Source organism: Dryobates pubescens, chromosome 20 (genome assembly GCF_014839835.1).
Source record: "Dryobates pubescens isolate bDryPub1 chromosome 20, bDryPub1.pri, whole genome shotgun sequence".
In the NCBI taxonomy this organism is placed as follows: Eukaryota; Metazoa; Chordata; class Aves; order Piciformes; family Picidae; genus Dryobates; species Dryobates pubescens.
The window spans coordinates 11920137-12051164 of record NC_071631.1 but is presented as its reverse complement, the minus strand read 5'-3'; the positions used below and the strand labels follow the sequence as shown (position 1 = coordinate 12051164).

The following is a 131028-nucleotide window of genomic DNA, read 5'->3' as shown; positions in this document are numbered from 1 at the left end:
ACCTTTCAGCCTGTATGGTGCCATGGACCTTACACATTCTGCATAGCATGGCAGTGCCCTGGCATAGCCACCGCTCTTGGTCACCTTAGAGGATATCAGAATTTCTTGATACTTTTTTATTTCCTGCTCATATGCAGGGATTTTATCCCAAGCCTGAAATGAAGTGTTTGCTGAGGTGGACTGCTCAGCCTCTGTGAGCATTCCAATGGGGAAGAACTGGTGGAGCCAGTGCAGTGAGGTCCTCTGGAGGTGGGGACACTGGATCTGAAACACAGCTGGACACTGTGGTGTAGTAGAAACATGGAATCATTTTGGTTGGAAGAGACCTTTAAGACTCCAGCCATTAATCAAACACTGCCAGATGGTCCAGTGTGCAAGGTGGATCCCTCTTCTGTATGTAGGAACCCCTTAGGGAAAAAGCCCCTAGGGAGAAGCAAAGACAGGTCTTCCTAAAGCAGAGCTTTACATTCAATATAGGCTTTATGGGAACACTCAAAGAATAGGAAAAAAACTAATTATGCCAAAAATGTGTGCTTGAAAAACATTTACGGCTAGTTTAGTGCCAAGGGTGTTTGTGGACATCCTGGTGAAGTATTAGAATTGTATCCTTTAGAAAAGATTTCTGAGATCCCCAAGTCCAGCCTAACTCCACGATGGACATCAAACCATGTCCCAATGTGCCATGTCCACGCATTTCCTAAACACCTCTGGGGATGGTGACTCTACCACCTCCCTGGGCAGCCTGTTCCAATATGCTTGACCACTCTTTCCATAAAGAAATTATTCTTCAAGCTAACCTCTCTTGGCACAATTTCAGGCCATTTCCTCTTACTCTGTGGCCTGATACTAAGGAGAAGAGACTGAACCCCACCTAACTCCAACCTCCTTTCTGAGAGTTGTAGAGAACAGTGAGGTCTCCCCTGGCCCAGCCTCTCTTCTCCAAGCTGAACAACCCCAGTTCTCTCAGCAGCCCTTTACCATCCCTGTTCTCCAGACCCTTCACCAGTTTCATTGCCCTTCTCTGGGCACGCTTTGTTTGGCAACAAAGGTATAAAATCCAGAGAAAAGTTTTCATGGGGAGGGCTGGAAGCTGCACTGCCTGTTCCAATGCCCTTTTGCCTTGGGCTAAAACCTGTGTATTTAGGTGATTTTTCATCCCATTTCCCAGCTGGCCCTGTGGGCTGAGCTCGTGCAAGGCCAGATTCCTTGGGATTTTCCCGGTTTTAGCTGCAAGGGCCAAGGTCTGAAGGAGTTTGAAACCCTCAATTAGGCATCTGTGTAGCTCTCCAATGCTCAGTCATTGGTTGGGGTGAGAGAAATTCACTGCTCTAGGTGGGCACTGCTGCCAAGCTTGCAGCTAGAGCAGAGCCTTCCAGCCAAGCAATAAATCCCCCAAATGAAAGGTTTATGGTGGAGATGCTGACAGCCTCTGAGCCACCACTGCAGATGGCAGTGGGACAATTCAGTAGCTCCAAGCTAAATTAGCAGTGGCGGCAGCAGCCTTTGAGGACTACCTGCTTCTTTTAAGGCATTTTTTCCTATGGAGGATGGAGTCCTTCTTCCCTGCAGGTTCCTGGAGCACTGACCGTAACTCTTGCTGTGTCCTAGGTGCTCCACGTTGTCTTCATTGTACACACAAGCAGGTACAGCCCAGTAAAAACCTGTGTCATGCTGGCAGCCAGCAGCCAGCACAATGCCAGTTTTAATGGCTTTTGTGATGTTTTCCCTCTGTCTTCTCCCCAAAGGCATGCAAGGATCTGGGATCCCACTGCCTTCCTTGGAATTAGGACACCCCTGCTCAGCGCCCTGGCGATGCGGAGGGAAATTTTCTGCCAGCTTTAACGGGTTTAGGCTGATCTTGGGGCCTGCAGAGTCTTGTCTGTCATGTGCTGCACCACAGTTCGTGTGTGGAACGTTGGAAGCTGTGTGAAGTTCAGCTGCTGGACGAGTCTCAGCAGGACCAGGCAGTGTGTCTGGGGAGATGGGGACATGGCAGGCTGGGGGCTGCCCTGGGGGGTCAGTGCCTTTCCTGGCCCCTGCGGGATCACAGAATCACAGATGGGTTTGGGTGCAAAGGGACCTTTAAAGATCATCTAATCCAACTCTTCCTGCACTCAGAGGGACATCTTCAACTAAAGCAGGTTGCTCAGAGCACCTGCCCAGGAACCAGTGAGGTGCTTTGTGTGAGCCTATGCCTTCTTGTGCAGATAAGTACATTTTCTGGGGCCATTATTTTAACCATAGAATCAGAATGGCTTGAGTCAGAAGGCACCTTAAAGATAATCTAGTTCCAAGCCAGGGAGCTTGGAACTAGATGATCTTTAGTTCCAAGTTCAGGGAGCTTGGACTCAATAAGTCACAGGATGCCAGATTGGAAATGGCTCCAAGGATCATCTGATCCAACCTTTCTGGGTAACGGTATAGTTGAAGTGAGCTGGCCCAGCACCCTGTCAAGCTTCAGCCTTAAAACTGTCCAATGCAAGAGAATCCACTGCTTTCTTTGGGACTATTCTCTTGGGGAAAGATTTCCTTCTAGAGTCCAATGGAAATCTCCCCAGCAGAAACTTGTCCCCATCACCTCTTGTCGTTTCCATGGGACACCTTGTAAAAAGGGAGTCTCCATCCTCCTGGTAGCCATCCTTTATGTACTGGTCCATGGTGATAAGGACTCCCCTAAGCCTTCTCTTCTCAAGGCTGGACAAATCCATCTCTCAGCCTTCCTTCATAAGGCAGGTCATATGATCTCCAGAGGTACCTTCCATACACTACCATTCTGTGATCCTTATTCCTACTGCTGGGAGAATCCATAGAGCTGACCAGAGAGAGCAGATTTCCACATCTGGGTCTGCCCATGACTTTTATTTTTTCCCCTGGTTCTCTCTGTCTGTAGTCATTCAAAAGGTTCCACATGTTGGGGTTTGTTTATTCCTCCTCCCAGCTTGCTTTTGCATTGCTAAGAAACGAACTCGCTGCAGCAAAAATTGGACAAACGCTCTGCGGTTTCAGGGCACGACTGAAGAAAGATCTGCCCCTCTGTGTTTGTAAACAGGAGATTTGCACCAAAATATGGATTTGGTTTAGGCATGTCTCCCTTCCCAGCACTCCCTTTGATGGGGAGCACTGGGAAGGGCCGCCCTGCCATGGGGGGGGGGGAGGGGGTGGCAGTACAATTCAAAGTAAAGGCTTGGGCTTTGGGGATTATCACTGCAGGATAATCAACAGGCAAAAAAAATTAATCCCAGAGCTCTGTCCCCAGACAACAGTGAGCTTGAGGGGTGCAGTTTCTTCAAGTTGTCCTCTTTCACCCTCGCAGGACTATTCCCTGTGTGTATTAGCTTTCATTTTCTTGCATCCCAGTGGAGAGGGATGTGTTCTGGAGTACCTTTGGTTGGAAGAGACCTTCAAGATCATCTAGTCCAAACTTCGACCCAGCACTGCAAGGTCACCACTAAACCATGTTCCTAAGCACCAAGTCCACATATCATTTAAACACCTCTAGGGATGGTGACTCCGCCACTAGCCTGGGCAGACCATGCCTTCACTAAGGATTGTTTGGAAAACCCAGCCATGTGTGGTTTATAGCTGTTACGAGCACAGACAGCATTAAGTAGACACAAAAACAGTGTCCAAAAGCAGCTGTAGTGCCTCCTTTTACATCCTTGAACACTAATACCAGGCTTTGGGGCTTCAAATCATGGTTTTCCCAGCGTGTCAAATGGTATGAAGGCACTGCAGCTATTGCCCTGAAGCTGTTGTGTGTTTTGGATGGCAACCCAGTGGAGGGCCAGGCAGAAGTCACAATGCCTGGGAAGTGGGATCTTCCAAAAACAATATGCTTTGCAAATGAGGAAACAGAGCAGGAGATGGGATGGGCTCCAGCAGGACCTCTGCAGAAAGACCCAGTGTCTATTTTGGTTTCCTTCAGTTCTGGTTCATGGTTTTGTTGGATTCTGCTGTTTCCAGCCATTGCTTCCCTTCATGGGAATGGGATCTGTGGAGAAGGAAGGATATTGTGGGGTGCCTGTAGCAAGGTTTGGCTTGATCTGTCCTGTGAGAGAGTGTAATGATGGCTTTTAGAAACAACAGGTAAGAAAATCATATCTTCTGGTGTGATCCTATCCCCTGGGCAGTATCCTGTGAAATCTGCTATCATTTTTCAGCTGAGGCAGTGGCCAGCCCGCATGGAGAAGCAGGGATTGCACAGAGACATGCAAATGCCAGCCATTTTCCCGATGCTCTCAAGGTTCTGTGGTTTCCCAGTGCCAAGCTGAAAATGAAAAATAGTAGGAATAAGCACACGGAAGACGCTGCCTGCTGTGAGGCAGGCAGAAAAGGCTGGGCACTTTGCTTCAGAAGATGAGGAAACTGTAGAAAGTTCTCCAAGACAAGAAGGACCAGCTGCAAAAAGAGATGCCTCCAAGGGGGTGTCTGGGGAAGGAGCTTGAAGAAAAGCCAAAACAAACAGTGGGTGCAGATGCTGAGCAGGAGAATACAGCTTGAGGAGAGAGGAGGTGAGAAACAATGAGCCGTCCGGAGCATGAGCCACTTATGGGAGCAGAGACCATCTGCTCTTCAGCGGCCTGAATGGTGCCGAGCAATATCCTGCATTCCTTTGTTCCTCAGTTTAAAGGGAATTGCAGCCTGCCAGCATTTTGAAAGCCAGACACAATCCCTGAGAGTTCAGCTCTGTCATACCTTTTGTCTGAGCTTCCTCCAGCTCCTTCTCCTCAAGTGTTTTCTCTTGGAGCCCTTAGTTCCTATCACATTTTTCCACCCTGAATCTCAAGTAGGTGGATAAAAAGCTCAGGAGGAGGTTGCAGTTGGCAGAAGTTAAACAAACTGCCCTGCCTTGGTGCACAGAGGGTGGGGTGGTTGATAGTGTCTCTCTTTGTGACTTTAGTTGGGGAGTTCAGAGAGGAGAAAGTGACCCCAGAAGTGCAGGCAGCTCATAAACGTGAGCTTGAGCTCATGTCTGAGCTTTATTTACTGGCAGAGGCCAATAAATAAAAACTACTTTCAACTTAGTAACCTAAGTAATTATAAGGTCTGAGACCTGTATACCTGGCTACATAATAATAGTAATGGGTTGAACACGCTCTTCAGGAGGGGTAAGGGTGATGCTGGTGTCTGTTACCCTAAAAAAGAGGGAGAGAAATGGAGGTGAAGAGCCATGGCGTGCAAGCACCAGGCAGGATTCATTTGTTAATATGAAGCTGAAGCACAGATAACCTAAAGCAGCCTCATAGCACTGGATATCGAAGAATCATAGAATTGTTTTGGTGGGAAAAGACCTCTAAGACCATGAAGTGCAATGATCTTCAACCTGAGACTACCATGGCCATTAATGTCTTGAACCCTTCCAGGGACAGTGACTCCCTGGGCAAAATCATTTACTGGGGGGCTGAGGGAGAAGTTGTTCTGATCAGCTCATCTTCCATTCCATGTCCCCCCTTCTGAGACTTGCAGTTGATGATTTTGTCTTGTAAAAAAAACCTGAACTATTACCAGGTGCATTTTCTACAGTCACCTTTTTACTGTGTTGCTGTCTTGAGATGTCCAAACCCTGCATGCAGAAAGCTCCCATCAGAGGTCCTGTTCCTCTATCACACAGGTTAGGGCTAACATGTTGTGACTGCTTCTTCCTTGGGTGCTGGTATGAGGTTTAATGCTAAAAATATTGTTTGCTTTTTTTTCCTGCTTAGATTTCCTCCCATCTCTGCCCCATGCATGTATATACGTATATAATAGGTTCTTTGTTTACTTGGGTGAAACTAATGGACCAAAATGCATCCTTCAGGCATTTTGTGAGCACTTAGTTCAGCCTCCACTCCAGCCCTTTTGTGCTTTGCTGGATTTTCAGTGCTGGCCCTGGTCCTTTTCCTCTCCTGTGTACAACCCTAGCCTGACACCACACCACAGGTTCTGTGTTCACGGCTCTGCTGGGGGCAGGTGGGTGACTAAATAGCTTTTAAGGTCATATCCACCATCTTTAGTCTCCATGGTGGTTAAGACCTTCAGGTCACTCACACAGCATCATTTGAATACCCAGCAGTTGGCTTCATACCAAGAACAGGAGGAACAAAGCAAATTGTGACTGATGTACATTCTGCCTATCCACCAATACCTGAGCCCTTTCACAAGGCTAAGGAAAGTACCACATGCGCTGCACTGAGAGCTGGGACAGCATTTCAAATCATGGAATCATTTAGGTTGGAAAAAACACTTTAAGATTATTGAATGATTCCTAGAATCATGGAATGGGTTGGGTTGGAAGGGACCTTAAAGTCAACCCAGTTCCACTGCCCTGCTATAGATAGGGACATCTCCTACAAGCCCAGATTGCTCAAGGCCTCATCCAACCTGGACTTGAACACCTCCAGGGAAGAGGCATCCACACCGTCCCTGAGCAACCTGTTCCAGTGTCTCATCACCCTCACTGTAAAGAATTTCTTTCTAATATGCAGTTCATCTAATAGACTCCTTCAAAGTTCCTCTGAAATCAAGGCATCTTTCAGCTGCATTGAATAAACACCAGTCAGCTACCCTCTGTTTGGGAACTGATTTTTCCTCCAGCCTGGGCAGCTAGAGGTGGGGGCAGGACCATCAGGAGCCAGAGCCACCAGCTCTCCAGCACTGCTGGGTGACACTGGCTATGTTGCTGTGAGCTGGGTGTAGATGGAGGCACAACCTTTGGCCCAGCAGATGGCAATCCATGTGAGACACCTGTCCCACGTCCCTCACTCCCTGGCTTACGCAGGCATTAAGGGGTTGGCTTTTTTCTCACCTAGTGGCACTGCTCTGGACTTAGGACTTTGTTTCTCCCTGTTTTTTCCTGACTCCTCCATTCCACTGTAATATTAATTATTTATTTTTCAGGCTTATCCAGCTAGGGGCTCAGCCACAAATGACTGGTTGCTCTGGATTCTCTTTCAGTGCAGACACTTGCCCACAGATGCTCCTGCACAAGAGCCAAGAGTTCTGGCTCCTGCACCAGGGCTGAGCATCTTGGAGGGATCCAAGTGCCTCCTGCAGGCTGCCTGTAAGCTCTCCTGGGTAGGGATGGTCTTTATCATTCAGTGTGCACCACCACCACCACCACCACGTGAGGGTTTTTGTCAAAGTGGTTTGTTAAACCTTTATTATATTTATGTAGCTCCCCGGGTGACATGATCTGGAGTTAATTAGTGGAGCTGGTTTGCTTTGTGAATACATCTGCAGAGTTTGTCAGAAGCCTGGAGTAGTGTTTTGAGCTCCTGTTTAACATCTTAGCAAGTCTGGGTGGCTTGGTGGAAACATCAGTATCAGTGGCGCTTGGACACTGAGGATGAAAGTGGCTGTGAACTCTTTTGCTTTGCAGGAGGCTTTACCTCTGTTGGCAACAGATGAATTTTTGGGTGTGGATGCAATGCTACATGGTGTCCTGACCAGCTGGGATTTGCTAGGAGAAGACCACCTGAAAACTCCTGGTGTAGAGAAAGCAAAGCAAGGAGAAGCCCGACTATTCAGGGCTACAAGCTGACACCTTACCAGCAGCTGGGGCGGGGAAGGAAAAGGAGGAGGAATCCACTGCAAAAATGTTCTCTAACATGCTTGAATGAAGTTGAGCAGCTCCAGAAGTGAGATTCTGAGAAAAGCAGGGCTAAATAAGGACAGATAGTGGCCTCTGTGTGAAGGGATATTTTTACTGGACGGGCAGCAGGAAGCATACTTTTCTTTAACTGACATGTACATCTAGAGTGTGCTGGAGTACAAAGTCAGCCGGCAGTGCTTTTCTAAAGTGGGAAATCATATTTTATACTCTTTATAGCAAAATTCTCTGGGATGGGCACAGAGCTGGTGGGGGGCAGCTGCTGGATTGGGGGATGCTACCCTGCATGGTGAAAAATGCCCATTTTCAAGCACATCCCCATCAGCAATGAGGCACATTTGCCTCCTTTGAACTGTGCTGATTTAAGAGAGGCATTTTGGTTCTTCTTTTTTTTTTTCCCCTGCAAACATGAGGTATCATTCATGACCAGAATGAATCTATGTCTGTTCCAAAGTGGCTGTAATTACAGTATTCTGTGTGTATTGCATACCATCTATATATTATCTTTGCATCCTCTGGCTCTGATGTTAAGCGTCTCTTGATGCTTCAGTTACAAAACTTGGGGTTGTTTTTTTCAGAGGTTTCTAACTTCCCATAGAAGTCTATTCTGGGCTGAAAGTCACTGTGCCAAGTCTTAGGCCCAAGACTGAAATCTCTTTCATGAAATTGTGCTTTGAGGCAGTTTGAATGTTGTTTTAAAATGTAAATAGGAGCATGGGGCAAAATTTATGCCTTGCATGCTGGGAGCAAATCTGACTCCTAAAGAACCTCCATTTTGCATCACCATTTTTACAGGTGCAAAAAAAAAATGCTGCCATTCTTAGCAGGGTTTAACCCCTTTTCACACAGCTCTGAATTGCTATTGAGATTGGCCTGCACTTGCTAACCCTGTCCTGCTCCTGAATATCAGGGAGGGTTTGGGTGGCAAAGAGCTTATGGCTTTCACAGTGGCAGAGCCCCCATCTCAGCTGGGTGCAGCTGCAGCACTGAATGTTGAAGGAAATAGGGATTTGCATAGTTTGGTTTAGTCTCCTTTTAGCTCCCAGAAAGAGGCAGGTCTCTAAATCAGGTGCTCTGAATTACTGTTGAAGGGCTTCCCTGGCAGGGAATCTGGGTGTTAGGTGGTGCAGTTGCATCATTCTTGTGCTTATAGGTAGCTTTATTGATGCAAACACATAATTTCTGTAAATGTGGAGTATATCTCCTCTCTAAATCCTCTTCTGTTGTCTTATAAACCACTGCCTCTGCTCTGGAGGGTGGGATCATTGCATATGGACAAAGCTATCTGATTTCTGAGAATGACTTTAACTGTCAGTGGCAAGTTGTCTGATAAATTAAATCTAAACAAAAATCCAGGCCATCAGCTTTTTTAAACAGCTTTATTTTGTCTCCATCTGGATGGAACCACAAGAGGTAAAGTGAGCTGGGAAGCAGCAGTATTTTCTGCTTGGTCCAGGCACCCCTGCTGCTCCTAATGATGGGCTGATGATGCCTCACAGCTGAACAGAACTTACCATAATGAAAAAAAAAGGCACAAGCACATCTCTGTGGTTTTGTTCTCCTCACCTGTGCCCTGCTGAAGTGCTTGGTACTCAGGAAATGCTCTCTCCAAATAAAAGCAGGACACAATGAGGAACTGGGTTTTTCACCTGTAATTTGCTTCTGCCCTGCGCAGTCTCTAATAATGATCTCTGGAAGAAAGAAAAGAACAATTCTTCAGTGCAGACCCTCAGCAGTGAAAAGGCAGGATGCTGGCATGAGGCGAATAACCTGGTGCTTGGCTTCAAGAGAATTGTGACCTCAAATGGCTTGAGGCTACCAGTTCGGATGCTAGAGGAGCCCTGTGTTGGTGAGGACATCTGTGCCCTCTGCATGCTGAGAACATCTACAGGGTAAATGCTGGTTGGTTGTTTCCTGTTTCTGCTTTCTGGAAAGTGCAGGTACAGCCTTAGATGCAGGAGGAAGAGCATGCCAAGGGATCCCAGGGAAGGATGTTATGGTTGCTCAGTCTCCCCTGTAAGAGCAATGTGCCCAGGGTCAGGAGAGCATCTGCAGCATAGAAGGGCACAATGTCTGAGCCAGCTGTTTGCATGAGAAAAATGGATCTAAACAGAAAGAAGAAATGGCCAGGAGCAGGATCTGAGTCAGTTAATAAGCAGATGGGATATCCAAAGGAAAATGTAAAATCATTTGGGTTTTTTTTCTGTATTTGAATCTGAGCAACTTAGGCGACTGGCCTCTGGTTCTCGAGGGACTCTGCAAAGCTTTGATAAAAGGAGAAATAGCCAACGAGCAGCTGCTTACCTGAGGTTTCTGCATCACTGCTCAGAAATCATTCCAGCACTGCTCTGCTGAAGGCGAAGGGCAGGCAGAGCAGGCGTGCTCTCGCCAGCTGCCACATAAAAGCCACAGGGGACAGAAGGGCCACAGCCACCAAAGTGACATTCCAGAGTAAATAGCTCCAGCCATCTATTTGTTATCATGATGCTAAACTTGACCTGCCCAGGAGAGGCTGAACAAAACCTCCTGTATTTGATTGCAAGAAATAGAGCCTGCTCTGATGTGGCCATAGAATCGTTTTGGTTGGAAAAGATAAACTTTAAGATGACAGAATCACACCTTCTGCCAACTGGTGTGAAAGTCCCCAGCCCACGCTGCCAGCAGCTACTTGCAATCTGCCACAGAGTCACAGAATCAACCAGGTTGGAAGAGACCTCCAAGATCATGAAGTCCAACTGATCACCCAACCCTAACTATTCAACTAGACCATGGCATTAAGTGCTTCATCCAGGCTTTTCTTAAACACCTCCAGAGACGTTGATCCCACCACCTCCCTGGGCAGCCCATTCCAATGGGCAGTCTCTGTGAAGAACTTCTTTCTAAAACCAAGCCTAAACTTCCCCCTGTGCAGCTTGAGACTGTCACATCACCCCAGTGATCTCCAGCACCCCCTCCTTGATTCCCCATTTTCCCAAGAGTTTCAACTCAGAGTTACTTTTCCCGAGTGCTTTGATTTCACCTGTTGTTACCAAGCTCACAAAATTCAGTTTACACAACAACTCTGTCAGCTGGAGCATGTTTACACTCAACTCCTGAGCAGCAGGAAGAGTCAGCCCAAACTTTCCAGTACCAGTGTAAACATCCCAGCCTGCTCCCTGTGCTGGGTTGCTTTACCAGATGCTGGATTGGTTTGGTTTTGGCTTTGATCCTGCTGGAGAGACCCCCACTGACAAAATGGCAGTCTCCCCACGGTAAGCAAAAACCAGTTTCATGAAGCAAATGGGCTCGTCTGTGCCTACCAAACCTTTGTGCAGCCTTCCTGCAGCTCGCCAGCATTTTGTGCTGCTGCCTGGGTGTAGCTGCTCAGATCTTCATTCCAGTTAAAGAGATGAAATTGCTTTCTTTGTCTTTCAAGTTGCTTGCTCAGAAGTGTTAAGTTGGGCAGGTTCCTGGTGCCCGCTGCTTGTACCCATCCCCACCTCAGATGTAGACTCCTTTTGGCCTCCAACAAATTACATCACCCTTGGCTTTTTGTATCTGTAAGTGGAGATTATGTTTAAGGCACCTGAGTGTACAGGGCTGTTGTAAAAGTTAATTAGGTGGTGGTTTTGCTGCACTTTGAAGATGAAAAGCCTTGCAGTACTTCAGGTAATAATTGCTCTCTGGAGGCTCTCCCCATTGTGTGTCTTGGTTTTGACTCTTGTACTGAGGATGCTGTTTGGTGGATCTCTGGCTGCAGCAGCACCCAATACAATGGGTGTCTCACCCATCTGACAGTAAGGTCTATTTTAGATGCTGTGATCATCCCATATGGCACAACCTGATGTTCTGCAGCACCCACACATGAAACCTCTCCCATGCAGAATATTTGCTTTCCCTCTCCGTGGACTGTGCTGGGGTGGGTTGTTGTTGGAAGCTCCAAGCTGAGCTCTTCTCTGGGGGAATAGGGTTTGACATGAGCAGAGGTGTGAATCTGCTGTGCCAGAATGCCCTAAACTCCAAGGACTCCAGAACTCTAGAAGATGAATAGGAGTAGTAAAAACTTTTGAAGTGTAAACAGAGACCACAACAAACATCAAAGTGACCAAAGAATCTAGCCCCAGATGAGCTTCTGTTCTGTTTAATGCTGGATGAATGAAGAGACGTTTTGGGGGTTTTCTGTTGAGGCTGAAGTTTTGCCATTGTATTTACTCAGTATTCATTAAGCAAAACTGAAGGGCATGATTTAATTAGAGCACTTTTATCTAATGCTCTTTGTTAAGGTGGAAACTAATGAAAAAAACTTTTCAGTTAAAGCAAACCTTTCTGGTGGATTTTTCTTATTCTAAAGAAAGTGCTAGCATAAAGATTGGGTGGGTTTGATAATTTTCTATATGTCAGCTGAAGAAGCCTGGACCCACCAGTATTGGGCTGCAGCACTCTTGAGAGATGCCCCATGGAAGCATTCTCCTCCCCAAAACTTCCTGCCCAGAACCAACCTCCTCAAAATCAACCTCCTGCCACAAAATCACAGAATCCCAGTGTGGTGGTGGTTGGAAAGAACCTCTGGAGATTGTTGAGTCCAACCTCCCTGCCAAAGCAGGGAGCAGTTTGCCCAGGATCACAATGTCCAGGTGGGTTTGGAACCCTTCCAGAGGAGGCACCACAACTTCTGTGGGAAGCCTGTTCCTGGGCTCCATCATGGGAAATTTTTAGCTTGTGTTTAGGTGGAAAGCCTCCCCAAAATTTCCTACCCAAACTCTCACTATGCCAGCCCATGGGATTTCTGCCACTCTGTGGCTGCAGCAAAGGGTGCCTGTGCCTAATGAGGGTTCTGGGTCCAGGGCTTGAATCCTGAGTATTTCCAATCGTGGCTGTAAGCAAAGGTGGGAATGTGAAGGTTTCTGCATGGCCCTGGCATCTACTCATGTAAATCATGCTTTGCACTGTTGAGACCCTTTTCTCGTTTCCAGATGAGGACACAATCTCCTAATCTCAGTTTTCTAAGTGAAAATGCTGAGCCTATGCTGCTGCTACGGAGCTGCTCTCCAGCTGCTGCTCATGCAGCTCCTCAAGGAGAACAACCCCAGCTCAGACCAGGGATTTCCAGCCCTGCTCCACCAGCCCGCGGTGTTCCTCCGCAGGAAGCCAAGCAGTCGCTCCACAAGGAGCTGCAGGGATTGTCTCCAAGCATGCAGACAGGCAGCATCGCTGGCTGCTGCGGGATTCCAGATGCTCAGTGGCACCCCTGGGGTTCGTTTTCAGCCCAGCAACGAGCAGGAGGCGTTTAGGAAAATGAGCACGTCCGATTGTACTCACGGAGACGGGAACAGGATAGTGAAGACCGCGGGGGGTTAGATCACATCCCACTTGTCAGCAAAAGGCTGGCCACGAGCACCTGAGAAGCACTTGCTGCAGGGGGAGTAACTTGGTGAGAAGCATCAAAGCATCGTCCAGCCACCAAGGCTGCCACATGGAAATGATGGGAATTCTGCATTTGTATTCAAGACAGCGTTTTCAAGGCTTTACATTATATTTTGGGTGATGCAATAAAACGCTGGTGACCTTCTGTATGTGGGCAGGAGCCAGCAGCATGGGATATATCAAGGTGCCTCCCACCCAACCATAAATCTCCTGTTCATACTTCCAGCCTTTTTCCTCCACTCCCCAGCAAGGCCATGCAGCATAGGTTGTGGGGTAGGGAGTGTCCCTGGGATGGAGGGTTTCCAGGATGGTGGAGGTAGTCCCCAGGGATGGGATGTATTGTGGTGAGGGTCTCCAGGACTGAAATACCTGGGAGGGGAGAGGTCTCCAGGAGGGTGTCCCTGGGATGGAAGTTCCCTGGGAGAGGGTGGCAGTCCACAGGGTTGGAGGGGGTCCCGGTGATGGGGTGTTCCAGGATGGGAGGGGTCCCCACCACGGAGGGTGCCCTGGTTGGAAGGGAGTCCTAGTTATGGGGAGTATCTTGAACAGGGAGGTCCTGGTGATGGAGTGTCTCCGGGATGTGAGAAAGAGGGAATGGGGAATGTTCCAGTGATGGAGAATGTCCCTGGGATAGCAGGGGGCTCCCGGTGATGAGGCATCTCCGGGATGGGGGGGTGAGGGGAGGAGGGAGAGGGTGTGTCCTTTTGAGGGTCTGTCCGCGGGGTGGTGGGGTCCTAGTGATGCAGAGTCGCTGGGACAGCGGAGCCCCGATGATGGGAAGAGCCTGACGCTGCTGCCCCACCCGTGTCCCGCAGGGATCCGCGGCACTGGGGGCGGGTTGCTCCGCCCCGCTCCGTTCCGCTCCGCCCCGGGGCGGGAGGTGCTGCTGGTGCTGCCCGGCCCCTCTCCAGCGCCGGGCGCCTTATGCTGTGTGTCCCGCAGCACTGGAGCGGAGCTGGTGAGTAGCGGGGTGGGGGTCGGTTCTCCCTCTGCGGGTGGAGACAGGGGCTAGGGGCGAGACGGTGGCGGTTGGACCCGTGGAAATGCACACGCCCCACACCCCCCCGAGTGTATATAAACGGGAAGGGGAAGAAAACGGAGAGGAAGAGGAGGAGTTTTGCTCTACCTGGCGCTGCGCGTCATTGCTCCGGAGTGAATGCTTCGGGTTGCCTGGGGGTTTATGGGCGAGAAAAATGGTGAGGAACTGACATGTGAAGGGAGGGTTTGGGAGAAGAGGGGAGGAATGGAAACGCGAAGGGGTGTCCCTGGCGTCCCTCCACCTCCTGCAGCCGGGCACCCGCGAGGTCCCCGGGGAGCGGTGGGGAGGCTGCGGGAGCTGAACTGGAAACGCAGCAGGAGCGATTTGGGGTACAGCGGGAGCGGTGTGGATACTACAGGAGAGACTGGGGATGCAGCGGGAGGTGAACTGGGAAGGCAGCAGGAGCAATAGGGATGATGCAGGTCTTGAGCTGGAAACGAAGCGGGAGAGGTGGGGATGCTGCGGGAGAGGTCAGGATGCTGCAAGAGCGATGGGTATGCGCCGGGAGATGAAGTGGGAACGAAGCGGGAGCGATGAGGATGCTGCGGGAAAGACTGGGATGTTGTGGGAGCGATTAGGAATGCAGTAGGAGTGATTGGGGATGCAGTGGAAGGCGAACTGGGAACAGCCCGGCCGTGCTCAGGTGTTGGTAGGTGTCATCTCGTTATCCTGCAGCTAAATACCGGGGAGTTAGGAGGGAAGCAGGCTGCAGCTGCTGGGCTCCATGGAGCTGGTCAGCCTGAAACACGTCTGTATCCCTTGGGAATTGGGAGAAAATTCAGCCCATTTTTAAAAATACATGAGTAAAGCGTTTAGCCTAAATAATTTAAGACCAGTAAAAAGTGCATCAGAGTTTGTCTTCTCCCAGCAAGATCAATAATCTTATTTTCTTTTCCTTCTGCAAGTGTTGTTCACTGCTAAGTTTTTGGGTTTTCCCCTCAAACCGTAGTGCAGCTGAGGCTCATCCTCCCTTCCCCCTTGTTTTGGTGTTTGGTTTTTTTTGCTTTAAAAACTGACCCTTAAAGACCCCTTCTCAAGTTGAGGGAAGCAAGGGAAGTCTGCCCAGGCATCATCAGGTCTTCATGTCCCCCCATAAGAAGCACTAACATCTCCCATATGGAACTGAAGTTGCAACTCAAATAATTCCCTTGAGATTCCTTTGCTTGAGGTGCCCACAAGTAGCTATGTTTCAGTCAGTTCTGCCAGTACAGGATCATAAGGAAGTGGTTAAACTGAGGGGGTGGGGGGACACTTTTGCAGGTTAAGAGCATTATCATTTTGTCCAACATTGCTCAATTAAATGTCTTGGCAGTTTCTCTTTTTTTTCAAGCTATGTGCTCATTTTCCTCCTTTGGACGTCCTAGGAGGGTTTGTGTTGTTTGGGTGGGTGTGGGGAAGTTTTTTTTGCCCAGTTTTTCATTAGTCAAGTGATAATTCTTCAGTATTCTTTGTTGTATAATAGGCAGCTTCATTAGCTTCTGTGGAGATGGCAGGTGGAGAATCAAGAATTTAATTAACATCCTTCAAACGACCCTTCCTCCAACCTAGGTGATGTACATTAACACATGGAGGTGTTCCAGTGAAGATGTGGGAGTGACACTGTTTTGTTGTTTTGTTTTTATAACTGGATTAAAAAATGCTGATGGCAGAAGCAGTAACTGGCACTAAGTGATTGAATCTGATGAAATCAGCCTTGCCAGTTTTCTGGATCTCAATAAACCAGAGGAGTGTGACTAAGGAAGGGCTTGCTGCTTTATTGCAGTGTTCAACCAGGACCTCAGTGGAGCTTCTTCTCTTGTAACTGCTCTTGAAATCTGCTCCTGAAAGCAAAGAGAAGTCCAAGCATTGACCAGGGCATGCTGTGAGCATGTTTTCTGTATGACCTGTAAGCAGTAGCTGCTGCTCTTAGTTATTTTTAAAACACTCAGCAGGCATTTTGGAGCGTTTCTTGTTTGAAAGGATCTAGAGGAGTTGTTATGTGTTTTCCCTGCAAGAATTAGTCAGTAGCTTGATGGTGAGGCATTTTGAGGTTTAGATGTAGTCTGGGTTTTTTAATCAAAGCTTTGCTTGTTGTTGTTGGGTTTTTTTGTTTTTGAAGTAGATTCAGTGTGACTTTATCAGAAACACTGCAGCACCTAGGTGTGATCTCTTCCCCAGGCTTTGCTTTCAGCGATGTGCAGCCATGTCCCACACAGGTCCTTGTGCTGCAATGGGGCTTCTGCTCCACAAAGCACCCTGACAGCCAGCAAAGGAAGCCCTGAGGAGCAGGTTAGGGTCCTTGAAGATGCCTTTCCCCTCCTCCCTTCCCTCCTCCAGCCAGAGAAATGCAGGCTCCCCCAGAGCTGTTCCTATGAGCGGTTTGTGCATTTGAAGTTCCTGAAGCTCAGCTCATAGCAGCGGTGCTGACATCTGAGCAGCCTCATGTGTTTCTTTAGTTAGATGATGTCTGTACTCCAAAAATAGACTTCCATAGGAAAATACAGCTGGGGAAGGAAGCTTGAGCCATGTGTTGTCTAACAGATAACAGAGAAACCAGGTCCTGCCGCAGAGCTGCTTGGAACGTGCAGTCACCAAACCCATTTTTGAGATAAGTGTCCAGAGCTGTAAAACCTGGAATGTGGATAAATTCTTAGAATTTCTGCTTTGTTTTGGCTGAAATGTTGAGAAATGACTCAGTTGTTCACTGGTGGCACGTGGGTGTTGCTGCAGCTGGGACATTGCTAGAGCAGTTGGAGAGCTGGCAGGGGTGGTGACCAGCAGACCTGTGCTTGTTCTTGTGCTGCTGAGCAGCTCATGGCTTCATTTCTACTTTACAGGTGAGGAAATGGAGAGAGCTGTAGATTGATCAGTGACTCCAAGCCTTGGACAGCAAGGTGGTGGCAAAACTGGAGACAGAAATCTGGTGGTTTCCCAGCCTGCTGTCCCTCACCAGGTATGTCCTGGTGGAAGAGGATGTGGTCTGGAAGAACATTTTCAGTTTTGGGGTTGGTTGGGGTTTGGGGTTTTTTAATTGATCTATTAATTTTTCCAAAAGTTTATGTGCAGCAGCACCATGCTGTGCAGCTGGCCTAATGAAAAGGTAACACCATAGTGAAAAGGAAAACAAGTCCTGTTGGATCTGCTCCAGGATGGAAAGGGGTTACTCACAGTAAATTGAACAGTTTGCCTGGGGTGGGATGGCTCTTGTTTGCCAATGCATCAGGCTGGCTGCCTGCCCTGAGCCCATGTGATGGACACTAGAATTGTGCTCTGAGAGAAATGCTTTTGGTTTGTCATTTGGATGTAGCAAAATATAAACAAGCCCAGGTTAGCTCAGGTTTGGTGAGCTCCCCTAGAGCAGATCCTGCCTTTGGGTGAAAGGTTGCTCTGATGGCCTTTCCCAGCCAGCTTCCCCAGTGCTGTTGTTGAAAATGAGTACTGGGAATTTGTTTATGTAATGGGCATCCAGCATCTATACTGGAAGGCATTTAATATATAAAGCTGAAAGTGAGTATTTATTTGTAGAATAAAATATTAAAGTATGAGTGTCCTGAATGCTGCAGCTGCCTGGATTTTGCTTGTTAAATGAGTTTGTCATTTAATAGAGAATTGGGGTTTGTTGGGGTTTTTTGTCTTAAAGTAGTCTGGAAAAATGGCACCAGGAGCTCCAAGAGAAGCAGGAGTATGGAGACAAACCAGAGCTCTCCTCTTCAAGAACTGTCTCATTAAGTGTAGGACTAAGAAAAGCAGCGTGCAGGTGAGTGGAGTGCTTGCTGGTGCCCTTGGGGCTGCAGCTGTTCTGCATTTATGTGACTCCTCAGCTGGAGGCAATGCTCAGCTTTATTATAAAAGTTTCTGAAGCTTCAAAGACTGCTTTGTATTTTGGGTTGAAATAGGCTTTTCAGAAGGTACTCTGTATTTGCTGTGCAAGGTGTTATCTAGACAATGGTTTGAAACTAGAGCACTATAGATCTAGATTGGACATTAGGAGGAAGTTTTTTACTCGGAGGGTGGTGAGGCACTGGAACAGGTTGCACATAGAAGCTGTGGAGACTTCATCCCTGGAAGTGTTCAAGTCCAGGCTGGATGAGGCTTTGAGCAGAATGGTGTAGTAGGAGGTATGACAGAGGGGTTGGAACTAGATGATCTTTAAGGTCCTTCCAACTCAAGCCATTCTGTGAAAATATCCTTGAATTGATATTGCAATTTTGGTGCCTTTTGAAAGCGTAACTGAGCAGTGTGGCAGGGTTAGACCTCACCAAATGAGTTTCATCTTCTCTATCCATTTAGCCCTGTGCATAGGTGATGTGTATAACACTGTAAGATGAATTTTGAGGTGAAGAAGAGTGTAATGCTTGGCTAGTCAAGACTAGCCGAGTTCATGGTTTGTGTTTTGTTGCTGCTTTCCAAGTAGCACAAGTTTGCTGGTATTTAAATTGTATAGAATTATCCCTTGATACCTCCAAATGGCTTCTTAGGCTACCAATGCATGCTGTTAAAAATCCTGCTGCTGTGCCAGAGGAGGATTTGGCATGAAGATTACTGATGCACTGAAAATGTTCAGGGAACTTTACAGCCATTATCCTCAGAGTCCCTCCTTTAAGCTTCATGTAACTTAAGATAAACTTTCAGAAATTCTGCTTTTTACAGCTGCTCTTTGAAGTTTTCCTATTTCTTGCTCTCTTTATACAGGAGGTCCTTTTCCCACTCTTTTTCTTGTTTTGGCTCATTCTGATGAGCATGATGCATCCACACAGGAAATATGATGAGGTGGACAACATCAACCTGGGAAGTCTGGACACCTCCATGCTGGTTGACTTTGTCATTGGATACACCCCACCAACACAAATGGCACGGGAAATCATGAAGAAAGTGGCTTTTGATAACTTTGAAGAAGGTATTGAGACCCTGAGCAATTTTTTTTCTCTTGGTGTATCTCATGTTGTGGTTTGTGTTTGCAGAGGAAGCTCACTGTTGCTGCTGTTGAAAGAAGTAAAGAGCTTCTTTTCCATCACAGATAGAGAACAGTTTGTGAAGTATTTTGTGTTGGTTTGGTGGTGGTTTGTTCTTTTCTTCTGCTTGGTTGGCAAATCTTCTGGCATTGCCAGCTCCAAGTGCTTCCCATTCTCCTGTTACAGCCAACAAGTGTTTTGTGGCTGCAGGAAAGGTTTTGGGAAGACCTAAATCCAGTGTACACAAAGGCCCTAAACAGCTCTGAGGCTGATTAATAATTGTCCTGTCACATCCCAGGGCAAATTGAGGAGGTGATGCTGCCCTGCAGATATTTTAGGTTGCTTTTTCTCTCCTGTTGTTACTATCAAACTAAGATTTATTAATTTCTTCTTTAGAATGCTGATTCCCACTGACACTGTCACACCTCTTCTTTTGACAGTGATTTTTCTCCCTTTTTGATTTTTTTTTTGGGGGGGAGGGTCTCTTTAAAGTCCTTTTCTTACACCACTCACACATCTAATGGAATTTTTCTCCCCCAAACTGCTCTGATGTATTTTTAGTTTGGTATCTTTGATTCCCTTCCATGCTTCAAAGGTACCATGAAGACACAGCCCAGCCCAACATCTGCATTCTGCTTACACTTTCCTCAAATGCTTTAAGCAAATGGTTTCCAAACAGTGTGCAGCCCATCTTCCTCCCATCAGTGGCAAAATACCATGGTTTTTCATCTCTTTAGCCTTTTGCAGAAGACCTGAGAGGTCTTCTTGAGCTACCTGTCCTGCTGCTGAGCAACACTCCTGCAGGGCTGTGCTTGGGAAAACACTAGGACACAAGTCCAGCTGAGCTCCTCCACAACTACACTACTTCTCCATAACTACCACCCCACAGGCAGCAACATGTATCTAAACCCAAAATAAATCCTTAAAGATTAACCCAATGCTCCTTTAGGATTGTTGCATGGTCTTTGACCCTGCTGTGCTGACCCCTAAATCAACATGATCATCTTTCCCATCTTGCAGGCCTCATCACAGAGGAATATTTAAGTGAGGAGGAGCTGCAAGAGGCTAGTGCTTTAAAAACCTCCAAATTTGTGGGTGTTGTCTTCAAGGATGCCACGTCCTACCAGCTGAGGTTCCCCGATTCAGTTGTTATGTCTTCCATTTACACAGAGTCAAGAGGTGGGTGTGCTTGCTCTTGGATGTGCTCTCTGAGGGGATAAACTCAGAAACCATCCCTGCTTTTCTCTGTTCATGGAATCATTGAATTACAGACTGGTTTGGATTGGGAGGCACCTTTAAAGGTCATCTAGTCCAGCCCTCCTGTCTTGAGCAGGGACATCTTTGACTAGAGCAGGTTGCTCAGAGCCCCATCCAACATAACCTGGAATGGTTCCAGGGATGGGGCATCTACCAGCAATCTGGCCAACCTGGGCCGGTGTCTCAAAGCCCTCATGTCAAAAATGCCTTCCTGCTTATCCCTTCTAAATCTCAAAAGTCTGTCCCCATCTTTCTTTTTAGCCCCTTTAAGTACTGAAAGGGCACCAAGAGGTCTCCCCTTGAACCTTCTCCAGGCTGAACAACCTCAGCTCTGACTGCCCTCACAGCAGAGGACTTCCAGCCCTCCCATCATTGTTGTGGCCTTCTCTGGCCCTGGTCAAACAGGTCGATGTCTCTGTTGTGCTGAGGACTCCAGAACTGGCCCCAGAACTGCAAGTGGGCTCTCAACAAAGCACAGGGACTGAATCCTCTCCCTCTACCTGCTGCCCACAGGTGCTGGAGATCAGCCCAAGACATGGCTGGGTCTGGCCTGTGAGTGCACATTGCCAACTCGTGTCCACCAATACCCCCAAGTCCTTCTCTACAGGGCTGCTCTCCATCCCCTAGCTTATATTGATACTGAGGATTGCCTTGACCCAGGTGTGGCACTTTGCACTTGGTCTTGTTGAACCTCATGGGTCTCCAGCTCATCCTGGTGTGATGATTTAGGTCTGTTTTTTGACATGGTATTGCACATGTTTGCTTATAGAAGTGGTTTCCACCATTGATATGGGGTGGCCTTTAGATAACCTTGGGGGTAGGCCAGCTGTAACTCAGCTTTTGGGGGTTTTGGGTGGTTTTTGCTTTATTCTGCAGCCAGCTGCTCCAACCTGCGGAAAGGCTGTGAGTCAGTAACCTACTGGAGCTCAGGATTTACAGCTCTGCAAGCCTGCATCGATGCAGCAATTATACAGGTGAGCCTGAAGCCAGAGCAGACTAAAACCCAGGAGGTTGAGATCCCTGGGCTGCAGCTGGGTTTGTGATGTGTTCTGTTAATTGTGTAAAAGACCCTGGCAAAAAAAAATGCGCTTGGATCTGGTGGGAAGGCAGAATATTTCCTGCGTGTGTTTTTTTTGGCTGTTTCGTACAGAGTGTTCTTGTCCAGTTGAATAATGTGGACATTTGTCTTCATTTGTATCTAAATGAGCCTGAACAGTGCATCACAGCAGTCACCAAGACATGAAGGCTTGACAGTGATGGCCCCAAAATGCCGTTTAAGATGCTGTACCCAAAGTGGCTACAAAAAATGTACCATTTTGTTGTCCATATTTATCATCAGTGCACTCTTCCCTGTTCCCCTCCCATCATGGTGAGAGTGAATCTCATCTTTTTAGGTGATGGGAAATGCAAGGGGAAAAAAAACAAAACAAAAAACCAGCTTCATTTTCATTCCAGGTGTTCAGATATTCTCCACTTCCTGTGCTTTTGGGTTTGGATTTGGGGACAGTAAGGTTTAGAGCTCTCCTGGCTATAGATCAGACAGCCCAGTGCTGGAATGTGTGGCTGTGCTGGGATCACTGCTGTGGGGTGGGATAGGGCTGTGAAATGAGGAATGATGCAAAAATAACTCTGAATTCTTTTCCTTCTAGCTGAAGACTAATCAATCAGTTTGGGAACAACTGGAATCGACAAGAGCAGTGGTGATGGGAGAGGCTGCAGTGGTGGAAATAGATAATTTTCCTCGTGCCATCATTTTAATTTACCTAGTGATTGCCTTCTCACCTTTTGGGTATTATTTGGCAATTCACATCGTGGCAGAAAAGGAGAGGAAGTTAAAGGAGTTCTTAAAAATACTGGGACTGCATGACACTGCCTTTTGGTATGTGAATGCTTGACCTCTTCTTTATAAAAGAAATACAAAATCTATAAACAAAATATACACCCACCCACCCCCAATGCTTTCTAGGATGCCTCCTCAATCCCATCCTCCAGTGTTGGAATGGTTTTCAGTCTGATGAACTGCAAACAGCCTGAAAAAGTGAGATGCTCTGTAAAATCTGACGTAGAGATGCTCACAGGATGCTGTAAAGGGGGGTATTGGAATAAGTAAATTCCAGAGCAATCCTCCTGTGTTTATGCATGCAGAATTACACCAGGCTTTGAGGGATTAAAGGTGATGATGTGTGAGATTTTAATGCAGTTTGGGTTTTAACTGGGTTTAAATATTTATTTTTTTTTTGGCTCAGTGCCTGTTTTCTGGCAGCTCAACAGGTCACCTAAAGTCTCTCTTCAGAGCTTAGCAGCAGTTTCCCCACACACATAATTAAATGAATCTTGCTCTGTAATTTCAATGGGACAGAGCAGCCCAAGCAGCAGGGTTTGATTTGATTCCTTACTGTGGTGGAAATTGTCCTGTGCAATACAATGTGGTGATTTTTGTTTTGTTTTTCCAACTGAGAGGATGAACTAATTTGAAATCATTGATAGTTCTAGAGATAAACTCAGCTTTAGCTTTCCCCTTCACATTTTAGCTGCACCACAGCAGCCACCTGGGATTGTCTGGGTTAGTTCTTTCTGGTTGTGTTTGGTTTCTTTCTTTTCTGGCAGTCAGCTCTCTGGATCTGTGGTAAATCCTTGGTGACAAATCTTTATTAGAGTTCCTCATCCACAGTTAGTCCACTGTCTCTACTCACCCCTTGGCACTGAGCATCTCTGGTCTGGAGAAAATCATTTTCCTTTAGCCAGTGGGAAATGGGAGCAGTCTACAAAGGCACACTGGTAATGCAGCTTTGGTTGGCCACTGAATCTAACTCAGAAACTTGCTCCTGAGGAAGCTGGGTCATTTTATTTTTTTTCTTTACTACCTGTCCACAAACTGCCCTTCTCTCCTGGGGTCAGCATTGCTCACAGGCTCACAGCTCTGGTTTTGAAAAGAACAGGATTTTATTACCCTGCCCAGCCACTGGAATGACTAATGTATTAAATTTTAAATAGAATTTCTTTAATTATTGAAACCTACTGCTCGGTTACCATCTTTGGGTTATACCAGGGAATTAATTATGCAAGTTTAAAAACATTTCCCCCCTCCCCCCCCCCCCCCCCCAAAAAAAAAGGGGAAAAAAAATAATGAATCATCTAATTGTGTATCTTTCTGATGCTGTGGGTATTGATTTGTGTGCTCTAATGCTGAGAACAATTACAGGGATGTTTACAAAAGCTCTCTTTATTTGGGGACTCTTGTTTTGTTGCAAGCTCATCCCTTGGTGCAGCTGTCTGGAATATTAAAGAGTGGTAGTTTTAGCTATTTTTGTGTGTAAATAAGTCAGGGTAGGAATTCAATGACTGGTTTCTGTTCTTTCTCCCCTGTCCCCCTTTTTGTTTTCACTCCTAGGCTTTCTTGGGTGCTGCTTTACATGAGCCTGATTTTTGTCATGTCCATTCTCATGGCGGTGATCGCGACGGCCTCTTCCCTCTTTCCCCAGAGCAGTGCCTTTGTCATATTTCTCCTTTTTTTCCTGTATGGACTCTCTTCAGTAAGTATTCCTGATCTTGTTGAATTTGTCCTTCCCCTCCCTGTTGGTTGTGTTGTTTTGTTTAGTTCTATTTCATCATAGCTTCTGCAGGACCAAATGGTGGTGGGTGTCTTTCCTGTCCCCATCCTGTTCCCAGGGTCCACTCCAGTTTGGGATGTGGGTGTTCTGCAACAGGTTGCCCAGGGAGGTTGTGGATGCCTTCTCCCAGAGATGTTCAAGGCCCTGGAACAATGAGGTCTAGTGGAAAGTGTCCCTGCCCATGGCAAGGGATTTGAACTAGATGATCTTTAAGGTCACTTCCAACCTAAACCATTCTGTGATTTTTATGTTGTAGAGCTCTTGATGGTCACTATGAGAAGTATCTGTCCTTATGAAATACCTCAGTTGATAATCAACTATCTTTGAACTGAAAACACTGCACAGCACTGTTTTGAAGACCAAACCCATGCCACCTTCTACACATTTGCTACTATTAAATAGTGTAATGTTAAAAGCCTAATGAAAAGCCAGAGAAGTAATTTAGATGGCAGATTGCTTCTCTGAGTTGATAAGCAGCCAGTGCAGACATAGTTACTTGTTTACTGTCTCTCATTTACAGAAGAGGTAGTGACCAGGGGGATATGCACCCTCAGCTCCTTCTTTTTCGCCTTCTAGAATTATTTTTCTCTGTCACCTTTGGGAAGTCTGTCCCTTTTGATGGTCTGAAATGGAAATGCGGCTGAGTGCTGTAGTGACTATACAAGGAAAATAACATGATTATCATAGAATTATAGAACTCTCTTGGTTGGGAAAGACCTCTAAGGTCACTGAGTCCAACCATCAACCTAAGACCACCATGGCCAGTAAACCTTGTCCCAAAGTGCCATATTTGTGTTTCTTGAATGCCTGACCACTCTTTAGGAGTTTTTCCTAATATCCAACAATTTCAGTCCATTTCCTCTCATTCTATCACCTGATAGTGAAGAGAAGAGGCAAAAGTAAAGCTATGGTCTTTTTTACTTTATTTTCTCTGTGCCCTGTATTATTAATTTTTTAATATGATACCTTCCTCTCTCTCATCTGTCCTTAGGTGTTCTTTGCACTTATGCTGACACCTCTATTTAAAAAGTCAAAGCACGTGGGTATAGTGGAGTTCTTGGCCACACTGGCTTTTGGTTTTGTGGGCCTGAATATTGTCCTGCTGGAAGATTTCCCGAAGTCTTTTGTGTGGATTCTCAGCCCCTTGTGTCAGTGCAGCTTCCTGCTTGGTATCGCCCAGGTAAGTAGCCTTCTGCTCCTCAGATAACTGCAACCTCATCGTGCTCATGTGTCTTGCAGCATTTTGAAACAGGTCTTGATGTAGCTAGACTTAAATATAGTTATTTTTTAATTAACTGTTGATGATGGAGGGGTGGGGTGAAACCAGCCCTATCTTAGCAGCTTCCCATGGCAATTTAACACCAGGCAGGATGCAGTGCACCATCCAGCAACTGTTAGTTCTTTGTGCTCGTTGCTGTGGTTTCAGTCACTTCTTCATTAATGATTTTTTTTTCTTCTCCTGTTACTAAGTTTGCTGCAGTGCTGGTGTGTAATGTCTCCCTTGGTCTCTGTCTGTTGGCAGGTTATGCATCTAGAAGATTATGAAGATGGTGCAACGTTTTCAAATCTAACTCGTGGTCCTTACCCCCTCTTCATCTCTCTTATTTTGCTGGTGCTGGATAGCATATTTTATCTGCTCGTGGCTGTCTACCTTGATCAGGTTATCCCAGGTATGTTCAGGAGAAAGATTGAACTGAACTGTACTAGCATCTCCAATTCCTGAAGTCCTGAGCCCCCAGGTTCCCCTGGTTGATGACATTTTGTAGCATCATAGAATCATTTTGGTTGGAAGAGACCTTTAAGTCCAACCAGGTCACCACTGACCCACATCCCTCAGCATGACATCTGCACGGCTTTTAAATCCATTCAGGGATGGGGACTCCATCACTTCCCTGTGCAGCCTGTTGCAATGCCTGATCACTCTTTCAGTGAAGAAACTTTTAATATCCAGTCTGATAGCTAATTCTCTTTTTCCCGTGGCTGTCCAGGGGAGTTTGGGCTGCGCCGCACGCCGTTTTTCTTCCTGAAGCCCTCGTTTTGGTCAAAGCGCAGGAAAAATTACAAGGAGCTGTACGAGAGCAGCATCAATGGCAGCTTAAGTTTCAGTGAGATAGTGGAGCCTGTGCCTTCTGAATTTCAGGGGAAAGAAGCTATCAGGTATGATTCCTGCCCCTACCCCACGTGCAGATTTGCCTGGATCCTGAAACATTTTTAACCTGCAGTTTGAAAAACCTCTCTTAGTTCTCCACTGGCTGGATTCAAATAGCATATGGTATGCATTGCAGAGCCCTCCACACACACACAGTTCTGGTAGCCCCATCATCAAGGATGTGGATGCCCTCCATGGAGAAATCACTGAACTCAGAAGGGTTTGTTTGTGGCTTCTGTTCCTTCAGCTGGAGTTCTCTCCCAGCCAGCCGATATTTCCATCCCCTCCATTTCACTGAGGCCACGAGAGGTGGAAGCAGTTGCAGATGTTACAACGCCTACACTTCTGGGAGGGTTTAGATTTTTGAGGAGAAAAAGCTGAATTCTAGGTTTGTGGTGAGGCTGTTGTGTCCTCTCATAGACCAGAGGAGAACGTAGTGGTGGTTCTATCCATCTGCCGTATCTAAGAGGGTAAAGCCAAACGGGGAAATAGATGTCCAGGCTCTCATCTTCCATGCTGCCTTTTGTGTCTCCTGCTGTCTTGCACCCGGGCTGTCATGTGTTTAGTGTCTCTCAGATACTGTTTCTAGTATCTTTTTAGCTCTCATTTCCATCATTTCCCAGTGTCACATCTTGATGTGAGCTGGGGAACTGTATCTTCACTCCTGCTAGCTGGCTCCACTAGCCTCAAATAAGTATTTGAGCTCGGTGACCAGAACAAATTTCGTTTTGTCCATGCTATCTATGTCTCTTTGGGCATCTGCCATAGGTTGAAGTGTCTAGTTTTAATCCTGATGTTCACATGAGAACATTGTGGCCATTTTTGCACTATTCATCCAATCTGGAGTCTTTCCACAGCGTCCCTCCACTGGCTTTCCGTCATTTTCTCACTATTTTGTTGTCTTTACATATGCAGGCTTTGTTTTCTTTCATACCCAGTTCTCCTCCCTGCAATTCACACCGGTTGGCACTCTCCATCCTCATTTTTCTAGGTGGCCAGGCTTCCAAAACTCATCCTTGACATGGTGCCTTCAGACAAACTGGTCAGCTTTTTCCATTTTGAAAAGTGGGGGTGGAAGGAAGATTTTTTATTTTATCCATCTTGGAGGGAGATGCCTGCTTTCTTTTGCCTATTTTTGATCAAGAGCTGTCAGTAATTACCTCTTCTTTCTACTAACACCACTTCTCCATATCATGTCTGTTCAGTCTTCTCTTGTATTGTGAAATTATCAGGGAGCAGCTGTTCCCTTTTCTAACTTGAGAAACCACTAGTGCATTGTTCTACCGTGTGAAAGAAACAAAGATTTGGAATGATTCAGTCTGGCATCATAGGAAATACCTTAGAAGGTGACCAGGAAAAGCTTTCTGATACCAGAGTGGACATGGACTAAGTTTTGTGACAAGATGCCCTGTCTCTTAACTTACCTCTGTGAGTCTTAAATGTTTCTAGTGCCACTTGAGTGTGGTCGTCTTGTTGTGCTGACTGTTGCTCATTCAAAATGACCTCTGAAGATCCTCCAAGAGTTGCTAAACTGACATGTCTTCTTTCAGAATCAGCTGTGTTCAGAAAACATTCAGGAAAAAGGGGGAAACTGTGGAGGCTCTCAGAAGTAAGAACATTTGAGCTTTTTAGCTGCTTGTCAGATGCAGAGGAGCAATAGCTGACTTGTTGAGTGGTCTTTTTTGTTTCAGTTTGGGCTTTTTTGGTTTCTTTGAGTGGGGTGGGACCTTGGAGCATGAATGCCAGATGTGCTTGTGTGTGTCTCCTCTCACCACTTGGGCAGTAATCTTGTTTAAAATGGTGCCCCCAAAAGAGGAATCCTTCCAGCACTAAAAGTGTTGCTGACATTGTTCTAGTTGTTCCTCCTCTGCCCATGTCATTAGTGACAGAATCTTCCCTGCCCCATCTCCCTGATCTTTTTGTCTCATCTCCATGTGTGGCTTTTTAAATGCAGCCACCCTGCAGCTGGTGCAGGGACTGTCCCAGCCCCAGGGTCCTGTGCCATGCCAGGTGTGGAGGTAAGGTGGTCCCCCTCAAGCGGAGCATAAATGCATACCCCATATGTCAGTATTTGAATTGTCCTCTGTGCTGGGAGCTGGCTCCAGGTGCCAGGAGCTCATGGCTAACATCTGCTCTTTCTCCTGCACCTGCCTGGGGGAGCAGATTTATCCTTTGACATCTATGAAGGTCAGATCACAGCTCTGCTCGGGCACAGCGGCACTGGGAAGACGACGCTGATGAATATCCTGTGTGGGCTGTGTCCTCCTACGGATGGTGAGCTGCTTGGGGGTTGGGGGGGGGTGGGGGGTGTGTGCAGTAAGAACAGTGTGGCCAGCAGGTTGAGAGAGGTTCTTCTCCACCTCTGTACTGCCCTAGCGAGGCCACAGGTGGAGTAACTGTGTCCAGTTCTGGGCTCCCCAGTTCAAGAGGGAAAGGGAACTATTGGAGAGAGTCCAGCGGGTGCTAGAAAGATGCTGAAGGCGGACTGGAGCCTCTCTTACATGGAGAGGCTGAGAGAGCTGAGGCTGTTTAACCTGGAAAAGAGCAGACTGAGAGGGGATCTTCTCAAGACATAGAAGCGTCTGAAGGGTGGAGGCCATGCGTGTGGGGCTGGCCTCTTTTCAGTAGCAGTTGGTGGTGAGACAAAGAGAAATAGACACAAACACAGAAGGTTTTGCTTGAACTTCAGGAAAAACCTCTTTGCTGTGAGGGTGCTGGAGCCCTGAACCAGACCTCCCAGAGAGGTTGTGGAGCCTCCTTCCCTGGAGACTTTCAGACCCCACCTGGACAAGTTCTTGTGCAACCTGATGTAGGTGAACCTGCCTTAGCAGGGAAGTTGGAATAGGTGATCTCCAGAGGTCCCTTCCAACCCTTACCATTCTGTGAGACGTAGAGCACCCCACTTTGGAAAATCAAAGCTGTTCACCCTTGTGGTTATTTTGGGACACACCAAATTTTCTGTGGATAATGTCTGAAAGAGTCCACTTTAGATTCTTGTCCATGTTGTGCTGTCTGGCTGGATAAAAAACTCTCAGTTGACTGCTCCTGACTTTTCTTTTCTTGTTAGGTTTTGTCTCTGTCTATGGGCACAAAGTCTCCGAAATCGATGAAATGCTTGAGGTGCGGCAGATCACAGGGGTGTGCCCCCAGTCTGACATACACTTTGATATCCTCACTGTGGAGGAGAACCTCTCCATCTTTGCTGCAATTAAAGGAATCCCTCAGAATGATCTGATACAAGAGGTGAGTCCACTGGGCACAGGTATTGTCTTTTACTGGCTGAGAGAGTTGGGATTGTCCAGCTGGGAGAAGAGAGGGCTCCAAGCAGACCTTAGAGCAGCCTTTCAGGATTTGAAGAGGGCTGCAGGAGAGCTGGAGAGGGACTTTGTACAAATGTATGTACTGACAGGACAAGGGGTAATGGCTTCAAACTGGAAGAAGCTTAATTGAGATCAGGAAGAAATTCTTCCCCATGAGGGTGGTAAGGCATTGAAGCAGGTTGCCCAGAGAAGCCGTGGAGGCTCCAACTCCGGAAGTATTCAAAGCTGGGTTGGATGGAGCCTTGCTCAACCAGGGAGGAGGGTAGAACTAGATGAATAGAATGGAATAAAATAGAATAGAATTAACCAGGTTGGAAAAGAGATCTAGTCCAACCTATCATCCAACACTATCTAATCAACTAAACCATGGCACCAAGCACCCCATCCTGTCTCTTCCTAAGCATCTCCAGTGATATTGATTCTACCACCTCCCTGGGCAGCCCATTCCAATGGCCAGTGATCTTTAAGGTCCTTTCCAATGCAAACCATTCTATGGTTCTGTACATTCATTTCAACCTGTAGAGCAAACTCCCTTGCACAGGCATTTCCTTCAGACCAGTTTGCAGGGGAATAACTTTACAGTGCAGGAGGCAAAGAGGTACAGACAGATATTTACACAAAAATAAACTGCTGCTTTCCCTAGGAAACCAAACCACTCATAAAACCATTTAAAATCCATTTGTGTTTGAGCAAAGACACCTTTGAACTTCTGCAGCTTGCTGGAGCTGAGGTCCCTGCTCTGGCTGTAGAGGTTTGTTAGCAGAGTGAAAGAGGAATAGTTAATTTGAAGGTTAACTATTAGTCATCCATTAAAAAAATAAATGATAGCATTTTATTTTTTTAATTAATTTATCAATGTGTTTCTTATGTTTTAAAGGTGCAGAAAGTGTTGTTGGATTTGGATATGCAGCCTATCAGAGACAACCAAGCTAAAAAATTAAGTGGGGGGCAGAAGAGGAGGCTCTCGGTGGGAGTTGCTGTTCTTGGAAACCCAAAGGTATGTGTGATGGAGATGGCCCTGACGTAGTGTCATTTGTACACCTGAAGGCTGATGTCTGGGGCTCTTCAGTGTGGAAAAGAGAAGACTGAGAGGAGACCTTATTAATGTTTATAAACATCTGAAGGGTGTGTGTCAAGGAGAAGGGGTCAGTCTCTTTTCACTGGCATCCTGTGATGGGAAGAGGGGCAATGGGCACAAACTGGGACACAGGAAGTTCCACCTCAGTATGAGGAGAAACTTCCTTATTGTGAGGGTACAGAGCACTATAACAGGCTGCTCAGAGAGGTCATGGAGCCTCCTTCTCTAGAGACTTTCAAGACCTATCTGAGTGTGTTCCTGTGTGACCAGCCCTAGGTGAACCTGCTCTGGCAGGGGGTGTTGGACTCAACAAGCTCTGGGAGCTATCATTCTATGATTCCTTTGTCACAACCAACTAATGCAGCTAATAGTATGTAAGGTGCATCAATTGTTACTTTGAACATCCACTGATCATTGTTTCTTTGTTTATGGCTTAAGCAATTAAAATCTGAATGTTTATGCTTCAGGATGTTAGTGGCTTAGGTGATGGCAGCTGCTTTGGATTTATCTCTTGGGGAAACAAATAGCATGGCAAGTTTTGTGTCATTTCTGGCAGGTAACATTTAGGCCCCAACAATGAAACTGTCAGAGGCTGTCCTTGCAAAGCCATCCAGGCACTTGGAGCAAGGATGGAGCCAGAGAGCTCTTTTGTGTTGCAGGTCTATTACTTCTGGCCTGGAAGAATGGGGACTGCTTTTAGATCTGCATTTCAAAATTATGTGTGTGACAGTTCAGTGGGACTTTAAAAGCATCTGTGTACATTTAACCATCCCTTACTCAAAGGAGACAACCCATAGCTACACATAATTGCATTGGAAGCAGAATAAACCAGGCTGTGGCACTAAGTGACTGTGTGACTCTTCCATTTGTCACAGCAGGAGATGACTTTGTTCAAAGCACAGTTGCATCTGGCTGCCTTCCTTGCTCTAAGAGGTGTCCTGTGTGCTTCAAACACAGAGCCCAGTGTCTGCTCCTTCAGTGGGAGTTGCTGAGGTCAGTGCCTTGTCCCTGGCTTTGCAAACACTTCTGGGTTTTGCACCCAGGTTCTGCTTCTGGACGAGCCAACGGCTGGGATGGATCCGTGCTCACGGCACATCGTCTGGAACCTCCTGAAGAACAGGAAAGCAAATCATGTGACTGTCTTCAGCACCCACTTCATGGATGAGGCAGATATCCTTGCTGGTGGGTCCTGCCATCACCCCAGGGGCACTAGTCCAGGGGCAGTCCAAAGCAGAGCAAAAAGTGATGTTTCTCTATTTCAAACTCTGATTTGAAATATATGAATTGGAACAGGTTGCCCAGGGAGGCTGTGGATGCCTGCTCCCTGGAGGTGCCCAAGACCAGGTTGGATGAAGCCTCGAGCAACCTGGGCTGGTGGGAGGTGTCTCTGCCTTTGGTGGCAGTTGGAATTAGATACTCATAGAATCATGATCTTTACAGTCCCTTCCAACCCACCATTCTATGATTTTTGGGACAAACAATCTTCAGAGTCGGAAGGTCTTCTTGATTTATTTTGTTTGTTTGTTTCCAGATCGTAAGGCAGTGATCTCTCAGGGGATGTTAAAATGCCTTGGATCTTCTCTCTTTCTCAAGAGCAAATGGGGAATTGGCTACCGCCTGAGGTATTTTTTCTGTGTCCTGTTGTATGTCACCATGGATCTTAATTTGCTGTGAGAGAGTTCCCCAAAATGATCCTTCTGTCATCTTCACACTTAGTGTTTGATGTGTTTCCTGATTCCTTATAGATTTAGATGAGATACAAGGAAGAATTTTTTTACACTGAGGATGGTGAGACACTGGCCCAGGTTGCCCAGAGGGGTGCTAGGTTGGGGGATCCCTAGAACCATTCCAGGTCAGGTTGTATGGGGCTCTGAACAACCTGCTCTAGTTGCAGTTGTTCCATCTGGGGTTGGACTAGGTGACCTTTAGAGGGTCCTTCTACCCCGAACCATTGGGTGATGCTGTGCATCTGTGAGGAGAAAAGCAAGCTTTGAAAACTCCTTTTTTCTCCTCCTTGTATGTTTCCTTAGCATGCACATCGATGCCTACTGCAACACAGAAGCCACCACCTCACTGATAAGGCAGCACATCCCTGCAGCCAGCCTGATCCAGGAGAATGATGAACAGCTTGTGTACACCCTGCCACTCAAGGACATGGACAAGTTTGCAGGTATTGATGTTTCGGTTGTGCTGCAGGGCTGAGTGGCTGTGGAAGAGAAATCCATCAGGCATGGCTGTCACCTGTAATCATTGTTACTTTTGTTGCTTCTGCCTTTGTGTGGCTTTACAGATATTCCTTCTTTGGCTGATGATCAGCCAGTAAGGTCTTTCTTGGGCATGCAAGGACCTTGTTGCCTCCTCCAAGGGGGGACTGTGGTTTGCAAAGCCAGGGACAAGGCACTGACCTCAGCAACTCCCACTGAAGGAGCAGACTCCCACTGAAGGTGGGGTGTGGGTACCTGACAGCAAGTGCTGGGGAGATGCCTTTAGCAGAATAGAGAAGAGATCATTTTGTCCAAGAATCCTCTTGTCCTGCAGAAGCTTCATCTTCTGGAAGAAAGTATCAATGAGCAGGGCTGGCCTCCAGCAGGAAGCCAGAAAGACCCCAAGCCCTACAAAAGACAGTTTGGGTTGGAAGGAACCTTAAAGGTCATCCAGTTCCAATCCCCGTGCTGTGGGCAGGGACTATCAACTAGATCAGGTTGCTCAAAACCACATTCAACCTGGCCTTGAACACTTCCATGGAAGGGAAAATCCACACCCTTTATGGTCAACCTCTGCCAGTGTCTCAGCATCCTTACAGTGAAGGATTCTAAATGTGACCTTTCAGTTTCAGACCCCCTTCAAGCACTGAAAGGCCACCAGAAGGGCTCCTTGGAACCTTCTCTTCTCCAGGCTGAACAACCCTGACTTTCTCAGCTTGCTCTCATAGGAGAGGTGCTCCAGCCCCTTGATCATCTTTGTGGCCTTCCTCATCTTCAATCCTCCTGGTTGCCAGCTTCAGAGCACACTGCCTTAATCCTCAGAGGATGGTGGAGCAGATGTGTTGGTTTCACTAGATGGCAGCAATTATCAGATGAGTCCTGCTCAGGGCTTCTTGTTCACCTCCCAGGGGAAAATGGGAGCAACAGAATGTCCTTAGAGCTCTGGGAAGGCTCAGGGAGAATCAGTACAGATGGGAATATGCAGCTCATATTTCATAAGTGTTTTCTGTTTTGGTTTTTTTTTTCCCCCACTCTTTAAGCAGTTAATTATTTATTAGCTTTACCTTCATCAGCCACTGTATGCACTTCTGAGACAGGAGTCTTTATACAAGGTTGAGTCCATTCCCCTGAACTATTTTAAGAAGCAGCCAAGGTTAGGAATATGCCTCAGCTACTGGGGCAGAAGAAATCATGGAGATCTGAGGAGCAGCACTGAGTGTCCAACTGCTCTTCCCATTTTCTGCATTTGTGCTTCCTTTCAGTGTGACCTTGGCTCTGAAGCTCCTGGTTTTGTCAAGTCTTTCACTTCATACAACTGGCAAGAGCCAAATAGTGGGTTTTATCCTAAGGTGCTAATAAATGCTCTCACTCTGAATGTAATGTTGGCCTCCAAGCTATCTTTTCTCTACAGCTCCCTGAAAAGAGGTTGTAGCAAGGTGGAGTTTGTCTCATCTTCCTAGTGAAAAATGACAGAACAATTGGAGATGACCTCAGATTGCACCAGGGGCAGTTTAGGGTAGATATTAGAAGAAACTTCAATGAAAGGGTTCTCAACCACTGACACAGGCTCCTTAGGGAGGAGGTTAAATCCACATCCCTGGAGGTGTTTAAAAGAGGTAGCTATGGTGCTGAGTGACATGGTTTAGCAGCAGGCTTGACAGACTTAGAGAATGGTTGGACTTGATGTTGAAAGTCTTTTCCAGCCAGAATGATTATATGTGTACCACCCAGTTGCATGTGCTGCCAGTTGATCTAGCTGTATAGATCTGGTTGCACATATATATATGGGGGGGTTATATATGAGTGTGTGTGTGTATATATATAAAAAAATAAAAAAGACTCAGTGTTTTACTTTGTAAAATCTCTGTGTGGTGGTAGGGATCTAGGTAGAAGAGGCTGCAGTCCCTGTGCAGGAGAGAGATTCTCGTAGCCAGCCAGAAGGCAGCTGCGAGCCTAGCAGTTTTAGGATGCTGAGGTGGTTTTCCTCACCATGACAGCCTCAGGTAAACATTCACTATTTCCTCTAACCACAGAGGCTGAAAAGTTTGGTGCTACAAGGAGCTTCTTCCAATCTTGGTTCTGAAGTGACTTGTGTCTTCATAATTATGCAACCACATTTGCATGTTACCTGCTGTTCTCTGCCATGCAGAAGGCTTTATGGATGCCTCTGATCGGTTTGAAGATCTCCCAGGAGCTGGTGTCAGCCTGTTTTAGAGCAACCACAATGTTTCACTTCTGTCTCTAGGTTTGTTTTCTGACCTGGACACTCATTCCCATTTGGGAGTCATCACCTATGGCGTTTCCATGACGACACTGGAGGATGTCTACCTGAAACTGGAAGTTGAGGCAGAGATTGATCAAGCAGGTGGGGTGGACTGTGGCTATTTTCCTGTTTTCATTCATATTTGATTTAGTGAATTAGTGTGGACTTGCCTATGTCACGTCACTGCCAGGAGGAATCCTGCTCTGGAGGTAGGAATGAAAACTCCTCTTGCAGAGCAGTGTGTCCAGCAGCCTGGGGCTCCTTTGATCTCGGGGTGTTCCAGGCTTCTGAAATAGTTCACATGGAAACCACACACAGAGAGCTGGGGCTGGAGTGATTCTGGGAGGATCCAGGGGAAAAGCTTTTTACCAGCTGTCTCTGCAGTAATTAATTTTTCATCCTGTATACTTACCTCTAACTTCTTTGCCCTTTTTATGGGCAGCTTTTTAAACTCTGCTTTATTGGAGCTGATTTTCAGGCAATGGTAAATGCAGAGTATTAAATTTATCTCCAACCTTCTGCATGAACAATATTAGTGGCCAGCAATTAAAGCTGAAATAGCTGGACTTGTCTCTCTTCCCCTCCTTTAAATTACTTTTCAATTCAAATTAACATTTGGGACCACTTCATATTACTCAGGAGTTCCTCTGATGTCAACTGTGAATAGTTTAAGCTTTCTTAATCTTTCTAGAGCTTTCTGTGTGACACAGACTAGTCAGCTACCCTGCTCTGCAAAGTTTTTGCGTGGGTGTTAGAGGGTTTAACAGCTGGTGCTGAATAATGCAGGTGCCTAAGTGGGCTAATGGAATGAAATTTGGGGAGATTTGCACCTCCTGAGTGGCGGAAATTTGCATCATCTTCCTTAAGTGTCTGCCAAAGGTCTCTGTCATTGAGAACTTTGGAGTAAAGCAGAGGGATTGGCATTGGGGTTAAGCTGAGACACTGTCAGGCATTGTAATAAGCTGCTCAGGCAAGTGGTGGACTTGCCCTCCCTAGAGATGTCCAAAAAGAGGTGCAGACATGGTAATTTAGGACATGTTTTGGTGGTGGTAGGTTGATGGTTGGACTTGATGATCTTAGAGGTCTTCTCTAATCATTATGATCTATAGCTGGGGTGAGATGGCTTCTGCAGTAGCAGTGGCAGGAATCAATGGTCACCCAGCTTCCTCCATCCAGCCCTGCCATTTCCAGCCATGTAGCTGTGGCAGAGCATCTCACTTGCAGAGTTTTCCTCCTCCCTCTCTCAGATTACAGCGTGTTCAATGCCCAGCAAGCGCAGGATGAAATGGATACAAAGTCCCTCGATGACATGGAGCAGAGCCTCCTGATGCTGTCAGAGACAAAGGCCCCAGCCATGAGCAATGCATCCCTCTGGAAGAAGCAGGTTTCCACCATAGCCAAAGTTCATTTCCTTAGCCTGAAGAGGGAAAACAAGTGTGTGAGAGTTATGTAAGTATCAGAGCTTTCTCCTTTGTAGACACAATTCTCCTCCAGACCCGTTTGAGTGACACCAGAGAAAGGGCAGAATGTGATTAATTTTCTTCCCAGAGTTGCATTTAAAAAAGGCTAAGTCTGAAGGTGTTCCTCACTGTTGGATAGAAGCTTTTTGGGGGTGAGGAATGTAATTTGATAGCATGCACGTAAACTGGGGAGGCTTTCACTGAACTTTAATAAAACTGAAACTTTTATTTCTTTCAGGTTGTTGCTTTTTCTGATTTTTCTTGTAGTTCAGATTCTGTTGTTTTTCATACACCACGTCATCAAAAATTCTGTAGCTGCTATCAAACTTTCCCCAGATTTGTACTTGCTGAAGCCTGGAGAGGACTATCACAAGTACAGGAGTCGCCTCCTGCTGCAGAACTCCACAGGTAGGAGAGCAGAGATGGGGTGGCTCCTGTCTCCACCTCTCTCTTCAACATATGGTGGGGAAGGATGGTGTGTGATACTTTTGGAGCTGGGGACAATCTTGCTCATTGAAATTAACCCAAATGAAGAGTTCCAAGTACCCAGAGATGGGTGAGGGGCACCCCTCCCTTGTGCTGTGGGCCTTGCTTCAGAGATGTTCCTCCTCTTCCTATGCCTGGTAGCCTTGTCCTCACTGTGTCTTGAAACAGAAAGATGAAGGAGCTGGGAAAACCTTTAGGTACATCAACATTAAAATCCTCCTCCAAAACATATTGGAAAATGCCTGTTTTTGTTTCAACTTAGGTTGTTTTACAGATGTGTAGCATCAACCCAAGCAAAAGAAATGAGCCTGTTTGAGCTGTTGGGAATTGGTGCTTGATACAACTTCATTTCTCCAGGCACTGTGTCAAAGTGCTGCTGGTTTCCTGCTCTCTTAGCAAATTCTCTGTGCAGCTGAAAGTTTGAGTACCCTGACAGTGCTTGTTGGCAGCTTCTCTTCCTCACTGCTGCATAAATCAGTTACTTGGAGTATACGACATAAACTTGTCTTGAATTCTTTGGAAGCTGTGGGTGGGAAGCCAAAAACACATCCAGAACAGCAGAGGGCTTTTTGGTGGGCTTGTGCAAGGACTTGGTGATCTTTCATCACAAGAGTTGTATCAGTGAGAAAATAAATCAGTAATTGAGTGTAAAAGTACTCCAAGGGGGTGATGAGTAATCATGTTGTTTTCTCTCTCTTACACCAGAATCAGATATCAATGACATTGTCCACTCCCTTGGGAGCATGAACATACTCCTGGAGATGTTCAATGACAGTGATTATGTCTCTGCTGCCCCTCATAGTGCAGCTTTGAATGTGTTTGACCTTGAATCCAGGCAGGTAAGATGGGCATATCAGCTTGGTTGTGTCCTAAAGAGGAGACCCACGGTGCATTAGGCACTGGGTTTGTTGTACTCTGCCTGGAGGGCACATATTGAGTTACATGATCAAACCATGTCCTATCATATTGCTTATACAAGAGGCCTGAAAAGATCCCCTGTATTAACAGCATGGAAATGTTATCAAAATAAATGTTTTCACAGATTGTATCGTGTTGAAAGGGACTCTCAAAGGTCTTATCTTGCCCACTCCTCCTGCCATCAGCAGGGATTTCTTCTACTAGAGGCTGCCCAGGGCTGCATTGAGTCTGATCTTGAATGTCTCCAGGGACAGGGCCTCAACCACATCCCTGGGCAACCTGTTCCAGTATTTCACCACTCTCACTGCACCGAACTTCCTTCTAATGTCCAACGTGAATCTGCTCTGTTCCTGTTTCAAACTATAGCTCCTCATTCTATCCCTACAAGCCCTTCTTAACAGCCCTTCCTCATTATTCCTGTAGGTCCCCTTCAGATCCCCTACAGGTCCCCCTCAGCGGTAAGGTCACCCCCAGAGCCTTCTCTTCTCCAGGCTGAACAACCCCAATTCTTCCAGCCTGTCTTCACAGGAGAGGTGCTCCAGCCATAATGTTCATTATGTTCTGCCATAATGAGAGCTGTGGTAGGCTAATAAAAATTCTATCCCCTTTTCTTCCCCACCAAAGCCAAGAGAAATATTTCGCTTCACAAGAGACCTGGCATAGGAATTGTTGGGGTTTTTCTTACTTCTGTTGGCTGAGTGACACAGTCTGACAGAAGTATAATTGTGTGGTACTCTCATGTGTGAAGAAAAATGAGTTCCTTGCATTGTGTGTTTGTTTCAGTATGGTCTGTGAAGGAGAGATTTCAACGTGGGGGTCATATTTGATCTCCAGCAAAGGAACTGCTTTGCAGGATGCCAGCTCTGTTCCCATTTTTATTCATTGCCAGGTGTTGATGCTGCAGCCCATAGCTCATGTGAAGCTTTGCCTGTCTGGTTTTCAAATGCGCTAGCAAGAGCATCCAAGTGCATGGCATTGTGTGGGTTTTGTCTTTCAGCTTGTAATTGTCTGGAGCATCGTTTGTCATTGTGTCACAGTGGCATAAAGCACTCTGGGAATTTATTCCTAAGAACTTCTCATCTATGAGCACCAATGTTTTCCTGAATTGGGTTTTGTTACAACCACCCTGAGCAGCCTAGAGCTTTCCTGTGAAGCAAACTCTATTATTCAAAGATTTTTTTTTTTTCTCAGTGTTCAGGAAGCCTGTAGGAGAACTCTGCCAGGGACAGGGACTGTTTCCAAAGGCCTGGAGTGATAGGACAAGGGGCAATGATTTCAAACTAGAGAAGACTGGTTGTTAGGAATGTGCTCTTTAGCATGAGGGTGGTGGGACACTGGAATGGGTTACCAAGGGAGGTAGTTGGGGCCCTGGAGATACTCAAGGTGAGGTTCAACAGGCAACCTCATGTGCTTGAGGATGTTCCTGCTGACTGCAGAGGAGTTTGGAGTGGGTGAGCTTTGGAGGTCCCTTCCAACCCAGACCAATCTATGATTACTCTGCATGCAGAAGAATTAACACAGCACCTCCTCTCCTCTCCAGAACTATGTTTTCACACTCGTGTTCAACAGCACCATGGTGCACTCCCTGCCTGTTCTGATGAACATTGTCAGCAACCTGCTTCTGCGCAACCTCAACGTGACTGAGAGCATTCACATCTGGAGCAACCCCTTCGTTCAGGTAAGGAGCACCTGGGGCTGCACAACAGAAATCACCTGTGGACACAGAGGGGTTGACAGCATCCCTGAGCTGAGAGGGGGGTGCTGCAAAACCACACTGTAAATGGAGAGGCTGATTGGGACTGGCTGCAGCACCAAGGGCTGTGCTCCGCTCAGTGCGGTTAGGAAGGACTGGGTCCCAACAGCTCAAATCCGCAGAGGAAGTCCTTGGTGGTATGGACCTTTGAGAAGTGTACTTGAAAGGTGCTGGGATTTTTTTGTTCTAGAGCATGTGGAAGAGCCTGCACAGAATCTGATTTGTCTTTCAGAATCTTCCAGACACCATTTTCAGACTGGAGATCTATTTTGAAGCTGTACTGCTGGGAATCATCATTACTGGAATGCCTCCCTACTTTGCCATGGACAATGCAGAAAACCATAAGGTAAACTCCCAGGTGTTGATTCAGAGGCTGCAGAAGAGTTTTGGGGTCTGAGGGAAGTTTTTCAGAGGTGTTTTAAATAGCACCTTCTGCTGCAAGAGGTGTAGGGCACAGCAGTCTGGGTGTGACTGCTCTTGGCTGCTGCAGGTAGAGCAGATTTGGGAGAAGCCCTTTTGCTTTCCATGGAAATGCCTTTCTGCTTCTTTGGCACTAACTGGATGCCACCCTGTGGCCATGTCAGTGTTAAAAGAGAAAAAAACTGATCCTGTCCACACTGAACATGATGTTCATCATGCCTATTTTAATGAACATTTAATTAGCACTGCATCTCCTTTCCCTTTGCAGATCAAAGCCTACACACAGCTGAAGATTGCAGGGCTTTATCCCTCTGCTTACTGGACTGGTCAGGCTGTTGTTGACCTCCCACTCTTCTTCTCCATCCTTGTCCTGATGATTGGCAGCCTCTTTGCCTTCCACTACGGTGTTTATTTCTACGTGGGCAAGTTCCTTGCGGTGGTAAGTCTGGAGCATATGTGGGGATGGGAGAGCATGGTTAGGTTGGTTTCTACTAGTGTTTATTCTTCTTAGCAGAAACCTTTTCAACTGATCTTATCAGTTCTGATCAATACCTAAAGGGTGGGTGTCAGGAGCATGGGGCCAGTGTTTTTTCAGTGGTGCCCAGTAACAGGGCAACAGGCAATGGGCACAAACTTGCATGTAGGCAGTTCTGTCTAAACATCAGGAGGAACTTCTTCACTTTGAGGGTGCTAGAGCACTGGAACAGGCTGCTCAGAGAGGTGGGGAAGTCTTCATCTCTGGAGTCATTCCAAACCTACCTGAACACTATCTTGTGTAACCTGCTGTAGGTGATCCTGCTTTGGCAAGGGAGTTGGTGGTCTGCAGAGGTCCCTTACAATCCCCTCCATTCTGTGATATACACAAAAATGCCTGATTAAAACTGCTGCAATGGAAACTGCACCAAAGGCAAACTAGTACAGCTTTTCATGGGCAAAACCATTCAGATTTTAGAGTTTCATTGAGAACTGGAATAAACTGGAGCTTTAAAATACCAGGGTCTTGCAAGGAAATGCTCAGCCCTTCCTTTCCCTGCATGCTCAGGCTGCTGTGTGCTCTTTGCTGCCAGTTGATAATTACTCCATTTACATCGACACGCTGCGAACACCAAGGTTGCAGTGACTTTGAACACAGACCAGCTCTGCAATGAACTGCAGCATGTGATTACATTGAAGAGACTACAAGTCTTCATCTCTTTGATATTCAGAGCTGGCTTCCCTGAGATATTGGCAGTAATGGAGAAGAATTAGATTTTTCCAAGCTGCGTGGCCAGCAGCTCTGTGTTAATCAGGTTTGGGATGTGACCATTGTACTGCAGGGCTGGTTCTCTACTGGTGCATCTACCCTTGCTTTAATATCTGACAACACTGAAGGCTGAAGGTGAAATGCACCAATATGGGTGAGGGGTTGACCTGCTGGAAGGCAGCTCCACAGAGAAAGACCAGGGAGTCCTGATGGACAAGTTCACTATGAACCAGCAATGTACCCTCATGGCCAAGAAGGCCAGGGGTGTCCTGCACTGCATTAAGAAGTGTGTGACCTAGCAGGTGAAGGGAGGTTCTCCTCCTGATCTGGTCTGCCCCAGTTAAGGCCAAACCTGGAGTACTGGGTCCCGGTCAAGAGAGACTGGAAACTACTGGAGAGAAGTCAGAAGAGGATGCAAAGATGCTGAGGGGCCTGGAGCATCTCTGTGAGGAGGAAGGGCTGAGAGTCCTGGAGCTGTTGAGCAACCTGAGATCTGATCAATGCTCAGTAAGAGCTAATGGGTGGTGTCAAGAGGATGGGGCCACACTTTTGTCAGAGGTGCCCAGCAACAGGACAAGAGGCAGTGGGCACAAACTGGAACCCAGGAGGTTCCACATAAACATGAGGAAAACTTCTTTGCTCTGAGGGTTCAGGAGACCTGGAGCAGGCTGCCCAGAGAGGTTGTAAAGTCTCTTTCTCTGGAGGGATTCTAAACCCACCTGGACATTATGGTCCTGGGCAGCCTGCTGTGTGTGACCCTGATTTAGCTGGGGGCTTGGACTGGATGATCTCCAGAGGTCCCTTCCACCATTCTGTGATTGTATGAATTCCTAATATTTGCCAAAACCTTTAGGTCAACATTTCTGTGAGGCTGTGTTATTAAAAAATGGGAAATGGTTTAAAGGAAAAAGAGTGAGTAAGGTTCCTGCCTATCCACAAATTCTTTTATTGGAGTCTTTATCCTCCATGTACCAAGGTGGAAAATGCCTATCAGGTGACAAAGATGAATCCAGAGTTATGCAGTGAAGTAATTTCAGTTGATATTTAATATTAAAAAAAAAATCACCCCAGGGTTCTTGCTGTACATTTCCTGACAAACCTTTCCTGTCTTTGCAGATTTTTTGCCTGATTGGTTATGTCCCATCAGTTGTGCTCTTCACTTATGTGGTCTCCTTCACTTTTAGGAAAGTCCAAAATACAAAAGAATTTTGGTCATTCATATTTTCAGTGGTGAGTAACTTTACCTTGAATATGATTAACTAGGAAGACTCTTTCTCTCCAGAGCCACCAGAGGCTCCTCCCCATTTGTTTTGTTTTCCTGTGTCCTTAATCCACAGTGTACCAGTGTCCCTATCAGTTTCATATCCTAACTGATAAAGCTTTAAAAAATTTCTCAAATTAGAAACCTTATGCTTAGAGAGCCTGAACTGATGGAAAATTGACTTTTTTTCCCCCTTTCTTTTGGTACAGACAGCCTTGCTCTGTACAGTTGTCACTGAAGTGGCCTTTTTTCTGGACTATTACCTAGTAACCAGCGTCCTGCATTATGTCTTCTCCATCTTCATTCCTATTTATCCCCTCATTGGCTGTCTGATTTGTTTCATAAAGGTAAGAGGATGCAGGAGATCCATTCCAGAGCAGTCGCAGATGGCTGGGGCTAGGTGGGTGTCTAATGACAGCAGGACAGGAGTTCCCTGCCCAGTGATGTAATGTCACCTGGACTCATTTAACATGTAAGGAACAGCAGCTACTGGTGCAAAGTCATCTTCTTGCTGTAAGCAAAGTGCTGCAGAGGGAAGAAGCAAGTCTTCTGTTCAGTGTTTCAAGGAAAGCTATGTGTTTTTCAGCCTGTGGAGCTGAGCAAACCCAGTGATGGGAAATGGGTGGCTTTAAATCAGGAGCAGCCCCAGGGACTTTGCTGGGAACTCAGAAAGTGCTTGAGCAGCAGCACATAAATAAAAGGGCAAGGGCTAATGGTTTCAAACTGGAAGAGATTAGACTTAGATGAGGTATTGGGGAGAAATTTTTCACTCTGAGATTAGTGAAGCAGGGGAACAGGTTACACAGAGAGGTGGTGGATGCTCCATCCCTCGAAGTGTTCACAGTCAGGTTGGACGAGGCTCTGAGCAACATGATCTCACAGATCTGCGCATGGCCCAGGTGCTGGAACTAGAAGAGCTTTAAGGTCCTTCTCAACCCAAACCATGATATGATAGTATGGCTGATCTGGTATTTGGAATGGTAGAGAACATACATTCTCTGCTAGGTGGTTGGTTGCTCCACCAGGGTTTCTTTGTGTCCTCAGGTCTCATGGAAAGGCAAGCGGAAGAATGGAGGATACTACGACCCCTGGGACAGGCTTCTGGTAGCAGTTATTGCTGTGAGCATGGTTATTTGATTTGCTGCCATATTTGCTGCAGAGAATTGCTGACTCCTGCTGGGAAGCCCCTTCTGTTCAGGCATCTTTATTAATAGAGATTTGATCTAATGCTGAGCGTGGCTGGAGCCTGCAGCTTTGCAACCTGTTGCAGAACAAACAGGATCAGTAAAGCTGCTGTGCCTACCAGATCAGCATCTGCTGCCTCAATAGGCTTATTAACAGTGCTGATGTTCATCCTGATTATTCTGGGAGTCTGTGCTGCTGGGGAAAGAAGTCCAGAGCAGGAACAGTCCCTTTCTGTCTCCAAAACTCTCAAATAATTGGTTGTGGATGCTCCCTCCCTGGAGGTATTCAAGGCCAAGTTGGATGAGGCCTTGAGCAACCAGGTCCAGTTGAGGGGTGTCTCTGCCTGTGGTAGGAAGGTTGGAATAGATGATCTCTAAGGTCCCTTCCTATCTATGCATTGATTCTGTGATCAAATCTAAGCAGACTCTAATTGTGTCAACCCACTAAGTAGCATCTCCTGATACACTTAATCTTCTCAGAAATATCAAGACTTCTGTAGTAGGGAAGAGCTGGAGCTTCTTGTCACTCCCCATGCTGATGGGATCACCTACAGGGTCACTTAGAGGAGGCTTCCAGTATGTGAAGGAGGAAATCTGGGCAGGACTTTTTACACGTGCTTGTTGTGAGAGGACAAGAAGCAATGGATTTAAGTTGGAAGAGGGAAGATACAGGCTGGAGATTAGGAAGAAATTCTTTACAGTGAGGGTGGTGAGCCACTGGAACAGGTTGCCCAGGCAGGTCATGCACGTCCCTTCCCTGGAGGTGTTCAAAGCCGGGTTGGATGAGGCCTTGAGCAACCTGGCCTGGTGAGAGGTGTCCCCATCCAGGGCAGGGTGGTTGGAACTAGAAGATCTTTAAGGTCCTCTCCAACCCAAACCCTTCTATGATTCTATAGGATCCACCAGCCTTGGAGGGCTGGCTGCACTTTGGGTAACCAGGACTTTACTTGTCTGTTGTAGCCTTATTTGCAGTGTGTTGTGTGGCTCTTCCTCCTGCGCTGTTTCGAGCTGAAGAATGGAGGCAGGACAGTCAGAGAGGATCCCTTTTTCAGGTGGGTCTCCATGGAATAGTCTTTTGGATTTTTAAATAATGATCCAAAGAAGCCCTCTTCAGAAGCAATGCTGGGAATGAAACTGGAGTGTGCAGTGTGTAGCTGTGGGGACTAGTGCAGAAAATCAACCACCTCTGGTTATATCCCATCGTCAGTGCCTAAAGAACTTGTTCTCTTAACTGTAGTTGTCTGAAATTCAGTCAATATGGTCCAGAAGTAGGTTGGTGGGGGGTTGTTTTTGTTTACTCCCTTTTAAGTGGCATCAGTGCAAAATTGGGAATTATGTAAGGATGTCCCTTTACATAAAAAGAGAATTCCCTTCCCCATTGTGTGGTGAGAGATGCCATACCCCAACAAAGAGCTCAGCATAAAGGTAACCTCATTACCACCACTGAAAGCTCTTTCTGCTCTTTTGGTGCTCCTCAGCTGTGCTGCAGAAATGTGTCACTCCTGGGGTCAGCAAACACAAATTGCTTTCTGCGTCAGTGCAGTGGTAACAACTTAATGCCACACAGAAGCATCACGTTGTTTTCTTCCCCTTAGGAAGTGTTCTACAAAAGCCAGAACCTGGAAGTTCCCAGATGTCCCACGTGATGAGAATGAAGATGAAGATGTGAAGGCAGAGAGGCTGCGAGTCCAAGAGGTCCTGAGCAACCCCAAAAGTGAGGAGGTAAAGCTGTGTGCCTACAGGCACTGTCTACAACCCAGATGCAGAGGTTTCCTGGCGCTGCTGGGATCTGCAGCCACTTCTCTGTTTTCTTCTCTAGGTGCCAGCAATCCTGGTCAGCAGCTTGCACAAAGAGTTTGATGAAAGGAAGGAATTTCTTCTGGGGAGGAAAATAAAGAAAGTGGCCACAAAACACGTTTCCCTCTGCGTAAGGAAAGGTTGGAGCTGAGTTACTTTATTTACAAAACCAACTCTGAATCCATTCCTCTGACCTCATGGGCAATGGTTTGTGTTGTCCTTTCTTCAGGAGAAATTCTGGGCTTGTTGGGACCCAATGGAGCTGGGAAAAGCACATTAATTAATATGCTTGTTGGAGAGATTGAGCCAACCAGTGGGCAGGTAGGTTGCATGCTACAAGCTAAATGGGAAACCATAGAGTCATTAAGGTTGGAAAAGAAGACCTCTAAGATCATCCAGTCTAACCTTCTGCCCAGCACCTTCATGGCCACTAGACCATGTTGCACCTGCTCCCTGGGCAGCCTGTTCCAATGCCTCACCTCTCTTTCAGTAAAAAAATTCTTCCTAATACACAACCTTAACTTCCCCTGCCACAGATTGAGGCCATCACCTCTTCTCCTCTCATTAATTCCTTGGGGAAACTAATCTATAATTAATTTATTTTTTTATTGCCAATTTTTTTTTTTTTGGCTAAAATTTTACCAAAACAGTTTTGAAACTTCTGTTATGGAGTCAGGGCTCTCTGCATGTCCCTTGCAGGTTCTGATGGGAGACTGTTCTTTTGGTCTGAGCGGTGAAGATGACACAGTGAAATTTGTGGGGTACTGTCCTCAAACCAATCCCCTTTGGCCAGACATCACATTGCAGGAGCACTTTGAAATTTATGGAGCTATCAAAGGCATGAGTCAGTCTGATGTCAAAGAAGTCATAAAACGGTGAGTAGTTCCTTACAGAACTGTTTCAAGGTTTAGCTTTGTCTTTTCTAAGCCTTTTCTGGTTTGACTTTTTTTCTCCTTTCATTTCAATTGAATCTTGCCAGCAAATTCAACAAGAGTAGGTCAGGAGATAGAGATTCAACCACACAAAATCCAGCTGGTATTGGGATTATTCTGTACTTTCTTTCTTTCTTTTTTTTTTTAAGTTGTGAAGTGCAAACAATGACCTCCATGGAGGCTACAAAGATGGGGAGCTGTCACTACAGGCTCCTCAGGGATATAGGGCTGGTGGTTTTGTCTGGCAGGGCCCAGCTCCTGTTTTCAGCACTTTGTACACACAAATATTAGTAACTGAGCTCTTCAAATGAGACTCTTTGCATGCTGTGGGATGAGGGGGAAGCCAAGCCATCACCCTCTCAGCTGTTCACATGTGGTCCTCCCCCTTCCACAGCATTGCAAATGCCCTGGATTTAAAAGACCACCTGCAGAAGACAACGAAGAAGCTGGGCGTAGGGCTGAAACGCAAGGTATGGGAGGTCCCCAGGCTGCTGTTGGGTGTCTCCAGCAGCTGTTGTGTCCTTATTCTTTCTCTCTGCCTTCCTCCCAGCTGTGCTTTGCCCTGAGTATGCTGGGTAACCCACGTGTCACACTCTTGGATGAGCCCTCAACTGGGATGGATCCAAAAGCCAAGCAGCACATGTGGTGAGTGCCAGAGGCTTGTTTCTCTTTGGGAGTTTGCCCAATTCTATGTGTGTGTAATCCCTGCTAACACTAGGGAGAGCCATAGGCAGGGAATCACAGAAGTGTTTGAGTTGGAAGGGACCTTTAAATCTCATCTAGTCCAACCCTTCTGCAGTCATCAGGGACATCTTCAACTAGAGCAGGTTGTTCAGAGCCTCAAACAGCCTGACCTGGAATTGTTCCAGGGACAGAGCATTCTACCACCTCTCTGGGCAACCTGGGCCAGCATTTCACCACCCTCATTGTTAAAAAAAGTCTCCCCTTTCTCTATTCTTAATCTCTCCTCTTTTAGTTTAAAACCATCAGCCCTTGTCCCTATCATAAAAGGCCCTGCTAAAAGTCCTTCCCCATCTCTCTTATTGGCCCCTTTTAAGCACTGAAAAGCCACAAGAAGGTCTCCCTGGAGCCTTCTCTTTTCCAGGCTTAACAGCCCTAACTCAGCCTGCCCTCGCATCAGAGGGGTTCCAGCTCCATCTTGCATCATTTTCATGGCCTCCTTTCCACCCATTCCCACAGTTTTTCCATTTTTCTAAGGTTGGAATTAACATGACCTTAGCACCAGGTGAACTTCCTCTGTGTCCTCTCCTGGAACAGCTTGGGGATTAAAAGCTTGAAAGTGAAATGAAATATTTAAAATAATAGAAGGAATTTGAGATCCAAGTCACCCTCTGACAAAAAAATCAGGAGTCAGTTGTTGTGAGTGTAGCACTGACCCAAGAAATAAGAGGTTTATGTTTGAACACTCTTTTCCTTCTAAGCCAGGATTTACTGTTAGGTGCCAAATGTTGCATTGAGGGATGGGTTTGTGTTTTGCAGGCGGGCGATTCGAGCAGCCTTCAAAAACAAGGAGAGGGCAGCCATCCTGACCACCCACTACATGGAAGAGGCAGATGCTGTCTGTGATCGTGTGGCCATCCTGGTGTCTGGACAGCTCAGGTACCATTTGGAGCCCTCCTTCCCCTTTAGGATGTCAACTAGAATATGTCTCTTGGAAAATCACAGAATTGCCAGAGTTGGAAGGGACCTCAAGGATCATCTAGTTCCAACCCCGCTGCCATGAGCAGGGATGCCTCACACTAGATCAGGTTGCTCAGAGCCTCATCCAGCTTGGCCTTAACCTCCAGGGATGAGACTTCTAACCACCTCCCTGGGCAACCTGTTCCAGCATCTCACCACTCTCATGGTAGATTTCTTGGGGTTTTTTTGGCAACTTAAACTTGGAGGGAAATAAAATTTAAACTGCAGAATTAAATGTCCATCATCCATTGATCCAAAGTCTTTTAGTTTCTGGAGCAGACTGGTAAGCTCTGCCTCACAGCATGATCTCCAGCCTTCACTGTGAGAACCCTCTTGATTACAGATAGTCTGAGTGTGTAACTATAGCTCCCAAGACAATCAGTTACAATCCTCACACTGCATTCTTCAGCCTTACAGCACCTTTGGCATCCCCCTTGCACTAAATGTGGTGGCTGGGGGTCTGTTAGAAGTTAAGCTGCTTGTAGCATGTCTAACTCTTCTCTCTGTGTTGGCAGGTGTATAGGTACTGTTCAACACCTGAAGAGTAAATTTGGCAGAGGATACTTCTTGGAAATGAAATTAAAAGAAGCAGCAGATGTGCAGCAGCTGGAATACCTGCAGAGCCAGATTCTGCACATCTTCCCCAACGCCAGTCGTCAGGAAAGGTGAAGTTCTAACCACCACACAGAAAATGTTGGCATTGATACAAGCCCCACATTCCTCAGCAGCTTCTTGGCACCGAACAGGGAATGCCAGGACACTGAAATTCACTAAATATTTACGTGGAACTTCAAGAAAGGAAAGAGGAAGGGGTTTGCAGGACAGCGAAAGCTGCTGGGTGGTGACTGGGAGCCCTGAGTGCAGATGTTTGGCACAGAGGAAGCAAAACTCCCTTTTCTGCATAGCTGTGGCCTGAGAGCTTCCCCCTTGGTTGGGAACTCCAGGAAACATCTGAGGCACTGGTCCTTACCTAGAAATACTTGAACATTTTCTGGGAAAACCTCAGAGCTGGAGGGTGGATTGCTTGGTTTCCCTTCAACAGCTTTGAATTTCTGCTCTATGAGCTGGGCAGTGGTGAGACCCTCCAGAAAGGGCACTGCAGGCATTCTGCAAATGTGGGAGGTTTTGAGATGAGTTCATTCTCCAGAAGCCCGTATGTGGGGTAGAGCAATTCCCTGGAGCCTGGGTTGCAGGAACTGCTGGATGTTGCAAAAGCCCCAGAGGTCCTGTGACCTTCTGAGTTCATTTGAAAGGCAAAACCTTTTGAGAGTTCTGGGCAGCAGTTTTCCTTTCATGAGTTTATTATAGGTGAAATAGAAATGGTTGAGTCTTATTTGAAGAGCGTGAAAGTCATAGAGTGATCTCAGGGGAGCTCAGCTGTTGCACCTGGAGCTCTGAGATGAGTTACAAAGCAGCTGGTCTCCTGGATCTGCATCAGTCCTGTTGTCTTGTATGATGACAACTAGTCAAAATGCCAGGAGTAACCTCAGAAAAGGAGTTGAAATCCATTCACTTGGCTATTCATATTTTTGCTCTGAATCATTTTTGCCTGAAACTAAATTTGCTTTGTTTCTCTGTTCCAGTTTTGCTTCTATTTTGGCATATAAAATTCCAAAAGAAGATGTACAGTCACTTTCACATTCCTTTTCCAAGCTGGAAGAAGGTAATTAACCATTTGCCACTCATCACATACAGAAATCATTTTGTCTCCCATAGAACTGTTGAGGTTGGGAGAGACCTTTGAGATCATCAAGTCCAGCCACTCACCTGGAGCTCACAATCCCACCACTGCTGCTAAGCTACCACCACTAGGCCACATCCCTCAGCATCACATCCATGCATGGATTGATGCAGGACTAGAGGGAAGTAAGTTGCACACCAATGTGCGAGGGAAAAGCTGGTTTGCAGCCCAGCCAGAGCTCAGTTTGAGGTTACATTAATGGATTAAAATAGCTGAATTTAATGAATTAATAAAAATTAAGAGAGAGAGCATGCCTGGCCAGTCACAAGTGTAGGTTTGTAGCTGCTGGGCTAGTCTTGAGGACTGGTCTTGAGGATTAAAGGCAGATGAATTCTAGGAGGAGATTTGTAGGGATCCTAAAGAGGACCAAGGTGCCAAATCCACATCTCGGAGACATACTTGCTGAGGATCAGATCAAACCAAAGAGGAGCAATGTCCTCATGTCAAGTGGGACCTTGAGGGACTTTTCTCTCCTGCTTTTGCAGGCAGGAACCATATCCCATAACTGAGACATTTGCCATGTGCTGGCACTTCAGCTTTTCTGCTCCAAGTTAGCTTATTTTTCTGGTATTATTGCTTGTCCTCCAACTGTGTTTCTTGTGCAATGAAAAATGATGGTACCAAGTTAAAATGCTTTCAATCCACTTGTGTCAAGTATCAGTTAGTGAAGTATTCCTGAATGTTTGCTTTCATTAACTCTTCCAACAGTAAAACATGCCTTTAACATCGAGGAGTACAGCTTTTCTCAGGCAACACTGGAACAGGTATGTTCAGCAAAGATTCCAGGGAGTTTTCATAGATATTTGGGGGAAGTAAACCCTGCCAGGCAAAGGCTGCAGGGTTTTTGATGGGAGTTTTCTGAGGGGACTGGGCTGGACTCACTTTGCCCCTGTCATAGAGGAGTCGTGCATCCAGTGTGGGCAAACACAGTGGATAGAGAGGTTGATGAGCAGCTGGGGCTGCTCCACTGATGTCCCTTTAAGCTTTTTGGAGGAATTATGTCCCGTTTATTCCAAAGTGAATTTGTAATGCCAGTTCCCCTGCTCCTCTTTGTTCCCATTTTCCTTCAAAAATAAGATGCCAGCTGCAGTGACAGGAGGAAAATAAGTTTGTGGTGCTAGTGGGAATGTTGCTCTGATTTATTCAGCAGATAGGCAGTGCTGGTCATTTCCAAAAGAAGGGTAGAGCTGAACTTTATTTCTGCTTGTTCAGTTGTTGCTGCTGATAAATGTCCTTCAGCATTGGGTTCAACTTCTTTTTCATGGCATTGTTAAAGTGAGGTGGGATGATGAGAGCAAGGGGGGAAAAAAAGCCCAAAACATGGTAACTATCTCATCAGAGATCACAAAAGCATAAAGTGGTTGGAATTGGAAGAGACCTCTGAAGCTCATCTAGTCCAAGCTTCCTACAGTGAACAGTGACATTTTCAACTAGATCAGGTTGCTCAGAGCTCCAGACAACCTGGCCTGGAATATCTCCAGGCATCTGCCACCTCTCTGGACAGTCTGTGCCAGTGCCTCACCACCCTTAATGTAAAAAATGTCTTCCTTATCTCTAGTCTGAATCTCCCCTCTCTCAGTTTTAAACCCATCACCCCTTGTCCTGTCACAACAGGTCCTGCTAAAAATTCTGCCCCCAGCTTTCTTTTCACCCCCTTCAAGCACTGAAAGGCCACAGTAAGGTCTCCCTGCAGCCTTCTCTCTTCCAGGCCAAACAGCCCCAACCTTCTCAGCCTGTCCTCACAGCAGAGGGCTGCCAGCCCTGGGATCATTTTTGTCATCTCCATTGGACCTCTTCCAATAGGTCTATGTCTGCCTTGTGCTGAGACGAGGCAGTACCCTCAGCACCCATCAGGTTTTTAGCATGAATTCTCTTTGTGACTGGGAAAGGTCCTCCCAGGAGCAAGGTGTATTCACATCCTTTCTGTCTGACCCAGGTGTTTGTGGAGCTGGCTAAAGAGCAGGAGGAGGAGGACAACAGCTTTGGCACCCTGAACAGCACTCTGTGGTGGGAGAGGACGCAGGAAGACCGAGTTGTGTTCTGAGCTCATGCTCCAGGTCTGCTCAGCAGCTCAGGCTTTGTGCCAGCAGTGATCCTCTGGGCGCTTGCTGGGGCGTGGGTGCAGACCACACCGGAGCTGGGATGGGCAAGGGAAACCCTGTCTGGAAGCACTGAGCCTGTTCCACCATCCAGGCCTTAGCAACAACACTGCAGCAGAGGTGAGCATCCCCACCATGACTCTGGCTCCTCTGGAGTCCTTTCTCCCCTCGCCCTTTCCCAGTTTGCATCGAGCGAGAAGACTCTGCCACAACAGTTGGTCGCCTCCTGCTGTTGGTCACTGGTGCAGGAGCACCCATCTGCCTTCCTGCCCCCGTGCTGGGGCTGGCTGCCTCAGCTTGGGTTGTGCTTACTGGGAATCATGCAGTCAAGCCAAACCAGTTGGTACTGGAGCATCCTGCCCCTTGGGACCTGCTCGCTGGTCTGCAGGGATTTGCTGTGCCCTGTGTCTTTGGTTGGGCCTTGCTGCCTGTGCAACAAGGTGCTGTGCAGACACATGTCCCTGCAAGGTCCTGCTCCCCACCAGCCAATCTATCCCTGCTTAGGCTTAGAAAATGCCCCTGATTAGAGAAGAGGGGGGGAACTACTCCACAGTCCTTGTGCTCACTGCTAAGAGGGTCCTGAACTCCACTGCAAGCTTAGCTTGGTGTTCAACAAGTCCACCTGTCTGTTCACAGGTACAATACAGCCCTTGTCAGCACTTAGTGTTCCTTTCTACTGCAAGATGGCAGATGTGGCTGCCTCCTGGTGCCATCCTGGGGGCACCGGTGTTTGTAATGCATGCACTGTGGGGCTTAAGGGGTGTACACAAGTGGGTGCTTTTCTTCCTCCTGCTGGGTCAAAGTACAAAGACATCACTGTGTAGTTACAGGAGTTTCGGAGATGTGACTGTTCCTCATCTTCATGAGTCTAATCCTTTTGTTGGGTATGCCAACATGTATCCTGCCAGCTGCTTTTAGACACAGTCCTCCTTAGATCTTTTCATTCTTGTCAGTGAATCCTTAAGTACATGCAGCCCTTTGCTTCCTCGTGACCTGACAACGTGTCATTCACCTTCACAAGCCCAAAAGCAAAAGATCCAAATTCACAACCTCAGCAGTAGGAATAGTGCCTTTTGATTTGCAGAGAAGCACTTAGAGCAGCAGAATATCCTTTATCCTAAGATGGGACAGATGTCTGTTGAAAAGATATTTATATTATTTTTTTCTAGTGTGTTTGGTTTGGGATTTTTTTCTGCACAAAGCTATCATCACTTGGTTTTATAAGGTGAAATAAAAGCTTGGGAATGGTTCATTGTGTTCTGCAATGAGCAGATGTAGAGATGGGTTTATGGCAAACATTGGCTTCATAAGTCATGTCATTTCTATAGCTTCCTGTTCAAGTTAGAAAAGATCTTTTGCTTTTTCCTTGTAAAAAATTAAAATGTGAGTTAAGGTGGAGCTGTGTCCCCCAACTCTTTGTAATTATCAGGCAACAGTGTGTGTAACAGGTCTGATCAAGGGTTATCATCACACTGAGCCAAAAGCTAGTTTCTTTAGTTTCTTACTCTGCTATGGGGAGAGGTGAACTCCTCGTGTCCAGCTTCTGTTTCCTCCTTGGTGCCTATAGATTTCATGTAGAGATTTTTGGTTTGTAGTGAAAATTTGAGCCTAAGCCCTGCAGAAACACCTGGACATTCCATTTGCTTCCTCGGGGGAAGATGTCTTCCTTGCAGGAGCACAGATCACAAATGTGCCCAGTTTGATGAGCCCTCAGCCATGGTACTTGAACGTGTCCTGCTCTCCTGTGCTGGGAACAAAACTGAAGTAGAGAGCAGGATTAAATCAGCAGCCTCCAAACTGCAGCTCTAGCAACATTTGTAGGGCTGAAGCTTCCCTGTGAGGAAACAAAAATTATGTAACTTCAGCCTTTTTGTTTATGCAACAACTGGGAACCCCCAGCCTGTTGCTCCCAGTTACATCCCTGCTGCTGGGCAGGATCTCTGAGAAGTTTCCTTTATTTGGAGCCGAGGTGGGAGCCACAATTCTGTCTCATGACCCTCTCCCCTCTGTGTATGTGCAAGTTAAGTGCATCTTCTCCAAACCTCACATCTCTTAATCTGATCTTTCTTTACCAGTGGTGCTTCAGCTGGGTGGCATCTGCACACCTTCTCCAGCACTCCACAGCAGGCTCTTTTTCACCTTGAACTTAGGAAAAGTGCAGTTATGACCTGACTCTTATTTTCTTTCATTCTTCTAATTTCTAGGAACTGTCTGTAAGATAGTTCTGCCCTGGCTGGCTGGCATCACCCCATTGGTGTTCTTCCCTTCACTTCCAAACATTTCAAATGGTTCAGAGGAAACCTTCCCTTAGCAGCTAGATTTGCACAGGTTGATACTGTCTTTGTTTACCCCAAAGTTAACCCAGCTGATGGTGGCACTGTATTGATGCAGCTGCAGGTACAAAGAGTTTGGCTGGTTAACTTGACTGCATATTTTATGGGCTCACAAACTGGTTTGGCTCGGAAGGGACCTTTAAAGGTTATCTAGTCCATTACCCACCCTGCATTCAGCAGGGGTGGGGGCTTTTTGGTGTAGTGACATTGTGTGGATGTGGTGTAAGATGCCACCCCAAAAACATCACTGTAATCATAGTGCGTTGTAGCAGAAGTGTTTTGGTGTGTCATGCCACGTCTGTAATTGCCAGAATAGGGAAAAACACACCCAGAATTACACCAGAGAATTCCCTGGGAATGCCACAGCTTCATTCCTTGCAATTTTTTAAGTCCCTTTGTTTGGCTGCTGTCTGCCATGCCCAGATTCCAGCTGGACAATGCTCACCGGGTTTGTGCTCTAGGAGATAAGCTGGAGATGAGGGAGCTGGATTCAGGCTGGCTGGGGGGACCTGGGCCCAAGCTCCTCAGTTTGTGGCACCATTCCCAGGTGTAATGACCTTAGTTACCTTGCAAGGTGGGTGTGAGAAATAGCTAGCTAGTACATCCCAAACCTGGCAGGGGTGTTTGCTCTGTGGTGTTCTTCTGAGGTTGTATTTTTGTATGGATGCATTTCACCTGTCTGGTTTTGTTTCCATTGCCCCCCGAAGCCCTTATTTCAGAGTATCTCTGTACAACCAGTGAAGTCCATTGCCTAGCTGACATCCAGTGCTCTGGAGGCAGCAGCAGAAGGGTTTTGGGTCTAAAGATGACACGTTTGGAATGTTCTTCCTGATGCTGCCGTCAGGCACTTGGAATCATTTGCAGTTTCTTTTATACACTTGTCTGTCTTTTACCACTTTGCTGTACTTGTGAAGTCAAGGTTTTTCCTTTTCCAGCAGAAAGTATTACCCAAATAAAGATGGATTGTTAAGTGCTTGTGTTTCTATCATGTCTGTCTTTTGCCCTGCTAGCAAGAGTGGGATTGTTTTCCTAAGCCTTTGCTGTTCCCTGGGATACACCAGGGCTTGCAGGTGAGTGGGCTCAGGTAGAACCATGCCAGGAGCCTGGAAATGCCTGGCTGCAGGAATTCATCATAGGATCATGGAATGTTGGGGGTTGGAAGTGACCTCAAAAGGTCATCCAATCCCCTCCCCCCTGCCAGAGCAGGATCACCTACAGCCGGTCACACAGGAATGCATCCAGGTGGATTTTGAATGTCTCCAGAGAAGAAATCTCCACAACCTGGTTCCAGGTCTCTGTCACCCTCAGTGCTCACATGGAACCTCCTCTGCTTCATCTTGCACTCGTTGCCCCTTACCATTGGAATGGTTTGGGCTGGAAGGGATCTTAAAGACTATCTAGTTCCACCCCCTACCTGCCATGGACAGGGACACTTTCCGCTAGACTTGGCTGCTCAAGGCCTCATCCAACCTGGTCTCCACACCAGAGAGGGGGTATCCATGACCTCCCTGGGCAACCTGTTCCAGTGTCTCGCCACCCTCACTTTAGATATTAGGAAAGAAGTTTTTCAGTTGCATTTTTTTTCTTAATTAAACTGAGGGGAATTTCAGTATTGCAACACTTTTTGGACCACCCACACTCATGTCACATTTTGCAACCAGATTAATTCAGCCCAACTTTGGGTTAGAAGTGGCTGGGCAGCAGCTGTGTGCTCCTGGCACGCCATGTCATGCATCTGCAGGGATGAATCATAGTCCTCCACTCACCCCCACTGAAGAAAAAAAAATAATAATTCATTTCCCTGGTTGGATCCCTGCCTGAGACAAACTCACTGGGTGGCTGGATGGGTGCTCACTGGGGTGTGCAGGTGGCAAAATGCTGCTTGGGAGAGTTTGGGTGAAGCTGGAGTATGAAACCCTGGTCTATAGGCATGGAGGACACTGCCAGCTTCTTGACTGTCAAGGGATTGCCAGCTCCTGCTGTTGATCCACAGATGATGAGGAGGAGAAGGTCCACTTCCAGCCCTGTGAACCTAGCAACATGAAAGGGCTTTATGCTCCCTTGGGCCCCTTGGAGGGAAGGAAAAGAACATGAAAGAAATGTAATCTGAAGTTGGGGAAAGTTGCCAGGTTTTCACACCAGTTTTTCTTTAATGGTGGGTGAAGGGCAGCATGACCATTTCATTTTTTAAAGCTGTAAAATCAATTAATTTCCCTGTAATGTTCCTTTTAATAGATCTTCAGGAAGCTCCTAATTTAGCAAGCTGAATTTCTCCTTGGTAAGAGTTTCCTGGAGCTTTCATTTCTTCTTTTTCCTCAAATGTGTTGCTTGGAGTGTCCTCCTCACTGGCTCCAGCCCCTTTCCTACTCCTGGAACGTAGATCCAAGGCTGGTCCTGAGTCCTCAGAAAGCCTGTTGGGCAACTGCTTGGGGATTTGACTAATGGTATTTTGAGATGCTGTGTGCTCTCCATCTGCTTTTCAGTGAAGTCCCAACAGGTTGCCTTGGCCAGAGGTCCCGCTTCAGCATCAAAACCATGAGCAGCACACTGTAACTGCATGGGAAACCTCAAGGAGTGCTTGGAGCAGGAGTCATTTTTGAAGTCAAAATGCATTTGCTGTAGGTAATGTATCCTGTAGGTAATGTAGCCTGGAGGAGACTCAGGGGTGACCTTATTGCTGTCTACAACTACCTGAAGGGGGGTTGTAGACAGGCAGAGGTTGGTCTCTTCTCCCAGGCAACCAGTACCAGAACAAGAGGACACAGTTTCAGACTGCACCAGGGGAGGTTTAGGCTGGAGATTAGGAGGAAGTTTTACACATAGAGAGTGATTGCCCATTGGAATGTGCTGCCCAGGGAGGTGGTGGAGTCACCATCAGGGGAGGTGTTCAGGAGGAGACTTGACAGGGTGCTTGGTTGCATGGTTTAGTTGGTTGGGTGGTGTTGGATGATAGGTTGGACACGATGATTTTGAAGGTCTCTTCCAACCTGGTTTATTCTATTCTCATGTGGAATGCTCCACACAGCCAGGTCCTGCCAGCACAACATGACCCAGGGTATGTGTCACAAATGTGCATTTCTGTGTGTCTCAGATGGCTTTTTGCAGTTAAAAGCAGCCTTCCCTCTTTCTCCTTTGTTGCCTGATGGGAAGCAATGTGGGAAAACACTCTGCTCTTCTCCTAAATGAGCTCATTCCTTGAAAATGAGTAAATTGGCAGCCTCAGAAGAACTGCAGCCCTTTGTTAAGCAGCAACCAGACAAGCTTTGTGTTTTCAAACAGTTCTGCAAATTGGAGGCAGAGTCCTCAAGTTGTTGAAGTTCCAGGAGAGTGAAATTCCTTTAACTGGTTCAATTACCTTCTAGCTGTAGAACCTTCCAGCTCTTTTGGATCTCTTGGCCTTATCTGGTTTCCTCACCTCCCTCTTTTGAATGCAAAACCCAACAAACTCCATCATGATTCTGCTGGAAAAAGAATGGAACTGGCAAAAAACCTCACCAAAACCCAAACCCACCCAACTATTAAACCCAAAAGAGACACAGAACCAAAAATCCCATTGGTCTTCGGGTACAGGATCGACTCCTGCAGAGCAAGGAGTGCTTGCTGACCAGTTTCTGAGCAAAGTGGGGAGGATGTGGTGAAGATTTCCTTTAGAAGAGGGAGCAGAAGAAGTTTGGGCAGGGACAGGGTGGCTTTGCCCCTGTTCAGAGCTCAGGTTCACCCCATCTTTGGGCATGCATCTCTCCTGCTGGGTCTCTCTGTGTTAGTAAAGCTGGTAGAACCATGCTGCCCTACTGGGCATGATGTACATGTCATATTAAACTCTGCAAAGTGCCCTGTTGTTGGCTGCCAACTTGCCATGGGGTCAGCTGAGCCTGTGGAGGAGTTTTCAGTAGCCTGCTACCCTCATGCCAGCTTTAAAATGAAGTACAGGCTGGACCAAAGTTCATGGGGCTTGGAGTTTGGATTGCAACATGAGAGGCTTCCTGTTTCCACTTGCTGCTTCTGGTTTCCCGATTTTTGGGATGTTGGGTTTTCCTCTGGGCTGGGGGGGTGGGGGTGGGTGTTGTCATTTTCTGGCTGGCTTCTGCCACCGCTGCTTCTGGGGGTTTGGTTGTTGTTTTAGTGTTACTTTCTCTTACAGGCTCAGGAGGTGGGGAGGGCTTGCTTGTGAGAGCCTTGACAGAGCTCTGGACCAGCTGGTCATAGATATTGCTCCTCAGTTGGGCCAATGCTTAGCAGCTTTCAGGGTGTTTGCGCTGCCAGGACTGGGCTCTGACGTCAGGCTGGAGCGGGGCATGGCCATCAGGCTGGGCTAAGGCACTGAAACATCTCCACGGCAGCAGAGAGATGAATAGCCCAGACACCTCCGAGCTGTAGGAGACACATTTCTAATGGAAAGCACACGATCAGGTGAGGAGTTTCAGATTTCTCTTTTGTTAATGTGAAAAAAAAAAGAAGTACCTGGGGTATTTTCAGGCAGAGGTTGTGTTTGCTGATTCATTTATCTCTTACTGTTTTAATAAAGTGTTAGGCTGAATGGTTGAGAGCTGCACTCTCAGCTCTCCTCTCTGACAAGGACTGATCTGTGCTTCAAAATGTTTAAGAGGCAAAGGAGCAAAATCATTCTGCTTTTCTGGGGGTGGGCGGATTTGGTTTCTTGTCACTGATGTATTTTGGCTCTAGCTGAAGAGAGCTAGGTCCTCCCAGATAATGATTCCTCCCTTGGCTCTCCCTTCTCCCTCTTAGCTAGCACCAGTGAAAACTTCTGAAAACACAGACACTCACACACACAGATTTCACTTCTCTGTATGGATTAAAGTGCTAATCTTTGCTACAGGGCAGGCTCTGAACTGTTGTCCTTGATGAGAGCAGGAAAGAAAAACCAACAACAAACCTGTTTTCCAAACTGTGTGTTAAGGAGCAGAGTTGGTACAAATTTTCATCAGGAGGTAAAGACAGGGCAGAGTGGGGAGCAGGTGCAGGGGTTTGTGTTTGCAGTTGCTGGCAAGCAGGAGGATATGGGGAGAGCAGGTTCACCTCTGCAGGGATTTATCTCAGGCTCTCAGGAAGCCTGGGACTTCTCTGGGAAGCATGAGAGGCAGTGCACAATGCTTCTTCAACAGTCAGCACTGAGAGGTTCCTGCTGATGCTCCTGAAAAGCAGCTTGCTTTAGGAGTTAATCACAATAGGATCTGTTAAGTTTTAATAAAGGAAAAGAAAGGGAAAGATGCTGAGGAGGTAAAAATAAGAAATCCCTGAAAGGGTAAATAAATGAAGTGGGACATGCTTTCCTGGGACAACCTTTGGCAGAGCAGTGATGATAGCAAAAGATATCATAGTGCCTATGGAGTACTTTTCCTGGACAGAAGGAAGCTTGGATGCATTTATTGAGCCCTCAGGAGGGAAAAACTTCCAGAGACATCCAGTTAAATTATGACCTTCACTGGTTTAAAGCTTCTCAAACACTCTTGCCTCCACATAAGCATCTGATGTTTGATTCTTGTTTTCTGAATCTGAAGATTTTAATCTCCAGGTCTTGTGGAGGCATCTCTCCTGCTTACATTTTATGTCCAACTGAATGTTAAATCCTTCCTGATGAAGTTTGGGCAGTATTTGTAGGCAGCATCCCTTGTTTGAAGTTTTGGCTTCACGTTTTAGCTTCCAGCTGTAGCTGCTTCTTGCTCCACAGGCAAAAATAAGACTAAACCTGGTAGAAATTTAGCTGGAATTGTCTAGAATGGTTTAGATTTGCTCCACTGATCTATTCCTGGAGGTGTCACTGCCCATGGTGGGGGGGTTAGAACTAAAAGGTTCTTTAAAGGTTCCATCCAACCCAGTGTTCAGAATGTGTGGAGATTCAGTGCAGTTTTTACAGGACCATCACTTTCCCCACGTTATCCAAATACTCCAATGTGACCCTTTGTTTCCTGACCCAACATGCCAGGCTGGGCTGCTGCTTTCAGTTCACAAAAATTGAAATTCAGAGCTGGAAACACACCAGATAAAAAAAGAAAAAGGGGGTGGGGGAAGCAGCATTGCTCCCTACAAATCCCTTCCCAATTGCCTTTAACCTTCATTGTAGGCTGGGAAGCACAGGGAAGGTTGAACGCTGCAGGCAGGGAAAGCAGAGTACTGGGTTGACAATCCTTGTGCTGACAGTTGGAAGATAAACAGAGATTCAGGAACCATCTCCCCTGGAGAACCTAAATGCTTAATTCTACCAAAGAAACCCCCAAACACTGAAGGGACACAGAGTAGTAGTAACTGTTTATTAACTCAAGCTGCCTAGTCCAGTCAATCAGGAAATGGTGTCCAAAGGGAAAAGAGGGCTGTGTGCTAAGCTTGCTTTTATTTTTGGTTTCAGCCTTCTTTTTTTTTTTTTTTTTTCTTTAAGGATTAAAATCCAAAACTGAGTTCTGAAGTTCCTTCCCCAGCTCTGCTTCTGGAAAGGTCACAAAAGCAGTCCCTCTGAAAATGCTGTTTCACTGCTTGGCCATATGATCCAAGCTGGAGCTGAAATAAACATTCCCTGTACAAATACCGCCCCAAGCAATGCTCCCTGCTCAGGACTTAGGAGGATGTGAAGGAACATGTTGGTGTTTTAATGGACCTCTGGCTACAGTGGGGCTATTATTCCCTCTATTATTAGCATTTGGATGAAACCAGGGCAAATTTGCTTCTCACTGCTTAGGGCAGCCAGTGGCAGCATCTATTTTAGGGCACTTTTGGCATCCAAGCAGTGTTTTTAAGTTGACCTCCTGAGTGGCAGCTGCCTTCCCCCTGTAGATGAAGGCATGTATGTGATGGGGGTGTTTTAGGGGCTGGCTACAACATCTAGAGGAGATAAGCTGTGATTTGCCAGCTAATTGTGTGTCTAAGGCAAGACAAACTCACTGCAAGAAGTGCAGGATCTGAGGCTGAGCTCAGACATGCAGCATAAAGTAGAGCTGATGCACTCAGGAGCTGGACTTGGCACTGCTGCTCTACAACATCTATATTTTAATGTTTAATGACTGCATTAAAGGTATTGGCATTTGTATCATCTTCTTTCTTCTAGATGCCATTCAATCTTCTCATATTTTCAGTACAGAACAGATAGGTTGGTTTGTTGTTAGTTTTATGTAGATGAAGACTTCAAACCATAGAGTCATAGAACTTTATGGGTTGGAAAAGAGCTTCAAGGCCATCAGGTCCAATCGCTAAACAATGTCCTTAAGCAATAACCCCTTGAATGCCTTTTTCTCCAAAACCTCTTTGGGAACGAGCAGTGATGAAGCTTGAGGAGGGTAGGTTTAGAATGGAGATTAGGAAGAGATTCTTTAGAGTGAGGGTGGTGAGACACTGGAAAAGGTTGCCCAGGGAGGTTGTGGATGCCTCCTCTCTGGAGGTGTTCAAGGCCAGGTTGGTAGAGGCCTTGAGCAACCTGGGCTAGTGGAAGGTGTTCCTGCACGTGGCAGAGGGCAATTGAAACTAGATAATCTTCAAGGTTCCTTCCCATCTAAACCATTCTATGAGTCTATATATGTGGAAGAGGCAGCTGAGTCCCTCCCAGCTCTCTGTCCTCTTGCACGATCTTGATCTATTTCATTCAAACTCTTCCTTGGTTGTCCAAACCACAAAATGAAGAAAAGTTCTCAACCTCTGGCATTTTTTTGGCTTCCTCTGAAGTGTTGTTTGCCCAAGTAAATGCATTAACTTCCAGCAATCTGCTTCATTCTAAATATTATTTTATTCCTCATCCTAGCTGGGAAAATGCAGAGGATACTCCAGAAAGCCTCCAGGATATTTCAGCAAACTCGTGCTCTGCTGTGGAAGAACATTCTTCTGGTGTGGAGAGTGAAGACAAAAAGTTTTCAGGCAAGCATCAGTTCTTCCAAAGGGAAGTGAGAATTTCCACTACAAAGTGGTTTTTTAACGCTGCATTGTTTGTGTGTTAGGTGACATGTGAGAAGCCTCAGCTGGAAACATGGCTCTCTGGAGAACATCAACAGTTGTGCTTCTTCCTGTGTTGTGGCGTCATAAGGGCCTGTTCCAAAGCTGCCTTGTTGCTTTGGGCTGTTTATCCCAGCTCTGCACTCTCCAGAGGAACACGATGTCCAATTCATGAGTGCGGGTGTAAAATTATCAGCAGATCTTGTTGGCTCTGGTGCTAAGAAAACATGTTTTTGTTCCCTCAAAAAGAAAGCTTTTGTGTCTGGAGGAGCTGGACTGTGGGGCACTGGCTGGGTGAAAAGGGTCACAGAATCCCAGAATGTTAGGGGATGGGAGGGACCTGGGATCATCTGGAAGGGATCTATGGATCACCATGTCCAACCCTCCTGGTAAAGCAGTCTCACCCAGGGCAGGCCACACACAGAAACACATCTAGATGGGTTTGGAAAGTCTCCAGAGAAGGAGACTTCACAATCTCTCTGGTGTCCTTTGAAGACACTTTCCATGCCACTCAAGGTCCAAGTTGCTGAGCTGCCGCTCACCTTTGCATTTCTTTGCTTTTGCCTAGGAATGGATGACATCGATGGTTTATCTCTTAATAATACAAATATCAGCAAATATGATATACCACTTCCCAGAGCAGGAAGTCCCCTACATGTTCCTTGGAAGATTGGATGATCCAGCCTTTGACTCTGCTGGAGTCATACTCACCTACACACCTGTCACGAACACCACCAGGCAAATAATGAGCAAAGTGGCTTCAAATTCTTCACTAAGAGGTAAAGCTGCTCCAAACCCCTTGACACTGAACTGTTGGAGATGGATCCAGAGGAGGGCCATGAAGAATATAAGAAGACTGGAGCACCTTTGCTGTGGGGACAGGCTGAGAGTTGGGGCTGTTCAGCCTGGAGAAGAGGTGGCTCTGGAAAGACCTTATAGTGGCCTTCCAGTTCCTGAAATGAGCTACAGGAGGAAGGAGAGACTATACACAGGGGCTTGTAGTGGTGTCTTTAAACTTGAGAAGGGCAGATTTAGACTGGAGATTAGGAAGAAATTCTTTACAGTGAGAGTGGTGAGACACTGGAACAGGTTGTCCAGGGAGGCTGTGGATGCCTCCTCCCTGGAGGTGTTTAAGGCCAGGTCAGATGAGACCTTGAGCAACCTGGGCTGGCGGGAGGTGTCCCTACCCATGGCGATGGGGGCTGGAACTGGATGATCTTTAGGATCTCTTCCAACTCAAACCATTCTCTGATTCCATGACAGTCCTCACTCAGCAGGAACATCTCCATTTGGGAGGATACAAGTTGTGGATGATGCTCACATTCATATTGCCACATGAGGAATCAAAGTTTCAGCTGTGGTAGTTTTATCCTTTTTCTTTTCTTCTCTTGTTTTCAATGACAGGCATAAAAATAGAAGGGGTGGAAAATGAGAAAAAAATGGAAGCAAGAGGATATTCAGAGGAAGACATCATTGGGGTTGTTTTTAAGGATGACTTCTCCTATTCTCTAAGATTTCAAAACTATGGGCTGATGTATGCACAGGATACCATGGACTACTTTGGTAATGAAATTAGAGAACTTGGGTTGACCTCTCCCTATTCACTACAAAGCATAAAATCTCCAAACAAAACAAACAAAAAGTAAGCCTATTTACCTAAGAAAAATCAAGGGAACCCTTTTGATTGGAGGAGACCTTTAAGATCATCAAGTCCATCCATTAACCCAGCACTCCTAGGTTACCTCTAAACCATGTCCCTCAGCACTACATCTACACTACTTTTAAAGCTCTTTGTGGAGGAAGGCTGTTCCAGGCCTTGACGACTGTTTCAGGGAGGATATTTTTCCTAATGTCCAACCTAAACCTCCCCTGGCACAACTTGAGGCTGTTTTCTCTCATCCTATCACTTGTTGTTTTGGAGAAGAGACCAATCCTCATCTAGCTCCAACCTCCTTTGAGGGAGTGTAGAGAACAATGAGATCTCCCCTGAGCATCCTTTTCTCCAGGCTGAACAACCCCAGTTCCCTCAGACACTTCTTATAGGACTTCTACTCTAGACCCTTTACCACTCTGTTGCCCTTTGGACACACTCCAGCACCTCAGTGTCCTTCTTGGAGTAAGGAGCCTAAATTTCCTAATTTTTTTTAACCAGTTGATGGGGAGGGGGGAGATCATTCTGAGAACTGGTCTTGGAGAATGGAAATTGTGGAGGCTGTTTTATTCTGTTTACAAAAGTCAGTGGCTCTTCATAGATGTGATCCCAACTACAGTGTGCTCCAGGTTTCCTAGAAGTTCTCTCTAGCATTTGGCATCAGGGACATTTATGGTCACTGAACTTTGAGCCTGGGCTCCTGCCAAAATAGGAGAGCTGAGCCTGACTGGCTGCTCTGCACCATGAATACAGGGTCAGTGCCACACCAGATAGCCCATGGAGCCAATGCCACCAACTCCCAATCCCATATTATTCTTGGAGAAAAATGACTGCTCCAGGAAATAGGCTGAGTAAAACTGCTTCTGGATAAACTGACTCTTAGGTCATTTTCAAGCCCACACCTTAAGCAAAAGCATTTGGAGACAGATGTTTGGAAACACAAAGATCAAATTGTTCATCTTTTTTTCTGCTCACACAGATACCTGCTTCAATTTTTCATCAGCTAACTGCCAAATCCCTGCATACTGGTATAAGGGTTTCCTCTCAGTGCAGTCCAGCATTGATGCAGCAGTTATAGAAGTAAGTATGATAACTTTCCAGAGTTATCTGTTAAAAAAACCCCAACCAACTACTGGAGCGAGTTCAGTGGAGGCTACAAAGATGCTATGGGGCCTTGGAGCATCTCTGAGAGGAGAAAAGGTTGAGAGCCCTGAGGCTGTTGAGTCTGGTGAAGAGCAGCCTGAGAGGGGATGAGAGCAATGCTTACCAATACCTAAGGGGTGGTGCACAAGAGGATGGGGCCAGACTCTTGTCAGTGGTGCCCAGTGATAGGGCAAGGGCAATGGGCACAAACTGGAACCCAGCAGGTTCCATCTGAGCATGAGGAGAAACTTCTTTACTGTGATGAGGGAGCTGGAACCCTGGAACAGGCTGCCCAGACAGGCTGTGGAGTCTGCTTCTCTGGAGAGATTCTAAACCCACCTGGACATTTTGATTCTGGGCCAACCTGATCTAAGCAAACCTGCTTTAGCACTGAGGTTGCACTAGATGATCTCCAGAGGTCTTCCAACCCCACCATGTTGGGATTCTGGGATTGTGTAAATATGGAGGTTATTGGCTGCTTGCAAATAAAGCATTGTCATTACCAACATTCCAATGAAATTCTATTCATTTAATTTATTTAACACATTAAAATAATTGTAATGCTTGTGAGAGCCTGTTTGTTCTGCTCTTGGCTGTTTCACTACAGGCACTCAAATGAATGTCAAATTTCTTTTCCCTAGACAAAAACAAACCATTCTGTCTGGGAAGAGATGAAGTCCATCAGTGGCATTCGTCTGAGCTCCCCCTTTATCAAGGCTGTGTACAAACTGGATTATGTCTGGTTCATTGTCTACGTTGTGTTGTGCTTCTCCCCATACATGTACTTCTTATCAGTGAAGGTTACAAGAGAGAGAAAGAAGCTCAAAGTGTTAATGAAGACCATGGGGCTGCACGACATCGCCTTCTGGTGAGTCTCTGTGTAATCAGAGGAATTAATTTATCTTGCCTATGGAAGATGCCTCCTAGCTTGTAGGATGGACATGAGTCTGGTACCACCTCTCAGCTGAGCAGCAGTCATTCCCCAGACCCCAGAAGCAGTTACAGATTCATAGAATGTTAGGGGTTGGAAGTGATCTCCAGATATTATCCAGTCCAACCCCCATGCCAAAGCAGCAGCACCCAGGGCAGGTCACACAGGAACACATCCAGGTGGGTTTTGAATGTCTCCAGGGAAGGAGGCTCCACAGCCTCTCTGGGCAGCCTGTTCCAGCCCTCACAGTGCTCACATGGAATCTCCTCTGCTCCAGCTTGCACTTGGAATGCTCTTCATGTAGCAGAGATGTTTGTAGCAAGGTTCTTGCTGTTAAGGCAATGCTTACCTCCAGGAAGTGATGGAGGAACACAGAGAACACACAAAAAAGTGAAGAAACTGCAAATTTTGGAGCAAACTGCAAATGAGGAAGCACAAGAAGGACACAGGATCTATCAAAGCAGGCTTCCAAAACCTACTGAGCATGAGCATTTCACATCACTAGGAGAAGCATAAGTGGTCCTCGCTGCGGAGCCTCTGCTGAGAGGCCCTCTGCTTAGATGTCCTGTGGCTCTTTGTTGGCATGGTTACATCTGCAAGGACTTGGGAAGGTGCAAGGCATGGATAGCTGCACCTTCCCAGTCTGGAAGCTGCAAATGCAAGTGCATTTGGAATTCCAAAGTAGATGTATGCCATTGAATGTGTCTTGTATTGGCCATGTCGTGGCAAGGCCAGAAGCTGCAATAGCTGTGCCTTCACTTGCAGGTTGTCCTGGAGCTTGCTCTACACCATTTACATCACCATAACATCAAGCCTGCTGACACTGATCACCATTAGAGGAGTCCTGCAGTATCACAGCTTCTCTGAAATCTTTTGGTTTTATTTCCTTTATGGCATAGCATCTGTAAGTCTGCTTTTGTGTTCCTAAGTGAAGCAATGCGTTTTTTCCCATTTCCTAATTAAAACTCAGTGAGTACAGAGTATTCTCTGTGAATTCACATTCTATGTGAAAGCATCAAAAATTCCTCCACTGCTGGGACTTGTGGTTACAATTTGTAGGCTATGCTATCAATCCTGATAAGTTTGGGGAGATTCTGGCTCGGAATTAGGGCAAAAATATTCTGGCACTAGCATTAATGGGAAGGTTGGGGCTGTCTCCTTGGAAGGCCAAGTGGGGTCTGATCTGCTAAATGATGCAAGTCAGTGGAGTCCCCATCCCAGAAGGGATTGAAATGCTCTGTAAATGTGGTGCTGAAGAATGTGGTTTAGTGGTGACCTGGTAGTGCTGGGTTAATGGTTGGACTCAATGATCTTAAAGGTCTCTTCCAACCTAATCAATGGTTCTACAATTCCATGTGCCATGGGCATCTGCAGGGGAGAACTGACTCTCAGCTGGGTCTCTAATTTTGCTTATTAAATTGTCACCTTTTATTTGTTTGTTTGGTTTTTTTCTACTCAGCAGCAGAAATGCATGCTGCTAACTCCTGGTTTTCTCTGCTGCAGATCCACTTCTGTTTCATGCTCAGCTCATTGTTAAAGCGCTCAAATATTGCCACTTTTGTGGGGTTTTCCCTTCACATCACCTTTGGATTTCTGGGCTACATGACATTGTTTCACAAACTGCCACCATCCTTAGAGTGGATTTTTAATCTCTTCATCCCTTTTGTCTTTACTGCTGGCTTCTCACAGGTATGTTCAAAATAAAGTCAGTACAGCCCAAAAGTTCAGCCCGCAGCAAATGTGCTGCCCGATATAATTTGCATTGCTGGTTATGACCCAATCCCAGCCCTCTGCCCTGGATGCTTTGTAAAAAGAAGAGCCTAGATTCATTCATAACAAGTATAGTTGGAGTCTCAACTGCATCACCAATTCTATCAGCTCTGTACAGACAATGAATTTTGATCTCTAGAACGTTGCTGCAGCAGTGGGATGTGCCTGGTGGGTACCAAGATCTGCAAGAAGCATGATAGCTCCAAGTGCTGCCTTAGCAAATACCACGGGCATTGTTCTGCTGCTGGAGCAACTTCTTCTGCACAGTTTTGAATTCAGCTTACTGAAGCACTTCTGGTACTTGTGGTCATAATAAAGTATTGCTCTGCTTAGGAACAGTATCGTGTTCATGAGCGCGCATGGATTTCTGGTGAAAATAGTCATGATGACTCAGCAGTGGCTTGCACGTAGTATCTCTGCCTAAAGGATGTGTCTCTGACTTGTGCTTGGTTTTTAAACCCTAGGCAGTAAAACTGGAAATACATGGACTATCCTTTACACCAGAATTCTACCCCTTCTTTAACCTATATGTCATACTGAGCCTTGACAGTGTCTTGTATTTGCTGTTGGCCATCTACTTTGATAAGGTTTTGCCTGGTGAGTAAAAATATGAGAGAAAGAATTCAGAGTTCCTTGCATTTTTCTTCTGTTATCCTGTCCTCTCATAGGGCAAAAGACACTGAAGGGGGTGGTGGGATAGAGCTGAGAAAATTTTAGTCTACATGGAGCAACAAAGAAGATGTTCCAGCAATGAGGATATCCCATCCCTAGAGATGTTTAAAAGGTGCAGAGATGTGGTGCTGAGGGTCATGGCTTAGCACCAGACTTGGTAGAGTTAGAGAATGGTTGGACTCAATGATCTTGAAAGTCTCTTTCAACCCAAAGGATTCTGTGAGCTGATGAAGTTGTGGAAAGGCATCTTAATAGCAACAAGCCTGGATGTGTTATGGCAGAGGATGAAAACTGGATTTGCTGTGTTGCTCAGGAAAAAAAGTGGTTGGGGAGAATCCTGTTTTCCCAGAGGCTGGGTGCATGTAGCAACCTCATTGACCCTGCCTCAAAACCAGGCTCCACAAGTAATGTTAAACCCTGCAGTAAGGCACTGAGCTCCTATTCCAACTGCCCAGCCACTGGGATGAAAAGGATGTTGTAAGAATTGACCTGGTTTTCCTCTATCTTCTGGGCCAAAGGGATTGCCAATGAGGTCTTTTCTGTGGTTGTTCCTCCCTGCACTTAGAGATATGGATGAGTGGAGAATTTTAACTGTGGAATTCACTGATCCTTACAAAATTCTGGCAGTCTATGTTCTGCAGCTGTGGAGGATGAAATATCTGGACATGACATTTGTCCAGATAGCAGGTTTGGACTGATATCTCACCCTCTCTGCTTCTGAGTTAGGCAAGTATGGAGCACCATATCCACCTTTGTTCTTCCTGAGACCATCATACTGGTTCAAGCCCAGGGGTGGCTACATGGGGATGCAAGCTGGCAGTGGGAGCAGCCACGATCCTATCTTCAGCAATAACACTGAGCCCATGCCTCCAGGCTTTGATGGGAAGGAAGCCATCAGGTAAGGACTTCTGCAGGCATGAAAAATACTGTCCTGTTTGTTATATTTGACTCCAGGGAGCAAAGACATGTGGCACCAGTAAATGTTAGGCTGAGTCACCTTACATACAGTGATGAGGTCAATGACAAATGTGTGGGAGGGAAGAGCTGGATCTGGACATTTACTGGACATGGGGCATCCTATGTGCCAGGGACCAACCTGCTGCCTCACACTTTCCTCTTTGCAGAGCAGCAGCAGTGAGTCTGTTCTCCTTCACTGTCATCTTCAGGATGGCATGTGCTGCATAAGATGCTGTTATTGCCATCCCTAAGGGATAGTTTGGCCTGTTGCTGGTACTGTCCATTGCTTATTGTTAGAAAGCAAACATAAATCTGCCAGAATAATAGATGGGTCATCACTTTTAATTACATAACAACTTGTTATCCCATTCCCTGGGGCCTCCTGCTTGATTCACTTGGTGTTCATTGAGTTTGACTTCAAAAACCTCTTCAACAGCTTTTCCAAAGATACATTAGCTTGGTACACTGCTTGTAAGAAATTAATTCTATAAGGCTATTCCTGCAGATGGTAACAAGCAGGACCAGTTGGAGGAGGAGGTGGAGAAATATTCTTCCAACAGTTTTCAAAAGGTTATTTTGAGAAAAAGGGAACAGGCCAGGATAGTAACAGCTTGCTTTTACCTTTCCTTTAGGCTAAACAATATTAGAAAGATATACAAGAAGAAGAGCAAGAGAACTGAGGCTTTATGTGGTAAGAAAGGTTTTGTAATTATTTGTATTCTCATCTTCACTAAATATGAACCTAGACTATTTTGAAATGCACTGGATGTACTTAAATTTGCCTCCAGCACTGTTAAAAATGCATTGTTCAATGTTTATAACTGCTGGGGTAAATTGCAGGCAGATTTCTACCAGTTCATTATCTTCCTCTTCACTCCAGGAAAATCACTGTTTATTATTACTGGGAACAGCAGAAATCTCATTAAAAGCTGTGGGATTTGCAGCAAAGAACCACTCTAAAAATCCCCTCTCAAGCCTCCCTTTCCAAAAGTAAACTGTCTTGGGCAAACAAAAATTGGGGATTTTTGTTCCCTGGCTGTAGCTGAGTGTCATGGAGTGAGTTGAGTCTGCTGCTAAACCATTGCACTGAATCACTTGTCACTGACTGAGCCCTGTTGTCCAAGCACCACACACCTGCCAGCAGCAGGGATGCAAGGAGGTAGCACAGAGATGGTATCTTCATGAGATCTTTGCTAAATACCTTTGTTTAGCAAGAACTATAATCGACAGCAGAAGATTGAGTGAAAAACCAAACCAAACTATCAACAAAAATACTCAAACAAAAAAAAAAGGTGTTTTTCTTTTAAAAGGAAATGAGGTAGCAAAGTCTGTCTGCTTTGAACTCCTCAAATCTCACATATGGGAATGGTGATGGGTTGGGTTTTTTCTGTGGACTCTCTTGAGCATCCCTAAAATAAAAGGGTACCAACCTCATAGAAAAATTCTTTAAATATCAAACACTTTGTGCCCTCAATTCAGACAAGACAGGGCTGGAAGTTTCTTACTAAGTTTAATGCTGACTTCTGAAGATACAACTCATGGGTTTGGAGTCTAGTTTTTGGGGGGGTGGGTTTTGCCTCTTGGCAATAAAAGATATTTCCCTCCTCTGTCTCTTACAAGCTTTCATCCTAATTCTATTCTAGGTTTGTCCTTAAGCATATATGAAGGCCAGATCACTGCATTACTTGGTCACAGTGGATCTGGGAAAACTTCCCTCTTAAACGTGCTCAGTGGCTTTTCCAAGCCTTCAGCAGGTAAGATGGTGGATCTGCAGGCTGAGGGAGGGAAGCATTTTGTTTCTTGGACTTGTAAAGAGGTAAAGATCCAATCCTCCCCCAGGTTTTCCCTCAGTCATTCAGTCTGGCTTGTTGTCAGTGCAGATTGCTCCTCCAACACAAGCTTCCAGAGCATCCCAGCCTGCACAGATGGCTGTTTCTCCATCTGGATGGCCTGATGTTTGCTGTGAACTCCATACCTATAGGAAATATGGTTCAGTTCTTAAGGAAGAATTTTGGTCTGAAATATTTTCAAATAGTTTTATTTTGCCCTTTTTATTTCTAAATGCTTAAGAAGCATCCACAGTGCTGGAATTGGTGTCCAAGGTATGGACACAAGGCAGTCAGCTGTCCGCTTATAGCCAGGAAATTCCGTCCAGTGTGAAATTGGTTTCATTCCTTCCTGTGTGCAGGTTCTGCAATCATATACAACCACAACGTGTCTGAGGCACAGGATCTGGAAGGAATTCAGGGAGTGGTTGGGGTTTGCCCCCAGTTTAATTTGCATTTTGAAATCTTAACGGTGAAGGAAAACCTCAGAACTTTTGCTCACATCAAGGGGGTGCAGCAGAAAGAAGTAGAGCAAGAGGTTGGTATGTGCTTGTCAGTCACTGTTTGATGGTATTTTTGGCATCTTGAGATAAGCCCTATGAGGAGAGGCTGAGGGAGCTGGGGCTGCTTAGCCTGGAGAAGAGGAGGTTCAGGGGAGACCTTACTGCTCCCTTCAACTACCTGAAAGGAGGTTGTAGACAGGTGGGGCTTGGTCTCTTCTCCCAGGCAATGAGTGGCAGAACGAGAGGACACAGTCTCAAGCTGCACCAGGGGAAGTTTAAGCTTAAGGAGAGGCGAAAGTTCTTCACAGAAAGCGTAATTGGCCACTGGAATGTGCTGCCCGGGGAGGTGGTTCAAAAAAGAATTGGATGTGGCACTTGGAGCCATGGTTTAGTTGTCAGGAGGTTTTAGGTAATAGGTTGGACTTGATGATCTCTGAGGTCTTTTCCAAACTGGTTGATTCTATGATTACCAGAGATTATCACCAGGGATATTAGATTAGTAAAGATTCTCACCAGCACCTTGTTCTGTGGCAATGAGAATGATTTAGGGAAGCAGTGATTTTTAAATTCTTTCTCATCCCCATGTCTTAAAGAGTTAGGGTTCAGATTTGCAGTATTTTATCACCAAGCAAAGCAATTTAAGGTAGCTAAGTTTTAAGTCTCTCAGTTATCCTCCCTCTCCCGTGCTCTCGGTAGACATTTATGTATTAAATTGTGACCAGTGCTTTGGAAAGCTGGCTGTTGTCTTTGTGTATCATCAAGGTGCAGAAAGTTCTCACGATGCTGGACCTCAGCAACCTTCAGGACGTTCGGGCTGATGCTCTGAGTGGGGGACAAAAAAGAAAACTGTCTCTTGGAATTGCAATTTTAGGAAATCCCCAGGTAGGGACCAGTGGTTACATACTCAGCATGTTCTGTTGTAACATGTAGCTTTACATTTTGACTTAGCAAGCAGACATTTGTACCTATCCCCTGGCTCTCCAAGTCTGCTGATTTCCTAATTCTTGGCTGCTGGAAGGCTTGAGGGATCTAGGTCAATGAGGACCATGTTTTCAATTGAAAGGTTAATGATAGTGTAAGAGGAGAAAGAGCAATAAGAAATGGCTGATACCTCAGGCTGCGTTTTACTCTTGGCGTGAGGTCATTAAAGGCAAGGCACAAAATGATGTAAGCATGGAAATGGCAGTATGGACACACAGAGTGCTGATCTTGCTCACCTTTGCAGGTGTTGCTTTTAGATGAGCCAACAGCTGGCTTGGATCCCCTCTCCAGGCACCAGGTGTGGAGCCTTCTGAAGGAAGGCCAGGCTGGCCGTGTGACGCTCTTCACCACCCAGTCCATGGAGGAGGCTGACGTTCATGCTGGTGAGCCCAGGCTTCCACACTCTGCTTGACTGTGCTTTGCAGATAAGGGTGTCCTGCTGCAGAGCCTGTGTATGATTCTCAGCCATGACGCTGTCTGTGCTCACTGGATGTATTTTGTCTGATAGCAGCCACTCAACCCAGACTTAGCAAAGGCTGAAGCTGGACAGATGTGGCCCCTCCAAGCCCTTGCTCATGCTCTGCTTCAAGATGAGGATGCAGCAGCTGCATATTCTCTGGATGGAGCAGTAGCAGCACCCTCACAAATTAGGGATGTAGAATCATTGCATTGTAGGGGTTGGAAGGGACCTCCAGAGATTGTCAAGTCCAACCCCTGTGCCAAAGCAGGATCGCCTAGGGCATGTCACCCAGGACCACATTCAGGCAGGTTTTGAAAATGTCCAGAGAAGGAGACTCCACAACCTGTCTGGGCAGCCTCATGTTGAGGTGGAACTTGCTGTGTTCCAGCTTATACCCATTGTTTCTTGTCATAACTGGGCGCCACTGACTGGCACCTACATCTTGACAGATACCCCTCAGGTATTAATAGATATTAATAAGATCCCCTCTCAGCCTTCTCCTCTCCAGACTAAACAGCCCAAATATTCTCAGTCTTTCTTCATAGGAGAGGTGTTCAAGTCCCTTATTCATCCTCATAGCTCTCCATTGGTGTCCCTCCAGTAGATTTCCTCTTTCCTTATTGCTCCCAGGCTGCTTGGGAAGTTTTCCACAAGCCTGTAAGAACGCATCATTAAAAGATTAACCTTGATGCTTGGGAGAAAGGCAGTGGTTTAAAAATGAAAATCCTCTTGGGGCTGACCAGGTTTTACTCCTCTTGACTTGATTATAAATGTGTCTGTTGAGTTCAGAAGGAGCAGGAGGTCAGACTACTGCAGCATTGTAAATCCCCCCTCCCAACCCTTTGTGTTCATACCTCCTTAGATCGAAAAGCTTTCCTCTCCAAAGGGAGATTACAGTGTGTTGGTTCATCTCTCTACTTGAAGAGAAAATGGGGGACTGGCTATCACTTAAGGTAAACCCTTTTCTTCTTGGTCATCTCTCTTTTTACGGGGAGCTTCTGGCTGATATGTTTCCATGTACAGTTTATGTCTCTATAGAATTTCTGTACAGAGCAATAGAGACCTTGACCATTCATTCTGGAATTCTTTTGAGGCTGGCAAAAATACCTCTGTTTGGAAAGCAAGCTGTTTTCCTTTGGAACCCAATCCTGAAAGCTCCAAGCGTGTAGCTAAAGTGACTTTGCAACCTCCTGCACAGCCAAGAGGGGACCAGAGTCAGATGAGCTTAAATTTCCACATATTCTGTGGTTCCAGGATGAGTTACAAAATGCCTTTCATCTGAACTTATTTTACTTTGGATATTAATTTTCTGTGCTCTTGGCTTAGCAGGGTTATTATTCTTAACCTCAACTATCTCTTGCATGCATGGCAAAACCAGAGGCACTGCAGAGGTCTCTAAGAATTCCCACCACAGTGCTGCCCAGTTTCAGAGTTTGCTTTATGCCTTGAGGAGTGACTGCTGGCTTTGTGTTTTCAATGGATGATGCATGCATTTTACTTCTCCTTTTAATATTATAGCAATTGCTTTTTAATACAATCAGAATACAGGTGAATGACCTGTGTGACCCTGAGCTCACATCATCCCTGGTCAAACAGTACATCCCTGATGCTGTGCTGAAAGGGCAGAAGCAGAGTGAGCTGTGTTATATGCTACCTCTGGAGAACACGGATAGCTTCCCAGGTAAGAAAAACCTTGTTGTTGTACCAGGGCTGTAAAGGGAAGCAGAAAGTTTCCTTGGTTCAGTATTTCTTGGCCCACTATTCCCTGGTCCATGTTGTGTGGGACTGTGAAGCCCAGAGCTGCATAAATTTCAACCTTAAAGAAAGCCTCTAATGGAGATGCTAATGAAATTAATGCAGATGAACAGGGGAAAATGCACTAAATAATCCACAAACTAAAATCTGCTGAGTGTCCTCTGGCTTCAGGTTGAGATTTCTCCCACTAGCAAGGCCCATGGTAGTCAAGAGCTCTGAATTTTCCACTACTTACCACCAAAGAATGCAGTGACTTTTGTCATGGCTTATAAGTTATGGAGATGATGATGTGAATGGTAGAATGTACCACACTGATCATGCTAGCCTGAGCTTCTGCTGGTCACTGGGCTGAGCCTGGTTGTTTCTGTCATGCAGATCTGTTCAGCCATCTGGAGAACAATCATTTGCAAGGGGTTGTTAGTTATGAGATTAGCAGGACAACCCTGGAAGATGTTTTCCTGAAGCTGGAAGGCGAGGAAGCCATTGACCAAGAAGGTGAAATATTGACTGCAATTTACAGGGGTGGTATGATTAATTTTCTGTATGTACCTATGCTTTACTTGAATAGGAATGAGTTTCTGTTAAATGTGACTCATGGTAGGTCAAGAGTTGCAGTTGTATTCAACTTCCATTCAGTGAAGAATGTCTTCATGGAGAAGTCTAGATAATTCAGTCATAGACCTGTAAGATCATCAAGTCCAACCATCAATCCAGTGCTACCATGACCATGAAATCATGTCCTGAAGTGCCAGGTCTACACATTTTTAGAACACCTTCCCACAGGGTTTTAATTAAGCACAGGAACTGATCACTGCTGTTTGAAGGGTATAATGCCTATATCAGGAGGTGGGAAGAGATAAATTACCCAGGAGGCATTTCACAAGGCCACTGAAGGTGTGGGATGTGTTCAGCCAGTCTGAACTCACCAATATAAATTATAAATGAAGGCTCCTTTTCTCTGCCCTGGTTTCTTTCTTGGCTAAAACATAAAAGCCTTCCTCTCTTCAGAAGAAAAGATCCTTGTTGAGTGTTTGTGGTTTAAATGTGTCCTCTGAACATGCTTTGTGGATAATGGCATTTCTCATGCTGAGCACACAGAGGGTGGAGACCCTGAGGAGAGGACCCAAAGTCTCCCAGTGCTTTTGGAGCAGGAGATGCAGAGAGTGAGTGGGATGGCTCTCTGGAGGCAGCAGGTGTGTGCTGTGATGAGAATTCGCTTCTTCAAACTCAAGCACGAAGGAAAGCTTCTTGGGTCCATGTAAGTATGGGAGCTCTCATCTGCTCTGCAGCCCTCATGATGACTTGATGCTTCTCAAATGACCTGAGCATTCCCTTGAGGGACTGAGGGAAAGCTCAAATCTCAGTGGAGATGTTTGGAAGCAGAGAATGTGGCAGGAAATGTTTCAAAGCTGCAATAACAGGCACAGTCAGAACTTACTGGTAGAGCTCTGGATTGCTTAAGTTATGAATTTCCCCTTGTCTCTGTCAATGTAAATCACACAATTAGTGAAAAGTGGAGTTCCCCTGGACCCACTTATGGTCTGTTTTTCCATCTAGATTGCTGTTCTTTGGAATATTTATCTTCCCAATGCTGATGACTTTCATTACACTTCACCTGTGGGGCAGCTCCACTAGCTGGGAAATCACAGCCAGCTCCTATTTTGTTCCCACCAAAGAGAAAATTCAAAACAAGTCAACAAATCTTCTCATCCTCAATGATACAGGTGAAGAAGAACAGGGAATGTTGATTCACTTTCTGCACCACTCTGGGTCCTCTTAGAGTTGATAGACCAGCCTTGCCTTACTCTATCTGTACGTCCCTTTATGTATTTGGGGCTTTGGGAGGTGTTTTCTTTTTGAGCAAAAGCAAATCCAGTTTTAGTGATGCCAAATGAGGAGCTGATATTTAAGGGAGTAATGAACCAGGCAACTTTAAAACAAACAAAGAGAAAGAGCAATAAACAAAGTGTGGAAATCTGTATTGTGTTTAACCAGTTTAAGTTAAGATAGGGGAGTTTGGGGAATAGAGAAAATATGAACTTGCTTAGATTCTGAGTGTTTGAGGGGTTTGCAAGTAGAAACTTCTCTGTATGAAACTGTTTATAGTTTTAAAAGAAACCAACTCAAATTACTCAAATTTCTGTTCTTGACTTGATCTCAGGATCACAAATTGAGAATTTCCTTGCTGCTTTGGAGGCTCAAAACATAATCCCAGAAATAACTCATGAGAAAAACATCACAAGCATTCCACGCTATAATGGAGCTCTAAAGATAGACCTGGAAGGCAAGGTGAGGAAGATTTCTTTGTCTTTCATCCTGGAGGTCAGCAGAACTTTCTGAAATGCCTTTAAATGAGACACAGGGAAACACACACACCAGTAAAAGGGAGAATATTTGTTTGATATTAAATAATAGCAGTGAGACTCCTTGTTGGAATCCAGGATTATCATAGAAGGCTTAGATTGGAAGGGACCTCAGAGGTCATCCACTCCAGCCTCCCTGCTGTGGGCAGGGGCACCTCTTAACTAGACTTTGCTGCTCAAGGCCTCATCCAACCTGGCCCTTGAACACCGCCAGGGAGGAGGCATCCACAGCGTCCCTAGGCAGCTTATTCCAGAGTCTCATCACCCTTGTCCTGAAGAGCATCTTCCTAAGATCCAGTCTAAACCTACTCTCCTTCAGTTTCAAACCATTTCCCCTTGCCCTATTCTAGACCCTAATGAAAAGCCCCTGTTTTTCCATTTCATGCTTCTGTACAGTGATCTCTAGAAAAAAAGCATTGTAGCAAGACACTGTTGTCTTCATCAATCATTTCACTCATAGTCCCTGTTGGCACACTTTCACATCTCCATGGCCCTACCAATAAAACTATTTGACTGCATTTGTTATTGCATTTTTCTGACCCCTCGCTGAGCTCAGCTCCTCCTCACACCTCTCCTGGGCATGAAGGTAACATCTTTCTGCTCTTGTGTCTCCAGAGCTACAGATTCACTGCCATGTGCAGTGTAGAAACCATCAACTGCTTCCCCTTGCTCGTGAATATCCTCAGCAACACCTTCCTAAAGCTATTCAATTCCACTGCACGCTTCCGCATCTGGAATGAGCCCTTCTACAGTGTGAGTATCTTGGTGAAAATCAACTGAAGTAGTCTTGTTGAAGTCACAGGGACTGGATGGATTTGGAACCTGGTTGAATGAGCACATCCCAAGGATTGGGATCAGTGGTCCAACTGGTGGGTAGTTTCTGAAGGCATTGCTCAGCAGTCACAGGATGCCAAGTTGGAAGGGAACCCAAGGATCAGACCTTAACAGCAGCAATCCAACCATTTCTTGCAAAGTCTAAGACTCTAAATGCTCTTTTTTATTGCCTTGTTTTATGTTCTTCAGTACCAATGCCTTACCCTTGGTGTTGGTGCTCACCTGAGTGTTTAACCATCTTGTGAGCAAAGGAGACATTCTCTGGGCAGCTGCTGGTTACTGGTGACTCTGAATTTCTCTTCCACAGGCACAAAACCCAGAAACAGGGGGAAGGAGTGATATTTTTCTCTTCTCTCTTGAGTACATGCTGATTTTGGCTGCTGGTTTGCCCTCTCAGTTTGCAGTGAGCAGCATGGAGGACTACAAGGTAAAAACCATGCACTGAGAGGGCTCAGACAAGAAATGAATGTGAATGCCCTGTCCATAGGGAGCAGCTCATGCACTGGTGGGCTGGCTGGTATTTCTAGGTGGGATGCTGGAAGAAATGAAGCCACATGAGCACATTGCTGTACCATCTTGGGGAATCAGCTGGAGCTCAGAACAATTGGGGTGTTAATAAAAGATCAGGAGGACTATTTTATAAAATTGTTTTGGTTGGAAAAGGCCTCTAAGATCATCAAGTCCAACCATCAACCCAACACCATCATGCCCATTAAACCATGTCCTGAAGTGCCATGTCTCCAGGGATGATAACACCACCATCTCCTTGGGCAGCCTGTTCCAATGGTCATCTTTATTAAGAATGATGTGTTTTAAAACAGTAGTGGGACTAAGAATTGAAAGTGCTTGGAAAGGAGAAGAAGGTTCAGCCAGAGAAACAGGAGCAAGGGTGATAGAGAAAGAGAAGGAGCAGGAACAGGAGCAGGAAAGATATCTAGGGCTCTTTCAAATCAACTCTCTCTCCTCATTTGCTTTTGCAGCTCCAGGCTCGTGCCCAACTGCGGCTCTCAGGGCTCTTTCCCTCAGCATATTGGTGTGGACAAGCTCTGGTGGACATCCCACTCTTCTGGACCCTGATGTGCCTCATGTTTGGGGTTGTGCTGCTCATAAACCGCATCTGCCCCTTGCAAGCCATCGACCTGCTGACCCTGGTGAGACCTTGGTGTGCAGGAAAAAGGGCAAGCACAAATCTCCTTCCCTTCTCTCACAGGGAGCTTCTGCTTTAAATGTTTTTATGGAAACAGGCTGCTCCAGGCAGGTTTTCATCTCTCCATCTCTTCTTTGCTGACATCAGTCTGTCTCTCTCTCTAGATCATTTGTGTCACTGGTTATGGAGCATCTCTTGTCCTCCTCATCTATTTAATTGCCTTCAAATGCCGCAGGGGACGCAGCAATCGTTACATTTGGGCTTCCATCTTTGTGCTGGTAAGTGAAAGGAATCTTCACTCTGAAGTGTTTGATTGACACATCTGGCCACTTGGGGTTTCATTTCAAATCTCCTGGTACTCAGCAGAGCCACCCAAATCATTGACAGACTGTCCATGATAACAGAGTTTGATACTGGTTGGACTCGATGATCCTAAGGGTCTTTTCCAACCAAAGCTATTGTATGATTATTGTTTGGTTTTCTTTTGTTTTCAGCAGTGAATTAATGTTGGAAATACTTTTTCTGCTTTATTCCAGTTGAATTTAATTATTTCCATGGTTGATCACCTCCAGGAAGTATTTTACTTCACTCTCTGTATTTTGATTCCTGGGTCTCCACTGCCGGGCTGGTTGATCTTCTCTACACCAGTAAGTAAACATCCTGCTAAATTCCATAGAGGTCTTAATGGTGCAAACTGGAAAAACAAGAGGAGCTTTCCAAATTCTCTGCCTCAAACTGCCAGCTGTCAAAGATGCAGACTCAGAAAGGACAACAGGAGAAAAGCTCTAGTCTGGGGAGTGAGAGAAAGGACCAAGATCTGACCTGTTAACCCTGACTGGGATGGTTTTGGTTCATTTAGCTACAACAAGCTGTTACGTGACTGTGTTTTGACAGCCAGGGTAGCGTGGGAAGGGATGCTGTTAGAGGAGGAATGACAGAAGGAGGTGAGTGGTGTGGAAAGAGAGAAGCAATGAATGAAAGGTTGGATCTAACCTAGATGACTTTGAGGCGTGTCTGCAGTAGCTGTAGCCAAGGCACCTGCAGCTCTTTGAGGCATCATGAACCCCAAAACCAAACCAAGTACAGATCAAAATGCCTTTATCCCACTTTGCAGACAACTCAGTCTCCCTACAGCCCAGCCTTGCTTTGACCCTGCACTAAGGCACACCCTGCTAAGGAACTTTCCTACTTGGCTGATCTTTCTTCTTTCCTTGTAGTATTTTTCACTGCATGATGAAGAGGATTATCCTCCTGAGTCATGGAATTACATCTTCATACCTATCTTTGCAGTAAGTGGCAATTTGATGATAGTTACTTTGGAAAGGATGGCTGTTCTACTGTGATGGACCTGTGCTGGGCTTGTGGAATTCTCCCCATAAATGCAGCATGGTTTACGTAGTCAAATGGTTGGCAGGGGAGATGCATCTGGGTAATCATGGGATGTCCTGTGACCCCTGGGTGCTGGATCATATGTGCAGAGATGGTGGGGAGATGGAGTCATGTCTAAGGCAGAGATATTATTCATCAACTGATCAGTTCAATGTTTTTTCTGCAAAAGAAAGATGTAATCTCTGTTGGATGTCTGCTGGGGTGCAGATTATCGGAGCTAAAGCTGCGGTGTCAAGTTAAGGCTTTTGCAAGTGATCTGCATATGAGATGCAAATATATGCAAAGCATCAATTTAATTTCTTCCCCTTTTGGACCCTTTCAATAGCTGAAGTAAATGAGATTGGTCCCTGCATGCTCTTGCAATTAAAAATAATTGAGTGTGTTGGTACCTTGTCCCCACACAAACCTCATTCATTTCTGCTGTTTAGCCATACGTCCATTGTGTGATTTTTACTTTTCTCCTGCGCTGTTTGGAGATGAGATATGGAGAAGCAGTTACCAGACTGGATCCCATCTTCAGGTATGTCCTAGGCAGTCAGGGTGCCTTGCAATCAGCCACAGTTATCCTGGTCCTCGGGGTGGGCTGGATGCTGTAGAGCCAGGGCCCCCTTCGGCTCATCCTGGCTTTTCAGCAGGAAGAGGACAGGAGTGAATGTAAAAACACTTCGCAAAGTGTGGCTAAAGCTCACAGTTTTAGTTTGGGGGGAGGACAATAAGAATGAAGGGAATGGTTGTTTAATTCCTCTGGGTCATTACAATTTCCAGCTTTACTTACTGGGGTTTCCTTGAGTGTGTCTGGAGACAAATTCCCACCCAGTGTGTTGCAATAGGTCAGCTGAAGTACAATGTCCTGGAGAGAGGAACAAGTGTGATTTAAGCTTTTTTTTTCATGGAGCTTCATAGCTGAGCTTTCAGGACATTTCACTGCAGATGCCTAAATTAACAGTCATAGACTGAAATCCAGCATTCTAAGCCCTTTTCCAATGTGTCAGGATTGCCCTCTGCAAGACAGTCCTCCTCCAAGGCTTCATCAGGCTGGGGCCATCTATTGCCTGTTCTCTGCTTATCTGTCCCCACCAGCATATGGCTGACCCCCTTAAGTCCTGTGAGAGAAGATTTGTAAAAAATAGTAAACTGCCAAACCCTAACAAATGTGACTCAGCTGGCAGTTGGGTGCCCACACAGCTCTGAAAACCTGCCTCCTGTTTTTTAATTCTCCCTGGCATGTGTCGTGCAGAGGACTGGTCAGTACTTACTGGTGAAGCAAAAAAGCTGAAGCTGCCCTTTATTCTCTGATGCATGCCAGTGGGATGTTTTGGCTTTTTTCTCCCCATGAGTAAGAGGAGACTTGATGGGGTGCTTGGTGCCATGGGCTAGTTGTTTAGGTGGGTTGGATTGGTTGATGGGTTGGACGCGATGATCTTGAAGGTCTCTTCAAACCTGGTTTATTCTATTCTATTCTATTCTATTCTATATCATGAAATCATGGAATGGTTTGGGTTCAAAGGGACCTTAAGGATCATCTAGTTCCAAACCCCCCTTCCATGAGCAGGGATGCCTCCCAAACATTTCCAGGGATGAGGCAACCTGTTCCAGTGTCTCACCACCCTCACTCTAATGAACTTCTTCCTAGTATCCAGTCTAAATCTGCCCTCTTTCAGCTGAAAGCCTTTGTCCCTCATCCTAAACTGACCAAACATTGCCTGTGGAACCACTCCTGGCATTCAAATAAATTCTGTGGGGCACTGCCCTGGGAACAAACCTGTAAACCCAAGCTTTTGGAAGTAATTCCTGATGACACCATCTCTCCTACCTCCACTCATAGGATCCAGCAGAGGAAAGCGGTCACCCGCCAGAACAGGAACCACCCTGGGGAGGAGTGCCCAGAAGTCCAGGCCGAGAGGGAGCGAGTGAGGACAGTGATGACCTCCCTGCAGCAGGAGGAGGTGAAAGCAGCCTCCTGGCTTGTTTTCTTTTTCATTCTTCATCTTCACATCTGGCTTTGCTTTCTTAGCTCATATACTTACCATTTACTGATCTGATATCCAAGTAGACATCTCATCACTCAGCCCATGACTGCCCTGGCACCAGAAGGGGTTTAGCTGGCACAATATTTTTATTCCCATTCTGCTTATTTTCTCTCTCGTTTTTTGTGTGTGTTTTATTTTGTTCCTGTTGCTCTGTTTCCTGTTTGTTTGGTGGTGTTTTTTTTAAATTTAGATATTTTCTCTTTAGTCATACTTAATGATAAGAAGAGATGAACTGTCTCCTGGGACAGGAGGAGAGTTTTAATTCCTCACTTCATCCCTTCACAGGAGCCAGTGATCATTGCTGACAGTTTGTGCAAGGAATACGAGGACAAGCAAGCCAGCTCCACTTTTAAGAAGAGGAAGAAAGTTGCTGTCCAAAACCTCTCCTTTAGTGTTAAAAAAGGTGGAAGTATCTTGCTGCACTCCCTCTAAAGGACTAAACTCTAATGTGAAGGTCACAGTTTTGTTAGATGGGATTATGAGGTGATATATTTCGTAGAATTCCCTGCATGCAACCAGACCAAATGCACCACAGCTCCTGCAGTTTTGGTTTATGGGGATAAGTCTCTTTCTCCTACTGTACTTTTAGATATTGCCTGGCACATGGGGGAAGGGGGAAAAAACAAAAAAAGAAAGAAAAAGAAGGTCAAGAAGGTTTTATTAACAATAATTGCTATTAAAAGCTCATGTATATTTGTTCCAGGAGAAGTGTTAGGTCTGGTAGGACCCAACGGAGCTGGGAAAAGCACAACAATAAACATGATTTCTGGAGACACAGCAGTGACTGCTGGGGAGGTAGGTGATGCCTTTGGAGCACCTAGGAGTTTGACCTCTGCCTTTATAAATTAAGGAAGTGATAAGGCAAGCTGGCAATGCAACCCTTGGCTCGGGGAATTTAGAATCATAGAATGGTTTGGGTTGGAAAAGACCTCCAAAGATCATCTACTCCAACCCCCGAATTTAGGTGCATGCAGCCCTGCATCCAAATCTGAAGCACTCAACACAGGAAGGACATGGACCTGATGGAGCAAGGGCCAGAGGAGGGGCATGAAGATGATGGGGGGGCCGGAGAACTTTTCCTGTGAGGACAGGCTAAGGGAGCTGTGGTTGTTCAGCCTGGAGAAGAGAAGGCTACAGGGAGACCTAGAGACCTAATAGCAGCCTTCCAGTACCTGAAGGGGGCTGCAAGAAAGCTGCAGAGGGACTGTTTCCAAAGGCCTACAGTAATGGTTTGAAATTAGAGAAGAGGAGATTGAGATTAGATGTTAGGAGCAAGTTCTGCACTGTGAAAGTGGTGGAACACTGCAGCAAGTTGCCCAGGGAGGTAGTTGTGACTCCATCCCTGGAGATATTCAAGGTCAGGTTCAACAGGGCTCTGAGCAACCTCATCTAGTGGAGGATGTCACTGCTGACTGCAGGGGGGTTGCACTGGATGACCTTTGGAGGTCCTTTCCCACCCAAACCATTCTATGATTCTATATTTACAGGAGTAAGAAGAAAGTGTTGATTTACTGAGTGCGCGTTCTAGGTGTCACCGAATTCAGGGTGACAGATTTAAGGGTTTGAAACCAAACAGAAATGTCCAGTGTGCATTCGAAACACATCAGGAAATTTCACAAGGCCTGTAAGAAATTTTGACATCTAGGGGAAAAAAATAATTAAATAAAATACTAAACCAAAAAACATTCTCCATAAACAGCCTTGCAAACCTCGGAAATTAAAACCAAATGTGAGCAGGGCTGGGCCAGTTACAATCCATCACTTAATTATGTGCAGGATGATTAATGACATGTGCTGGGGGAGGGGAAATACCATTGCTGTTACAAATTTGGGACAGTTTGACACAGAAAAATATGGCTGGGAAAAGATAGTCTCCTGTTGGTACCAGTGCCCAAAGATTTCCTGGTAGTCAGCACTGTTTGGTTATGGGGAAACACATTTCTGGATTCAGATGAGCAGGAGCCATAGGAGATAGAGATATCACTCCAGTGGTGCTGGCTCTCACTTTCCATGTGTTAATGAGGTTCCTCACATCGCAGTAGAAAACATTACCACGTTTCCAAGGGTTTCACTGATGCACTCCAGAACAACACACTCCAGCTGTGAAGGCGTGTGTGGACTGGAGGATCTCCAGAGATCCCTTCTGACCCTTACCATTCTGTGATTCTCTGTTTGTGCAGGTGCTGCTCAAGGGCTGCGATGCAGCTGCCTCTTCCCCAGGGCAAGGCAGCCCAGGGAGTCTGGGCTGCTGCCCCCAGCAGGACCATCTGTGGCCAGACCTCACGGTGCACCAGCATCTGGAAGCGTACGCTGCCATCAGGGGGATAAGGGAAGAAGATGCAGCTGTTACCATCAGCCGGTACAGAGCCACATGATTTCAGCTTTTGCTTCTTCCTCTCTCCAGAGGTATAGGACAGGGAAAGGTCTTTCTGCTAATGAACCTGACTAGTGTGGTGAAAGGACAGCAACTTCAGGCACAGAATGGTTTCAGTTTGAAGGGATATTAAAGATCATCTAGTTCCAACCCTCTGCCCTGAGCAGGGACACCTTCCACTAGACCACATTACTCAAAGCCCCATCCAGCCTGGGATGAGGCATCCACAATCTTTCTGGTCAACCTGTTCCAGTATCCCACCACCCTCTCTGTGAAGAACTTTTTCCTTAGATCTAATCTGAATCTTCCCCTCTTTCATCTTAGAGCCATTCCCCCTTGTCCTATCAATACATGCCCTTTGAAACAAAGTCTTTCTCCAGCTTTCTTGTAGCCTGCCTTCAATGCCCCTTTACTTTGCAGAAACAGGATCTCCTTCTGATGTGATCTGTTCTCAGTCACTTGGCCACCAAGATTTTAGCCCTAGTTTATCTAGAAAACTTCAGGAAAGAAACTAAACTTGCTCAAGTTCATGGCCAGTTAAATGAGTAACTCACTTCTCTCATTAGCTGCTTTTACTGTCTTGAGTTTCTTCCAACATTCTTTAATTTGCTCTCTGAGCTGGAAGTAAAATCACCAAGTACCTCAAGGTGATGAGTATCTGCCAAAATAAGTATGTTAGACCCTAGTTCCTCAGTGTCCCTAGCCACAGTGCTACCAGAGTCCAGTGTTTTTCCTTTCCATTCCCTACAGCATAGCAAAGGCCTTGGATCTCCAGAAGCATTTTAAAACTCCAGCTAGGCGGTTATCTGCTGGACAAGCCAGAGAGGTAGGTGTTAGATTTCTGTTTGTTACTGGAGAAAATCCTGCTCATTCTTCCTTGAATGTGGTGTGCAGAAAACATTCCCCAGACTGGGTTCCTGCCATAGTTTGTTTTCATCGATAGCTTTGGAATCCAGCCTGGCAGGATCCTCCTCTCTCCTCTTTCCTCACTCTTCCAACCACAAATTAGATTCACATGGTAATCACCTCCTAATGCCCCACCAAGTGCATTGTCCAGGAAATGGGACAGGAAAGCACTTTCAGATCTTCAGCAGGCTTGGGAATTTTGGGGAAAGCTAACTGGGGACGCCTGAGGTGGGGGCTTTGGATCACTGTGAGTCTTCCTGCACTTCAGAATCAAGAGCTTCAACTTCTCAAAGAGTCACAGGGATGAAGGTGTAGCAAGGCAGCTCCCCAGTTTTGCAGGGGAAGCAAAAGCAAGCTCGACCTGACCTGATTTTGGTGTCTTTCCCATTTCAGCTGTGTTTTGCACTGAGTGTCCTGGGGGATCCAACAGTGATGCTCTGGGATGAGCCATCGGTGAGCATGGACGTGAAAGGACAACACCAGATGTGGTGAGCAGCCCTGGCTTAGCAGGATGGAGAAGTCTGGAACAAGATGGATCTTACCCTCTCTGCTGCTGTAACTGTGGGGCAGAAGAGGCTGGATGTCAAGAGGGAGGGGACAGGCTCTTCTCAGTTGCATCCTATCATAGGACTAAGGGTAATGGATATAAACTACAACACAGGAGGTTCCACCTCAGCAGGAGGATTAACTTCTTCACAGTGAGGGTCACTGAGCACTGGAGCAGGCTGTCCAGGGAGGTTGTGGAGTCTCCTTCTCTGGAGACTTTCAAGACCCATCTGGATGTGTTCCTGTGAGACCTGTGATGGAATCAATGGTCCTGCTCTGGCAGGGGGGTTGGACTCGATCTTCAGAGGTCACTTCCAACCCCTAACATCCTGTGATCTGCATTTCCCCATTTCATAACACACAGGGGATGGGCCACTACTCACTAAACTCCTCACTCAGTCGAAGTGAGTCCTTGCTGACCACCAGATTCAATCTTAAGGGTAGGACACCCAAAAATGTTCAAGCAGGTGCCAGCTGAACTCATGCATTTTGGTGCAAAAGCCAAAAAATCCAGTTTTCTTCAGAGAAAAAAGTCCAGGTAACTCTTCTTTTTCACCATTCAGCCCTAGCTCTAGCTTTTCACATGATCATAGAACTGTTTTGGTTGGAAGAGACCTCCAAGATCATCAAGTCCAACCATCAGCTTACCACCACGGCCATGAAACAATGTCCCATAGTGCCATGGCCACACATTCCTTGAACACCTCCAGGGATGGGGACTCCACCACCTCCCTGGGCAGCCTGTGCCAATCCCTGACCACTCCTGCAGCAAAGAAATTTTTCCTAATCTCCAACCTAAACCTCCTCTGGCATAATTTCAGGCCATTTCCTCTTGTCACCTGGTATAAGGAGAAGAGAGCATGCAAGGGAGTAAGAAATAGAGCAAGGGATTCTTTGGCTGTTCCTGGGCAGTAACTCTAATCCCTCTGTTCCCAGGAAAGTGATCCAGAATGCCATGAAAAGCAAGAAGCATGCAGCTGTCCTAGTCACACAGTACCTGGAGGAGGCAATGGCCATATGTGACCGGGTGGCCATCCTGGTGTCAGGGCACCTGAGGTGGGCACTGGGGTTGCATTGCTCACCAGGATGCCACCTGATTTTTAGTGGGGTGTTTGGGGGGGGGGGGGGGGGGGGGGGGGTTTGGTTTGGTTTTCTTCTTCTGCTTAATCTAATGGGAAATGTTGGTTTGGATTGTCCTAAGTACATAATGAACATGGCTTTTTCAGGAGGCAGGTTGTGTAGGCAGCACAGTAGAAACCACTGATGGGTAAAAGGAGGGGTGTGTGTTGCTCATACTCACTGACTGCTTCATTTGCTGCTTATGGAACCATAAAATGGCAGAATGATTTGGAAAGGACCTTTAAAGGTCATCTTGTCCAACCCCCCCTGCAGAAAGCAGGGACATCTTCAACTAGAGCAAGTTGTTCAGAGACCCAAACAACCTGACTTAGAATGGTTCCAACCTGATTTAGCTGAGGATGTCTCTGCTTACTGCAGGGGGAGTTGGATAGATGACCTTCAGAGGTCCCTTCCAACCCAATCCATTCTATGGTTCTATGATTTGGCATCTGCAGCCTCTCTGGGCAACCTGGGACAATGTCTTGCCACCCCCAATGTGGAAAAAGCCTTCCTTATATTTAATCTAAATTTCCCTCTTTTAGTTTAAAACCACCACTTTGTCCTGTCACAACAGGCCCTGTTCATAAATCTATCCCCATCTTTCTTATCAAGCCCCTTAGCACTGAAAGGCCACCAGAAGGTCTGGAATCTTCTCCAAGCTGAACAACCCCAACTCTCTCCCATCCTGTCCTCATAGGGAAGATTCTCCAGCCCTCAGATGATTCCTGTGGCCCTTAGGATGATTTAAGCCTTTTTCCCCTCCTTCTCTGCAGGTATATTGGTACAGTTGAGGATCTTAAAAGCAAGTATGGCAGATATTACCACCTAGAAGTCAAAATTGCAGACATAAGACAAAGTGATGCTGTCCACGCTGAAATCATTCACCTCTTCCCCTCTGCGGCTCGGCAAGGAAGGTCACTACCCCATGGGCTGCTCAGCCAGCTGGGACTTGTGCTGGGACACTGTTGCCCCCACTGACCTTGCTCAATGATCTTACAAGCACCCCTAAACCATTGTAATTACTTTTTCAGGACTTCTTCATTGCTTACCTATAAGATCCCAATGGAACATGTGCTACCTTTGTCCCAGTCTTTCTCCAAGCTAGAAGCAGGTAAAAGGAAACAATCCAGTAAGATTGCCTTCAAATTGTTCATACAGATTTGGGTTTAATGGATGCCTTCTCCATCCCTCCACAGCTAAACAGACCTTCAGGCTTGAGGAGTACAGCTTGTCATTGCATACTCTGCAGCAGGTATGGTGATTTGGGAGTTGCAGGTTAGAAATCACTTACATAAAAAGCTTGTGACCAGAGTAAATGCTGCCAGTCCTTGGCAATCACAGTGTGGTTTCTACTGTGGCACATTGCAGGTGTTTGGAGACCTCACCAGGGACCTGGAAGAGCACAACCTGGACTTGGCATCTGATGGGGCTGTGGAGCAGAGACCACTTTACCCCTGAGCCCTTGGAGCCACAAGGGAAAATACTCAGCCTACTTCCTGGGTGTTACTCTATGAGTGTTTGGATGCAGCCCTAGGGTTTGGTTACTTGTGTCATAGCACCTACTGCTCTGCAGGTTTTCTGACTCACAAGGAAAAGAAGTATTATTTTCATAAATAAAGCCTTTATCCCTTGACAAATTGATGCCTGCTCCTTTCATCTATACCCTTATAGCCTCTGTTCAGTCTAGAGAAGAGGAGGCTGAGGAGAGTGCTCATTGTTCTCTACAACTCCCCAAAAGAAGGTTGAAGTGAGGTGGAGGTCAGCATCTTCTCCTTAGTAGTGGGAGATGCCAGGGGATGGGGGCACTGGTGGGATGGTGGAGGCAAGCACCAGCACCCTGACCCTGTCTAAGCACATCAGCATCTCAGACACCTGCCTGCTAGGACTAGCTTTAAATAATAAATCAAACAATAAAATAGGAACTCCCTACATTCAGGCAGCCAGGTGTTCTCCCTGGTGCCCTGAGATCCTGTCCCCCAGCATCCCTAGACTCTGGGAAATGCTGGACTGGGGATGCAGTGGAGAAGAGGGCCAGTGCCATCCTGTGGGACAGACACAGGTAGCTAGACCCTCACCCACATCGTGAGCTCCCCTGGCTCTTAGGAATAATCCTGGTAATGAAGATATGGGCAATGCATGCAAGGAGGATGCAGCAAAGATGGGTGTTTGGGCAAATGCAGGCAGGGATGCGGGTAAGCAGGTACCAGCAGGTGGCTGCCGTGGCTCAGTGATGGGCTGCTTCTGCCAGGAGCTCCCCCAAAGCAGCCAGCGCACACCCCCAGATTGCTGTTTCCCCTTACAAGCATCAGTGTCTCTGCTGAGGAGGTGGGCAGGGAGGTGCCTATGCTTGAGAGTCACTGACTAGGATGTGGCATATCCATTTCTTCAACTGAGAGTTGTTGGCTTTTCACTTTATGAGGAGGAGCTAAAAGGAAAGGAGAAGGTTGGACACCCAGGAGTCGTACTGCAATCAGTTCCTAACTTCATTATGTGTCCTGACTTACTGTGCCTCTGCAGTCTGCCTAGTTCTGAATCATCTGAACGTTATTTAAATCATAGGGATGATTTTTTTTTTCCAGCTAGGCAGAGCAAAAGGAAGCAGATCCAGTTCCTGTACATTGCAAGCCCAGCCTCTATCCCAGCTGGTCGCTGCTCCCTCCCACCACTGGTCTGTCAGCTGTGCTGCTGTGGTGGGCGACTCAGGGACTGGTGTGCTCCACAGCCTGGTGGTGACATCAGAGTCACTCCCTTGAGAAGCCCTGTGTAAGCAAGGAGACGGTTTTTCACGAGGAGAGCTGGTGCTACCCAGGAGGCAGCACTTCACCACACTTCCTACCGTGGTTTGCAAACCCAACCTTTGCCATGAAGAGATAAGCAGCAGGCACTGTTTGCTCTTCCACTGGCAGCAGGGTCCCATGATCCTGCTGTTGACTTCATCCTCACTGAAAAACACCCCAGAATTTGCCAGAGAAAGGATTTTTTTTGTGTGTGTGTGGTTTGTTGTTGGACTCTGGTGGTTTGGGGTTGTGTGGATTTTTTTGTTTTGGTGTTGGGGTTTTTTTTTGGTATGTGTGTGTTTTTGTTGGTTTTGGAGTTTTTTTTCTCTCTTGGCCAAGACACAAGAATTTCCTGAGTAACTTTTCAGAGAATCCGCTCCAGCAACTCAACAACAATATGCTCTGTTTGCTCCTTACAACATAAATAAATCTGAAGACCTGCCAAGGAGGAAAGGGGGAGGAAGCCAGGGGAAAGCGAAGTGATGGTGTGAAGAATGCCTTTTGGAAAAGTGCCTGAGTGGAAAAGGGGGAAAAATAGTGTGCGGACAAAGCAGAGCTGAGAGCTGCTGAGGCCACCAGCAAGTCCATCCTTGGGAGGTTCAGCATCTCTGGTTTTACACTGCAAAGGACAAGCTCTGAATTCCCTTCTAAATTTCCTGTTAAGGTAAGGCTCACACCTTCTTCTTAAAGCAAATAAAAGCTGTTATTTGCAAGGCAAACAGCCAGTAACTACTAACACCGTTAGTGATACTGGGTGAGAATGTGGACATCCTTCTAACGGGCTGGGTTAAGCTTCTGATTACCTCAGGTGGCTATCTAAAGGCAATAGAGGCTTTTTTAACCTTCTTTTGGTATGAAATAACACACAGATGGAGCTCAGTTCATGGGTGAGGTGTATTTCCAGCATTCCTTGGCACTCAGAGGATGCAGAAAGTTCAGTCCAGCTCAATATTTTAAGGAACCCAGCACAGAGCAGGAGCAGATTTCTTTCCTTACAGTCAGTGTAAGCCAAACATTGAATTTGAAGAGTCTTCTGTCCATTTTATGCTCTTAAACATTACCCTTAAGACACTGAGACACGGCAATGAAATCAATTCTGCCACATCTCCTCCAACTGCCCAAACTCTGCAGCAGCATGGCTGAGGGTCAAGGAGCATCAAGGGATGTTGGGGAGGGGGGACAGGTGAAACATCCATGACAGCTACCTGATGTGCCAGCTCTCCATCCCACCCAGGATCTCCTGGGTGTGAAACTGAAACTCCAGCAGTGTGTCAGCTTGCCTTGGCTGCTTTCTGTGATGTTTAAAATGAAGGACAAATGGAAACCTGCTTTAACTGACACTGACCCCCTTTCAGCTGTGGAAATGCATGTGGGTGATACATGCCACGCTTCTCTTAGGTGAAAAAGTGGCCAAGCAATTGCAGGTTTAACATCACAGTTTCCTTGAAGAAGTTTAGAGATCATTAGCACAGGCTAAAATCAGGTTTGTATGCACCTGGCTATAGTGAGAACATCTGGAAGAGCTAACATCTCTTCAGAGGGCAATGGAAACCATCTGATTTCTGCAACTGAGCCTATATCTTAGCCCCATCCTGCTGCCATGCTGTGCCAGTGCTTGTGTTTGCAGCCTGTGTCCAGGCAGGACCCTTTGTTGCAGCTGCTTCTCCAGCATTTCAGTGTCTGCTGCCTCATTCCAGCAGGGATGTGCCTCTCCTGTGGGCTGAATGTAAATATCTGGGAGAAGATAAACTGTCTTGCCTGTCAGCACCATGAGGAACAGGACAATCTAAATCCTCCTTCCTCACAACAGGGAAGCTGGAAGGCTTAGTCCTCTAAATGCACTGGTATTTCTACCTGAGACTTCACTTGGAGATCATCAAGACCTTGTCTGAATGCATATTTTAGCTACATTATAACTACATCTGCCCAGGGATGTGCTTAAAGCCATGCAGATATGGTGCTTGGGGATATGGCTTAGTGTTGAACTTGGCAGAGTAGGGTTCAGGGCTGGATTCAGTGATCTTGAAGGTTTTTTCCAACCTAACTGATTCTATGATTCTACAGATGTGACAGCAGAACTGTTTGGCTACTTGAGCTTAGCTCTTTCACATTTGACTGTTCAGTCCTCTGGCTCACTGAAGTTGCTCCCAATTATTTTCTGAGGCTTAACATGGATGTATCTGTGGTGGGTTGAAAATTCCCCCCCAACAATAAATGATGGGATTGTTTAGAACAATCTTTATTGTCCTTTTTACATCCAATAGTGATTTATTTACATTTTGCTACTTTCTGTTCAAGATCTGTGAAAACTTTTCAAAGGCATAGCCTAAAACTATCACAGGATCTCATCTGCACAACTTTTGACATCCAGCTTTATGCCTGATCCTTTAAGCTCCCACCACCAGCATTAATCCAGGCACCAAATGCTTGGTTTGAATTTGACCATGTCACCTTCGAGATGCTGCCACATCTTTTGGAGTAGCACACCAACACATGCTGGTGGCTCTCTGTTTCTCTCATTTTCCATGAATATCCCTGACAACAACAGCTCTGTCCTAACACACTTCCAAGAATTTGTTCTCTTGTGGCTCTGGAGCTGCCTTCCACCAACGCTGATTTCCGCATGAGCTCAGCTCAAACCACAGCCAGGGGTTGCTCAACACTTCTTGGTGTGAAGCTTAAAGCACATTAAAATTGCATGGAAAAAAATTGTTTTAATTGACCATACTGTTGTCATTTCTTGGATATTAAGGCCACCCAAGCCAATCAGGCTGTGTAGTATAATCTTCTCTTATGTCTTTAATATTTCATCACTTATTTCATTATTACTTTATTATTTCATTAATAACTCTTCCCAGCCTTGCCCTGCTGCAGCACAGAAGCAGGAAATCCTGGTTCTAATCCATGTTTCACTGTTGAGCTGCAAGGATTGGGAGGGTCTTGTGGATGACAAGATCTCTCGATCCCTCACTGCTGGAAGCTGTGCTGCAGGGCTGGCTTGTGCTCAGCACACAAAGTCTGCTGAGTTGCTTTAGCTCTCTCTTGCAGTAAAAAGGGAAAAAACACTGCACATAGAATCTTTCAATAGTTCAGGTTGGAAGGGACCTAAAGATCATCTACTTCAACTTCCTTGCCATTGGCAGGGATACCTCTCAACCAGGCTTGGTTGCTCAAGGCCTCGTCCAGCCTGACTTTGAACATCCCCAGGGAGGAGACATCCACAACCTCCCTGGGCAGCCTATTCCAGAGTCTCATCACCCGCATTCTAAGATCCAGTCTAACCCTACTCTCCCTCAGATTCAAACAATTCCAACCATTCCCCCTTGTCCTGTCACTTGACACCCTTCTGAAAAGTTCTTTCCCAACCTTCCTGTAGGATACCTTCAGGTATTAGAAGGTAACTCTAAGGTACCCCCAGAGTCTTCTTTTCTGTAGGCTGAACAACCCCAGCTCCCTCAGCCTGTCCTCATAGCAGAGGTGCTCCAGCTATGAGAGTAGGCTGGGGGAGCTGGGCTTGTGAGCAAGGGCTGTGCAGATAAAAGCCATTGCTGCTCTTCCAGCATCTGCTGTATTTGAAAGTAATTTTGTAACACATTTTGAAAGCAATTTTGAAACAAATCCTTTGTAGGTTTAAAGATGAAGACACTTCAGAGAAATCTGAGTGTGTTCCAGCAAACTAAAATTCTCTTGTGGAAAAATCTGCTGATCAAGTGGAGGATGAAGATGCAGAGCTTTCAGGTAAGGAAAAAACCCAAACAAACCCAAAACCAAGAAGAAAAGTGAGTAGATAACCACTGGTGGTGGCCAATCCCTGCCTGCACCTTTACATCAATTTCCTTTGGTAAAAGTTTAACTGGTGATAAACACTTCCCCCAACACACACACTTTTTTTTAGCTGATGTATTTCTGTCTTTAATGAGGTGGATGAGAGCACAATCAGGCTCTTTGAACAATTTCCTGGAGTGATGGGCACAATGCAAACACCTTTTTAGTTGGTGAGACACTGGAACAGGTTGTCCAGGGTAGTGGAAGAAGCCTGGAGGTCCCTGGAGGTTTTTAAGGCCAGGCTGGAAGGGGTTCTGAGTAATCTGATCTAGTGTGAGGAGGTGTCCCTGCCCATGGCAGGGGGGTTGGAACTAGATGATCCTTAGGGTCCCTTCCAACCCTGACAATTATGTGATTCTATGACATCTAAGAAGCCACTGTGACTGAGGGCACTTGTCTGTATTTTAAGCCCACAGAGAATATTCTTATTGTGTCCATTTCCCCAGGAGTGGATTGTGTCTCTGCTCTTCCTGCCAATGATCTTCATAGTGTGCACCTTCATCATGAACACTCGCTACCCTGAAGTGCCCTACAGCCACCTTGGGCAGCTGGATGACCCTGCTTATGATGCCACAGGGAACACCATTGCTTTCACCCCCATCACTGTGACCACAAGGGAGATCATGAATAAAGTGGCCCTGAACTCGGTATTGAAAGGTATGGTTTGCTTTGGAAAGAGCAAATGATATTATTTATTATAAATGTGTTGTGGTTTCAGTGGTTCTCCAGGATCTGGAACAGGCTGCCAAGGGAAGTGGTGGAGTCACCATCCCTGGAGGTGTTCAAAAACATGTGGGCATGGCATTTTGGAACATGGTGATGTTGGGTTGATGGTTGGATTTGATGATCTTAAAAGCCCTTTTCAACTATAATGATTCCACCACAGAATCACAGAATCATCAAAGTTGGAAAAGACCTTTAAGATCATCAAGTCCAATCATAACCCAACTACCATGACCACCAAATTATCCTGAAGCACCACATCTACACTCTTCTTGAACACCTCCAGGAATAGAAACTCCACCACCTCCCTGGGCAGCCTGTTCCAAAGCCTGACCACTCTTTCAGCGAAGAAAGAGTTGCAATGCCAAAAAAAACAAACCACCCTCAGCACACATTTGCAGACTTGGAGAAACTCATTGCAGTATTTTTCTTATGCACCACAGGTATAAAACTGGAGGCGATAGAAAATGAGAGAGCCCTGGAAGAAGCTTGGATTTTGAATGAAGAAATGATAGGGGTTGTATTTAAGGACAACTTCTCCTATCACCTCAGATTTCCTACTGGGAATGTGGTTATTCCAAATGACAACTTTGACTTCATAGGTAACAGAAATGGAGAGTTTGTGGGTGGCTGGTTGCCTGGCATGGATAAGCATTGATTTGTTATAATAATCCTTATCATCCATCTAATAATCTGTCATTTATTTAATACATTGTTAATTAATTTTTGTTTGCCAGGGGGCCACTGTCCATAGGGAGAGTTTCCCATAGCCAACAGGATGACCATGAGCTGACTGTGTACCCTCATGGTCAAGAAGGCAAATGGCACTCTGGGATGCATTAAGAGGAGTGTGGCCAGTAGGTCGAGAGAGGCTCTTCTTCCCCTCTACTCTGCACTGCTGAGGCCTCACATGGAGTGCTGTGTCCAGTCCTGGGCACCCCAGCTCAAGAAGGACAAAGAGCTACTGGAGAGAGTCCAGCACAGGGATTCTAAGATGCTGAGGGGACTGGAACATCTCTTTTATGAGGAAAGGCTGAGGCAGCTGGGGCTGTTTAGCTTGGAGAAGAGGAGGCTGAACGGGAAACCTATTAACACAAATATCCAAGGGGAAGATGGGGCCAGAGTCTTCTCAGTGGTCCCCAGTGACAGGACACAAGGTAGTGTGTATAAACTTGAACACAGAAAGTTCCACCTAATCACGAGAAGAAACCTCTTTACTTTGAGGGTGGCAGAGCACCCAGAGAGGTGGTGGAGTCTTTATCTTTGGAGACTTTCAAGGTCCATCTGGATGTGTTCCTGTGTGATCTGCTTTAGCTGACCCTGCTTTGGCAAGGGAGTTGGACTCAATGATCTTCAGAGGTCCCTTCCAACCCCAGCCATTCAGTGACTGTGATAGTGGATGTGGAGGTTTATCATCAGCTTATGTAGATAAAACCAGCAATGTTTCACAGCTCTTACCTGTGATGCCCTAAACCTTTCTCCCCTGCAGATACCTGCTACAATTTCTCATCGTTCTACTGCAAGAGCCCAAAGTATTGGTACAAAGGTTTCCTTTCCCTGCAGTCCAGCATTGATGCTGCTATCATAGAGGTAAATCAAATTTATGGACCAGTGTAGGTGTTCTGTGATTTAAAATTTGGTCCAGGAAAGACAATTTGTTCTGTGGCAATAGCAAGGGACAGGCTTGTCAGAAAATTCTGCAGCAAGACAAGTGTTTGAACTCAGCCATCAGAGTATTATTGGCAGCCACAGTGGGAACTTGAATGCAATGAAGAAAATTATGGCTTTTGATTTGATTTTGAAGATTTGTAGGCTAGAGCACCTCTCCTACAAGGACAGGCTGAGGCAGTTGGGGCTGTTCAGCCTGGAGAAAAGAAGGCTCAAGGGAGACTTTAGAGCAGCCTTCCAATACCTGAAGGGGGATACAGAAAGCCAAAAAGGGACTGTTTACAAGGGCTTGTAGTGATAGAATAAGAGGGAATGGATTGGATCTTGAGGAGGGGAGATTTAGATTGGACATTAGGAAGAAGTTTTACACTCTGAGGGTGGTGAGACACTGGAACAGGTTGCTCAGAGAAGCTGTGGAAGCCTCATCGCTGGAAGTGTTTACAACCAGGCTGGGTGAGGCTTTGAGCAACCTGGTTTAGTGGGAAGTGTCCCTGCCCGTGGCAGTGGGGGCTGGAACTGTATGATCTTTAAGGTCCCTTTCAAGTCAAGGCATCCTGTGATTTTGCTGCCCTTCCAGAATGATGACTTCTCTTAAAAGCCAGGAATCAAGCATGATACTGTTACTGATTCAGAGTATTTCTCAGATTCCAAGGAAAAGGGAACTCTTTCAGGAGACTGGGGTGGTGTCCATATCTGCTGCATGAGTTAGTTTCGAAGTAAGCATGGCTGTCATTTCTTGTCCTTCCTTTCTAAATTGTTTCTCAAAAGCAGACCAAGGTGATGCTCATTCCACCTGACTGTGCACCTCCAGCTGTCCAGGCTGCTTTCATACTTGAGGAGAGAAACAGCACACTGGGGAGTGAAAGAACACCCTGGGGAGCTTGAGTCATTTAAATGTCTGGATCATAGAATCACAGAATTGTTAGAGATGGAAGGGACCTCAAGGATCATCTAGCTCCAACTCCCCTGCCATGGGCAGGGACACCTCACACTAGATCAGGTTGCCCAGAGCCACATCCAGCCTGGCCTTAAAACCTTCAGGGATGAGGATTCTACCACCTCCCTGGGCAGCCTGTTCCAGTGTCTCACCACCCTCATGGTGAAGAACTTCTTCCTAACATCCAATCTGAACCCACCCATTTCCAATTTTTTTACATTCCTCCTACTCCTATCACTACCTGACACCCTAAAAAGTCCCTCCCCAGCTTTCTAGTAGGCCCCTTGGGATGAGCTGAAGGGTTTTCCTCTCTCTCAATAGTCAAAGGAGGGTGTCTGGCAAGGTGCAGACACACAAGAGAGGCTGATGAGCCTTTTCTGTAGGGCTTTATCTCACGATTTGTTGATGTTTTCTAGAAAGCTGCTTTAAAACCCCCAAAATCCAATGAATCAGAAGGTTCCTCATATACCTCTGACTGTAAAAAAATTACTGATGTGCTGAGCTGTTGACCTTGACCTTTAGGTGGTGGCAAATCATTCTGTTTGGGAAGAAATGAGATCCATTGCGGGGGTCCGCATGAGGTCCCGGAGTGTCATCTTTACCATCACCTTAGAGTACAGCTACTTCATGATTACCACCGTGATGTGCTTCTCTCCATTCATGTATTTCTTATCAATGAACGTGGTGAGAGAAAAGAAGAGGCTCAAAGTGCTGATGAAGACAATGGGGCTGCAGGATATTGCCTTTTGGTGAGTTGTTTTTTTTCAATTAGAGTGTCCCCCTGCCAAAAAAAATAATCAGTGCCCTCATGGGTGTCTGTGCTACAAGTTAGTAAGTTACACAAGGCCTTGAGTTTTCTTCAGTAGCCTAAAGGCAAATCAGAAGGGTTGAGCATGGTAGCAGTGTATTCTTCTTCCCTAGGTATTCCCTCCTAAGGTGACTCATGCTCTTTGGTCTACACAGAGTATAAATGAGTTGACCCTGGGCAATGAAGATGATCAGAGGGCTGGAGCACCTTCCCTATGGGGACAAGCTGGTCAACCTGGAGAAGAGAAGGCTCCAGAGAGACCTTATGGCAGCTTTCTAATACCTGAAGAGACCCTGCAAGAAAGATAGGAAGGGACTTTTACAAGGGATTTTTATGACAGGACAAGAGGGAATGGATTGAAGCTTGAGTGGGGCAGAATTAGAGTGGAGATTAGGAAGAAATTCTTTACAGTGAAGGCAGTGAGACACTGGAACAGGTTGGCCAGAGAGGTCATGGATGCCTCCTCCCTGGAGGTATTCAAGCCTAGGTTGGATGAGTCCTTGACCAAGGTGGTCTAGTGGAAGGTGTCCCTGCCTATGGCAGGGGGGGTTGCAACTACATGATCTTTAAGATCCCTTCCAGCTGAAGGCAATCTATGAATGCTTTAACATTTTAGTTTAAAATGTCTCTGTCATGCAGATGAAGTTGTAGCAACAGCAGAAGTATGATGCCACTTTCCATCCACAGGCTCTCCTGGAGTCTGCTGTATGTTGCTTACGTGATGGTCCTCTCCTGTCTGCTGACAGCTCTCGTGGTGCATGATATGTTCTCCCTCAGCAGCTTCACTCTGGTGTTCCTGCTGTTTTTCCTGTATGGTCAAGCATGTGTAAGTCAGCTTTTAAAGCCAAATTTTTCTCACCGCATGATTTATTAGTACGTTGATGAACCTAAATGTTTCTCCAGAACCTTTGTCACAGTGCTCAGGACATGCTTTGCATGGCTATGCTAACTGAAAGAGCTGAGTGGCTTCTCTGATCCAGCAGCAGTGATTTGAATCACAGCCTGATGGTCTGACAGGCAGTAGGTTGGCTATGAAAGACCTGATTTGAAACTCAGATCAGCCCACTAAAAAGGACTTCACTGTAGTTTATCAAACAGACCCAGCTCACCAGAGAGCTGTTTGCCTGGCAGATGGGAGTGCTACTGTTAAAGATATTTATTTCTTTCACTGACTGAGGGAAACTTCTCTTCTTGCAGATCCACTTGGTTTTCATGCTCTGCTCGCTCTTAAGGACCTCCAAGCTCGTCAGCTCTGTGGGGTTCCTCATCACCTTTCTGTTCGGATGCCTGAGCCTCGCGGTGCTGATAGAGAATCTCCCAGAACCCCTGAAGTGGTTTCTTGGTCTCTTCTGTCCTTTTGCATTTAATGCTGGCATCGCAAAGGTAGGGAGCACCATCTCTGCAGCTGAACCTTCCCAGCAGCCTGCTGTCCTGGGCCCCTCAGGTGAGACAGAGCATGCTCTGTCACAGGCAGTGGCAATAGAAGACCCTACTGTACTTTGCTGATAGCAAAAGGCTTAAGAAGTCATAGTCCTAATTTCAAAACAAAACGAAACAGCTTTCCCACAGCTGCAATATCTTCAGGTACTTTTGATTCATATCCATGTCCTGTTTTGAAACCTCCATGTGAACTGAGCTGCTGTTGGGCAGCAAAGAGGGGCTCCCATGCCCCCATCCCATTCTCCTATTAAAGTGTTGATGAATACAAAGAAAACAACAGCCCTCATCACAACTGACCTGCCATTGCGTGCTGCTGCAGTGTCCACATGAGCCCAAGGAAGCCTCAGTTGGGCCCACTGACAGATACAACAGCACCACTGATACTAGAAGAGCCCTCTTATCTGAAAGGGTTCTCAAACACCGGAACAGGTTTTACAGGAATGTTTTTGAATCCCCACCCCTGGAGGTGTTTAAAAAAAGGCAGAAATGTGGTGCTGAGGTAAATGGTTTATCACCAACTTTGGTAGCATTAGAGAATGATTGGACTCAATGATCTTAAAGAGCTTTTCCAAGCAAAATGATTCTATGATTCTCTGATAACTTCCAGGGCTGGACACCAGGCAGGGAGGAGCTGACTTGGGGACATCAGCCCTTTGCCACCCGCACATTCCTCTCTCATTGCAGCAACTTTTCTTGCTATAAGAGGCTGTGCAAACACCACTGGAGTTTTCTGCTGTGCCCATCTTCCCTCCATCCCCACTTTGGATAATTTGGAGCAATTCCCCACTTTTCCATCAGTCATGTCTCCATTGCTCTGAGCTCAAATTGTTTAATTCCCTGACATATATAAAACAAACCAAAACCAAAACCAAAATCTGCCTGGGAGAGGAAATTTCTGCTCCAGCAGGAGAAGAAATTGGGTTTACAGCTGATTTACCATATGGTTAAATCGATCACTATGTCAGATTCCACTTTGCTGTGACTCTGTCACAACCAAGGGTGTCAATATCATGTTTTCTGAGTGATTTTCTAGAAAACTCAGATATTTTCCTCTGCTTCTGGATCAGTCTGGAAAATTCTGAACAAAACTGTGCATGGAGTAAGTTTCTTTTCTTTCCCCACTAGAACAAAAGGGAGAGAATTTAGTGCTACATATGATTTCTGTGCTAACAAAGTCAGTTGCATCCATGGCTTGATGGCATGTGCAGAGCTTTCCACCCTGAAAACAAAATTCTTCCTCTTGGTCCTTTATTTCAGGTTTTCCACTTGGAAAAGTATGGACTGGGTCTCACTTTTTCTAACCTCATGGATGAATCATACTTTTTATTCTCAACTTACATTGTGCTTGTCTTTGACTCAGTCCTCTACCTCCTTTTAGCCTTGTACTTTGACAAAGTCCTGCCAGGTGGGTTTGAGTTATGCTCATGGTCATGCCTTCTTCTTTGATAGTGTTGATTTATATGGACTGTGTATAATAGCTCCTCAAGTTATGAACTGCTGGGTTGCTCCATTCTCTGAGTCAATCAAAACAGGGTTTAGACCCCAAAAAAATCCCCCATTCTGTCACTGAGTGATTTTTCTGCCCCTGACACACAAATCAAATCTTTTATGTTGTTGTTTGTTCGTGTTTGGTTGGGGTTTTTTTTCTTTCCAATTGTACTGCTGTTGAACTGCTTATGAGCAAACAATGTAATGGTGTGGGGGACAATAATTTATTAAGCAGAATATTGAATTCATTAGTTACAGCCCTGAAGTCAACCTTCTTGTCTTGTCTATCCCAGCTCCAAACCTCATTTTCCTGCTAGAAAAAGTACTACTTTTGAGGAAGCCAAGCACTTATTAGCACATCCCATATATTTAGTCTAGGATGATGTCTTGGTTGTGGCTTTGGTTACTGACAGATCATCTTCTTCACCTTCCTCCCAGGCAAATATGGCATTCCAGAAGCCCCTTTCTTCTGCCTGAAGCCTTCGTACTGGGTGCAGAGCAGGAGAGCTCCCACCGGGGGAATGTCCAGAACAGCAGCAAGCTCAGAGGATAACGTTGGTGACAACATAGAGCCAGTGCCCCCTGAATTCATAGGGAAAGAGGCCATCAGGTTAAGAGATAATGAATTGCTGTTCATGCTCTCTGAGTTGGGTAGCTTGGGTTTTATTTTCCCACAGACCACTGTTTCTGCTTTGGTTTGACTTATCCAGGCAGCTCATGAGGCTCTTACAAAACTATTTCATAGAAGTAAAAATAAGGATAAAATCAGGTGAGGTAAACAGATCATTCAGGCCAGTCACTAATGGTGAAAGTGGGATAAATTCAAATAGAAAACACAACAGTGGGGTTTGTTCTGGACTTCACATGACAACAAGGAAAACATGGAGGGCAGTCCATTGTGAAACAGCCACCTGTTGCAATGGGCTCGACCTTATCTTTGCAAGACTTGGTGGTCCAGCATTGTGTGCCAGGCAGTGACGTCCATGCCTGTGTACAGAACATGCCCAAACCCTGATAAATCTCAGAGCTGCTTCTTACTCTTCATGCCATTGCTGTCCTTTTCAATGAAGGCCCACAGAATGAGAAAGGACACCAGGGAAATGTATTTCTAGGAATCCTGAAGTAATACCCTACTTGCCTTCCTTTCCAGACTCAGCGATATTAGAAAAACATATAAAAAGAAGGACAAGAAGACAGAAGCTTTAAGAGGTATGAAAGATGTGAGATTGACTCCTGTTAAAGAGGGGGAAACCCTCTTGTGCAAACAGTCAAAGAAATAAAACAACCCCTGCATTGCTTTAACATTTAGGTCAAATATTAATGGATGTGACTGAATCCTATTTGGTTCAGTTTTTACTGACTTCCCATTAGTAATAAGCCTGAAGAGAAAAAAGATCTATTATTTTTTTTCTGATGTATATCTGTCTTTTCTGCTAAATGCAGAACAGCCTCTTGTGCCTTTAGTTAGCCTGCAGAACTTTGAGCCATGCTGCTTATTACATTCTTGGTTAATTACTGTTATTTAGTTCTTATTCTTCTTGATTTATCTTGCCTGCAACAATGAGGCAGGGACATGGCTTTAGGGACATGATTTAGCACCAAATTTGGTAGAGATACATAATTGTTGGACTCGATGATCTTAAAGGTCTTTTCCAACCCAAATGATTCTATGATTCTAATGAGCAGAGGCAAGCCAAACCTCGTCTCCTCCCAAACTTCATGATATTTTCATTCCAGGTTTGTCCTTAACTATTTATGAGGGTCAGATCACTGCCTTACTTGGCCACAGTGGGGCTGGCAAGACAACCCTGTTAAATGTGCTCAGTGGACACACTTTGCCTTCTGAAGGTAGGATGGCAAATGATGGGATGGGGTGGGCTTGGTTCAAAAGCTCTGAAGACCAGTGTTCCACCTCATCCCTTTTATTCCTGCAAACAGGCTCTGCTACCATATACAACTGCAAACCCTCTGAGACAGGAGAGAGGGAAGAGATTCAAGGGATGATTGGCATTTGCCCACAGGTCAACACATACTTTGAAGTCTTAACAGTGAAAGAAAACTTGAAAACCTTTGCAGTAATCAAGGGCATCCAGTCCAAAGAGGTAGAGAGAGAGGTAAGTGTGTGCTACCCTGAAACATCACTGTGCAGCACATGGAGCCTCAAACTGCAAGAGGGGAGGTCTAGACTGAAAATTAGGAAAGACCTTTTCACAGAAAGAGTGATCAGACATTGGCACAGGCTGCCCAGGGAAGTGGTTGAGTCACCATCCCTGGATGTGCTTAAAGGACATTTAGATGTGGTACTTGGGGATATGGTTTAGGGGGGAAACTTTGTAAGTAGGGTCAGTGGTTGGACTTAATGATCCCAGGGGTCTTTTCCAACCTGAATGATTCTATGATTTGGTTCTATGATTCTAAACCCACTCTTTCAGCAAAGGCTCCCTTTGCACTGAGAAGTTCAAAGGTCCCATCTGGCTTTGTCTTCACTTTGTCTTCTGCAAATCAAAGCTGGTGTTGAGATTCAAGCAAGTTAGTAGGCAAGTCTCTGGGCTTGTTGCAACCACAGTGATTCCTCTTCTCAACCCCAGGAGATGAGGGGATGTGGCAGGTCCTGTAGTGGCTGCTCCTGTTGGTGGTGGTAGACCTTGATACATGCTGATAGAAACTGCTTTCAACCCCAGCCAGATCTCCTTCATGGCGCATGAAGGATGGAAGGAGAGCTGGCACTGAGAATGGGCATCCTTGTGCTGTTCTAGGTACAAAACGTTTTGGAGCTGCTGGATATCAGTAACATTCAAGACACTCAAGCTGAGAAACTGAGTGGTGGTCAAAAAAGGAAGCTCTCCATTGGCATAGCCATGCTTGGAAGCCCCAAGGTAAAGCTGCAGGCACAGCTCTGCAATGTAAGGAACGTTCAGATCCAACATAACCTCATGCATGCACCTGGCTACAAGTCCATGCATGATTTCAGACATCTTTAAAGTGCTCATCATTCCTAAAATTAACAAATTTGATATTTTTTTTTCTTGTTAAATTCAGAACCCATCTCACAGTCCAGTTGTAAAGCAGATAGATAGATCCCTGACCACCACACAGCTCCCAGAACAGCTCCTCCTTGCATGAAGGTGTCCTGGGTCTCTCACCTTCAGGATCTGAGGCTTTCAGGAGCACACCAAAACTCAAAGACATGCAAATTCTCTGGCAGTGAGGAATGTCTGGTTTCACCCTTTCTGCAGGTTTTGCTCCTGGATGAGCCAACAGCTGGGCTGGATCCTCTTTCCAGGCACCGTGTGTGGAGCCTCCTCAAGGAGCACCGAGCTGGACGAGTGATCCTCTTCAGTACCCAGTTCATGGACGAGGCTGATATTCTTGCAGGTAAGCACAGTCTCAAGCTGTAGCATCACTGAAGAACATCCCTGGAGCAGAAAGTCCATGTGAGGTTCAAAGTTTTGAACTGCTCTACAGTTGGCTTTTTCCTGTCTTTGGCTTTTTCTGTCCTTAGACCGCAAAGCTTTCATCTCCCGTGGGAGGCTGAAGTGTATTGGATCTTCTCTGTTCTTGAAGAAAAAATGGGGAATTGGCTATCATTTAAGGTACCTGCTGCAACCCCAACAACTGGTATCTAGGAACATGTACACACAAGGAGCCACCAGAATGACTGTAAGGGGGAAATGATAGAGCAGATGGTATCGAAACTGAAGGAACATTCAGTTACATTAAGTGAGGCAGCTCTTCACTCTGGAGTGATGAATGGATCCAGCAGCTGGAGCTTTCTGCTTGCGCCAGTCAGCAAATACAGTGATGGTTGTTGGTTGGTTTGTTTTGGTTGTTTGGTTGGTTTTTTCCAAAACTATGTTTTTTAACATTTTTTTCAACCAAACAGGATCCATGTCAGTGAGTCTTGTGACCTGCAGAAGGTGACCTCTCTGGTGAAGCAGTACATTCCCAATGTCATATTTTCAGGACACAGACAACACGAACTGAGATACAAACTGCCATTGGAAAACGTGAATAAATTCCCAGGTAATGTTTAGTAAAATCATTGGGAATTATCCATAGAGGGGGAAAAAAACCCAATAAATATGAAAGTAGGGAAAGAGTAATGAAGAGGGAGATTTCCTACAGGTGTCACACAAGGACATCAGAAGCTGCATTTTGGTGTCCCTCCTGCAGTTTTAGCATCCATTTAGCAGATCTTCTCTCACTGCATCCATCACATCCAGTCTGACAGTCCCACAGTCCTACTGCCTCAGAGGACACATGGTCTGAAATGTTGATGCTAAAACAGCTTCAATAAGCTATGCATCTGGCAGGTTTGAGTTCCTCCAGACTTTTCTGATCCTGACAGCTCACTGCTTTATTGTTTTCCCTGTCACTGGAGATGTTCCAGTCAGGTTGATTCAGCTGAACCAAAACCTCTTCTTTACTTTTTTAACTTTGAGGCTGACAGAGCCCTGGAGCAAGCTGCCCAGAGAGGTTGTAGAGTCTCCTCTGGAGAGATTCCAAACCCACCTGGACATTGCAATCCTGGGCAACCTGCTCTGCTCTGGGTGACCCTGCTTTAGCAGCAGGGTTGGACTAAATGTTCTCCAGAGGTGCCTTCCAGAGAAGAATGCTGGGACTCTGGGATTGTTTTGCTTCTGTCCTACAGATCTGTTCAGTGGCATCGACAGCTTCTCTGACCAAGGAATTCTCAATTATGGAGTTAGCATGACAACCCTGGAGGATGTCTTCCTGAGACTGGAGGAAGAAGCCCCAGTGGATCAAGAAGGTACAAAGAGAGCAGCTCCTTGGCAATAACCCCTGGGCATGCCTTCAGCAGTCGGTTACTGGGTGGCTCTTAAGTTTTTCACACGTTACAACATAGAAGCTGGGCTCTGACATAAATGTGCCCGTGGAAACCTCTCTGCAGATGATCGTGTCCTTGGGGAGGAGTGGGGAGAAGCAGGACCACGATGCCCTGATGAGACAGAGCTGGGTTCCCTGCTGCTCTCGGGCACTAGGAAGGCGACAGTCAGTGGCTTGGCTCTGTGGAGGCAGCAGGTCTCTGCCGTGGCCTGGGTGCACTTCTTAAACCTGAAGAGTTCAGTGAAGAACCTGCGGTCAATGTGAGTACCAAAGGGATTGCCTCTTGCACACCTGGAACTGGGCCCAGTCATAACAAGGGGTGTGTGTGTATGCAATTTTCACCTCCCTGTTTTGACAAGCCTTTGGATTAACTGATGTCAGATGAATGATCTTTGGTGAGCTGCACTCAGAGGAGAGGAAAACTTCTTCCTTTCCAGAGCCAGGAAGATAAAAAAATTCCTTTTGTGCATTTTTGTTTATAGACTGAGTAATTTTATGCAAGAGAAGCCCATTTTCTTTCTGGAGAAAAGAAACAGCTTTTATTTCAAATGGATGAGGATGATTTAAAATCAATTAGTGTGTATAGGAGGAGGGGGGGAAAAATCTACTTTCTGATTTTATTTTTTTTTTTTTTTTACCTTTTTAAGTTTCTCTCATCTTGCCAATGTCTAAAAGCATTTGTCCCCATGAGCTTTCAAGCTGGCCTTTCCTGGTGGGGCACAAGAAGCAGAAAGGAGATGCTGATTCATTAAAAACTTCTTCCCTAAGGAAGTCTCAGAGGCATTCAGAAGTCCTCTCCCTGCTCAATTGTGAGGGCCTTCTTGTGTGATCTACTCTAGGTAATCCTGCTTTGGCAAAGGGGTTGGACTGGATGATCTTTCAAGGTCCCCTCCAACCCCTAATGTCTGTGATTCTGTGAATGATCATGGTTTGAGTCTTATGCAAAGAAAACTGCTCACCATTTTTAATGGAAACAGCATTGGGGTAGCCTGAATCCAGCACACCATTCCCACCATGGAAATACATTCTGCTGACTCTTTTCTGAGTGTTTATTCCTTTTTGTTCTGATCTCTCTTAATGCAGTTTGCTGCTCTATGTGGTTTTCCTGCTTCCTGTGATTTTGCAACTGTCCCTGGTTGCTGCCTGGCAGAGTGTCAGCAGCTGGGAGCTCTCATCCGCTCGGTACTTTGTGCCCCTGGGGAAGAAGGCTCACTCCAAGATGACCACACTTCTAGTCCAAAACAACACAGGTGAGGGGACCAAAGCCTTTCCTCACCCTTTCTTGTGCTGAGGCTTCTTGTGGTTGCAAAGGAAAATAGGTGAAGCAGCAGATGGTTGTAGGATGTAGTGGATCTAAAGGGTGATGAAGGTTTTGGTGACAGAAGAGCATAGGTGTCACCTTTCAAGGGATGTGAATGAAGCCTGCTTTGGCTTCAGCAGCTGCTGAGATCCTGATGTGATGATGTGAAAAGGGATACAGAAACAGAGGAGATGAGGAGTGGCCCATCTGAACACGAAGGAAAACTTCTTTCCTTTGAGGGTGACAAAGCACTGGGACAGGCTGCCCAGAGAGGTTGTGGAGTCTCCTCCTCAGAAGGAGAAATTCCACACCAGCCTAGAAGAGATCCTGGGCAACCTGCTGTGGGTGACCCTGCTTTAGCAGGGGGGTTTGGAGTGGATGATCTCCAGAGGTCCCTTCCAGCTTCCACCATGCTGGGATTCTGTGCCTCACTTCCTCCCCTGCCCCAAATCCAGACCTCTGTCCAAACAGTTTCTGTGTTATCAGAGCACTCCACACTTCAGTAAGGGCTCACTATTGCTGAGTCAAATGAAAGGTCTACTTCCAGAGGCTTTCCCTTCAGCCTTCTTATGAGTGGATGCTTCTTCAATTTATTTGTCCATAGTCTGATACTATTGACTTCATCAGACCACCACAAAGGAGAGTTCAGAGACAGAGTTCAATTCATGGAACTGAAATCTGTTCACTTCACAAAAAATAACATGCAATCATCCACCACATGTGTGCTGTCTGATGTCCACAGTTAGTAGACTTCCTCTGTTTTTGTTTGGTGGTCATGGATTTAAAAACCAAAGCAAACAAAACAAAACAAAACAAAACCAACCAAACCAAAAAAAAACCCCAAACTAACAAACCATCAAAATTCGCTTGTTCAGTGTTTTGATTCCTTTGCTTTTGGCTTTCACACCAGGCACAGGCATTGAAGACTTCATCCACTTGCTGGAGAGCCAAGATCTCACAGTAGAAATAGAAAATGAGGGAAACATCACAGAGGACCTAACCCACAATGGGGCTATAAAAGTCTCTCGCAAAGGTCAGGTGAGGATTTTTGTCCTTCTCCTCCTGTTTCTTCCCCAACAATTGTGTGATTAAGCAAGATGCCTCCATCAGCTTTACCTGTGGGATAGTCCTGTTGGAGAAGACCCACAGGTACAAAAGATTCGAAAGTGTTTTAACCAGTAAACTACATTCTAGAGGAGACCTGATCTCCCTCATCTTAACTTCACTGACTTCCAATGCCTCATAATTTGTTTGGGTGTTGTTTTTCTATCAAAGGAGGCATAAGCAAAATAATTTCAGGTCTGGGTTCTCCTGGTGTGCTCCTTTTCTGCTGCTTCCCTGCAGATGAGGAAAGCCAAGAGTTTTCAGCTTGTTTTCTTACTCTTTGAAGAGCTACAGGTTTACCGTGTTATGCCACATGGAGGCCATCAACTGCTTCCCAGTGCTTGTGAATGTCATCAGCAACGCTCTGCTGAGAGCCCTCAATTCCACCCAGCACATTCGGATCTGGAGTCATCCATTCTTCTCTGTAAGTGTTAGACCCTAACAGCCAGAAGGTGTTGGAAAACACGTCTTAAATCTGCTAAAGGTCTCAGTAAGTCATTAGACTATATTGGGAAGCCATGTGAGGTTATCTGTACCTGTAACCCCACCTTCCTTCCCACGTCTGACTGCAGGAAAACAGAAGTTCTCCTGGGTCTCCAGGGCTGCTGAATGGAGAGAGTGGCTGGGAGGGCTTCTTCAAGAGGTTTCTAAGTTCATGTATTATTTAAACTGTGGCCCATCAAGTGACTAAACAGACAGATCTAGGATAGAGGAGTGGGACCTGCACCATCCATCTCTCCTTACCTATGGAAAGCATTTTGCATGACCATGGTTTTGGGAAATCCTTCCTCTTCCTGATATTTGAGTTCAAACAATGGAATGCATTTGCTTGGAAGGGAACTCTAAGAGTCATCTTGACCAACCCCCCTGCAGTAAGCAGGGACATCTTTAACTAATCCATGTTGCTCAGAGCCCCATCAAGCCTGACCTTGAATGTCTCCAGGGACGGGGCCTTCACAATCTGTTCCAGTGTTCCACCAACCTTACAGTAAAGAACTTCCAATGACAAAGAACTTCCTGATGTCCAAATGCCACTTAGTGTTCATCTTGCCTTATAGTTCATGAGAAATAAAGGAAGATAAGTTGTGGGTTCTGACCATTACACCTCAGATGTGTTCTGCAGATGCTTTGTTCTTCTCTTTTCAGCTAAATTCTCCACGCTTCTGGGATTATTTTATCCACTTTTACCTGGGTTATATGGTGGTGTTATTCCCTGGGTTCCCTCCTCTCTTTGCAACAGGCTACATGCAGGATTGCAAAGTAAGTTCCTTGAAATGGAGCAGATCTGAGGTGGGCAGAAGGGAATTCAACCTTGCCACAAGGACATTTGAACATGAGGGGGGGTTTGAGGCATTTTCCTCTATATGACAAAAAACAGCTTTGCAGCCAGCACACAGTGTTAAGAGGGGGAATTTTCCCCCAGTATCACAGTGGTAACAACTTGCATGTTAGCTTTCTCTTTCCTGGAGCCATTCCCATGGATGCTGTTGGCCAATTAGGCAACACCCATCAACTGCCCTTTACATTTCACCTTCCCAGGTGGGAGCTCGAGCCCAGCTGCGGATCTCAGGGCTCTTTCCCTCAGCATACTGGACTGGCCAGGCACTGGTGGACATCCCACTCTGCTGGATCCTTCTCTTCTCCATGTTTGGGCTTCAGTTTGCAATGAGCAACAGGATTTCTGGGAGCGCCAACAGCTTCTTCTCTCTGGTACATCCCATTCTGCTGATCCCCGTCTCACAAGGGAGGGCTTGGGGGTAATATTTGGAGCATGTTAGCTGAGGCACCATGGGTGCAGACAGTGCTGGCACACCTCTGGGTCCCCAGGTGCTCACTGACCTTCTCCTGATTTCACCTCCTGTCATTTGGGTTTTAGAAGGCAATAAATCTCCCTTTAATACACTTCATTACACTTAGCAGTGAAACCGTGGTCATTGCTGAATGCCCTGATCTTCTCTAGGATCATTTAAACTGAACCACTCTGCTATATATATATAGATTTCTGGTTGTTTAGATCATTCCATTTTCTCCTTCTTTGTGTTTTTGGGTTGGTTTTTTTTCCCCCTGCAGATCACATGTTCATTAGGTTATGGAATTTCTATTGTTCTCTTGACCTACCTGATCTGCTTCGTCTTCCGCAAAGGACGCAGCTGTGATTTTTGGTCTTTCGTGCTGATAGTGGTAAGATTATTGCTACCTAGCATGCTGGAAGGTTTGCAGAAGTGGATTTTGAGCTCTTAAGGATGAACCAGAGGTCAAAACACCAAGGATAGATGTAGAGCATAACTATAGGTAGGCTTGTGTTTTATAGCAGTCGATTCGATATGAAAGTCGTGTCACCACGTTCTGGTGGTGCTTCTGGAAATGCTTGGGTCTACCCAGAACTGGTGCAGGAATGAAGGCAAAAAAAGTTATTTAGCACTCTGTTCAACACCTCACCAAGAGATGCAAGATGCTGAGATATCAGCCATTGGGTTAGATCCAGATAGCCTGAGCCCAAGATGGAAGGAGATGGATTCTTTGATATGAACCAAGATGGGAAAGATCAGGATGGGATCCTGTGCTTCACTCTTCTTCCTGAGGCAGGCCTGTGTCTGAGAAGAAGTATCCCAAGCTAACCCAAACCAGTAGCCTACCCTCAGGCAGAGATGGCTGAGGACCTCCTGAAAATTCATTGTTTCTTTTATTTACATTTCTTGCCCATTTTTAGAAATCCAATGGGGAAAAAATAGACCCACAGCATTTTGAAGACCAAGGAGGAGCATAACCCTTCCCTTCAGCTAAGTTACCCTCTTGTTTTATCTGTAGGTTGGCTTTGTCTCTACTGTTGCTGGCAGAATCATGGATTTCTTTGACTTAAGAGCTGCCATCTACGCTTTGTCCCTCTTGAACCCCCTGTACCCCCTGGTCGATGTAACACTCAGCTGCCACGAGGTAAGCAGTGGCATTGGACAAGGAGAGACACCCCACCATAAAACACAGCTGTGTCCCCACATGAGCAAAGTCTGGTGGTCACCCACACTGTGTTCTGGGCAGGCTCAGTAGATTCCTCCTATGGGCAGGGTTTTGCAAATGGCCACAATGCCTTGAAAGATCTTAGAACCACAGGATGCATTAGGTTGGAAGGGACCTTCCAAGGTCATCTTGTCCAACCTCTCCTGCAGTGAACAGGGACATCTTTAGATCAGGTTGCTCAGGGCCCCATGAGTTTGACCTTGAATGTCTCCAGGGATGGGGCCTCCACCACATTTCTGGACAACCTATGCCAGATGATGGTTTCAGATCAGCTCTAATTTTCCCAGGCATTCATTTTGGCAGGGGGCTAGTTCTGATGCAGCTGAGCTGTGACTGTGACTGTCCATGCAGAGCCAAGCAACTTGGCTGGAGTAATGAGAAGAGATCCTCTGAAGTTCTGCATCTGACTTTGCATGGAAACCAAGTGAGAACTAAGAATATTCAGAAGGTGCTTTGCTCCATGTCAGTTGGAGCTGGTTGTGGCAAGTGAGTGAAGAATTTAACAACCATTTATGAGCCATAAATGACTTGGGAGTGAAGCAGAAACAGAGGTCACTCTTCCTTTGTCCTGTTCTACTCACTCCACCTCTTCTCTGCTGGGATCTCAAAGGAGAGGACCTCAGATGTTGTCCTGTGATGGACCATTACCCCCAAAAGGAGTCCGATTCATGTAGTAAGGGCTGTGATGTTTTCTGGTATAGGAGTAGGATGTCCAAAATCAAACACCTGTATTTGTTCACCTGTCTGGTGAATATTTGAGGTAAACTAGAAGATTTTGCACATTTTCAAAGTATTTGCTGTTTTCTTTGAACCCTCCCCAAATTAGTCAGGATTATACTAAAGGGTTACAGATCTTCACTATGGGTTTTTTTGTTTTTTATTCTTACAGATTTTTGTAGAAGAATCTTGGAATCCAGGCAACAGTTTGCTGGTAGCTGTCCTTGCAGTAAGAAAATATTTAAGACTACTTCCGTTTAGGAAAGTGTCTCTCCTAAACCCTGTCCTCAGTGCTGAGGAAGGAGATGAGAACCCTAAGCTCACTCCATGCAGGAGAAGGATCTCACTGGGGATGGATTCACAGATCCACAGGTTGCATTGGGGTGGAAAGGACCCTCAAAGGTCATCTTGTCCAATCAACCCCCCTGCAGTCAGCAGGGACACCTCCAACTAGATCAGGCTGCCCAGGACATCTTGAGTCTGATCTCTAATGTCTCCAGGGATGGGGGCTCAATCACATCTCTGGGCAGCCTATCCCACTATTTTACCATTCTCATTGTAAAGAACTTCCTCCTGATGCCCAGCCTAAATCTCCCCTGCTCTAGTTTCAAACCAGTCCTCCTCATCCTATCGCCACAGGCTCTTCTAAACGGTCCCTCCCCAGCTTTCCTCTAAGTCCCCTTCAGATATTGAAATGTATCTATAAGGTCACCCCAGAGCCTTTTCTTCTCCAGCCTGAACAGCCCCAACTCTCTCAGCCTGTCCCCAGCCCTCTGATCATCTTCATGGCCCTTCTCTAGACCCACTCCAGTAGGTCCCTGTCCCTCTTGTGCTGGAGGTCCCATAGCTGGGCACAGTACTCCAAGTGAGTGGGATGACAGATTAACCCAGTGTGCAAGAATAACCTCACACCTCTGAGGTGGGGAAGGGGAAAAGCAATGAGCCCAGATCACTTCAAAACTGCTCAGTTATTTTCTGAACCTTGTTTTTCTCCTGCCATTAGTTTTTCCTCCAGTGTTGGTGAGTGATGAAGTTCACAGCCTTCAGGCTTACCCTGACTGTAGGGGTTGATGGACTTTATTTTCACATACCAGGGTTGGTTTTTCTTTTCCCCCTTATATTTTATAAGCCTGCCATCACCTTCTCAATTTCAGCCATAGCAGGATGGAAGGGAAGGGTGTAAATCTTGCAGCTTCTCTTTTATTTCTTTTTCTTGTTTTGTTTTTTTCCAGCCTTATATCCATTCTGTGGCCTTCATTTTGCTTCTTCGATGTTTGGAGATGAAATATGGAAGATCAGTTCTGAGGCAGGACCCAGTATTTAGGTTTGTCTGAGCACAAATGCACCACGGGCACAAGCAAGATCTGCAGTCCCACCCCACTGCTTTGCCCTGAAGATAATATCTTTGAGGAGATGTCATTGCTTTTGTGTTCCTGGTTGTAAATACTGTGGGTTGGTTTTTTTTCAATACTGATGAATTTTGAAATCACTAAGATAGCTCTTTAAATGCTGCAGTGCTAGAATAATATGAAAGCTTGTTAGTACCTCCACATGGTGCTGCCTGGCCTGTGTTGGAGGTACAAGCTTGGTTCCTTGGACCACATAGAAATGTTGCAAATATTCCATTTATTATTATTAGTAGTAGTAGTAGTAGTAATAGTAATAATAAAATAAAATCCTCAACATACAATAAAATAATAATAAATTAAAATCAGTATTATAATAATTTTATTATTGTTATTATAATAGAATAGAATAAACAGAAATAGAATTAATAGAAAGAATATTAGTGGTAGTAGTAGTATTTGTATTATTAAAAATAAAGTAGTAATAAAATCCTCAACATAAAATAAATTAATAATAAAATAATGGAAATTATAATGGGGGCTTGGAACTAGATGATCCTTGAGGTCCCTTCCAACCCTAACAGTTCCATGATTTTATGATTCTATGATAATGGTAATAATAACAGTAGTAGTAATAGCAATAATAATTGTTAAGTATGACCCCACAAGAAATGCTAAACCATAAGTAATTAAAATTAGAAAGTAATAATAAACTGATAGTAAATGAAATTAATAATCAAATAATGTTAATAATTATAGTAGCAGTAGTAATAAATAATAATCCCACAAGAAATTCTAAACCATAAATAATGAAAGTCATTTTTAAAATAATAAACTAAATTGATAACCAAATAGTAGCAATTATAATGATAATTTTAATAATTACACTAATAGTAGAAAAATAACTATTATTTATTTATTTATTAATTAATAATGCAACCCACAAGACATTGTAAACCAGAGGGACACTCACTCTTGGTCTATCCAAAGTATTTTGGTGGAGAGCAAGCCTAAAGAACAAAATGCTAAGATGAATCTGGTGGTTTGTAGGATCTCCCCAAGATGCAAAATCAACCACCAGCACCCTGAGGAGCCTGAAGAGGAAGATGAAGATGTTAAAGCTGAAAGAGCAGCAGTGAGATGTGCAATAGCAGCTCCAGGGCAGGAGGAGGTATGACTAAATGTCCTTCTTGGTTCATTTTGTACCAGTAGGAAGCCCACTGGTTAAAACCAAACCAGCACGTGCAGGTCTGTGCTCTGGCTGCATTCTTCTCCCTGGGAAGTGGATAGAGAAGGATAAAGAAAGCTGTTAAGAGGGATGTGGACAATAAAGTCTCCATTGCACCTCATATTCTCAGTGAACTGTGAAACAAATCCAAAGATCTTTAGTTAGAAGAAGAGGCTGAGGAGAGAGCTCATTGCTCTCTGCAACTCCCTGAAGGAGGTTGAAGTGAGGTGGGGGTTGATGATTTCTCCCTAGTATCAGGTGATAGAAGGAGAAGAAATGGCCTCAAGTTGCACCAGGGCAGGTTTAGGTTGGAGATTAGGAAAAAACTCTTTCCTGCAAGAGTGGTGCGGGATTGGAACAGGCTGCCCAGGGAGGTGATGGGGTCATCATCCCTGGAGGTGTTCAACAGATGTGTAGACATGGCTCCTGGGGATGTGGTTTAGTGGCCATGGTGGTGTTACATCAATGGTTAGATCTGATGACCTTAGAAGTCTTTTCCAACTGAAACAATTCTCTGGTCTTTAGAAGGTTTTCTGCCTTTTTTAATGAAGAAATATCACCGAAGGCTTTGTGCCAGCCAGTGTCACAGACTAATCTTTCTTCTTCCTCCCTGCTTTCAGAAATCAGTCATTATTGTCAGCAATCTGTGCAAGGAATATAAAACAAAGCAAGCTGGTTCTGTTTTGAAGAAGAAGAAGAAAATGGCCACCAAAAATGTTTCCTTCTGTGTTAAAAAAGGTGAGAAATTTAAATTGTTCTCCTAGACGTGTTTTGGACCCCTGATCATACCAAGAAAGTTAATTCTCTGCAGATTCTCAGTTATCTGAGCAAGGACATAAAGGTTAAATCTATTTGCTCTGTGGTTAAGGCATGTTTGGTCTGTGATTGATGTGCTAATGAATAACGTGAGATGGATGAATCCCTTTAGACTCTTATCTAACATAACCTAGACTCCTCCTTCCAGGACCCACTTCAGCAGCAGCTCCTGAGAGACCTGGCAGCAATGCTTAGACCTGGAGCATCAGTTAGTGTTGAAATGTTTTGGGCTCTCAGAGCAGCTCCCTTCCAACCATCACCACCACTCTGTGATTCTGTTTGGTTTTATGTCATTTTGGATATCAGCATGGTGTCTGTTACATTTCTTTTCTTTTGTGGGATTGTACCTGATAGATTTGTTGAATGGGGGAACATTACTAAGAAATTATGTGTATTGATTCCAGGAGAAGTATTAGGACTTCTGGGGCCCAATGGAGCTGGTAAAAGCACAGCCACCAAAATGATTGTTGGAGAGACAAGCCTGACTGCTGGGCAGGTAGGAGACTGATGAAGAAAAAGAGACAGATCTGTGATGAAAGTGCAAATGCAAACCTTGCACTTAGGTGAAGCTGCAGTTTTGTTCACAGCATGATTAGTGATCAAGGTTTTCACTGAATTCCTCATGCTGTTTAATTAAACTATATTAATAACCCCCCCTTGTGAGCTACTTCTAACTTTGATGACCAGTTGTGTCTACCCTAATTGGCCATGTCTATATTTAGAAATGATGTAAACCCCAGAATCCCAACATGCTGGGAGTTGGAAGAGACCTCTAGAGATCATCCAGTCCAACCCCACTGCTAAAGCAGGGACACCCACAGCAGGTTGCAGAGGATCACAATGGCCAGGCAGGTTTTGAGTATCATCAGAGAAGGAGACTCCACAGCCTCTCTGGGCAGTCTGGTCCATGGCTCTGGCACCCTCAGAAGAAAGAATTTTATTTTTTTTCCCCGTTCTCTTCTCATGTACATGAGGGTTGCAAAATCACTCCCCTGCCCTTCAGGGTCCCTCACCAAAACCCCAAGGAAGCTCATGGCCTTCCTCTGAGCCACAGCCTTGTATCTGGGCAAGGCTATATGAAAGGAAAATGACCAGTCTGGTTGTGCAGGTGCTGATGAAGGAAGAAAATGGAACAGCCTCCCACCGCCAGGACCACAAGCCTGCCTTCCTGGGCTACTGCCCACAGGAGGACCCTCTCTGGCCAGGCCTCACCGTGCAGGAGCACCTGCGACTCTACGCGGCCGTGAGAGGAGTGTGCAAGGAGGACACAGATGCTGCTGTCAGACGGTACGGAGGGAGGGGGTCTCCAAGGGTTGGTCAATGTCTTATCCCATGGACCTAGGGCATGGAGAGGGGAAGCCAACATTCACCGTGAGTCAGCAGCAACCCTACAAGAAACTCAGGAAAGGGAGCTGCAAAAGTGCTTTTGTGCTAAACGCCACAATTCAGTGAGTGGGTTAAGAAAATCTCCAATTTGCCTAAGTGCATTTAGTGGGGATAAATTTACCACTAATGTCCTTTTAAGTATGTTAAGTAGGAAGCACTTCTAAAAGCTCTGATGTTATGGTTTGGCAGTACAAGAAAGGGTGTTTAAGCACTGCCTGCTCAGCTGACACTGGCAAGGTGGAATGGATTCATAATGCTCTTGACACTAATGAGGGGTTTAGAAAAGAGCTCGTGGCTTCTTCTCTGCACTTTGCCTCAAATATTCACTCACATTTTAATAGCACAATAAATGTTTAATGCAAACAAGCAGGAGTCAACAGCAAGGGGAAGAAAGTTCCATTTTCTTTGAAATAATTTTGGGACTCCTTGATGAAAGCATTAAGTTGGGAATAACAAAAATGGTTTTGGGGTTTTTTTATTCTTTTTTTTTTTTTTTGCTTTCATTTGTTCCATTTCTCCACAGAATGGTGGATGCTCTGCAGCTCCAAGAGTATCTAAATAAAAAAACTAGGAAATTGTCTGCTGGGATATCCAGAAAGGTGTGTTTTGTTTTGCTTATGAGCACTGCAGTGCCCTCAGCACAAATCAAAAGCCCTCACGAGGAGCAGAGGGACCCACCTGTGCTTTGAGCTACCCAGGAGAGCATTGTGCTGTCTTCCCATGGTGGAATGATGGAAATTAGTCTTTCCCCAAACCACATTTCATATAAATCAGAACCTTGATTCCCATAAATGAAGTCATGCTGCCTGCAGCTCTGTGTAGGCAGAGTGCCTAAGAGACTGCCAAAGATCTGACTCCAGCCTCTCTCCCCATTGCAGCTGTGCTTCGCAGTGTCCATGCTGGGCAACCCCACGGTACTGCTCCTGGATGAGCCATCAACTGGCATGGATCCCAACGGCCAGCGCTGTGTCTGGTGAGTAGGACCTCAGGCACTGAGCCACCACGGTGGTAAAAGGGTTGGAAAACCAAGAGTAGATGACTAAGGTTAGGGACAGAGTGTCTTACCCCATCTGTGGTTAGTGCTACTCATCATGCGCCAATGGTTTGATTGGAAACTCTGTTTTCCTGCTTCTCTCTAGCTAAAGCATGAGCAAGGAGAGAGGAAAAAACATTTTACCTTCATCCTTGTTGCAGTCTTTAGGGCAGCCACAGGTGGAATTCAGAAGAATTCCTTTTGAGCTGAGTCAAAAATCATTTTTGTCACTATGTCAAAGCATCTCCGCCTGCACATCAGGCTGAAGCTGCTGCACGTGAATCTTTCACTCTTGTTTTAGGGAAGGGTATAAGAAAAATTGCCTGGTGCTCCAAGGGAGTGTTGTTGCTTTTTTCCTTTTTCCCTCTCCTGTGGTGCTCAGGAAGATGATCCGTGCTGCCCTGAGGAGCAAGGAGGCAGGAGCCATCCTGACCACACACTACATGGAGGAGGCAGAGGCCGTGTGCGACCGCGTGGCCATCATGGTGTCCGGGCAGCTACGGTGGGCAGCAGCAGGGCCACGGATGGTCCATGCAGCAACAGGGACTTCTCCTCTGGCCTCACCTACCTGAACCCATCCCCATGGGCTTTATCAAGTGCTCTCTGTGATTTCCACCAGCAGTACAATGTGTGGGATGGTGGAGCACCAGTGGTTTCACACTGACATCTCTTTGTCTTCCCTCCTCCTCTTGCAGATGCATCGGCTCTGTTCAGTATTTGAAGAACAAGTTTGGCAAAGGCTATCTACTGGAAATTAAAGTCAAGGATCCAGAGCACACTGATCTTCTCCATGCTGAGATTCTGAGGATTTTCCCAAGTGCAGCCCGTCAGGAGAGGTAACTATAAAATATTGGATGAGCATTGGTTTCAACACTACCCCTTCCCAATAATGCTGGCCAGACACAGGATCTCAGCTGGAGACAACTGAACAGTTCCTCTCTGGGGATCTGATTTGATAATGTCATCACATCCAACCCTACTGTGATCCCTGCAACAAAGATCCCTGCATCCAGCTCGTAGCATGGCTTTAAGCTGTGATCCCAGAACCTCAATACAGAGCAAGAATTGCCTTTTTTTCTTTTTTCTTTTCTTCAAGGTTCCCCTCTTTCCTAGTCTATAAGGTCCCAATGGAAGATGCACTGCCCCTGTCTCAGTCTTTCTCCAAGCTAGAGGAAGGTAAGAGCAAAACAAGATACTTTTGGAATAGGTGGAATGCAGGATGCTCATTTTTGCCTCTCTTTCCATTTCCCCACAGCCAGACGAAACTTCAGCCTCGAGGAGTACAGCTTCTCTTTGAATACTTTGGCTCAGGCAAGTGATTTTGAGGCTAGATATGCTGTAAAGGCATGAACAGGAAGAAAACCTCCAGTGAAACCTGGGCCAGCACAGTGTCAGACGGTTTCTCCACCCAAAAAATACCTGGAGGTAGTGGGCAAGGAGTCCTTTACTAGGAAAGTGGTGAAAAATTGTTTGGTTTTGTTTTCATTGGTTTGTAGAATGGTTTGGGTTGGAAGGGATCCTAAAGGTCATCTAGTTCCATGGACAGGTTGCTGTTTGGATCCAATATGGTTGCTCCTGAAGCAGCAGGTTAATGCCACTTGCACAAGGCTGGTGGCGAAGAGAAGGACTGTTCATGGCAATCCATCAGAGGGTAAAACCAACTCTGTGGATGCACCTAAGGGCAGCCAGTGCCTCTCAACAGGTTATAGGAGAGTGTTCAGGGGTCTCAGCTGCTGTGTACGTGCTCCTCACCTAAATCTACCTCACACAGCTCTCATGAGGGCTGCAGAGTTGTACCTTCTGCAGAGCAGCATCACAGTATCTAGGCAAAGATAAATAATCAGGTTTATTTTGCTCATTTCAGGTGTTTTTGGAACTCTCCCGAGAGCAGGAAAAGGATAATTTTGATCTGACTTTGGATGGGGCTTTTGACTGGAAACAGCTTCAGCAGGAGGACTGCTGAAGATCCAAGATGCTCCTTTACCTATACTCCATAATTAGCCAAACTGATACAATACTGCACATACTCACTGCCACTATCAACATACCACAAAGAGGAGGAGAAGGCTCTGCCTTTTTAGCAAGCACAGGCTGAGAGCTCCTCTCCAATGCAGAAGACATTTCACCTGGACTCTGCAGGTGTCTACACTGAGCCCTAACCACAAGCTGCATTTCCAATGGCTGCTTGATATACTGGTTGATGAAATGGTGCCTGCCCTGGTAGAGCTCTTGTCAAGCAAAGCAGCATGCAGCAGAAGGACAGAAAGTTTTGCAGAAGGAAGGGTCATGACCCATCTGTGGGGACAAAGGTTCTGCTTTGCTCAGTGGATCTGGGTACATCAGCGAATCTGGACACACTGCCAACCTCCTGGGCTCCTCTCCCACCACTGCATGGGACAATTTGCCTCTGAGGAGCTGAAAGACAGATTGTTGAAATTTGCACTCTATTTTTATATCCTTTCAATAAATGTCTCTCTTAGAAACCATGGTTACACCCTCGTATGTTGTCATTGCTGCAGGCCAGCAGCAGCTCCAATTCCTTCCCCTGGGGATGGAAGTGGCTGGAGAGGACCCAGGGCTGCTAGCCAGGTGGTTGTAGGTCCCTCATATTTACTATCTCCAGCAGTTTGGCTCAGTGAGTGTGCTCACCCCTGCCCTCCCTCCACACTGGGGTGAGTGGCTGTCACTCCTCCCTCTGGAAACCAGCCTGAGTTGTTCAGCCTGGAGAAGAGAAGGCTCTGGGGATCTTTCAGTGCTTAAAGTGGCTGATAAGAAAGATGTTGGATAGACTTTTTAGCAGGGCCTATTGTGTGATGGGACAAGGTAATGGTTGTAAACTAAAATAGGCAGGTTTAGACTAGATAGAAGGAAGATATTTTGTATAATAAAGGTGCTGAGACCCTGGCCCAGGTTGCCCAGAGAAGTGGTAGATGCCTCATGCCTGGAATCATTCCAGGTCAGGTTGTCTGGGGCTCTGAGCAACCTGCTGTAATTGCAGATGACCCTGCTGAGCACAGGGGGACTTTGGACTAGATGACCTTTAAGGTCACTTCCAACCCAAAGCAATCTGTGATTCTATGACTTTCCTCCTGACAATGCAGGCACACATTGTCCCTGTGCCCAACTCCTTTGCAGAGGTTAAAACTCCCACAGACAACACGAAGTCCAGCTCTCTGTGCACAATCTGCAGGGGTGGCTATGTTGCAATCACTGCTTGTGTATGTTCCTCTCTCAGCCCTAGAAAACATTTTGGCAGCTGGAGGACACATATGTAGAGAGATCATGGTTATTCCCCTCCTGATTGCACAATAGCTCCATTTCTACTCCCAGCCCTCGGGAAACAGGAAAGTGAAGTCCCTGAATGTTTTGGTCACCTCTTCACACACTCAGCTCTGGAAAAAGGCAACTCAGTGAAAGGGAGGAGTTTTATTTAGCGTGCTGGGGACATCAGCAGATGTGGGGGACTCAAGCCATGATCCTGCTGATATAATGACAGTTTAGACAATTCATTTCTGTTGTTGGGTTTTTTTTAGTCAGCAGTTTGTGGTTTGCACCTCCGGAGAAGCTGCTGGTGAGAGAGGTTCCTCTGCTGTGGTGGCTGTTGGTTTGGCCTTGTAAAATACATTGCTTTTCCTCTCCTCTGCCCTCTGGATCTGCTCTTACACAAAGAGCCTTGCTTTTTCAACCAGGAAATCTATCTTCTACCTCACAGCAGGAGGGGATTGAGTCCCCTTGGAGGTCTTTAAAGGATGCAAAGATGCTGACAGTAGTAAAAGCCCCACCAAACAAGTCCTGCCCCAGAGGGAGAGAGCATCTCTGGGAGCTGGAAGAAAGCAGTGCACTGGGATACAGGGAGGATGAGAAAGCAGAATGCAGGTCTGAGATGTGAAATATTCTTGTAGCAATTACATTTCCCTCTCTGGATTGAGGAGAATCTCCTGCCTTGGCTGTTCCTTCCAACACTGCTTGCAGAGTTGTTGTTCTACCACCAAGCCACTTCACCTTGTGTTACCACAGGTTGGACAAGTTATTCTCCATGATATTTGGGGCTTTTCATTGAGTGGGGAAATGAAGCAAGCAGAGCAGGCTCCGTCATCTCCTGCACAAGGTAAAAGACCCACAGAGACTCCCCCAAAGGTGAGATGATTGGAGCTGAGGCTTTGCATCAGCTCAGAGGGAAGAGGGACAGCACTGCCAGTACAGTCAACACTGCTGGGTCTTGGCCTCTGGCCAGTGCCTGTCAGCAGCACAAAGCCAGTGCTCAGCTGGCAAATGGGAGCAAACAAAAGTTCTCCCAAAGTTCACAAGGACATAGCTTTTCTGTTAAAAATGAAAGGACAAGAGAGAGATTTCCTGGAAATGAAGCAGCTTCTCAAATACACCCTCAGAAGCTGTTTCCCTCTGCCATTCTCTTTTCCCCTGCCCTGAGCTGAAGGGCTGTAGGACATAACCATCCCCCACAGCTGCAGTCATTCCACCTGCTCTTTGAGAGCAGGAGCTGACAGCACCCACTGGGAAGCAGCCTGCTCCACCATGCCAACCAGTTCCAAAACTGGCCTCACACTTTGCTTGCCCTCCTTGTCTCCCAGCACAGCAAGAGCCTTCCATCCACAGGGTGTCTTTGCTGACAAGCCTCAACTGGAGCATGCTGGCCACACCGCAGGATGTGTCCATTGTCTCAGCACAACATGCTGCAGATGCTGCACATTCCCTGCAGTAGCTCATGCAATAACTTAATCTTATTAACAGGGAGGGTTTTTTTATTCGTTAGATTGAATAATGCCCTCTTTATGCAGCAAAATGCACAAAGGGACATTGACCAGCTGCTGTCCCCAGAGCTGGTCCCCAAGTACCATGCCCATAACAGGCATCCTGGAGTGATAGAAAAGAGCAGCCCATGTCTTTCAGGGTGGGAAAGGGAAATGGTGCCAGCCATTGGTTTTTGAGTGCTGGAGAGCAAGGGAGCAAGGCTCAAGTGCTCAGGGTTTGGGAGCTTGAGGGCAGTGTTTTACCCTGCCAAGTTTTGGGGAGCAAAGGGGTGTTTGAAAAAGGCCTGGGCAGGAGTGGTAGGGACTTCTGGATCTCCTCATCCTCTCATAGCTGTGATAGAGAGATGAACATTATCTAGTTTGAGTGCTACTTAAGTGCAAGTGAACAGCAACAGTAGAAATTGGTTTTTCTGAGAATTTCAAGGGACTGCACAAAAAAGCAGTGAAGTGAGCTTCAAAACAGCTGAGACAAACTTCTGCAGAGCAGAAGGGAAGTAAAGCTGAACGATGGTAGGCAAAGACTGCTGGCATCCCAGAGCCAGCTGAGCTCTGGGTTGGAAGGGACCTCAAAGATCATCTAGTTCCAACCTTGCTGTCTTGGGCAGGGACATCTCCTACTAGGTCAGGTTGCTCAAGGCTCCACCCAGCCTGGCTTTGTGTCCTGCAGGAAGCTCCTAGCAGGGCTGCCTGTGATGGGCTGTAGGATGAGGCAAAGGCAATGTACCCCAGCCGTGTGCAGCCCCTCCTGCATCCCTCCTTCCCAGAAGCAGTGTCACAGACGTGTGCTTTCTCCTGGGCAGGCACTTCCAGATCTTGTGGCTCATCTCAACTGAACAAAAAAAACATCCTTTCTTCAGCATCAAACAGAAAGTTGTTTGTGTCTGCTGTGGAAAAAAAAAGGCAGATGCTGTGCTCCAGCCAGCAGATCCACCAGACTCACAGCAAGCAAAACCCATTCCTGTGCAACACAACTGGCCATGTGTGGCTGTCCCAGAGCAGAGCCAGATGTTCTTCAGGCAGAAGAAATGAAGCAAGGCAGGTGTTGGCAACCTCAGCAGCATGGGAGTCCAATTCTCTTTTTCCATTCACTTGAGACCACAGAGGAAATTGGGGTTTGATTACATCTCAGCATGTGGACCATGGAAGGGGTGAGCAGGGTCCATCAGGTCCTCAGCTAATGCAGGCCAGCACATGAGCACCAGGATGCCATGGCCAGTATCTCTCGGAGTATTTCATTCCTAAGGCATTTCAGCTTGGATTACCATGCACATGAAAGCTAAGAAGATTTTTCTCTCTCATTGATGCTCCCTTAATGCTACACAGCACCTCCAAACCCTTTTGAGACTCTCTGCTTAAAATATTCTCTTTAGCAGCAGATGGATAAAATATCAGGCAGGAGACTATGTGTGGCTGTGACAGCAGCCAAACCCAACAAAATATTTACTTCAAAGCAGGCAGGAGGATGGCCTGTCCAGCTGGGGAAAGCAGGAGACGGTTTTCTGAAAGAGGGGAAGAAGGACAGAGAAGGAGATGATTGTGTGAGTCCGGATGTTTCAATTAGATCATGCCTGAAAGATAACAGAAGTTCATGAACATCTGTTCTAGGCACAAATGGAGGTGCATGGTTTGTCCCTCTACATCTTCATCAGACATCAGCACAGACATCAGATGGTGTTTCACGGGCAGGTAAGGAAGAGAAACGGGCTGTGCAGTAGCTGAGCGAGGAACACACCTGTGTGTCTGTGGGCATGGTGGATGACACCAGAGAGAGGACCAAACACACCCCTCCTGCAGGGGCTTAAGGTTTTCTGAATGGGTTTTGGCTATTGGAAAGTATCAGGAGTCATCTATTCCAGTAATTAATGTCCCTGGAAAGGGCTTGGGTTGGGTCAGTGTTGGCTGGTGGATGCCCAGATGCCAAAAGCAGATTTGGGGCACATTGGAACAGGTTCTTCTGTGTCATTGTGGCAGTAAAATATCATGGGTTTGCTGGAAGAATTGTCACTACCACCAATCACCTCTCCCAGGCAATTGGATGCAGCTGAAGGACCCTCCAATGCCTGTAAATAATCAGCTCTCTTACAGCTGGCCACTCCAGTCTAACCCTTGCTTGCTTCTTTGCACGTCTCACTTCACATTCCACAGCCTTTGGAGCCAGCCCTGCTGTCATCTTCTCCAACGGCCCAACCTGCCAGGATGGCCTAAGACATTTTCTTTCCCATCCAAGCATGTGAACAAAGCTACTTTTGCCCACTATAACCTGCTCCACACCCTGGTGGGATCCAGCCACATCAGGTTCATCAGCTGTCCAAGGAGGTAAGTGATAGCAGCAGTTCCCTGTCATGAGGGGAGGTAGTGCTATCAAAAATGAGTTGCAAATGGCCTTTTTTAGGTTTCTTCAGCTGTGTGAGTACCATAGCTACTGACTAAGAGGCAAGGCCCACACTGGGCTGCACTGGAAATATTCCCTGTGTTCTCAGTCCCAGCAAACATTCTCTGACTATGGATGCTTCCTCCCTGGAGATGCTTAAGGGCAGGTTGGATGAGGCTTTGAGGAACCTGGGCTGGTGGGAGGTGTCCCTGCCCATGGCAAGAGGCTTGGAATCAGATGAACTTTAAGATCTAACCCAAACCCTTCCATGATTCCATGGCTCACCAGCAATAGCAATGCATTTCAGAATCAAGTGGAAGATAGACAAGGATGTCCTTGCAATGCAATGTTTCTAGCAGGAGAGCTTCAGGTCAGTGTTTCATTGACAGCAAATCTGCTCTGTAATGGCTGATCACTAATGGCTGATCACTTCCTTCTACAGCCTCTGTTCTGCCTCAGCTGGAAATGGAAAATTGGCCACATTTAGACAAAATAGTGCTTTGCCCTTCCCAGCTCTGTCACCTCAGACAGGTGCCCAAAGAATGTTCCCCCAAGGGAGGATGAGCTAACCATGTCCACGGGAAAGGTGCATTTGATCCCATCTGGGAATCAGCAGATTGAGACCTGTGGATGGGAGACTCAGGAGTCACAAGCTGCCCTCCTTCAGCCATAGAGGCCTCAACCTGCTGCCCTGCTGCTGGATCTGCTTCTTCAGAAAAAGCCTCTGCAGGCTGCTATTTGTCTGATAAAGCCATAAAGGAAGTTTCCTTACAGAATGTACTGACAGATGGGACATTAGAGCAGCGAGTGAGGGCACCAGACAGAGGACCAGGACTCAGCAGAGACTCTACTCATGTGGAATGGCCATGAGGACAGAAGACAGTGGACATCCTGACAGCTGCATGCTATCAAAGGCAGGGAAATGTGCTCATTTTTTCCCTTCTCTCCAAACAAAATGCGGGGCTTGTGCCTTTGATTATTATTATTAAATATTTTTTCCCTTTTTTTAGCCCCGTATGAAAGGATTCTGTACAACTGCTTTCCGAGAGAGAAGATGCGAGCCCTTTGTTGTCTTCCCTGGAAATGCCCCAGCGAATCATCAGTGCGGGAGCGCCGCCAGTCCGGGCTGCAGTCCCCTGAGCATCTCCATTCGTGCCGTGCCACCTCCTGGTGACACCGAGCGCTGCATTGGCTGCGGCTGCTCCTCACACCACCGAAGGGACGTCCCTGCCTTTCCCAGCAGCCAGACAGCGGAAGGTTTGTATCTGCAGGATGCTTTTTGTCACCCGGTTCTCCTGCTCCCATCTCTTAAGGTGGCGCACAAGCCAAGGGGAGCTAAGGTCAGAAGAGGTGGCTGAGGGGAGAATCCATAGCCCTCTACAACTACCCCAAAGGAGGCTGGAGTGAGGTTGGGGTTGGTCTCTTCTCACGTGCAACAAGTGACAGGACAAGAGGAAACAGCTTCCAGATTGTGCCAGGGGAGGTTCAGATTGGATACTGGGGAAAGCTTCTTCACAGAAAGGGTTCTCAAGCCCCAGGACAAGCTGCCCAAGGAGGTGGTGGAGTCTCCTTTCCTGAAGGTATGTAGTTGTGGTGCTTAGAGACATGGTTTGGTGGTAGTGGTTTAGCAGTAGTGGTAGGACTGTGAGCTCTAGGTGAATGCTTGGACTTGGTCTCAAAGGTGTCTTACAAGCTAGACAGTTCTATGATTCTATGTGTCCCCAGTCCCTCTCCTTCAAGGTGCATCTGCTCCATGGCACCCCTCACCCTCTGTGCCCATGCATGCAGTCTATCTCTGGCATGGAGGTCACCCTTCACTGACACTTTGCAGGTGGGACAGGAGGATGTTGGTGGGACCAGGCCCACCACACTGATGTGTACACAGAGGGATGTGAGCACAGGGCCTGGGGTGAGTTGAAATCCTGGAGCAAGGATGTGAGCACAATACCTGCTGGGATCAGAAAGAGCTGTGCCTGAGAAAGAGCTACATAAAAGCTCAAGTCTGCTCCAGGGACCTGCTGGGGGATGATCCTGGCCCAGCATGTTGCTCCAGGCAGTTTGGCAGAGTGATCATCCCAGACCTGCCTGTTTCAGGGTCACTCTTACACTCAGATAATTCCTTAACCCTGGAGGAGTGTGGATCCTGCTGTGTTATCACAGCATGGATACTCCTGACTCCTACTGTGTGGTGGCTGCATTAGAGAGACAGCAGTTATGAGAAATGAGGGCAGTGAGCTGACTCATGCACAGCCTGCAAGAGATCTGGGATTCTGCTGCAAGACCAATTTCTACCTCAATTACCCATCCAGGACCAGCTACCAGGATGGCAGAGGTACCCTCACCCCAGGACTGCTTTATGAGCATCAGCAAGGGAGGAGTGCTCACTGCATGGGATCAGGCTCCAGGGCCAGAAATGTGGGAGGTGAAGAGGGACTAGTTATAAGGGGCTGTGGAGACAGGACAAGGGGCAATGGTTTGAAACAGCAGGGGAGATTTAGATTGGGCATTAGGAAGAAGTTCTTTACTCTGAAGTTGGTGAGACACTGGAACAGGTTGCCCAGAGAAGTTGTGGATGCTTCATCCCAGAAAGTGTTGGGTGAGGGTTTGAGCAACCTGATCTAGTGGGAGGTGTCCCTGCCCATGGCAGGGGGTCTGGAACTGAATGATCTTTAAGGTCCCTTCCGACCCAAACCATTCTATGAATCTGAGGGAAACTCATCAGGCAGTGCTGTGTCATTCAAGACAAACAAGCAACAACAAAACAAACAGAAACACCTACAGAAAACAAAGAGTCCCATAACTGCTTGGGGTTTTCTATGCAAACCTAAACCACCAGCAAAATCTTTCACAGAGCCATAGAATGGCTTGAGTTGGAAGGGACCTTAGAGATCCATCTGAGAGAAAGTTCTGGTTCCCAAGCAGATGCAGCCCTACCAGGAGACCCCCTGACTGCTGGGAGAGAGGCTCACCCCCTCCAGGCCCAGCTGCTTTCCACTGGAGGTGGCACCACTGACTCTCTTATGACCAAGATCCTTGTTCTGCAGCTCTGTGCTGCCGTCCAGCTGCTTAGGATGCATGCCAAGGATTTGCAGATGGAAGGAGGAGGTCACAAAGCTGGCCCACAGATGCTGTGGAGATGGATGGCATCCACAGGAATGCAGCAGCCACCACCAGCAGCGAAGTTCACTTCTTCAACATGCCCATGGGGAACCACCCTGAGGAAGTTTCATTTGCTTGGTATACGCACAGCCCTCACCACTGGTGTCTGGTCTGAGTTTGGGAGGAGATGGAGCCTGACACAGCCCTTTGCCAGGGGGATGTCTCTGGACATCTCTCTCCCTCTGAAGGAAGAGAGAAGTATAAATGAGTTTATACTAATCTATTCCTCTTCTCTCCTGCAGGCCATATCTATGTGCTCGCTCTGTGGCACCACTGGCATGATGAAAAGGTACCCAGCACTTCCCACTGCAGTTTGGGATTATAGCTATCTGCAACCTTTAATCCCTGCTCACAGGAGAGGCTTTCTGGACACTTGTGCATTAATGCTGCCAAAGCAGCTTCTCATTTTTTATAGTCACCAAAAACCCACCTGGTGCCACACTGATTACAGCAGCTGCAAATCTGGGCCCCCTTACTCCTGCAAAGGGCTGAGGATGCCCCCAGTTGAGGGCAAGAAGGGGCAGTTAATTGGTATGAAAAGGATAACAGAACAAGTGTGGGCACAGCTCCCTAACCAGGATTTGTTTAGGAAGATTTTCCTGTTTATTATCTGCTTAGGACAGAGGATTTGTCAGAACAGCTCAGAGTATTTTTATCAAATCTGGCATCCTGCATGTGGCAGAGACAGTGAGAAGATGTGTTAGAGGGAAAACTCTCTCCAGCCTCTCCCCAAAGTGCAGGTAGGAGTATTGTGTCCACTTCTAAGATCCCCAGTTCAAAAGGGATGGGAAACTGCCAAAGAGAGTCCAACAGAGAGTCATGAAGATGCTGAGGGGACCTGGAGCATCCCTTTTATGAGAAGAGGCTGAGAGACCTGGGGCTGTTTAGCCTGGAGAAGAGCAGCCTGAGAGGGGATCTGAGCAATGCTGATCAATAGCTAAAGGGTGGAGGTCATGACAATGGGTTGGGTTCTTTTCAGTGGTGCCCAGTGATAGGACAGGGGGCAGCAGCCACAAACTGGAACAGGCCATTTGAGACTGGAGCCAGGGAAAGCTGCTTCAGCCTGAATCAAGCCTTCACTCAAGCTGACCCAGCTGAAGTGGAGGTGCTGCTCCCCTCCTGCTTGCAGGCTAGGCAAGAGACAGCCTGGAGCTACAGCACATTAGTCTGAACCTAAATGCTTCTCTAACTCAGCCCAAACACAGACCACATCCAGCTGGCTCAACCAGAAGGATCCATGGGTCCCCTGCATCACATTTGGCTGCTGGGAGACAGGCAGCCCTAAATCCCCAGGCTCCACTAAGAAACAAATGTGCTGATGTTCCAGCAACAAGAACATCATCAAAACATTAAGCACTTGGGAAATGTTTGCTTTCCAGAGTGGGGTAGGAGCTGCCACAAAAACAATCCCTGGCTTTAAGATGAAAATATCTCCTTGTCAACAAGTTAGAAAAAAAAAAGAGGAGTGTGTGTATCCGGGGGAAGAGCCACGGGAAATGGCCTTTCCCATGCCCAGTGGCAGGGCTGCTGGGGCTCAGGCAGGGCAGCAGAGAGGCTCAGCTCTATGGCAGCTGTGGTGTGGGAGCAGTGGGGCTGTGGTGGTCATGGCCATGTGAGCTCAGTACCTCACTGCTGTTCTCATTTATAAATAGAAAGGCAGTTGGTTATTATTAGAGCTTGTTGAGTGGGTCTGGAGGAACTGCAAGAAACCTCTCCAAATGAGCTGTTTTCCAGTTGAACTGAAGCTCCTGGGGTCATGTCTGGAGGAGAAAGTCACAGGGAGTACTTCGAGGCTCAGAGACAGATCTGGGCTGGTCTCAGAATGAAAGGCATCACCTTTGCAGCAGGTCATGGTGCTCCCAGCATGGCTGGGGCTGGTTAGTGGCACCCTAAGGAGGGGCTGTCCTCATTCCTGTAAATGTACCTGTGCTTCTCACTCCTGTGATAACAGAGAAACTTGACTTGGATCTTTCATCTCCAGCATCTTCCACAGGAACTTGGAGAGCAGAGCCAGCTCCTGCACTGCCACACCATCCTGATGCACATAAGGAAGTTCTTCCCCAACAAGTAAGTGGCACAAGGAGACTTTTTGCCACATCTTCAAGCTACCCCAAAACCTCTGTGGACTCACAGATGAGCACAGAAAGAGGAAGATGTACACCTGGAAAACCCAGAAGATGGGTCAGTTGTCCTGGCTTCAGCAGAAGAAACATTATCAGGTATGTTAGGTTGGCTTGTGTGTGTGTGGCCCACGTTGTCCTCATGTCTAATCCCTGCCACCCTCCTTCAGACCTCTCCCAGAGAGCAGCACACAGGCTGAGCTTGGGAGCTCTCAACCATGAGCTTAGTTTTGGCTATTTTTCCTAAATCCATGGTGAACAAGAGCTTCCAAAAGTCCAGAGAAGAGCAACACAGCTGGTGGAAGGTCCAGAGAGTATGCCTTAGGGGAGTGGCTGAAGGAACTGGGGTTGTTTAGTCCACAGAAGAGGAGGCTAAGAGGAGAACTCATTGCTCTCTACAAATCCCTGAAAGGAGGCTGCAGTGAGGTGGGGGTTGTTCTCTTCTCCCTAGTATCAGGAGATAGAATGAGAGGAAATGGTCTGAAGCTGTGTCAGGGGAGGGTTAGGTTGGAGATTAGAAAAAATGTCTTTGCTGCAGGAGTGGTCAGGGATTGGAACAGGCTGCCCAGGGAGGAGGTGGAGTCATCATCCCTGGAGGTGTTCAAGAATTGTGTGGACATAACACTATGGGACATGGTTTAGTGGCCATGGTGGTGTTAGGTAAATTGTTGGACTCAATGACCTCATAGA

At 46.3% G+C, this 131028-nt stretch overlaps 3 protein-coding genes across 3 annotated transcripts; all 3 read left to right on the top strand.

The window, feature by feature from the left end:
• The first annotated feature begins 14083 nt into the window (after positions 1 to 14083).
• ABCA5 (ATP binding cassette subfamily A member 5) lies at positions 14084 to 54058 on the top strand. Its single transcript, XM_054171082.1, has 40 exons — positions 14084 to 14187; positions 16847 to 16962; positions 17650 to 17766; positions 18702 to 18906; positions 19982 to 20140; positions 21095 to 21192; positions 21868 to 22097; positions 23610 to 23751; positions 24821 to 25009; positions 25352 to 25499; positions 25818 to 25986; positions 27529 to 27587; positions 28142 to 28252; positions 29046 to 29221; positions 30176 to 30295; positions 31420 to 31558; positions 31908 to 31998; positions 32407 to 32546; positions 34826 to 34945; positions 36091 to 36292; positions 36542 to 36711; positions 37495 to 37628; positions 39248 to 39385; positions 39693 to 39806; positions 40149 to 40319; positions 42240 to 42353; positions 42594 to 42731; positions 43429 to 43503; positions 44529 to 44620; positions 45164 to 45290; positions 45388 to 45505; positions 45595 to 45686; positions 46065 to 46240; positions 46692 to 46767; positions 46848 to 46942; positions 47798 to 47917; positions 48514 to 48663; positions 49582 to 49661; positions 50448 to 50503; positions 51676 to 54058. The coding sequence occupies exons 3-40, from the start codon at positions 17662 to 17664 to the stop codon at positions 51781 to 51783; spliced, it is 4947 nt and encodes a 1648-aa protein (XP_054027057.1). The 5' UTR covers positions 14084 to 14187; positions 16847 to 16962; positions 17650 to 17661; the 3' UTR covers positions 51784 to 54058.
• A 4220-nt stretch (positions 54059 to 58278) lies between these two features.
• LOC104302201 (ABC-type organic anion transporter ABCA8B) lies at positions 58279 to 89088 on the top strand. Its single transcript, XM_054171145.1, has 39 exons — positions 58279 to 58581; positions 61916 to 62028; positions 62672 to 62882; positions 63508 to 63666; positions 64734 to 64834; positions 65539 to 65765; positions 66594 to 66732; positions 67332 to 67517; positions 68063 to 68195; positions 68997 to 69168; positions 69860 to 69918; positions 70871 to 70981; positions 71416 to 71591; positions 72319 to 72438; positions 72782 to 72920; positions 73860 to 73950; positions 74539 to 74678; positions 75128 to 75247; positions 75851 to 76010; positions 76310 to 76476; positions 76914 to 77041; positions 77731 to 77868; positions 78257 to 78376; positions 78930 to 79100; positions 79261 to 79374; positions 79633 to 79743; positions 80314 to 80385; positions 80914 to 81005; positions 82311 to 82431; positions 82801 to 82918; positions 83219 to 83310; positions 84696 to 84874; positions 85640 to 85715; positions 86189 to 86283; positions 87278 to 87397; positions 88234 to 88374; positions 88492 to 88571; positions 88657 to 88712; positions 88829 to 89088. Exons 1-39 carry the CDS (start codon positions 58563 to 58565, stop codon positions 88916 to 88918), a joined length of 4857 nt encoding a protein of 1618 aa, XP_054027120.1. The 5' UTR covers positions 58279 to 58562; the 3' UTR covers positions 88919 to 89088.
• A 4773-nt stretch (positions 89089 to 93861) lies between these two features.
• Positions 93862 to 120001, top strand: LOC104302202 (ATP-binding cassette sub-family A member 10-like). Its single transcript, XM_054170341.1, has 38 exons — positions 93862 to 93975; positions 94509 to 94719; positions 95229 to 95387; positions 96275 to 96375; positions 97913 to 98139; positions 98886 to 99024; positions 99396 to 99581; positions 100896 to 101043; positions 101565 to 101736; positions 102277 to 102335; positions 102864 to 102974; positions 103065 to 103240; positions 103883 to 104002; positions 104363 to 104501; positions 104629 to 104719; positions 105010 to 105149; positions 105778 to 105897; positions 106039 to 106234; positions 107058 to 107224; positions 108185 to 108312; positions 108665 to 108802; positions 109525 to 109638; positions 109918 to 110088; positions 110449 to 110559; positions 111187 to 111312; positions 112283 to 112339; positions 113343 to 113434; positions 114507 to 114627; positions 115305 to 115422; positions 115905 to 115996; positions 116609 to 116787; positions 117410 to 117485; positions 117765 to 117859; positions 118302 to 118421; positions 118615 to 118755; positions 119016 to 119095; positions 119175 to 119230; positions 119784 to 120001. The coding sequence occupies exons 1-38, from the start codon at positions 93874 to 93876 to the stop codon at positions 119880 to 119882; spliced, it is 4878 nt and encodes a 1625-aa protein (XP_054026316.1). The 5' UTR covers positions 93862 to 93873; the 3' UTR covers positions 119883 to 120001.
• Positions 120002 to 131028: the final 11027 nt, after the last annotated feature.

Excerpts from the sequence above, each read along its gene's own strand:
- LOC104302202 (XM_054170341.1), top strand. The coding sequence starts at position 93,874 with ATGAAGACACTTCAGAGAAATCTGAGTGTGTTCCAGCAAACTAAAATT. Across the intron at positions 107,225-108,184 it reads TCTAGTCCAAAACAACACAG|GCACAGGCATTGAAGACTTC; the intron begins GTGAGGGGACCA and ends CTTTCACACCAG. Across the intron at positions 119,231-119,783 it reads CTTTGAATACTTTGGCTCAG|GTGTTTTTGGAACTCTCCCG; the intron begins GCAAGTGATTTT and ends TGCTCATTTCAG.
- ABCA5 (XM_054171082.1), top strand. The coding sequence starts at position 17,662 with ATGGCACCAGGAGCTCCAAGAGAAGCAGGAGTATGGAGACAAACCAGA. Across the intron at positions 23,752-24,820 it reads TCCTGTATGGACTCTCTTCA|GTGTTCTTTGCACTTATGCT; the intron begins GTAAGTATTCCT and ends ATCTGTCCTTAG. Across the intron at positions 34,946-36,090 it reads GGCAGAGATTGATCAAGCAG|ATTACAGCGTGTTCAATGCC; the intron begins GTGGGGTGGACT and ends TCCCTCTCTCAG.
- LOC104302201 (XM_054171145.1), top strand. Across the intron at positions 72,439-72,781 it reads CAATTTTAGGAAATCCCCAG|GTGTTGCTTTTAGATGAGCC; the intron begins GTAGGGACCAGT and ends TCACCTTTGCAG. Across the intron at positions 78,377-78,929 it reads GCAGCATGGAGGACTACAAG|CTCCAGGCTCGTGCCCAACT; the intron begins GTAAAAACCATG and ends TTGCTTTTGCAG.